We start from the raw sequence: 144,179 nt of genomic DNA on the forward strand, positions 1-144,179 counted from the left end.
GAAAATATCCAACTTTAAAAAAAAAAAAGAACAAATGCTCTTAAAAAGAAAGAAAGGAAGGAAAGAAGGAAAGAAGGAAGAAATTCCCACCCCACGTAATTCGGGCAAAATCTGTACATTCCCTTCTATCCTTAAAAACACTTAGATTAATAAATCTATATCCTTTATTTATCTGGTGACTGGATGCAGGCAGCTTTTATTGTTTGCTTCTCACAGTCTTCCTCCTTCCAGGCATCCCTGGGTAAATCCCTGCTGGCAGCAGCTGTGTGCCTTTGTTCCAGTGCTGGGACTAGGTGACTCAGCTCAGCTCACTGAGACACCAGTTCTCCCTGCTCCTCGACTTATATCATTGCCTATGTGTACTCCATCCCAGAATACTCACTTTATTTAATAATGGGTTCTTGTTCACCATGTTGCACACCATAAGGAGCATGGAAGTAATGGTAATAAAGGTGTACTGAAGACAGAAAGACAAATATGGAGGACAACAAAGCAGAGGATTGGCAATGTATAACAGTCACAGACATGGCCTCCTAAGATAGGCTCTCAAAAGTGGAGCCTGACATTGTACAGTGTTTTACAGAAATATTTAAGTGTGTGTATGGCCCAATGGGCCACAGATGGCAACATTTTCATATAAAAAAAATATCAGCATGATTTACAGCCATATACATTAATTTCTGCATCACTCATGCTGCAGGTCCCTTCTGAGTAGGATATACTTCCAAATTCATTGTAAATAGCATCCTACTTACTAGGAAGCCTTACTTCTCCTACTACTCTTTGTCCACCTAGTGCAAATTCATCACTCATGTCTAAGCTGGAATCAGTTCTTCACTGAATTCTATTCTCCTTCTTAATCCAGTCATCCTGTTGAATCACTAGTCACAAGCTTTCTTTTTCTTTCAAAAGCAAACCCAATTTATAATTATATGTTTGCTTTTATTTCTGTGTAACATCTGTCTTGAAACACTGGGGGTGTCCAATAAATAACTGTTGAGTAAATGAACTAAAGAAATATCTGAAACAATAACTATTTAACCAGTGGCACTGTGTTTGGAAGCTGAAGCTTGCAAAAGCATCTGTTTTTCACATAGAATATACTATAGGTGAAGGAAGGCATTGCTTCCTAGTGTCCCACAGATCTACCTGCAAGGACAAGTCCTATGGATTTAGACCATTCTTATAACTAGAAATATGCCACCCTTTTCTCCACTAAAAGGCAAAGTAAAACAAATAAAATCCATGAGAAATGCATGAAGTCAAGCTGTACAAAGAAGACAAAGGAACCAGTAAAGTTTGTCAGGTTGGACATTACCTGTCTTAGTAAGAAATAATGTATACTTTGTCCTAAGAATCCTCTCTGTGACTCAGAAACTTCAACAAGGACAGCACAGAAGCAGGTGGCGCTGAGGCTTGTGGGTAGGAATCCTGTCTGTCTGCTTCCACAGATTATTGCAGCTGACATCTAAGATAATGTGGCAAGCCGAGGTGAGTTAATGATGAGAGGTTAAAATATGAGACACTAATTTAGTTAATCGTACTGCCTTCATTTCCAAGCCATTTGTGATCCATTCATTTCCAAGACGAAGCTATTTCAACAGCACCATAGCTCATCATTAACATCTGTGAAAAGTCAGACTCACTAATGGGGTCAGCCGAGATACTTAGGGAGAAAAGCAGCACCTTTTGCTGGCTCCATGTCCTGTTGGGTAGAAACATTTTCCCCTCTCTAATCAATTTTTCAGCTATAGTCAGATGACTGACATCAAAAGAATTTCAAGGCCACAGATTTGTTATCTGAAATCCACAGGAAGTTTTGCAGGAAGTTAGTGGTTTCTCAAAGAAGGAGAGGCTTTGCTCACCGATGTAGCCACTGTAAGGTTCCCAGGCTCCTATAAATAATCTCTGCCTTGTGTGCCTGTCAGTAAATCCAAAGGGACTAATTGGGTCCCCCCTAAAGACAAGACAGTGGAAGGGGGAGTAGTTAGGAAGAGGAAGGGATTGGTGTAAATGGGAAGGTAACAAGAAAGGGTAATAGGGTGAATATAATCAAAATGTATTGTATATGTATATGCATATGGATATGGATATGTTTATGTGAAAATGTCATAAAAATAGATTGTTGAGTATAATTAATATATGCTAATATGATCATACAGGTTCTAAAGTATTGAAAAACAGACCAGCCTCCTACACAACTGTAAATCTCTATTTCTATTTCTCTTCATTATTTCCCCCTTCTAAGTCTCATAGTGTATAATCTCTAAGTATCTGGAAGGACAAGTGAGTCTATTTTGTAAGATAAACAAAGATAAGGAGAGACTATTTTTTGTTAATGTGACTTATAAAAATAGCCATGATCAACTGTTACAGACTCTCTCTCTCTCTCTCTCTCTCTCTCTCTCTCTGTGTGTGTGTGTGTGTGTGTGTGTGTGTGTGTGTGTGTGTGTGTGTGTGTGTTTATTGACACTGGTTAATTTGGGGCATGAGATGTCATTCATTATAGCTATTGACATTGTGTTCTTTTTATTTGTTTCCTTTTTATCTCTTGAGATGGCATCTCATCCTGATACCCTACCTTGTTTCAAACTCTCAGACATAAGCAATCCTCCTGCATAAGCCCCCTGAGGACTACAGGCTCATGCCATCGCAATCGCACCTCATGACCCAATTCTTGTGTGAATTCATGCCTTTTTAGAAGTCCAAATGGACAAAGTTCTAAAAGTTTTATTTAATCTTTGGAAATTCTAAGAAAATGTAGAATAACAGATGTTCCAGAATGATGTTATTGAAGAGTTTCATCTGCATGCCACATCTGTAATAAAATTGGGTGAATTGAAAAATAGTCAACTAACGCTCATGTCAGTAGATGCCACCTAGAAACTGCTTCTGCACGATGGGTTGGTCAAGGAGAGTCAGCATAATAAAGAACACAGTGTTTGAAAATAAAAGAAATTCAAGATTTCACAAAGATGCTAACACAAAAGCGGGAAGCACCAAGAATAGGATAGAGGTTACTCTTGGAAAAGAAGACAAAGCAAGCATAAGTACAGCTATGCCACTCCTCAGGCAAGGGGATGCAGAAGCTTTATCCAGCATGTAAGACAAGCTGCCCAGCCGAAACAAGACTGTAGACATACAGTCAGATAAGCCAAGGGTTCTCACAGCCTCAAATGTAACTACCGAGTTCAGTGAGACAGTGAAGCCTCTCAGAAATGGATTTAAACTACTGCAGTTTCCCAGTAATGATCGACAGAAAAGCCCTTCAACCCTTCTCTGCATCTGACCAAAAAATGAATTGGCCTTTTTAACTACTTGTTTTCTATTAGCATTGAATACATTCTGTATCTCTTTTTGAAGTTCATTGATTTTAATGAATAATTTCCATGAGTATGCCTGTTACTATATACTTTAAGGTTTTAAGGTCAAGTTGTAGGGTCATATCCAGTCAAAGTCTAAGGCTGAGGAGGTCATGGGCCCAAGTAAGCACATACTTCTGTGGCTTCTCTATGTGGGCATATTGTTACATTTTCCTACTTTCGTTTATACCCATAGACTAGTGGCACCCTCTGTCTTGTGCAGAGAGTCCTATTTCGTCAGAGAGCAAAAACTGATGCATAAATTCCTGGCTGGTCAAAACAACTGATGAGCACTGAGCCCTAAGCAGGACATCTACATCTCCACCAACAGCTACCCAAGGCCCAGAGAACAGTAAGAAATGGGGTACAGAAAGAATTTGGAGTCACAGAATGGAGAGGAGTACAATGAAATGCTGGTATTCGGATATAATATGCCTCCACAGCCATACCACGCTGAATACAACCAGTCTCATCAGATATAGCATTGGCTGTTGCAATCATGAACAGACCTGCACAAGACTGGGCCCTTTAGCGTTTTGCCATGAATAGAAGAGGTGCTCACCAGGCTCAATCCCTTGGCAGTGGTTGCTGAACCATGAAAATGGGTGTCATTTCCTTTAATAATATATCCATTAGGCAAGTAGTTGAGAAGAAAAAGAGTTCTAAGGGAAAGGAAAGGTGATAAGAGAGCATATGGGTGAATACAACCACAATAGATTGTATATATTAATGAAACTGTATAAAATAAAACATTTAAGAAAAATGTTGATGCTTCTATAACATGTGCACCATTCTCTCCTCTGGGTCTATGATGAACATGTCGCACACAGTTCAATTCTGCTTCTGAATCCTGGCTACAGAAACAGTTGAGGGCTTTCTTTTTGCTCGTTTCCATGAACAGTTCATGGAATTCTAATATCACCACATATAGCATATGTATGGGCAGGCTCTATGATAAGATGGCTGTAGCTGAATGCTAACTGCTGTCTAATATTTACGCATTTTGTCAAATTAAGAAGTTTCCAGTATGAACAACAGATGATAGAACACAAGGGTGGAGAAATCCTCTTAAGATAAACATCAAGAGTATGATGTGTTCTGGGACCAGAGAGAATTGAGATATCTTGATAGTTAAATTTTCTTTATACTAAACAAGATTTTACTGGTCTGTATATTTTTATTTCTGAGTATATTTTCATAAGTAAAAAAGTAACAATAACAAGAGAACTGTTCACATTTTGCCCAAACAGCCTACAGCAGAGATTCTCGTCTATTTTTTTATTATTACAGTACATAAGAAATGTCAGCCAATGAAATTGCATTTCTAAAATTACACAAAGTACTTATGCTGCATTTGTTTTCTGCAGGATGTTTTTTTTTTGGCACATCTCAAAAATCATATGCTTCTGGATAGTATTTTTCTAAAAAAAAAAAAAAAAAATATGTCATTAAGATTTAAATAGTTTCCTAAACCAAGGACGTTTTCTTTCTTGCCTTTGACCCTGGGATTAAATTTTAGATGCAACCTTTCTTCATTGACTCAGTGATGTTTCTAACATGACAGTCATAATAACAACTAGATACAATATTTCCTAAATAATAAATAAGAAGTAATCATTTCAGGAAAGGAAAACTCAAAGCAATTGAATTGTGTACTTTCTAGATGATTTTAGACTGTGTAACAGGTCAGTTCTTATGTCCTCTGCCTCGGCTAGGCATGATCTCAACATGACACTGCAAACTCATATTCGTCAGTGATTGATGACATGAAATACACCATTCTAAGAGTCCAATACTTTCAGATGTCTAATAAGCAGTCAGTACTAGTGAGATTTGAATTTTATTAATCAACGACTCTCAGCCTCCAGGCTTTCCTTGCTAGAAGTAACCTGTATTAGTTTCATCTGTATTAGTAGAAGTAACCATATTAGTTTCATCTTTTGAAAGCCCTGGCAACAAATGCAGAAACTCACAAAGCACCAACCACAGAGAATAAGTGTTAGTGGGACACTCAGCCACAACTAGGGCATCAATATCACATGCTCCCTAAAAGTCAGACACCATCATAGAAGAGAGGGAAGAAAGATTATAAGAGACAGAGGTTGAAGAGAGTAAGAATGAAGCAGTGTCATCAAAACATGAGAGCACCCATGTATGCATGAACTCATAGCAGCTCTGATTGTCTACATGATACCTACACAACATCAAGCTAGTCAGCATTTCAGTTTTGTAGAGGGGCATCACAAGCCCTCATTCCTAGCTGAGGAGCTAGTGACAGTTGATGGACTTTAGGGGAGAAATAGTTTTCTGTAAGGGAGTAGCCCCCTGGTGTGTCTCCCATAGATACCCCACAAACTTATAAAAAGAAATATATGAAGTTTTGAGGACAAGGTAGATCTGGGGAGGTTGGGGTGACAGGAGGGTAATAAAACTAAAATACATTATAGACATGTATAAAATTCTCAAAGTATTAATAGTTATTTATAAATAGTTATATAATTATGTGTATATTTATAAATAAATATTTTATTTAGTATAATATTTATAAATGTTTATTTTATAAATAAAAAGTTATACATTTCAAAAATAGTGGGGCCTAATTTTGGAACCTATAAATTTCATTCTATAAAGTAAAAAGATAGATGGACATATAATTAAGATTTTGGGATGATCCTTATATTCAATCATACAACTCAATAAAAAAAGCAGAAGACCATATCACATAGAGAGAGAAGGGAACAAAACACATATTAAGATGATGTGAAAAATGCAGATGCTGGAAAAAGCAGGAAACATATTCTCTCCTTATGCCTCCCAAAGGAATGCAGCTCTCCAACACCCACACTGACACATGTGCCTGTCACATTTATACCATTCAAACATTATATATTTAATTTGTTATATGTTTTAAACCATCAACTTTAGATTTATATTTTGTAATCCTAACCCTAAACCTTAACTCTAACCCTAAACCCTAACCCTACCCCTAATTCAGTTCTGATTTCATTCCTATTGCCATGATAAAAAAAAAAAATCTAATTCAGTTCAAACTTTTAAGTCACAGACCATTATTGAGAAAAGTCATGGAAAAAGCTCAAGAGGAAACTACAGAGGGATGGCACCTCTTTTCTTGCTTATAGGCTAATACTTAACTAGTTTTCTTATACAGCTCAAGACTACCAACCAACATCAGTTAATAATCAAGACAATCTCCTACAGAGATGTTCCCTGGTAAGTACCTCAATTGAGACTCCCCTCTCAGGTGACTCTAGGCTATGTCAAATTGACAATTAAAGCTGACTGACAAGTAAAGCTAACTGAGACACAGCCACAGAAAACTAGATGGCATCTAAGTCATATTAATCAAGGGCCCATTGGGCAGCAGACAACGGAAAGAGTTAAGTAATAGAACTGTAGAAGAGCGGGGTTTGTGGTAACAAATTTTCATTACCACTTCTAAGAAGTGCAGAAAAACAACAAGCTAGCCTCCTGAACTCAAAGAAGAGTTGTGCAGAGAGGCACCCCACATGAGCTGTAGTAAAGGGAGTCTGCGGTAAGGAGGATACAGAAAGTATCTTATCCTTACCCTTTATCTTCCCAGGCAAGGGAACTTTTCATAAATTTCTCAGAAGACATAGCACAAAACAAGGAGGAGCTAGCAACATGTGGATCCAAAGAATAAAGCAAAGGACATCAGAAAAACATGTCACCCTATGCAATTGCAGTGACTCCTTTAACCACTGGATTATTCTCCTCTGTTTCAGACCCCAAGAACACTCATTGCCGTGTAACGCACTCTCTGGCATGGTGTCAGGTACCGACAAAGAACTTCATAAATATTTGTTGTACAAGGTTAACAAGGTTTTTCACAGAAAAAGTAGAAATTCTAGACTTCTATTTCCAAGTTTTTCTTTCCATGCTGTTTCCTTCTAAGAACCGTTCTCTGGGGGAACAGAATGTAATTATTACTAAGCATGCCCTGTTTGTTCCAACTCCACAGCTCTTATGCACATTTCCCTTGAAGCAGTAACACTTTATTGTAGTGCCCTGCTGATATGCATGTACATGTTGTAACTCAACTTGAAGACCATATTTTCTCTGAGCGTTGTCTGTCTTGAAGAAGTGTGAATCTTGAATAGAATTTAGCCAATATTTTACAAAAATAAGTTCATTATAAGTATTCTCAGTTAAACTGAATCCTTTTTGTTAATTTGTAGACTTCATGGTCACCTACTTGCTCCTTGTTTGTCCTATAAACAATAATAAAATCTTCCTTGATTGTCACTTCTTTTAATGCTGTGATTTCATTATCTAATAGAAGAGGCTATTCTAGGCTTGCAAGTGAAGTCCAGGTCTGCCTTCTTGGCTTACATTATTAACAATTCATAAACGTGTTGTATGCTGTGCTATGAGACATAATATGAAGGGTTTGCCTGATGGGTGCTAGACGACAATGGAGGATAGTAACGGGGCCTCGGGAACATCTGTTACAGCTCTAGTTTTCATCTTTAATCTGCTAGTTTGTGGCATTCTTCAATGCTTTGAGCAAGTTAAAATGACGTTTTTAATATAACTGAATGTTAAAAAAGAAAAAAGAGACAGGATATTGTAGTAACATGTACACTAACCAGATTTTATAACATTTTAATAAAGGCCATATTAGGGGAACAAATGTTAGATGCAAGAAAGCTAAAAGGACACATTTTGCTGCAAAGTTATATGACTCTTAACATCAGAATCAGCATTTAAAACAATCCTCAGCCATGATTATGAGAAATAGCTAGCTACACCTGTGACAGGTTTTGAAATTTACTCTCCCATTTCTATGGTATCACCATAAAAGGGAGCAGTGTGCTACATATCTCTCCCCAAGGATTATTATAAGGGATGCATGAATTCCTAACATATTGGCTTTATTGCTGTCAGAAATAAACACATACTTTCATACATAAAAGCTAGAGAGTTCAGTAACTATATTTTGCAGATAACTGTAGAATCATAATGACATCCAAGGGAGAAAAAGACCTCATATATGAGCGCCTTTAGAAATGCTCAAGCTCTTTAATATTTGAATTGCTTATAAATGTTTATCTGCGTTATGTTTTTCTTCTAAACGTACCAAGCTTACTTCAATGCAAGGCATAAGTCAATATTTGCATACGGATGTGAATAAACACAGCTTTGCTGCTGGTTCATTTAGATGAAATGGACAGAATAAAATATATATTTTCTAAAGGAACATCCTCTTGGCTATTCACTGAGGGCTCAAAAGCAAATGGATGTTCAATGTTTCATATCTATTTAAACCAGTGGAGACTTAATAGCTGAATTCTCAAGGAAAAAAACAATATTTGAAAATGAAGAACCCCGTGAATTATGCACAACTGAAGCAGCCTGTCATTCTCTGAACATGGATTCACCACACCCTCTACTTTAGAAGGCCCCCTTCACTGTTAGAAAAGCAAGGCTTCTCATTCTCAGCAGCCACAGCACTTTTCTGGGTCCCAAGGTGGCCCACAGAGGCCACAATACGTGCTATCTAGAAATAAGTAAACTCACTGGATTAACAGAAAGACACAGTAAAATGACAGACTTCCAACTCATTTGCAAAGATATGTACCTTCCCCCAGTCCACGTTGATTGTAATGCAACAGCTGGTTTTTCTGTGCTGTAAATATCTAAACTGTCCAGGCTTCTGTCTTTAATCCATCCCTCCCACCTCTCTCTCTCTCTCTCTCTCTCTCTCTCTCTCTCTCTCTCTCTCTCTCTCTCTCTCTCTCGCTCTCTCTCCCTCTCAGAGAGGGAGCTCTCTGGCTGGCTCTCTCTCTTGTTCTCTCTTTCTCTCTTGCTCTCTCACTCTCATGCTCTATTGGGGAGGGGCAGGGGAACATACACACATGCCAAAGTATGAGTGTCTAGATCAGAGGACAGCCCAAGTATCAGTCAGTCTTCTTCCATCTTGTTTGGCACAGGTGAGGTCGGGTCTCATTGCTTTACACTGATGCTAGCCCATAAGATTCTCATATCTCTGCCTCCCACCTCAGCGCACGAGCCTTTGGCTCACAGTCATGTGTGCATGCTGAGATTTTACATGGATTCTGAGAATGCAAAGTCAGGTCCTAATATGTGCTTGGAAAACACTTCACCCACTGAGCTATACACTCAACCCCTTCATCTTCTTTTTAAAGATTCAAAATTGTCTGACTTGCTAGCCATGCTGGCATACCTGATCTCAAAAGGAAAAGCTGAGGCAGTAAGATGGTCACTCTTGTCAGCCTGGACTACTTAGTGAAATTCTCAAAAGAGAAGAAGAGAAAGAAAGAAAGAAAGAAAGAAAGAAAGAAAGAAAGAAAGAAAGAAAGGAAGGAAGAAAGGAAGGAAAGAAAGATGAGGGAGGAAGGGAGGGAGGGAGGGATGAAGGAAGAAGAAAGGGAGGACTGATTGATATTCAAAAGCAAAACCAAACAAACAATTTACAACCCAGATAATTATAATACAAGGAACTAGCAGACATTTTTAATAATAATTCAGTAAGTGAATGAGTCAGTGATTCTGGTTTGGAATTTTAAGATAACATTGGACCCCTTGCAGCAAAACAGAGATGAATGTTTTTAAATTTTCCTTCATAGCTCAACCGTTTCCTCTTCTGTGTTAATACTAAGCTTCCAGATCCATAGTTAGCAGCTAAAAACAGAGATCAGAAGTAAATTCCTCACTTCAAAGCTCCCCAGCCTACCAGGAAGCAAAGAGAAAACATAACAAGGCATGGAGTTGTGTACAAAGATGATGATGGCTGAAATTCCATGTGACTCATCCCACAAGGCTTCATTAAGAGTAGAGCAGAGAAATTCATATTTTTGAGTTTATTGTTAGGGTGTTTCCCATATTTTATTTAGAAATAGCTGAGAGGAGTGAACAGACAACAGTCCAGGTTACCTTGCATGGATAGTTGGTTTTCAAAACATCAGAAGTCCATAGAACTGACGCTACAAATATTTATATATTAATGTTCATATTGATTAGAGACCTGTCTGCTCCTGACAGCTTCCTGTCATGGATTCTAAGAAATTGAGCATCCTTGGAGTTACTCCAGTTGTGTGGTAACAGCCACTAGGCAAGAATTGCCTCTCTCCATCTACAGACAAATTACTGTCCAGAAAAGGACACACATGCAGAATAGTCGACTGATTATATCTGCCTAGACAGAGTAATCAGTCCTTAATAATCCTGCATCACCAAGGTCTGTCAGATGATTCTGGGCCAGAAGGCTGAAGATTTGATGCTCCAACGTTCGGTAGTATAGGGGCTTTTCAGGTGTTCAGAGGTCTCTATAAATTGGCTAAGTTTTAGAAGCTATGCTTTGTGCTTCCCACAATTATAGTTAACTCAGTCATTCTGGATTTCTGATGGGGTTGAAAACTTACAGCTATTTACCATAAGAGAAAAGATTTGAGTGGATGGTCGTCAGCTGACATTCATCCTAAAGCCAGGTTCAGAACTAAATGTTTTAGTTAGGATAAATGACAGAGGTGCTGGTTAGTCAACAAAAGGATGGATGGGGTATTAGGACTATCTTGTACCTCACTGGTACAAATTGGCATAATTATGCTCTAATTGTATTTTGAGAGAAAAGTTTCATTTTAACAGGAAGGGTGATGTGTAGGAGAAGCTAAGGTAGGAGGAGTACTGAGAGGAAGAAAAGGAGTAAGAAGAGGAGAAGGAGGAGAGGAGAAGCTAGGTGATGAAAGAGAGAAAGGGGGGAGACAGGGAGGCAGATATTCATGTATCTCCACCAGTCAAAGATAGTTGTTATAGCTAGGTCGGTCAGTGGGTTACACCTCTGATTGAACAATTCCAAACTTATAACGCTTATGATTAACATTATTTTTAAAAAATGTATAAATGCAAAAAGGAAAAGGGGGCATGGGATAGGGGTTTTCTAAGGGGGGGGGAATGGGGAAAGGGGATGGCATCTGAAGTGAAAATAAAATAATAAAAACAAATGATTGAAAAAAAAAAACAAAAAAAAAAACATACAAGTTAAGGGCCAGATAACAAATTCATTGCTCTAAGTTGTTTTCAAGAGTTTTGAACAGAAATAGCTGAGAGTAGTTACCAGACAACAGTCCAGATTACTTTACATAGATAGTTTTCAAAAACATCAGAAATCTACAGAATGTGACATTTAATGATATTTAATCATTTGTTGTTGAGACATATCTGCTCCTGACAGCACCCCATTGTGCCCTCCCCACAGCCTTGAGCAGGCCTGAATGAATCATTTACCACAGTATACCAAAACAATAGGACCCAGGAGGCACTACCTGTCTTGGTGGCCTGCAGTCTGCTACAGGAGCTAAGAAGAGTAGACTGCCTGCTAAACTTACATTTAGTTACCTCTGGGCTGCGATCCCCTCACCCACACCAGCTGAAGTGAGAAGAAGTTCTGGTGGTGGGTGTGGGGTTTCCCCTTTATATTTGAAAGCAGAATATTAAACTTCGAGCTTTGATCAGAAAAAAAAAAAAAAAAAAAAGAGTAGAGCAGAGGTAGGCCAGTGATAGAAAGTTCCTGGGTTTATGGAAGGACAAAAGATTGTGTGATACAGTTAAAATTTATAACGGCATTTTCTTGGGCTGACTATCTAAGCAGCCAGCAGAAGTTTTGCTTAGCTCTGCCACCATGTTTCCTGGCCAGAGGCTACAAGCGCACCACAGCTAGAAATGGCCAGTCAGAAACACCGGCCCTGCACCCACGAGAGACACCAGCATGGGAGATGGCTCTGCCAATCTACCACACTGTCTCCACAAGGCTAGGTTGATCCCAGCCCATCCCCCCATCCATGAGGGACCTGATAGAAATGAGACTCTAACGGTTAACGATTATCCAATACCTTTATATGTTTGGTAATGCTCAATTATCAAGATGCCCACACAATTGGAAGTGTTAACTAATTAACTAACCTAGATATAAGTTGTTACCCAGGACTGCTTTCCATGGCTCCTACATCTCTCCCTCTTAGCTCCTCCTCTTCCTCTCCTTATTCCTCCCACCTTAGCTCCTCCCAACTTGTGGGAAAAATATCCCACTACAATTATGTTACACTAAGTGTGAGTAACAGAGTAAGAATGGTGGTATTTATAGGGAGCAGTTATCTCAGCTTTGAAACTCAGACAGGCAAGAACTCTTTGCTTTATGCCATAAATTAGCTCCAAACTCTTGACTTATTTTTTCTAAGCTCATGAGAAATTCAGCCCTAATCATTCCTGATCCACAATTCTCCCTCTTCAGGTTTGTGGCAAGGATCCCAGGCCATAAAACTTCGAGGGCATTGAAGAAAGCCTCTAAGTCCCAGGGCTCTTATCCCACTGACCTTGGTATGCACACTTCATATTGCAGAATGTCTCATCTGGGACTGGCACTGCCCTTTCTGTTTCTGATGTAGTCTGTTTTTGAAGCCAGGTCTCATACATGCTCCCAAGAGCTCTGCCTCTAAGCTAATCTCCAGCCCTTAGTTCAGCCTGTAAAGAAACTGGAATCCACCTATGTAGTTTGATAATGGTGGGTTTTTTCCAGGTTTCACAACACTACAGGAATTGCCAGAAAAAGACAGGTTCCTACTGTCAATAAGCGCCAAAGACTCTTCCTCCTAAACCACTCCCTTTTCTCTACATTACTACCACATTTTTAATCACTTTTTCAAACATTCATTTCCCTAGAAGGCCTTGATTCATTCAAAGCACAATCCAGAAAGTTTTCCTAAAGTCTCTGAACAAGACTCCAATCCCGAAGCAGGAAAAATAAAAGGCACCATATCAAAGAGTAAATATCTCTCTACAGTAGCCACCAATTCCCTGTATGTAAGAGTGAATGCCTCTCTACAGTAGCCACCACATTTCCTGTATGTACTGCTTATTCACCTGTCACCTGCTAATCACCTCTCCCTGGCCTGTGGGGACATTCTCCTCTTAGCTTTACAAATGAACAACATTAAAGAACCTTTTCAAGTTCTCACAGCTGGGACAAAACTAAGATGACTCTGCCTTCTGACCAGGAACACAACCTCCTGCATCCTCCTATGGATATAGGAGCCAAAAAAAAAAAAAAAAAAAAAAAGAAAAAAAGAAACCACAAAGAAAGACAGCAAGAAACAGAAACAAACCAGGCATGGGGAGGGAGGTACAGGAAGAGTCTAAGAGGTTGAAAAAAGAAACAGAAAGCTACAAATTATGGATAGTTAAAGATAAGCAGAAAATAATGACAAGAAGAACAAGACTGAGGGCAAATGAAGAATATCTTAAAAGATTTTGAAGTCATCTAGTCTGAAAAAAAAAAGGTGACAAAAAATACCTTATGAAATGAATGATGACTAATACAGTTTCATGTCACAAAGTTAATATTCAAGATATCTTGCCTACATACCACAATTAGTAAACAGACCTTGAAACCAAAAGCATAATATCACTTACATTAGCAATCCTAAAATATGAAGTACCCAGCAACTACAATATGAGGAAAACTGTACCATAACATGAGAAGACCAAAAGAAATAAATCATGACAGTCTTCCTTTAGAAATAGAAAGATATAATGAAAGACATCTATTCTCTCTCCCATCATTGACCTATAGATTCTGAAACCATCTCAATCAAAATCTCAGGACATTATTCAGTGAATATTAACAAGCTAATTCTAAAATTTATGTAGAGAAACTAAGAAATAATATTGGCCAATGTAACAGCACTGGCTGTCCTGGAACTCATTTTGTAGACCAGGCTGCCTCAAACTTGCAGAGGTCCTCCTGCCTCTGCCTCCTCAATGCTAGGATTAAAAACTTGTGCCACCATTACCTAGTTGCAGATACTGTTGTAAAATCTGAGCAAATAAATGGATATCCAAGCACAACAGGCATTTAAAACCCCAAATAGAAATGTTCAACATCCTTAATCATCAGGGTTATTGAGATTTTAAAAATAAAAACAAGTAGAAAATTTGGCAATAAAAAATTCAATGAATCAAAATTTTAAAAAGAGTCAAAAAAAGGGGAAAAAATTACCCAAAGATTTAGCCAAGCAGAAGAAAAAATACCAGGATACAGGAAAACATAGAAGAAATAATACAGCAAAATTTTATGAGGGAAAAGTAATAATCAAAATGGAACTTTGAGATAATATCAAGAAGCCAAACATAGGAATTCATAGACTATATGAAGGAACTAACAGAAACCTAAAAGCTTATAGACCTATTCAATGAAGCTTTATAAGAAAACCCCAAATCTAAAAAAGAAATGGACATTCATTTAGAACCTCAGATAAGCATTAGGATGGGTGAGGGAAAAGAATAGAATCAAAATATAGTATATGTTTTAAAAATAGGTTAATTTTAAGAAAGATAAAGATAAAAATCCAACAAAAAGACAGACAATCCTCCAAGTAGGAATGACTGACTATGTAATCAAACAAGTGTGTTGGGACCACATACAAGGCCCACAAATTGGACACATCTACAAGAAATAGCAAAGATGTTTTTAAAAATAAGCATGATAAAACAAAGGTCCTCTCCATAATATGTCATAATTAAGATTTCCAAATTCCAAAGCAAAAACACAATATTAAAAATGTAAGGGGAAAAAACTCAATTTCAAAGACATATAGCGTTGAATAATATCTGATTTCTCATCAACAACTTTTGGCTAGAAAAGCACCAAGGAAGAAATATCATACCTTTAAACTAAATACCTATAAACCCAAATTGCTATATCCAGCAATGGTTTCTTTTTTTTAAATGATAGAGAAATAAGAACACTTCACAAAAGGTACAACATGGCAAAAGATTCTTAAAAGAATACTATACACAAAAGAGGAATAGAAAACTGTCTTCACTGAAAGAACAAAAAAAGAAAAGAATAAATTCTGTGAAGCGACAAGAAGAATAAAGGAAAATTAGGAAAGAATTATTATGTTCAGAATAATAGAACTAGAAAATCTACAATACTAACATGGAAGAAAGAACAAACAATAATCTGATCAATCAGAAAAACAGTCAAACTACAGGAGTTAATAAATATCTTTCAATATTCAATATACTTTATATGTAAAGGTTGAACAGGCCTTTTGGTTTCTACTAGCCAAAAAATCTCTTACTGATTGTCCTTGCATGGCAGCCACCATAGCTAGGCCCTGTTGGTAGGAGGAAGCTATATCAGAACAGAGTCTGATATACCCTGTAAGGTCTGTCTTTTTCCTGTAAGGTCTAACGGCTGCTTGGCAGGCAGGATTGGCATTTTCATATGCAAATTGTTTCACATAATCTACTCCTGCCTCTGCATTACCAAAAATCCTCTCTGTTGTTGTCATTAATCGGTGAACAAAATCAGAAAATCATTCATCAGGTCCTTGTCTGATTGCTGTTGAGGATGTACCAGAGTCTCCTTTTGCCCGGGAGTTTACGCCAAGCCTTCATGGCTGCATTTTGAATTTGAACGAATAAGCCTGGGTCATATTGCATCTGGTTATCACTAGAAGCAAATTGCCCTTCTCCTACTAAAGCATCAAAGGACCAACCATTGCCTGCCTGAATGTTTCTCCTAGCTGTTTCTTTACAATTCTCATGATACTCTGATTTCCAAATAAGATAGTCACCACAGCTAAGAACTGCTCTCACTAACGTATTCCAATCACCAGGAGTCAGCCACTCCTCTGTGGCAGACTCTAAAATTGCAAGAGTAAAGGGAGCAGTATTATGATAGTGCATTTTTAAATTCCTTAATAATTTGAAAATCAAACCCTGTGTGATGTCTCCAAGCAACCCCTTGAGCATCTCTGGTCTCAGATACAGGGAAAGCCTCAGCATCTCCCTTCTCTGGATGATCTGTGGCTAATCTAAAGCTAGGGGACAGGGACTGGCTTTGGACTCCTGGTTGAGGAATGCAAGGAGCTGGGAAAATTTTTGCAGTTTACCTCTCGAGACATATTCCCTGTCTTTAATTTTTGTAGCTGATTAATTAAGTCCTGATACTCTTTTTCTAACTCTATTTGTTGTTTAAGAACAAATTTTTTTTTTCCTGTAACTCCCATCTAGGATCTATAACCACCATCTCCATTGGGGGAGCACTTGGAGGCAGAGGCACATAGGGAGGAGGTCTTTGGGAAGAGGGCCATTCAGGGTGGTAATGTTCGGCTGCCTCTTCATCTAGGTTAGCACAATCTGGCTCTGATAAATCGTCATCAACCTTTGGTTGTATTTTAGATTTTAATTTCGGATAAATACATTTCATTTTATTTTGAACATGAAAGATAGCATTCAAACAATGAAACAAAAGCAGACAATTAATACACTTGAGCAGGAAACAACAAAACAAAAACAGAGAGTTGAGTTCAGGCTGACTTATTTCGTGCCCCATTTTCATTAACATGACTTACCTTTCTCGATGCAGCAGATTCCTGCAGTGATCGCCTTCGTTTCACTTCTGAATTTTTGCCAGATCCTTCTTCCAGTAAAGTCCTTCACTGGGTCTCTCGTTCTTGCTGTCCCACTTTGGGTGCCAAAAATGTTGCAGCCCAAGCTGCCCCACATTTGGGGGCCAAAATGTTGGGGACCGCTTTATCAATGTTGGAATCTGTACTGCCAAAAGCCTTGGGGGCTAAACTGTTAAAGCCCGCACTGCCCCAAGCTGCTCCGGTCCACGGTCGGGGTTCAGAAAGAGAGAGAGTGAGGACAGACAAGAAGAATGGAGACCAGACATAGTGTGATTCAATCCCATTTATTCTTCAGTCTCTCATTCTAGTCCCAAGTCCCAAGTCTTGAGTTCCTAGTCCCTAGTTCCTAGTCCCTAGTGCCTCCAAGTTCCAAGCTTCTTTCCAAGCTCCCTTCCAAGTGCCTATCTCAAGTACAAGTGTCTACTGTCTAATTCCAAGATCTTCCTCCAAGTGCCAAGTGCCTAATACCTAATAATAATTTCTTCTGTCTGCCTCTCACCTTTTATATGTCTCACTTCTAAGCCATGCCTTTAAGTCATGCCTTTAAGTCATGCCCTTAGATCTTGTCTCTAAATCTGATCTCTAAGTCACGTCCTTAAGTCACACACCTTTAAGTCTCACACACCCAATGGAAAATCCTGGGAATCTAAAACAAGATGTTATCAGAGTGTGCTCAGTTGTTGTAGGCTATTGTAATCAAGTCTCTTGTCAGGGTATATGGCTCAAGATGGCTGCAAGGATGATAGCCGCCTTCTGTCGGCTCCCCACATAAAGGGCTCACACTCACAAATAAAAATACACACTAATGACTAAATTTAAAAACCATGAACCACCTATCTATTGTTTCCAAGAACCTTTTCTCAACCAGTAAAGACCCAAGAAGACAGAGATCAAAAGATGGAGAGCAATCTATCAAGTGACCAGTGGCTGAAATAAACTGTCATAGCAATGCTGACATGCTAAAGTAAATTTGAAATCAAAATTAGGAGAGATAAAGGTAGCCAGTATACAATGATAAGTAGAAAAATTAATCAAGAAGATACAACAATGGCTGGGGAGATGGCTTAGTAGACAAACCAGAGTGATCAAACTGTCAGAATAAATACTCTGAAGGTGTGGTAGTGCACCTGTAGTTCTAGCACTCATATGTTAGACAGGAGAGCCTTGGAACAAACAGATTAGCTAGACTAGCAAGATAGGCAACTTCTGAATTCAATTGACCTTGCTCAATAAATGGTGTAAAGAAAGACTAAAAGAGACTCCCCACATTAACCTCAGGCCTCTGCCTATAGTTATGAAACATGCATACATATGCACCACACACAGAGGCATATGCAAAAAAAAGAAGACATAACAATAGTAAGTACCTATATATTTAATGGTGAAGTTTCACAATTCATTTTTAAAGGACCCTTATGGATATATACAATAATAGTTTATGATTTTAATACCACACAGTCATCTTTCGATAGGACAAGCCAATAAAAGCAGACAGATACTCCCGAGATGAATTATACTATATGTCAAATCGGTTTAACAAATACCTATGGAGTTTCTATTCAATAAATATAGAGTATATATTCTTTTCAGGACTCATAGAACCCTCTCTAAACTAGACCCCTTTATATGTGACAAAGCATGTCTTACAAAATACAAAAGAATTCAATAATATCTTGTGTTGTATTAAATAATACTGGGATAAAACTAGTATTAAAAGAATATATAAATTAGTATTAAAAGAAGCTGCAGACACTACACAAACAAGTGGGAACTGAACAATACATTCTTGACTGACAAGTGGGTCGTTGAAGTACTCAAGAAGGTAACTTTAACACCTTTAGCAAGAAATACAAACAACTTACCAGAATCTTTGGAATAATAATGAGACATTTATGAAAGGAAAGTTTATTGCTAAGTATTTATATTCAATATCAGATAGAGCTTAAATAAATAAGCCAATTATGACCCCAAGGTCTCAAAAACCAACACCCAAAGCAATAGTTGGCAAAACATAATAAAACATGGGGCCTACATTAATGAAATGCAGACTAAAAGAACAATTCAGAGAATTAATGCAACAAAAAAGTAGTTCTTTGAAAAGATAGGTAAGGTTGCTTTGTCTAGTTTCCTTTGTGTCTTACACTTTTTTTCTTATTATATTTATTTTTTTACATTCCAGTCATTGCCCCACTCCGCCCTCCCACAGTTCCTCATCCAATTTCTCCTACCCACTGTCTGCAAGAGGATGTGCTCCCTCCTGTCAGGCCTCCCCACTCCCTGGGGCCTCAGGTCTCTTAAGGGTTAGGCATATCTTCTCCCACTGAGGCCAGACCAAGCAGTCCTCTACTATATATGTGTCTGGGACTCAGATCAGCTCTTGTATGCTACCTGATTGGTGGGTCAGTGTCTGAGAGATCTCAGGGCTCTGGGTTAGTTGAGACTGTTGGTCTTTCTATGGGGACTCCCTCCTCCTCAGCTTCTTCCAGCATTTCCCTAATTCAACCACAGAGGACCCTGACTTTAGTCCGATGGTTGTGTTTAAGGATCTGCACTGTCTTGGTCAGCTGCTTGTTAGACTTCTTGAAGAACAGTCAAGCTAGGCTCCTGTCTGTAAGCAAATCATAGCATCAGTAATAATACCAGGCCTTGGAGCCTCCCCTTGAGATGGATCTCAAGTTTGGCCAGTCACTGAACCTCTTTTCCCTCAGTCTCTTTTCCATTTTTGTCCTTGCAGTTCTTTATACAGGAACAATTCTGGGTCAGAGTTTTTGACTGTGGAATGACAACCCTATCTCTCCACTTGATGCCTTGTCTTTGTACTGGAAGTAGTTCCCTCTCCGCACTGTTGGGCATTTTATCTAAGATCTCTCCCTTTGAGTCCTGAGAATCTAAGTGGCAATTACTGATGCAGAGCAGAAACTCAAGCAGAATATAAAGCCATAACTGAGGAGAAATGTTGCTTACCTTTTTGCTCTCTGGGCCACAAACAACTACCTCTGTTATATCTGCTTAGGAATGATACCACCTTCAGTGGATTGGATCCTCCCATATCATTTAGCAACCAGAAAAAAAAATGCCCACAGACATGTCCATAGCCACTCCGAAGGAGGCAGGTTTGTCTTTCCTTTTACTTTTACTTTTCATTAATTAATTCATTTATGTAGTTTACTCCCGATAGCAGCTTCCACTCCCTCCTCTACTCACAATCCTCACCTCTCACTTCCCCTCCCCAATCTCCCTTCTTTTCTCTTCAGAGAAGGGAAGCATCTCATGGATATCAAGCCTCCACAGCTTATCAGGATGCAGTAGGACTAGGCACATCTTCTCCTATTGAAGCTAAACAAGGCAGCCCAGTTAGAGGAAAGGTATTCAAAGGAAGGCAACAGAGTCAGAAACAGCCCCTGCTCCTGCCATTAGGGAACCCACATAAAGACCCAGCTGCACATTTATTACATATGTGTAGGGGGCCTAGGTCCCATCCATGCATGCTCACTGATTGGTGGTTCAGTCTCTGTGAGCCCCTACAGGCCCAAGTTAGTTGATTCTGTAGGTTCTTTGTGGGGTCCTTGAACTCTTTGGCTCCTTCAATCCTTCCTCTCCTCTTCCACAAAATACCCTGAACTCTACTTAATGTTCGCCTGTGGGTCTCCACATGTGTTTCCATCTGCTGCCGGGTGAAGTCTCTTGGATGACAGTTATGCTAGGCTTCTGTCTGCAAGTATAGCAAATATTATTAATAGTGTCAGTGTTGGGCTATATCTCATGGCATGGGTCTCAAGCTAGTCTAGTCATTGGCTGGCCATTCCCTCAATTTCTGCTTAATCTTTATTTCTGCACATCTTGTAGGTAGGGCAAATTGTAGATAGAAGATTTTGTAGCTGGGTTGGTGCCCTCATCCTTTATTGGGAGTCTTGTCTGGTTATAGGAGATGACTGTTTCAGGTTCCATACCCATTGCTAGTCGTCTTAGCAAGGGTCACCCTCATAGATTCCTGGGACTTTCCATTGTCCTAGGGTTCTAGTTTGTCCCAGAGATGCTCTCCCACTAATTCTAGTTCTCTCTCTCTCTCTCTCTCTCTCTCTCTCTCTCTCTCTCTCTCTCTTTCTCTGTCTTTCCCATCTCCCATTCTGTTTCCCCCTTTCATCCGCCCTGACATCTATTATATTTCCTCTTAGTGAGACTCAAACATGCCCCCTTGTGCTTGCTTTTTTACTTAATTTCTTTGGATCTGTGAATTGTAGCATGGCTATACTGTACTTTATAGCTAATATCCATTTATAAGTGAGTTTATATACCATGCTTGTCTTTCTGGGTCTGGGTTACCTTACCCTGGATATTTCCTAGTTGCATCCATTTACCTGAAAATCTCAATAGTGGGGTAATATTAAACTGTGTAAATTTACCACATTTTCTTCATCCATTTGTTAGTTGGGGAACATCTAGGCTATTTTCAGTTTCTGGCTATTATAAATAAAGCTTTTATGACTATAGTTAAGTAAGTATCCTTGTGGTATAGTCATCTTTTGGGTATAAGCCCAGGAATGGTAGAGCTGAGTCTTGAGGTAGAACTATTCCCAATTTTCTAAGAACCCACCAAATTGATTCCCAAATTAGTTATCCAGTTTAGCCCTCCCACCAGCAGTGGGTGAGGAATGCTCCCCTTACTCCTTATCCTTGTCAGCATGAGCTGTCGCTTGAGTTTTGTTCTTAGCCATCTAAGAGGTTTCAGATAGAATCTCAGAGTTGTTGACTAGGGATACTAGCCATTTCTTTAAGTCCTACCCAGCTATTAGAGATTGCTCTGTTGAAATTTTTCTGTTTATCTATGTACCCCACTTTTAAACTGGGTTATTTGGTTTATGGATGTCTAATTTCTTGAGTTCTTTAATATATTTTATTTAGCAGCCCTCTGTCAGATGTATTGTTGGTAAACATCTTTTCCCATTCTGTAGGCTGCCATTTTGTCCTATTGATAGTGTCCTTTGCCTTACAGAAGCTTTTCCATTTCATGAAATCTCATTTACCAATTACTGAACTTAGTGCCTGAGTTGTTGGTGTTCTGTTCAGGAAATTGTCTCCTATGCCAATGTATCCAAGACTATTCCCTATTTAGATTTAGTGTATCTGGTTTTATGTTGAGGATACATGTAGTTGAGGAAGAATTCAAACTATATTTGTAGACTACATTTTTATATACTTAAAACATCCTAAAGACTCCACCAGACATCTTCTAAACCTCAGATGCACATTCAGCAAAATATCAGAATACAAAATCAAAATACAAAAATCAGAGGCATTTGTTTATAACAATATAAACTTGTGGAAAATAAATTGAAGAGAGGGATTCGTTTCCCCACAGCTTCAACATTCTAGGAAGAACTTAACAAAAGAAGTAAACGACTTCTACAATAAAAATATTAAAATATTGAAGAAAAACTAGAGAACATAGTAAAAGATGAAGACAGGTCCCATGTTCAAGGACTGGCAAAATTGGTATTGTAAAAATCTACAAACATAATATTTAAGGAGACCTACAAGCTCAACAAAATTCCTGTTATATTGTAAAGAGACACCATGGCCATAGCAACTCTTATAAAGTAGAACATTTCATTGAGGTTTGCTTACAAGTTTATAGGTTTAGTTCATTGTAATCATAGCCGGAAGCTTGGTGGCTCACAGGCAAACATGGTTCTGGAGAAGGAGTTGAGAGTTCTACATCTGCATCAGCAGGTAGCAGTGAGCCATTGGTCCTGGCTTGAGCTTATAAAACCTCAAAGCTCACTGCTACACTTCCTCCAACAAGTCTACATCTACTTCAAGAAGGCCACACTTCCTAATAGTATGACTCCCTGGTGACCAAACAGTCAAATGTATGAGTCTATGAGAGTTATTTCTATTCAAACCACCACATATCTCAAATGGATTCACAGAACTAGAAAAAAATTCTAAAATTCATATGAAAATATAAAAGACCCCAAACACCCTAAACAATCCCAAGCAGAAATAATAATGTTGATTTCAAATTATACTACAGAAGCATAGAAACAAAACTGTATGGTGTGTGCCTACTAAATAGAATAAGGTCAGAAATTAGTGGCCTCTTCAACAAATGATGCAAAGAAACCTGGATATCTCTTGTGTAGGACAATAACACTAAATCCCTCTTCCTCATTCTGAACAAAATTCATCTTGAGTGGACCCAAAACCTTAACACAAATCCTGACATTCTAAAACTGCCACAGAAAAGTAGAAGAAATACTTTAGATATATTCAAGGTCCTTCTGAAAGACTCCATTAACTCAGGAAACAAGACAAAACTACCTAGTGAATGCATGCAGTCAAAGGCTGTACATCAAAGGAACTAGTCAGCAGAGTGAAGATATTACAGAATGCAACATATCTTTGACAACCATACATCAGACAAGGGACCAGTGTCTAGAATATTCAGACAACTACAAAATTGAATTCATCCAAATAAGAAACCTGCTAATTGCCAGGTGGTGGTGTGGGTGGTGCCATTAATCCAGTCAGAATTCTCTTTGAGTTCAAGACCAGCCTGGTCTACAGAACAAATTCCTGGACAGCTAAAGCTATGTAGAGAAACCCCTTCTCAAAAAAAAAAAGAGAAAAAGGAAGAGAAAGATGCTTTTGTTTGGGGGTGAAATGTTCTGTAGATATCTGTTAAATCCATTTGTTTCATAACTTTTGTTAGTTTCATTGTGTCTCTCTTTAGTTTCTCCCCATTGGTGAGAGTGGGGTGTTGAAGTCTCTATTATTATTATTATTATTATTATTATTATTATTATTATTATTATTTGTGGTTTAATGTGTGTTTTGAGCTTTAGTAAAGTTTCTTTTACAAATGTGGGTGCCCTTGCATTTGAGGCATAGATATTCAGAATTGACACTTCATCTTGGAGGATTTTTCCTCTGATGAATAGAAAGTGTCTGTCCTTTCCATCTCTCTTGATTACTTTTGATTGAAAGTCTATTTTATTGGATATTAGAATGGCTACTCCTGCCTGTTTCTTGGGACGTTTCTGTGGAAAACATTTTTCTAGCCCTTTACTCTGAGATGATGTCTATCTTTGTTGTTGGATTATATTTCTTGTATGCAGCAGAATGATGGATCCTGTTTATATATTCAGTCTGTTAGCCTATGTCATTTTATTGTTGAATCTAGTCCACTGACGTGAAAAGATATTAATGACCAATGATTGCTGATTCCTGCTCTTTTGTTGTTGATGGTCATACTATGTGAGTATGTGATTCTCTTCTTTTGGGTCTGTTGTTAAGTGTTTAATTTTTTATGTTTTATTGTGTTTAGTTACCCTCTTTGTGTTAGAGGGTTTTTTTTTTTCTAGTATCCTCAGTAGGCTTGTATTAGTTGAAATATATTGTTTGAATTTGGTTTTGTCATGGAATATCTTTCTTTCTCCATCTATGGTGATTAAGAGTTTTGTGATTAAGAGTAATCTGGGCTGACATCTGCAGTCTCTTAGGGTCTGCAGGATATCTGTGCAGGATCTTCTGGCTTTTAGAATCTCTGTTGAGAAGTCAGATATAATTCTGATGAGTCTGCCTTTATATGTTACTTGGCCTTTTTCCCTTTTAATATTCTCCTTTGTTCTGTATATTTAGTGTTTTGATTATTATGTGGCACAAGGATTTTCTTTCCTGGTCCAATCAATTTGCTGTTTTGTATGCTTCTTGCACATTTATGGACATCTCTTTTTATATTGTTTTCTTCTATGATTTTGTGTAAGATATTTTCTGACCCTTTGAACTGGGAATCTTTACCTTACTTTATTCCTATTATTCTTAGTTTTAAGACCTTCTCCAAATTGACCATATAATCTGACACAAAAGAAGCCTCAACAGATACAAGAAAATTGAAATAACATTGTACATTCTATCAGATCGCCACCAACTAAGGCTGGATTTTCACAACAGAAACAACAGAAAGCCCACACATACTCATGGAAACTGAACAACTCTCTACTCAATGATAATTTGGTCAGGGAAGAAAGGAATAAAAAAAGACTTTGTAGGATTTAATGAAAATGAAGGCACAGTGTACTCAAACTTATGGGACACAATGAAAGCAGTGTTAAGAGGTAAATTCGTTACATTAAGTGCCTTCATAAAGAAAATGGAGAGATCTCATACTAGAAGCTCAGCACACCTGAAAGCTCTAGAAGAAAAATGATGCAACCCCACCCAAGAGGAGTAAAAGGAAGGAAATATTCAAACTCAGGGCTGGAATCAACCAATTAGAAACAACAAAAATAATACAAAGAATCAAGGAGGAGTTGGGGAGATAGCTCAGCAGTTACAAACACTGACTTCTCTTCCAGAGGTCCTGATTCAATTCCTATCAACCACATGGTGGCTCATAACCATCTGTAATGGGAACTGATGCCCTCTTCTATTATGTCTGAAGACAACTACTACAGTGTAGTTATATACATAAAATAAATAAATAATTCTTTTTTTAAAAAAAGAGTAAAGCTGAATAATATCTATTTTTAAAAAAGAATCAACAAAACCAAGAGCTGTTTCTTTGAGAATATTAACAAGATGTACAAGCCCTTAGCCAAACTGACTAAAAGGCACAGAAATAGTATGAAATTAACAAAATCAGAAATGAAAAGGGAGACATAACAACAAAAATTGAGCAAATTTTAAAAACCACAAGGTATTACTTCAAAAGCTTATACTTCACAATACTGGAAAAAAAACTAAATGAAATGGATGGTTTTTTTTTAACAGATACCATATACTAAATTTAAATCAAGATCAGGTAAACTATCTAAACAGTCCCATAACCCCTAAGGAAATAGAAGCAGGCATTAAAAGTCTCCCAATCAAAAAAAAAAAAAAAAAAAAAAAAAAGTCACAGACCAGATGGTTTTAACGCAAAATATTACCAGACCTTCAAAGAAGAGCTAATACCAAGAGTCCTCAAACTATTCCACACAATAGAAACAGAAGAAACACTACCTAATTCATTCTATGAAGCCTCAGTCACCCTGATACCTACACCACACAAAGACCCAACAAAGAAAGAGAACTTCAGACCAATTTCACTTATGCACATCGATGCAAAAATATTCAATAAACTTCTCAAAAAGCAAATCCAAGAACACAACAAAAATATCATTCAACAAGATCAGGTAGTCTTCATCTCAGAGATACAAGGATGGTTCAATATATGAAAATCAATACACTGTACAAATAAAATCAAAGAAAAAAATCAGATGATTATCTCATTCGATGTTGAAGAAGCCTTTGATATATTCCAACACCCCTTCATGTTAAAAGTCATGGATAAATCAGAAGTTCAAGGCACATACCTAATCATAATACAAGCAATTACAACAAAACAATACCCACCATTAAATTAAACAGAGAGAAACTTGAAGCAATCCCACTAAAATCAGAGACAAAATAATGCTGCCAATACTTTCCCTATCTATTTTATAAAGTACTTGGAGCTCTAGCTTGAGCAATAAGACAACAAAGAGAGGGGATACAAACTGGAAAGGAAGAAATCAAGGTGTCACTATTCACCAATTAATATGATAGTATACATAAGCAACCTCAATAATTCTACCAGAGAACTCCTACAGCTGATAAACAGCTTTAACAAAGTGGCTGAGTGTCAGGCCTTGGCCATTTAACCTGCACCATCAATCATGTAGGATGCAAGAAGAGGGCATGATTGACAAGTCTCCACCTCCAGAGATTAAAGTATTAATGAGTTATCGAAAGGCGGGGGGGGGGGGGGGGGGGGAGGGGGCATAGCGAATTAAGTTATTCCCTCCCCTTCCCCCCCCCTTGCCCTATAAAAGTCAGGCTCCCCTGGCTTTTGCGGGGAGCGCACACCATCTACACCCACTCACCAAGCCTTGAACAATAAAAGCTTTGGAAAAACAGACTCCACATGTCGCCTAGGCCTTCCTGCACCTGCCGCCAGATTCCCAGCCTTTGGAACCCTGAACCTTGCTGATGCAGCCGCTGGCCCACCTGCAGCGGTGTGTGAATGTGGGATCTTCCGCCAGCAGTGTGGGAAGCCCGCCAGGACCCCACTGCCAGACCACCGTGGGACCCCCGCCGCCGGACTCTCCCCTTCCCTCCCCCCCCCCGCCTGTTTTTTCCCCACAGTTGAGTATAAAATAAACTCAAAGAAATCAGTAGCCCTCCTTTATACAAATGAAAAGTGGGCTGAGAAAGAAATTATGGAAGCAACACCCTTAATAATAGCCACAAATAATACAAAATATCTTGGTGTAACTCTAACCAAGCAAGTGAAAAATCTGTATGACAATAACTTCAAGTCACTGAAGAAAGAAATTGAAGAAGACCTAAGAAGATGGAAAAATCTCCCATGCTTATGAATTGGTAGAATTAACATGTTGAAAATGGCCATAGTACCAAAGGCAATCTATAGATTCAATGGGATTTCCAACTCAATTTTTTACAGACCTTAAAAGAATAATTCTCAATTTCATGTAGAAAAACAAAAAACTCAGGAGAGCTAAAGTATAACTGTACAATAAAAGAACTTCTGGAAGTATCACAATCTCTGACTTCAAGGTTCAATACAGAGCAATAGTAAGAAAAGTGCATGGTACTGGTATAGAAACAAACAGGATGATAAATGTAATAGAATTAAAGACCCAGAAATAAACTCACACAACTATGGATACTTGGTTCTTGACAAAAAAAAGTCAAAACCATACAATGGAAAAAATAAAGTATCTTCAACAAATTGTGCAGGTCTAATTGGCAGTCTGCATGTAGAAGAATACAAATCGATCCATATTTATAACCCTGCACAAAGCTCAAGTGCAAGTGAATCAAGAACCTCAACATAAAAGCCAGATACACTGAAGGTAAGAGAAGACAGAGAAAGAGATATCCTTGAATACATTGGTACAGAAAAAAAATTTCTGAACAGAACATCAATTGCTCAGGCTCTAAATCAGCAATTGATAAATGGGACCTCTTGAAACTGATGATTTTCTGTAAAGCAAAGAGCACTGTCAAAAGAACAACGAGCAACCTACCAACTGGGAAAATATTTTCACTAACCCTACATCCAACAGGGAGCTAATATCCAAAATATATGAAGAACTCAAGAAGCTAGACTCCTAAAAACCAAGTAACCCAATTTAAAGATGGAGTAGTTAGCTAAACATAGAATTCTCAACAGAAGAATCTTGAATGGCCAAAATACACTTAAAGAAATACTCAACATTCTTTCTTTTCAAAACAAGAATCAAAATGACCCTGAGATTCTACCTTACAGCAATCAGAATGGCTAAGATAAAAAAAAAAAATTAGGGACAATACTTGCTGGCAAAGATGTGGAGAAAAGGGAACACTTCTCCATTGCTAGTGGAATTGCAAACTGATGTAACCACTCTGAAAATCAATCTGGCAGTTTCTTAGCAAACTGGAAATTTTCCTCCTGAAGACCCAGCTATACTACTTCTGGGCATATATACAAAATAATTATGGGAGGCAGAGGGAAAGAGAGACTTGAATGGGAGAGGGGAAGGGTAGGGGATAAAAAAATAGGGGCAGGCTCACATAAGGGGGTGGGGACAGGAGAGAGGCCTAGAGAGCCAGGAGAATGAATGAATGAATGAATGAATGAATGGAAATATGTAACTGCCAGGGGTGAAGATGGAGAAATCTCTAAGAAGTTCTAGAGACCTGGGATAGGGGAGGCCCTGAGGACTCAAAGTGCATGACCTTAGCCGAAATGCCAAACAGTAGAGAGATGAAACTTGAAGAGACCACTTGCAGTAGTCAGACAGGACCTCCAGTGGATGGATTGGGCCACCAACCCACCTACAAAACTTTTGACCAAAAATTGTTCCTGTCTAAAAGAAATGCAAGGACAAAAACAGAGTAGAGACTGAAGGAACAGCCAACCAGTGACTGGTCCAACTTGGGTTCCATCCCATGGGCAGGCATCAATCTCTGACACTATTACTGATAGTATATTGTGGTTGCAGACAGGAGCCTAGTACAGCTGTCCTCTGAGGGGTTGTACCCAGAAGCTGACTGAGACAAATGTAGATACCCACAACCATACATTGGATAGGGGTAGGGGACTATTATGGAAGAGTTAGAAGGATTTAAAGATTGAAAGAGCTGAAGGGAATGCCAGCCCCACAGAAAGAACAACAGAGTCAACTAACTTGGACCCCTGGAAGCTCCAGAGATTAAGCTGCTAACCAAAGAACATATACAGGCAGGTCCAAGGCCCTGGCACAGATGTAACAGAGGACTGCCTTGTCTAGCCTATGTGGGAGAGGATGTGCCTAATCCTGTAGAAACTTGATGCCCCAGGGTGGGAGCTATCTTCTCAAAGGTGAATGGGAGGGGGTTGGGAAGAAGAACTCTGGGAGGGGGAGCTGGAAGAAAGGCCAACATTTGTGTTGTAAATAAATAAAATAATTAATTAATAAAAAGGAAAAATGCTAATTAATTGAATGAATGGTTCTCAGGAGAAGAAATTCAAGTAGCCTATAAATATTTGAAAAATGTTCAATATCCTTTGCCATTAAGACAATTCAAATTAAAATTTTCCTGAAATTTTGTGGAAAGGAATTGACTCAGGGATCTCTCACAGTGGCCAATCACCATTTTTTTTTTTTTTTTTTTTTTTTTTTTTTTTTTTTTTTTTTTTTTTTTTTTTGGTAAGGAACTAATAGAACAAAAGAGGACAGCAAAATGAGCCACCAGGGTAAGCATGTAGTCTCTGTGTCTCTTTCTATCTCTGTCTCTGTCTTTCTCTGTCTTTTTGCCTTGACCAAGCCAGCTTAGTCAGTCAATAGTGTCTCAAGGGAGGGAGTAGTCAAGGATCAAATGAGGCATAAAAAGAGTAGTTAAAGGAACAAACAAAGCATAAACAAAGGTCCCAAGATTATTCGGGGTCTTAACAAGACCCATCAAGATGCAAAGAATACATTCCTCAGCTGTATTCATCTTGAGCCTATTTTCTTTTCCTAGCCCAGTCAGTGTCAAATTCCTGCCAAATTCCTAGAAGGAAGCACCAAGAGCTTTCTCTTCTTTTCTCTCTCTCTCTCTCTCTCTCTCTCTCTCTCTCTCTCTCTCTCTCTCTCTCTCTGTGTATGTGTGTGTCTTTCTTTGTTTTTCTCTCTATCTCTCTCTGCCTCTGTCTCTCTCTGTCTCTATCTATCTGTCTGCCTCCATGTCTCTCTGTCTCTATCTGTCTCTGTCTCTATCTCTCTGTCTCTTCCTGTGTCTCCCCACCTCACATTTGCCCTGAGGTGAGTGCCTTTACTACCATGTTGCTATGGCTATAGTCAAGAACTATTTAATCATTGCAACCATGACCAAAAACAAATACTTCCTCCCTAAAGGTGCATATGTCAGTCCTTTTTGTCACATTGATGGTGTCTGACTGACACCAAAATTTAATACATGAGACAGTTGCCATATTGTAAACCTGTGAACAGTTTGCAGGAGGATGTTAGAAAAGTTTGAAGTTATTGAATAGAAAAATTCATTTTAATTGATTCTTGGGAGTTCTTAGAAAATCAGGATACAACTGGGAACATGGACATTAAAGACAATACTCATGAGTACAGATGAGAACAGAACTGTGAGGGAACTGGGCTAAAGGCCATTAATGCTATACTCTGGTTAAACTGTTGTCTATATTTTGTTTCTATTGAAGACTTTATACAAAGCTAACTTTAAAGTTGATGGACTAATTAAACTGGCAGAGGAAATCTTAAGTTCAACCAACATTTAGGCTGTCAGATGGATACTGCTGGCTGCTTTTCATAAAGTTTAAGTAAAAATTGTGAGCAAAAAGCCAAGTGGAAAGATTTGAAGACTTGTAATTTGCCCAGAAGTAGAGAGCATGCAAAGTTGGAGTCCAGAAAAGTTTGGCTGCTTAAGAGATCAGAGTCATTTAAAAGACGGTGAGTGCTTTGTACCAGGATGATAGGAAAGACACCTCGAGTGTGTTTGAGTAGTTGGCTAGATTCTCCCATTACAGACTCAAGAGCATACAGTTTAAACTCATCTGAAAGATTCCACTTTAAGAAGACAACTCCAGAGCTCCCTGCCCACACATGGCAGCCTACGTGTTTCCCTGCATTCAGCTATTCAGACACACAGAGAACATTACAGCCAATGGTCCAAGCAGACCTGGCTACTGCTCAAACTAGTAAAGCTCCAAAGCCTTCACAATGTGCTGATTTGTGAGCATACAGAATACAACAGTCGCTGTTATATATAAGCTTTCACCAATATCTCAAAGGAAATCCTGGGAGGCCAGGAAATGTGAGCCAGGGTATGAATTCCTTCTGCCTTCTCTTGCCCTCCCACTCCCTCTATCCTTGTCCTCCATGAAGTAAGTAGCATCTACCATATGCTCCTACCACCATGATGGTGCCTCTCTAAAGGCTCATAATCATAAAGTCAAATTACAGACTAAAACCTCTGAGGCCACGATTAAAAGTAAACACTCCCTAAAGGTCCTTAAGTCAGAGATTCGACTCAAGATTTTTATAGACATGGAAGTGACCTGTGTCCTCTTCCAAAGCTTAACCTGAGGCATTGTGTACAATAGGAAGGGAGACTAGAGATGGAGAAGAAAGCACAATTCCCAGGCAATTGCCCAGTGAGTGGGAATATGTGGAAGAGAACAAGCAGTTACACTCATGATACTACTCACTGGGTTTAACATCTGGTTAGATGCCACCATTCAAAAATGAGGGTAAAAGAAAGGTGAACAAAATCCTTAGGAATTATAAGAGTGGTTGCTCCATAAAAAGAAGTATAAAACAGAAAAAGAAACAGGAACGAGAAGAATCTAGCACACCATCCTGTAATTTAGTTAGGGCACATTCAACAAAACAGCAATCTGGGATTCAAGTGATTGCCCTGCGCCACGCTACTCTAGTGCATACAACGCATAGATAGCTGCGGGATTTTACAAATGTTCTCAATGACTGCCTAACAGGCAGCAATCTTCTACGTGGCTCTGCAGCTAGCTTCCTGGAAACAGCAGGCAACGCTCTGAAGGAATCAGTTTCTTGGCTTTAGGGAGAGAAAATTGGTCAAATCAATCATAAATAGCTAACTCAAGAAGGAGCACTCAGGGAGAAGGCTGAGCTGTCTCAAAGAGGAGCATGGGCTTTAAATCAAAGACATGGGTATCATGTACAATTTCTTCTACTTAATGAACTTGAACCCAGAATAAGTCACTCTCTCTTCCAGATTTTTTCTTACTCAATATGTGAATACTTATGTATGCCTTGGGGTTTCTATGAGAATGGGTAGGATACTATATTTAAAGGAGCTTTGTAAAATGCTATGCAAAAATTAAGGGTTTAAAGTTACTTCTGTTCAGAAGTATGAGAGTCTCTTAATTCCATGGGGATTATAGATGGAAAAGAAGTCACCAAAGAAGGAAATGTTTTCATACTTACCAACACAGTCTCGAGTCATTGAATTTATTGCATGAACTTTGCAGCTTTGTCTGACCTGACACACACCTTTGGAAACCAAATAATGAAAGACACTATTCCTGACCACTACTCATTACAGGCCAGGGTCAGAGATTGTCTAAGAATAGGCCATTTTGAAAATTTGGAAGTATTTGTGTAAAAAAAATCCAGGAATAGTTATTTAATAATGGTCCCTAATTCTTGAGCAGAAAGATTTTCTAAAACTATTAGTGATTTAAGATTCAAATTCTACATTAGTACCCAGAAGCTAGTACTGAAGGTGACTGCCAAAACACCTGGGACACTCCCATGGTAGGGGGTGACCTTAGCAAAGATGCCTAACAGTGGGGAGGCATGTAACATGAAGAGGTCACTTCCTGTAGCCAGGCAGAACTCCTAGTGGAGGGAAAAGGACACTAACACACCCACAAAACATTTGACCCATAATTTATCCTATTTAAAAGAAATGCAGGGATGAAGCAGAGACAGGAAACAGAGACAATAAACCATTCCAAATTGAAACCCATCCTATGGGCAAGCACCAGTTCCTGACATTATTAATAATACTCTGTTATGTTTGCAGATAGGAGCCTAGCATAACAGTCCTCCAAGAATCCCCACAGGAATGAAACAGATGCAGATACCCACAGTCAAACACTAGACAGAGGTTGGAGACACCTATGGAAGACTTGGGGGAGGAATTGAAGGCCCCAAGGGGAAAGGAAACCCCACAGAAAGACAAACAGAGTCAACTAACCTGGACCCATGGGAGCTCTCAGCAACTGAACCACCAACCAAAGAACATACTGGGGCTGGACCTAGGCCCCTGGCACATATGTAGTATACATATGTGTTCAGGTCAGTCTCCATGGCTGCCTTGTCTGGCCTCAGTGGGAAAGGATGAACCTAATTGGCAGAGACTTGATGTGCCAGGCTAGGGAGATACCTGGGGCGGGGGGGTCCCTCTCAGAGAAGAAAAAAAGGGGGAAGGGGGGAGGGATTTTGGGAGAAAAGAACAGGGAGGGGTAGCAACATTTGGAATGTAAATAAATGTTTCCAGTTACTGGATATTATGAAAATAACTGATATGAACATAGTGGAGCATGTGTCCTTGTGATATGGTAGAGCATCTTTTGGGTATATGCCCAGGACTGGTATAGCTGGGTCTTCAGGTAGAAATATTTCCAATTTTCTGAGAAGGTAACTGATTGATTTCCAGAGTGGTTGTACCAGTTTACAATCCCACCAGCAATAGCCAGCATGTGCTGTCCCTTGATTTTTGCTCTGCCTTAGCCATTCTGGCAGGTATAAGGTGGAATCTAGAGTCGTTTTGATTTGCATTTCCCTGATGATTAAGCATCTTGAGCATTTCTTTAAGTGCTTCTTGACCATTCCTCTCTTGTGAATTCTTTGTTTAGCTCTGTGCCCCATTTTTTGATTGGATTATTTGATTTGTTAGAGCTTAATTTCTTGAGTTCTTTCTATATTTTGTATATTATCCCTTTGTTGGATATAGGGTTAGTGAAGATTTTGGAAGAGGCAAGTTTTTAAAAGTTACTATTTTATGGTACAAAAAATATATAAATTTTATATTGAGGGTATAAATACATTTATTTACTCATTATGTACAGATGTCCCCAGCACAGCAGTAAAATTCAATCATTGCTTTTGAGACCCAAAGCCCTCAAAGCCTGTTTGCTACTATGTCCTAAATGGAAAATACTTTTTGACATCCCTTCTCCAATGTGATTTCCATAGGCTAACAGCAGAACAGTTTCGGTTTTGTTTGGGTTTTGGGGGGAGGGGACTGGAGGAGGTGCACTGTCAAGTCCAAACTACTTGAGATTAACTTAGATCCTGCTCAGCTTTTGATATGAGTGATAACTGCTCTAAAGAGGAAAAGTGAGTTCACCGTTTGTACTATTCTTTATCTTAATTTTCAGAAATGGAATTGTTATGAAAAAAGGAAGCACATTTTAAAGCATTTGATCCATACTTTCAGGATGGATATGAAGTCACTTAGAATATAATTTTAAGCCCATGTTTAAAAAATAGCTGTTACTATTGCATTGCCCTTGGTATGGAATTTTTTTTTTTCAAGCAGTGATTGGTCTCCAATTGAGATAATGGTTTCATTTTTTTCTTTCCCTAGGGATGTGATCATTTACGAAGGAAATCCACTTACACTAACTTTTAATTTGTTATTATTCACCTTTAAATGCAAAAATAAAACAATTTATTACATAGTATTGTTTAATACAAAACATTGTGGCTGACTTCTCAAGAGACAACACTCCCCAAGCAGAACTGCCTCACATACCTGGGAAGGATAGAATTGTCCCCTCCCCCATTCTACATTCAGTCTTTCCTGGCTTCATCTGAGATACACTTCTAAGTCGCATTAGGAAACATTCATCTAATTCCTTCCTTTCATGCATAGAAGAGTCCTTAGAAATCTGGGTATTTGTAGTACTTATGTGGTTCACCAAGATTTTACCAGATATCTGATTCTGAGAGGCCAAAATAATTTAGATGCCTTGTTCCCCATATTATATTAATATGCTATCAAGTCTCCAGATCCACTGACTCAACAAGAGAAGTTAGGCTCTCCAGCCTGCCCAAGAGTAGCACATCTGTGGCAATACTTTGCTTTTCTCAAAAGGGCAGTCACAAATAATGATAGTGACACTCAGTTCAGTGGCTCAAAAATTAATAGAAAAGTTTCTATTAGAACCTTTGGCTTATGGTGGCTTTGTCTTTGGTACTTCAGGATCTATGCAGACTTCTGTTTTCAGAAGATTTCTTGGAGGGAAGCATGTTTAAAGACTAATTATATGTTTGTAATGTACAATTTCTATTCAAGAAGCTTTTCTTCTGACAGTAGAAAGTAAGACTATATCTACCTATTGATTGCTTGACCAACAGAAAAATACTTTATCCTTCTGTTTCACTGAGCCCCACTTCTGTCCATTCTCCCACTAGATTGGATTCCAGTGTGCTTTAAATTTTCTGCAGTGTCCTGTAGGATACTTACAGGTATCCTCTGTGTGGATATCATCTAAATTAGTGTCCTCGTAGTAGGCCAATATGTAAGAGGTAGGCACAGTTGTTAGCTTAGATGTACATTATAATCCAAAAGAAAGAGAACACAGCCTGAGATAGACACCATAAAAAGAAGTCCATGCCAAATTCAAGGATAATGCAAACTCTGAGACAAGTTCATCAGGCAGAAGTACAGCTAGATAGAGAGTGGTGGGAGTGAGAGGCAGTCAGAAGCAGATTCTGTCTACAGTGAAGGTGGTACAGTGAAGGCGGCTTCCACTTAGGGAATGCTGGAAGACCTGGACTAACATAACAATAAAGAATAAGGAAGAGCCAGGCAGTGGCAGCACACACCTTTAATCCCAGCACTTGGGAGGCAGAAGCAGGCAGATTTCTGAGTTCGAGGCCAGCCTGGTCTACAGAGTGAGTTCCAGGACAACCAGGGCTATACAGAGAAACCCTGTCTCAAAAAAAGAAAAGAAGAAGAAGAAGAAGAAGAAGAAGAAGAAGAAGAAGAAGAAGAAGAAGAAGAAGAAGAAGAAGAAGAAGAAGAAGAAGAAGAAGAAAGGGCCCAAAGTTTCAACAACACCTACTCTTTACCTAACTCCAAGGATAATTCCGTATATCTCAATGAGAAATAAAGTCTATCACTCTCCTTCTCTATCCAGATGCTGTAACAAAATGTCATAAGCCAGGTCTAATGTAATGTAATCAACAGAAATTTGTCTCTCAGAATTCTGGGAGATGAAAGTCTAAGATGACTTGACATCACTAGCAGATCTGCATCAGAGGTGGCTTCCTTCCATTATGTCCTCAACATGGTAAACATGACCTGTGTGATCTCTTTTATAACAAGACTTATCAACTCCAAAATGTCTGACCTCATAGTATCAGCATCACCTAGGTTAAGGTTCTAGGTGTGAATTTGAGGGAAACACAGATATACAGATAATAAGTGATCATTCAAAGTCAAAACTCAAAAACGTATTGCAAGATTGTTTTAAAGAAAAATGCTTTCTCCTTTTTCTTGGCCATGTGCAAAGTCTGTGTTTACTTATCCCTATGTATTTAAAAAGGCTAAAATGAGAAGTGCCACCTTTGAAATTCACTCAACAGGTTAAGTGTGTACATTAGAGCCAATTATTAGAAGTGATTAACATGTAATTGTCCTGTGTAACAATCTAAAGCACAAGTGTCCCTAAGTTTCTTTGAGAGCTAAATATAATAATAAATATCCCACAGGCTTGCTGAAGATCTGATGAAACTGTCCTCTCCGACTCAGTCAACACAATGATAGATGGTGGAGGTGATCTCTGAGACTTGCCTCTTACTAAGGAGCTGCTTAGGGAGGAAGAATCATTCTTTATTGAGGGTGTGGCCACAAGTAGGTCTCTGTACTCCAGTGAATGCCCACATTTGTGCACATATAGGCAGACTTAGTGTGTTATCAAAAAAGAAGTTAAAAGGGAATATGGAGGATAACAGGGAGCATGGGTCGGAGAAAATGGGGTGAATATGATTCTATTTCTTAATCTGCTTGTAGAAAATTCACAGGAATAAAAGATTCAAGCCAGGTAAAACTGTGATCTCTGTAGAAGCCATAATTAATGATCCATATTCCCTCTCTCTCTCTTCTCTCTCTCTCTCTCTCTCTCTCTCTCTCTCTCTCTCTCTCTCTCTCTCCTTCTCTCCCCTCTGCTCCTCCACAAACTACTTGTGAATTATTATAACCTTGGACAAATTTTATTGTGTGACCCTTAGACTAAGGTGACATCAATGCCATGGACTCCTCTGTAAACAAAGCAAAGCCTACCTTGATGACAAAGGTGAGACTTTGTCAGAAACTGCCAATTAATCATCTCACCACTAGGACTTTGTCTACTTCAACCATCTACATTTTTTCTTTGCCTTACTTCTCAATGTATATTCTAAAAGTTTTCAGAGAGAGGCAATGAGAAATATCCTTAAGAGCATGACTCATGAATTAACATGTGTGTTGCATACTTATGTGAAATGTCACAATTGAAACCATTATTCTGTATAATTAATATGCACTCATAAAAATAAATTTATAGTGAAATAAATGTTATAATAATAATACTTAAATTGAAAGAGGAACACATACACACTATTAATTTGCTTTTCCAAGATAATTATATAGTATTTAGAAGGAAAATATAAATAACTCCAAAAGCTACTTGAATTCCACTATTTGGAAAGAGACAGACCATCACATTAAACAAAGGCTTGCAACTTAATATACAGAGAAGCAAAATTATGACATTGACTTTAATATAACTAATTATAATCTCAAAATAAAAGATGTTTTTTTAAAAACTAATACAGTGGTGTAAACCAACACTTAGACACTAACATTTTACTTAAGGAAAGAGTGTTATTGAAAGCCAACCAACAAAGACAAAAGAGGCATTCTCCTATTTGTCTCCTCATCAGATGGAAGCCAAGGAACTGAAGGCTTAAAGTAGAGAGTGGATATGAAAAAAGTGTAGGCTTTGATTAGGTGTAGTCTAGTACTCTAATTTCATGGTGGGGCCCCTGACTTTTAATTTGAATTGACATAACTGCTGATCTCAAACCTAAGATTCTGTTAATAAGAGACATTTAGTTCCATCTGGTCCTCAATGTCATTTTCAAGTCAAGCTTCAAAGTTATACACTAGATTACATGTTCTGAAAATAAGAAAGTCAAGTTACTTGTACATATAACTAGCAAGAATTCTTCGCCCTGGGAGTCAATCTAAGAGTAGGGCTTGATTTCCAAAAAAATAAGGTAGACAAGATATAAAATTAGATCATTTGTGACATTGTCTCTGCCACAGATTAGTGGTGTGTTATTAGAAGAGAGGAACTGGCCCTGCTGTGTGTATCATATTCAGATTAAACCCATTCATCTCATGACCTATGGGTGGAGGCCTTCATACAGAAGGTCGGGGTATGTAGTCAAGGCTAGAGGAAGAAGGGTAGAGAACACTTCCTGAAGCTTCTTTCCACATGTACTAGGAAGGACTGGGAAGAAACTTCCTAAAATGAAACATTCAGGATCAGGGCTTTTTTCTAGAAACATCCTGAACAAATGAAACATTTTGGATCAGAGCTTTTCTCTAATACGAATTTCCACAAATGTGTCAAGTATTCCCTAAACCAGGGGAACAATTCATAAAAACTCTCTCAAATACCTTTCCCTTAATCCAGGAGTTAATTCTTCTTTATGGTATAGAAAAGGGTAAAAAGACAAAATTCTATGTTTCTGAATAGGAACATCCAACAATCTCAACACAGTTTGGTTAAAAAAAAATTGTTTAGTCTTCAAAGAATGGTCTTGATATCTTCTTCATCAAAATTAAAATGTATTTTTCTATTTTTGTCTCTTGTTTCTATGATACTGATCTATATATCTGAAATTTCACTAATGAAAAAATTCACTAATTATTTCATTCAGTAGCTTCACCTGTATTATAATTCTTACAAAATTATATTTATATCTTTCACCTTTTACATTTCTACGTAAGTCATCAGATGTACTTGTCAATCTTCTCTTAGATAAATAATAAGAAGGACAAAGAGATAAAAGAAGAAAGAAAAGAGAGGGAGGAGGAAATGGAAGAAATAAGGAGGAAGAAGAAGAGGAGGAGAAGGAAGAAGAATGGAAAAAGGAAAGAGAAGAAGGAAGAAGAGGGAAGTTGAAGGAGGGAAAGAAAAAGATAGAAGAGGGAGAAGAAAGGGAAAAGAAAAGGGGGAGGAAGGAGCAGAAAGAAGAATAAGAGAAGAATAAGAAAGGGAAGGGGCCTAGAAGGAAGGAGAAAGCAGCAGGAAGAGATAGAAATGCTGGTGGCGGAGGAAGTAGTAGTGTTAGTGATGGTAGCAGCCTCTAGAATCTTGAAGAGATAGATATTGACTCCATTGTTCAATTTGGGAATAATAGTCATATACCAGGACTACATTGCTGTTGTAGATAGCCCTGGTCTTGTTTTTTGATGCTAATTCCACTTTCCCGGGAAGGGCTGCAGACAAGAGGTGAATCAGTACACAGGTGACTTCTTGTGAACCTTCTGCCCACCTTAATTTGTAAAATAAAGGCTAGAGCCAGTGACTAGACAGTAGAAGGGGAGATGGAGTGGAAAACTTTGGAGGAGAGAAGAAGAGAGAAAGGGAGGAGGAAAGAGAAAAAATGAGATGCCAGCTGATGTACATGTCTCTAGCAGTCTCCAGTAGTTATTCATATCAAAAGGTTAGGTAATTAGGATAACAATTCTAATTGTGTGGGCATCTTGTGGATTGACTATTTGCTGATATATAAATCTATTTGGTTAATCTTTAAGCATTAAGAGTCTTATTTCTACCGGGTACTGGGAATTATTATATCTACCACATGGGGGTGGCAGAGGAGGCATGCCTAGAGTCATGGAGGCCACAGAGCTGATCAACAGAGGCACCAGTCACTCCAACATCTCATGGGTCCCAGGCTGGTGCCACTGGCCAGCTAGTGCTGCCTTTAGTGAAGGAACTTAGAGCAGAAACATGGAGGCCAGGCCGCTAGCTGGACACACCGCTTTTTTTTTCTTCTAATACCTCCAGCAACACATTGTTTAAACTGTAAAAGAATATATCTCCTTTTGTGTATTTTTAGTTGTTCTCAGTCATGTTTTGAGATTTGTGTGCAAATGTCCTCTATTCCTTTTGATAAAAATATTGCTACATATTTCCGTCAGTTTTTGCATTGTGAATGGTACTGTGCTCTTCATTCCCACTACAGTGGCAGCAAATAATCTTATAATAGATCTTTCAGAGGAGATAGCAAAATGAGAGATGAAGTTCTTACCACATTGAAGAGAAAGATAGAGCTATTGAATATGCCAAACTTTCAAAAATATTATGAGTTTAAATATATGTTAAAATACAAAGTAACCTTAAAGATTTTTGGAACATGGCATTTAATTTCCAAATTATCATCAACAACAAAAAGAGACTGGGGAAAAACCTATTTTAAAAATATGGGGCAAAGAAAAAAAAACAGTAAGAAACAGTGAATAGATGTTTTCCCCTTAAGGTCTGGAATGCCACAAAGATTTATACTCTTATCACTCATACTCAACATCTAGCCAGAACAAAAATGAAATCAAAGCTACACTGATTAGGACAAAAGAAAAAATCAAAGTCAAGACATTTACAGAAAAATGGATGGAAATGGAGATCATTGTATTAAGTGAAATAAGTTAGACTCAGAATAACAAATAACTGGTTTTCTCTCATAGAAAAATCTAAATTTAGATGTGGTGTGTGTGCGTGTGTGTGTGTGTGTGTGTGTGTGTGTGTGTGTGTGTGTGTGTGTGTGTGTGTGTGTGTGTGTACAAAACTGGAAATGGTTCTGTTTGAATACATGGCACAATCATATTAAGCAGCAGGTCTCATGTGAGAGGTTTTATTGTCAGAGGTGGCCTCTGTGGGTGGGGGTGAGAAGAGGAGGAGAAGAAAAAGAAAAGGTTGCAGGCTGGGGGTGGGAGACAAGTCTTTTATCTGGGCCATGACGTGTGGGATGCATGCACAAAGGGATGTGCAGCTGGTGCCATGGTGACAGACACAGGAGCAGTGCTGTCACCTAGAGATGATGTGTCTCATCGCTTGGTCCAAGAGCTGGCTGTAAAGACACTTCTAGCTGTCCATGGATGCACCTGATGCTAACAAGTTCCAGGAGAGAAGAAAGATATTGCAATGAAGGGGTAAGTGGAGTAAAAAGAGTGATAGAATTCTTGTGATGTGAAAACAAAAAGGAGACCTATTTGAGAGTAGGGAATCGACCAAAAAGAGAACTGGGGACAAAAGAAAACACAGTAGGATGATATATGTGTAGTAAATGCCATAATGAAACCTATTGTTTTGCATGATAAAATTTTTAAAAGTATGTTTAAATTATTTTTAAAATGAAAGAAGTATCATAAAATCGACACCAGAAAAATACAACCTGAGAACAAAGGATCAGATAGGAAAGGAATAATTCAGGGCTGTTAAGATTTCACAGTGCTCTTGCAGATGACCTGAGTACTTACTGTTCACAACACCCAAATCAGGAGACTGACAACCTGTTGTAACTTCAGCTCCATGGGTCCATTGCCCTCTTTTGACCTCTGTGGGCATCTGTCCTTATATGCTCATACCTTCACACATACATACATATGATTAAAAATAAAAACAATTCAAATTATTACTTCTCAAAAGAAAGGCAATAATTCATACAGTAAAAGTTTAAAGACAAAAAAAAAGAAAACATGATTATTTTTTCCTTTAAATTATAGCTCTAATATAAAGAAATCAAAAACTAACTGGTAAGAAAGAGAAAGTCAATTAAAGAAATAGCTAAATTTTATTTATCAAAAGGTTAATAAAATTATGATAAATTCATTGATTTTTTTTACCCAAAATGAATGATTTTATTTGAACAGGAAAGATGTGGTTCTTTAAGATAGCACAAGGTCTAAGAGTTTTTTAAAAGTACACTCAAACTTGCAAACATCTGAATCTTTCAATGTCACACAGCTCTTCCAGAGATCACAGGAAAACACCAGGGGGGAATAAAACATTCTTTATTTCATTCTGTGAGGACAGAGGAACTCAATGTTCCTTGAATGAAAATTGGAACAGGACGAGGAGGCAATGAGAAGAAGAAGGGATGTCACAACCTGGAAAGTGTGCCCATTCATCGTGAATGCCAGCAAAGGCAAGCTGTAAGAATATGAGAACAGTTCATTCCAGATGATGAACTAAAGGAGTGATTATAGGTATGTTTAAAGAGTTTTTTTTAAGCCTCCTAAAAACACAAACAGCTGAATGAAATAAAGAAGCCATGCAAGAAATAAATGAAGATTTCCACAAAGGGAAATCTAAAAGGAAAACTAAACTGAGAGGCTAGAGCGATGACTCAGCTGGTTAAGAGTACTGGCTGCTCTTCTACAGAAATCGAGTTTGGTTCTAGCATCCACATCAGAAAATTTACAACCACTTGTACAACACACTTTTCTGACCACCACAGCTACCTGACTATGCATACACACTCATATACACACAGAGACACCAACACACATTGGTAAAAAAAAAAAAAAAAAAATTAAAAAAAATTTTTAAAAATCGTCACCAAGAATTTTCCACTTAAGAATAAGAGTCCCATCTGCACCTCCATGCTGGGATTTTGTCTGATATGCTCTTCTGTATCACTTTTGTATGATAATATAACCACTATATGTTCTTATATGTAACTGTCCTGCTGTTATTGTTGTTGTTACCGTTGTTGTTGACTACTTGGTTATAGTCATCCATTACCTCTGGATCTTACAATCTTTGTGCAACTTCTTCCAATATAATGCCTAAGCCTAGGAAAGGAAATTTTGGTTTTCTTCAATAATATTGCCCCAGATAAGTTGGCCACACCCCACTGATGCCCATTGGAATGAAATGAGAACACAAAGTTCACTAGGTACAACATGAGAGGTTGATCTGGGAGGAACTGGAATGGTTATAATCAAAATACAACATGTGAGTGCCTAGTTCATCAATTATATGACAGTAAGGTATTTTTAAAGTGCAGTGACCCAACATCAGAAAAAAACTGTCTTAAAACTCTCTCAAATGTTCCTATAAGAAATACTAAACACATTGATCAGGCATCTCTAAATGTAGCATCAAAACTGAAGTTCTTCACATAGTCTACTGGTCTTGTAAAGCTGAGCTTTGAATTTTGAGTAGATTCCAATGACACATCTTTGCTGAGATCTCTTCATCAATAGCCAACTTCTAGCTGGGTTTGCAAAAACAAGAAATTGGTCTTCATTGACACCACCACCCAGACATCAGTCCCTTTATCTATATATCTATAGGTTTCCACTATGATGAGTTCTAGGGTTTGTTATGCAGATGAAATGAGATAATGAAACAGGCTTGGAAAAATGAAACTCTAAAAAAGAACTTCCTCATCATTCTCAAAAAGTTTTAGCAAGCACCCCCACCCATCAGGGAAGGCTAATTCCTTCCTACAAAATGGGAACTTAAAAAAAAAAAAAAAAAACCTCACCTAGTATTTTCAGCCTAATTCCAATGGTGTTTTGCCATAATGAATCTTTGAAGCAGATAAACCAGTACAGTATTTAAATATGTCTGTCAACTCTTCAAAGTGAAAGAAATGCAGGCACAGCCCTTATCAGAAGACAGAATGTTTCCCAAGTAACATATCTCATGGATACAGAAAAGGAAGCAATTTGAAATACCCAACTCTATATTTCTAAAAAGCCAAAATACTAATGCAAGAAAAAAAAGAGCTTTTAAAGTTAAAAAATAATCTTGGTCACACTGTGAGCTTATTTAGCATTTTTCTTCAAGAAAATAAAGTCTTTTCTGCTGGCAATGGGTTTTAGGTGGCAAGGCCAAGTAGAGAAATTAATTCCAAAACAAAGGAGAATAACAAGAGACCCAGGCATTAGCAGTTATAATCATTTTTAAAAAGGGATCTAAAAAGAGGACTGCTGGTCTCCCCACATCTTGAAAGACCAGGCCATCTATATCTATGCTGTTCCATAAGTTCCTAACACAAGGGAGTGCCATGTTCTCCAATTATGAGTGGAATATTAGAAATTATAATTAATATTCTCCAAGTCATTTCATATATCATTGATTGTTTTCCCACTCACCAATTACAGAGTGCTAGGTGATCCTCAGCACTCCAACCTTTCAATTCTCTGTATTGACCTCTATCCTACAAGCAACTTGAGTTCTGAGCCCCACCCACTCGACAAGCAGTACTAACTTGACTTCTTCTAGACTAACCACACATCTTGTCACTCCAGTCTTCTTGTAGTCCCTGTCTGAAGAAGTTTGTGACTATGCAAAGAATATATCCCTTTGTTTTAACCAACACTTGACCAAGGGTCTGCCTTACTATCTTTCTCAGAACTCTTTTTTTAAATGTATTTTTTATTGGATATTCTACTTATTTATATTTCAGATGTTTTCCCCTTTTCCCATTTCACCCCTCCCCCAGAAACTCCCTATCCTGTCCCCCCTCCCACTGCTTCTATGAGGGTGTGCCACTACCCATTTACCCACTCCCCCATCTCTGCCCTTGAATTTTCCCACACTGGGGCATCCTGCCTTCACAAGACCAAGGACCTCCTCTCCCACCAATGCCTGACAAGGCCATCCTCCACTGCATGTATATCTGGAGCCATGGGTACTTTCTGCTGTTCCTTGGAGAGACATTCATATACCTCCTATGATTTAAGTGTGGTTTTCTTAAGCCCTAAGAGACATTGCTGGAAATGCAATCAGGAAAGATGAGGCCTACTCCTTGTATCTTCTATAAAAAGATGGAATCGTCCCATCAATGGTTGCTAACTAACAGATGAACCTAACAGTTTAATCAACTCTCCATAAGTCCCCACTCTGTCACCTCCCTTCTCCGTTGTTCCCTTCAAACTGCCCACTCATTGCCACATTTGAGAATCACCTCTTTCCTTGTTGTTCATTGTTAAGAAAACAAGCACAATTCATACCACTTTTAAATAATGTCTGGCTTAATTTATCATTGCCAACACACACACACACACACAGAGAGAGAGAGAGAGAGAGAGAGAGAGAGAGAGAGAGAGAGAGAGAGAGAGAGAGATATCAAATTGAATCAGCTTTCCTCTTCATTGATTCTTAGACTTGACCAAAATTACCACCTCTTCCCTTTCTCACTTTGTCCACACTCCTAGCTGATTTCAAAGCTTTTCACTAATTCCATAAATTTAATTTACTTTTCTCCCTGTTTTAAATTTGTCTCCCAGGCAATCTACTTTGGGTATCCTTCCCAGATACAGATTTCATCACCTCTTTCATTTAAGAAACATCTGCTTGTTGACAAGCTAATTACCATTTAACACTCTTCACTAGCTGGTCTAAATCCAATGACATTTATATATGTGAGCTAACATGTGACAGAATGCAGAGGCAACAAGAGTATATAGCCTTCCATACATTTTTCCATGTTGTCACAGAATAATAGCATGCATTGCTCAAAAAGATCACAAAATATAGCTGTTCACAGAGAGATCCATCCCAAGCCCAACCACTAACTGAAAATGTTCCCAGATATAAGAGCCATTGTCTCACAGAGCCATCTTACTTCACATAGACCAAAATTGTCACATTTCATTCCAAGGTCTAAGACAAAGTTAATGATGCTGACAGTAACCATAGGTCAAGTACCTTCTCTGAACCAAGCATCTTGTCAAGTGTTTGCCTGGATCCTCTCACTTAATCCCTGAAGCACAACCATGAGGGTATGAGAAGAGCCAAAATTCAGAAAGAAGAGGAATAAACAAGAAGCTTTACAGCCAGCTGCTTTCTGGGCATTGTTTAGGACATGTCACTGTCACTATGGCAGAACCAGACAGAACCATGCTTTTGTTGATAGCATTTACCCTCAGATAATATGGCTGGTAGTGTTCTTTGTTGTCTTCCCATCCAGATAACCTGGGACCTTCTTGTATTTAAGAAGAAAAATCTTTTCTTAAAGAGAAAACAATGGTTTATAACTTAAAGAAAACTAGCCTAATCCAAAAGGTGAGAAGATATGGCCCACATGAAGACATGCAAGAAAGTTAAAGAAATGACTGCCCCTTAATGAAATGTGGACTTTTACAGTCTTAAATACACCACACCTGGGGGAACTGCTCACTGACATTCACTTTTTGTCTCAATAAATGCAACTTTCAAATTCACTCCTCTTTCCAGTTTCCCCCTCCCTATAGTTACCCAATAACAAGCCTGCCTGCCTAATCCCTCTAAGATACCCACCTCTTTCAATAATTGTCCTCAAGCATTCCTAAAGTCCCTTTTAAAATTTTTTCATTTATGTAACCAAGGACCTGAATGGAAATCAGAGTCCCTCCAGCAGTAACAGGTATTATTAGTTCCATTTAACAGTTGAAAATACCAAGGCTTAACATGTACCTGCATCTTCCCCTAAGAAATGTGCCCTGTAGTTAGTGAAAGTTGGAGATGAATCCTGATCTCTGTGTCTCAGGCTTGAGTCACTAACTATACATGTCCTATTGACAAGCATCCAACTATGTTTTTTTTTTTAATTAATTTATGTTGTGTGTGTGTGTGTTGACATGTATGTATATATGTATGTATGTGTGTATGTATGTATGTATGTATGTGTACCATGTATGTGCCTGGCACCAAGTGGAGGTCAGAGGAGGAGTGGGTTACCAGAAAATTGGAGTTATGGATAGTTGTGAATCACTGTGTAAATGCTGGGAATCAAGCCCAGGTCCTCTGCAAAAGCAATAAGTTCTCTTACTCATTGAACAGGTATCTGTCCAGGCCCTGTCTTCCTTCCTTCCTTCCTTCCTTTCTTTCTTTCTTTCTTTCTTTCTTTCTTTCTTTCTTTCTTTCTTTCTTTCTTTCTTTTAGGGCATGGTCTCACTATATAGCCCAGACAAGCCTCAAACCCCATGCTTTTTCAAGACACTATTAGCAATGTCTCTAAGGTCATCTTATCAATGAGGGGACACAACTTCTGGCCTGAAAGTCATCACAAGTAGTTTTTGTCTTGAGTGTTTCATCTGGCCAAATGAATGGTCTAATGACATCTGGTCTAATGACAAATTTGTTTTTTCAAATTTCCATAGTGAATTTGACTGTTAGGAGCTGCAGTGAGCGTGACAGCATTTGCCATTACAAGATGGCGCGGGCAACCTGTGCTCCCACAAGTAAACAACTAACTGTGCAGGTGCAAAAAGCAAAAGTGCGCCAAAGTCACTGCCCATCCCCGGGGCATAATATGGGGTGATGAGTGAACAGCCAATTAGAAGTGAACACGCCACTCTAGGGTACATATAGCAGTGCCTTTCCCAGGCTTGGGTCTTTCCGCTTCTGCTGATACAAGAATAAAACCTCGTTGTAGTAACCACCCGAACACTGCCTCACGTGTCTCTTTCGCGGGCGAAGGGGACTCGAAAAGGGGCACGGAACATTTTACAAAATATAGGATTATTTCTAGTCAAAGAATGAAAAACAAACAGAAACAGTACTCAACATAAACAAATCACATTGTAGCCAATTCTTTAAAAAAAAGAAATTGAAAAAAGAAAAAAATTGAGTCCAATTAGATAGCTGTTAGTTACCACCAAGGTATGTACACCACTACTTCGAGCTTAGGGCTACCTTGCTATGATGGTCATTGATTTTCTTCATAGGCATCACAGCTGGATAGAACTGGTCATTATTTCCCTCCTTTGGAAGCTCCAATGAACTCTCTCACCTAAGGCTCAGGAAACACTGTGGAAGAGAGAGCCCAAAGATTGTAAGAGCCAGGGGCATGAAGTTTTCTATGAGAGTGTGTCTCCTAGTAACATCAAAAGCAATACCAATAAAGCCTCATTAACATGGCTGCTCAAATATGAACTGGACAAAAATAACACCAATAGACCAGACAAACTGGACAGGGGAAAGTCTACAAGACCTCAACCCTACACAAAGAACTATAGGTAACTGGTGAAAGCTAAAAGCAGGAGAGGCCCTGAAAACAAAAGAGTAATATATATGGGGGAAGAGAGAATTTTGAGACAAGGTGTTTCTGTGTTTAGCGTTGGCTGTCCTGGAACTCACTCTATAAACCAAGCTGGCTCCAAACATACAGACATCCACCTGCTTCATCCTCCTGAGTGCTGGATTAAAGGCATACACTAACACTACTCAGCAAACAAAGTAATATTATATGGACTGAACAGGTTATATTTGGGAAGATACACACACACACACACACACACACACATATGCATATAGTGACAATTAGAAAAAAAAAAGATGCCTGAATTTGAAGGAGAGAGGAAAGGGTATATGGGAGGCTTTGAAGGGAATAAAGGGAAGAGTGAAATAATGTAACTATAAGCTCAAAAAAATAATAAAGTCAGTTAACCCTCTAAAAAAAGAAATTCAGAAATTCTGAAAACGAGTTTCTTGTTTTGAAAAGCAAGGTAGAAAACAGAGTCCAGAGTACATGGTCCAAGAACTCTATCATCTCTATTATCTCCTGGCACACAGAGACCACATGCTAACCATGTGGTGGGTGGGAGGACCTAGGTGTCCATACTTCTTCCTGAGCAGACCAAGAGGCTAGCCATGGCAAAAGCTAATGCTTCCATGACCTATACCCAGTGTCCCATTCATGCACCACACTACGTTGCCATAACCTCATGGTGGGAGATTTGTGCCCAGGGTCTACATTGCCACCAGAACCAGTTTCACATATCTTTTTGGGCTAAGAAGTTCTGATTCTAGAGTAGCTAAACTTACTGTACTTTGCATCCTTCAAGAATAGTCTGGTAGGGTGTGAGGAGTTCTTGCTACAGGCCAGTTCCACAGAACCAGAGAGGAGAACGCAGCTGCTTTACATATGTGCCAAATACACAAAGTTCCCTTTGCCAGCAGCTATCAGTCTCAAGTAAAAGCCCAGAATCCTCCATAAGGTAATTCATATTCATTATCCAATTTTATCCTGTTCCTTGAAGAAGTGACCTACATAGAATCATTGCCATTCAAAGGCCAACGTGATTCCACATTTTGATTTGTGCCTATTAGTCTACAACTTAGATTTCCATTATTAAAACATAATTAGTGAGTCAATTACGAAGCAATTTAGGCACTGTTAGACTTCAGCCTACTTAAGAAATAAACTAGAAAAATGGTGCCTGTGTTTGCACATCATTTATATTCTGAAGCTTGAGGTAATTTGTAAAATGAAAAGGTAAGTACCTATGTTCTTACACCAACCATGATGCATCTCTCTTTGGGCTAACAAGTTCCGGTTCCAAAGTACCTTGACCTATTGTTCTGTGCTTCCTTTAGTGATGGTCTGGCAGGGTATGATGAGTTGCTATAAGGATGACTTGGGTGGTAAATTGCACAGTACCAGGGAAGAGGATGTCAACAGCCCTCCTTCACTCATTTGCCCCTTGCTCCTTCTGTCAAAACACCACAAACCTCAAACTGGCCAATATTAATTTTTATCTGTCCTTTAAAAAAAATCTTTAGTTTTCCTGGGCAAGAGTATTATAAAACTTTTCTTCCTACAAAACGACTTACACATTGTAAAGCCCAGACCTATAATGGCCCAGACCACACAGCTGAGAATCCTCAGCTCGGTCCCTGGAAGGTAGAAAAGGGGTCTGGCAAGTTAGCAGCTCTGGATGTTTGCTCGGAGTGGAACTCAAACCAACGCTCCTTTTCTTTAATTCTTGTGCCTCTCAAACCCTTGATCAATGAGACTTCTATATTTAATATCTTTTAATAAGACTTAAAGAATTGATTTTCGACAGCAAGACTTGAGGCCAGGATCTCTGGCTTTGAATTCCAGGTTAGGTACTGACAAGCTAATCTTAATAACTTCTCTCAACTCTTAGCATCAGCCTGGCTTGTCTCCCCAAAGCATAACAACCACAGAGAGGGAAAAAAAGGTTTTATGTGGGTCTTTCTCTGGGGAAGAGTGATAAACACTAATTTCCTTGTAGAAATTTATGACTTTAGGAAAATATCTCTTGATTTGTCTTGGCATATATAATGAATGGTCTGCTAATCTGATCAAGAAAGATTAAGGAGAGTGACATAGCAAATTATGTAACAACAGAGCAGAAACAAGAGCCTCCACAATCACTCACTAATCAATGTGGGGGAAATTCTAATGAGAAAACATACATATAGACACTTGTGCGTGCGTGTGTGTGCGTGCACACACACACACACACACACACACACTTACATGCTTAAACACTTTTTTTTCTTTCCCATAAGCAACAGGAAAAAAATCTTTATTTCAGTGTTGACCCTATTCTCTGGCACTGTACCCAGACAGCTAATTTTACCTAAAGGACTCGGGCAATGGGACAAAGAATGCCATAAATCTGTAATTACGATTACCCAACTCCATTCTCCCACACTTCCAGACACACACAAGATGAGTCAATGTCACAGCATGGCCTCAGACAAATTTCTGACAAACTTGGACATTGAAGAATTTTTCTTCTTTCCTTTAACCTTGTAAGGTAAACCCATCAGGGACTACAACACAGAAACTCTTAAAGCTAAAAAGAAAACCTTTACTATGAGCCAGCAACTGCATGGGGAACTTGTGTAAATCACACAAAACCACATCCTGGCTGTTACACTTCAGTTAGCAAAGAACAGACCTACAGAAGCCAATAGGCAAAGTTAGTGCATTGTTAGTACACATAGGGACCTTTTATTCAGGAACTTTCCAGAAACTATTGCCTTACTTTTTGTTTATGTTTTGGAAGGTGGGCTAGGTCTTCACTTCTGTTTTGGCAGGAGTTGCAGCCTACATGTAGGCTTTCAAGGCCTGATTGAGGCTTCAACATGATATTATTTGTGCTAAATCTGTAACCTGTTCCAACCAAAATTATTATAAGGGTTGATTGTATGGTGATATATAAATATTTAGTCAAATATACCTGTATGTTGTTATGAAGGTATTCCAAAGATGAGGCAAGTATTTACAGTCCATAGATTTTGAGTAGCGTGTGAGCAGAGCAATCCACAATGCAGGCCCCATTCAGTCATCTGCAGGTCTTGCAATAAAACTGAACTCTTCTTACAAAGGAAAGATTCCTACAAAAAGACTACCTTGAGACTGAAAACTCAATAGCAACTTTTTCCTAAGTCTCCAACCTGCCAGCTACAGCCATTCCCTCAGACGTAAATTAGATGAGCCAGCCACATACTCGTATCTGAGCAACCATAACATCCCCAAGCAGGATCTTGTGAAACTTGGCCCCCTTTCCCTGTAGGACACTGAGCTTCTCGGACACACCAAGGTCACAGTATCTAAGTATATAGGTAGAGGTTTCTGAAGACCACCTGGCTTTATGAATCCAGGCCTCAGAGATATCTGACAACATGATTGTATCTATGATTGTGTTTTTTTTTTTTTTTCAAAATCCTCTTTTCAGGGTCCCTTGAGGTTGCTTTTCTCAGTACAATATAAAAGATTTCTTTTATAATGCTGGAGTTCCTCTCAGCCTTGGTCAAGGTCCTCTTTAATAGACTCCACTCCATCCCCAGTGAACTTTATCTACAAGCACACTTCATCACCACCCACATAGTGTTAACTCCAGCCCAGGTTTCACAGAGACCGAGATTCACATAGCCAGGTAGTCTTCAGAAATCCCTACTTATATACATAGATACCTCGACCTTGCTGTGTCAAAGAAGCTCGTTGTCCTACAGGAAAAAAAAGTCAACATTCACAAAAAGCTGCTCAGATATTCTTTTCATCCTCAAGCATAAGCTTGTTTCTCAATTCTATGATGCAATCTGTAGGTCAGTAAAGTTCTTCTCTACCTAGGATCCTGCCCCTGAAAACTTAGGCATTCCTGTGGCTTCAGTTCACAGAGAACCTCATCAGAACCAAGGTCAAATTGAGACTGAATAACAAATTCAGTCCTCTTCAGGACCTCCACAAGGTCATGATAATCCTTGAAAAATATAGGGTTTGAAATATATCCCAATGATTGCACCACATCCTGCATGTCCCTCTGGCTTCTTTACTCTGTTTATAGAGATAAGAGAAGAATTTTGCATCTATTCATTCCCAAGGCTTCTTGATTTTTGTCTAACAAGTTGGTTAGGTTCCACTAGGCATAATCTTGACTACCTTACAATGCAGAAAACCATACCCATCCTAACAAATAAGAAACTTTTTTTTTTATATTTTCCTGTGTCCTGATAGTCATCCAATAGAACTCATGTCACTTTGAACATAAAGTTTGAATGTGATTTCTGAAAACTCTCCTTGCATTGACATTATATGAGCCAGCAATTATTACAAACCTTCCAATCCCTGTTACTTCTAAGACTTCACACTGTGCTTAATTCAGACACATTTTTTTTTTATCTGAAGCATTGATGTCTGGAGACACACTAGCTACCAAGCACATATTGGAAATAGAAACCAAGAGCAAGAGCATGTGAGATTTGAAATACTTTAGCCACAATCCAATAGCCCAGTGGCCCTCCCTTTATATTCTGCCTTCTCATATGCTCCATCAATTTAAAGATGGTATATCTACTGCCTGCATCTTCTTATTGCCTCCTCTCTATCTACATTTTTAAGAACAAAGACAGTGTATGATAGTGTCACATGAAGATATGCAATCATCTATTCTGGGGAGATGAGGAAGCCTGATTAGAAAAGGCAACAGCAATGATGAATTCCTACAATGTCTCACACAGGAAGCCCAAAAATGAACAAAGACATAGTTATAAAAGTCAAGCCTTTATTTTCATGTTCAAAGATTACCTTGATTTCTTAACTCAAGTAACTGATAAAGGTAACCAAGATTTCTCAAGACCAATTTTTAAAAAAAGAAAGAAAGAAAATTGCCAAGAAGCACCTAAAGAAATGTTCAACACCCTTAGGCATTAGAGAAATGCAAATCAAAATAACCCTGGGATTCCACCTCATACCAGTCAGAATGGCTAAGATCAAAACCTTAGATAACAACAGATGCTGTTGACAATGTGGAGAAAGAGGAACACTCCTCCATTGTTGGTGGGATTGCAAGCTGGTCCAACCACTCTGGAACTCAGTCTGGTGGTTCCTCAGAAAATTGGACATAGTATTACCTGTGGATCCAGTGATACCATTCCTAGGCATATACCCAAAAGATGTTCCAATAAATAACAAGGACACATGCTCCCCTATGTTCATAGCAGTCTTATTTATAAAAGCCAGAAGCTAGAAACAACCCAGATGTCCCTCAACAGAGGAATAGATATAGGAAATGTGGTACATTTACAGAATGGAATGCATGGAATTAGAAAATATCATCTTGAGTGAGGTAACCCAGTCACAAAAGAACATACATGGTATGTACTCACTGATAAGTGGATATTAGCCCAAAAGCTTGGAATACAATTCACAGACCATATGAAGCTCAAGAAGAAAGACCAAAGTGTTGATGCTTCAGTACTACTTAGAAACAAAATACTCACAGGAGGTAGAGGGTGAGAAGGACAGGGGAGGAATAGAGGAGGGTGAAAGGAAAAAGGGGGCAGGGCCAGATATGGGAGGAGATGGGGATGATATACAGAAGGTAGGGAAATTGAACAGAGGTGTGTAGCAATGGAGTATGGGGAACTGGGGGTAGCCACCAGAAATTCCCAGATGCCAGGAAAGCAAGAGGCTCCCAGGACCCAGAATGAAATTAGCTGAAATACCCAACAAAGAAGAGGAAGAAGCTGTAGAGACCATATCCAGAGGTTAGGCAAGGCCCTCATTTTGAAGATGGGGCCATCTACTCATCTCTAAATTTTTAACCAAGAATTGCTCTTGTCTAAAGGAAATACAGGAACAAAATGTAGAGCAGAGACTGAAGGAAGGACCATACAGAGACTACTCCACCAAGGGATCCATCCCATTATAGGTACACCAAACCCAGACACTATTGCTGATGCCAAGATGTGATTGCTAACAGGAGCCTGATATAGTTGTCTCCTGAGAGGCTCTGCCAGAGCCTGACAAATACAGTTACGGATGCTTGCAGACAACCATTGGACTGAACACCAGGACCCAAATGGAGGAGTTAGAGAAAGGACTGAAGGAGCTGAATGGGGTTTGCAGCACCATAGGAAGAACAATAATATCAACCAAGCAGATTCCCAGGGACTAAACCACCAACCAAAGAGTACACATGAAGGGACGCATGGCTCCAGCTGCATACATACCAGAGGATGGTCTTTTCTGGCATCAATGGGAGGAGAGGGCCTTGGTCCTGTGAAGGCTCAATGCCCCAGTGGAGGGGAATGCCAGGATAGGGAATAGGGAGTGGGTGGGTGGGTGGGTGGATGACTACCCTCATAGAAGCAAGAGGAAGGAGAATGGGATAAGGGGTTTCCAAAGAGAAAACTGGGACAAGGGAAAACATTTGAAATATACATAAATAAAATATACAATAAAACAGAAATGCAAATAAATAAAATATCCAAATAAGAAATAGTATCAGGCTCATAGGACCCAGAGGAATTAGGCCTCCCAGGAGCTCTAACCCAGGAAGGATCTTAGATAAGGAGACAGTAACACCCGCCCCAAATGGGAAGTAAGTGGGACCCACAAGGAACCAGGAATTCACTCCTGGCACAGAGCACTGGTTCCTTCCTGTCTGTGCCTGAGCACTGAGCAGATCTTGGGCCCCAGCTCTAGCCCCAGTAGTAACAACTACTCCACACAGTTCTGATACAACCAAGATAATAGGCAGGACAGGCTCCAGTCAGAGACAGGGCAGGTAGCACTAAGGAGATCCAACTGGCAAAAGACAAGGGCAAGAACATAAGCATCAGCAACCCAGGGTACTTGGCATCATTAGAACCTAGTTCTCTCACACTAGAAAGTTCTGGATTCCCCATGTCACCAGGAAAACAAGGTTCAGATTTAAAATCACTTCTAATGATGATGCTAGAGGACTTTAAGAAGGACATAAATAACACTCTCAAAGAATTTGAGGAGAACACAGGTAAACAGGTAGAAGCCCTTAAAGAGGAAACACAAAAATCCCTTAAAGAATTACAAGAGAACACAACCAAACAGGTAAAGGAATTAAACAAAAACATCAAGGACATAAAAATGGAAGTAGAAACAATAAAGAAATCACAAAGGGAAACTACTCTGGAGATAGAAAACCTAGGAAAGAAATCAGGAGTCATAGACGCAAGTATCACCAACAGACTACAAGAGCTAGAAGAGAGACTCTCATGTGCAGAAGATACCAAGGAAATATTGACACAGCAGTCAAAAAAACCCACAAAATGCAAACAGTTCTTAACACAAAACATCCAGGAAATCCAGGACACAATGAGAAGACCAAACCTAAGGATAATAGGTATAAATGAGAGTCAAGATTCCCAACTTAAAGGGCCAATAAATATCTTCGACAAAATTATAGAAGAAAACTTCCATAACCTAAAGAATGAGATGCCCATAAACATACAAGAAGCCTATAGAATGCCAAATAGACTAGACCAGAAAAAAAATACCTCCCATCACATAATAATCAAAACATCAAATGCACAAAACAAAGAAAGAACATTAAATGCAGTAAGGGGAAAAGGTCAAGTAAATTATAAAGGCAGACCTATCAGAATTACACCAGACTTCTCACCAGATACTATAAAAGCTAGAAGATGCTGGACAGATGTCATACAGACCCTAAGAGAGCACAAATGTCACCCCAGCCTACGACACCCAGCAAAACTCTCAATTACCATAGATGGAGAAACCAAGATATTCCATGACAAAACAAAATTTAAACAATATCTTTCCACATACCCAGAACTACAAAGGATAATAGCGGGAAAGCTCCAATACAAGGAGGGAAATTATACCCTAGAAAGAGTAAGAAAGTAACTCTTTTCCAACAAATCCAAAAGAAGGTAGCCACACAAACATAATTCCACCTTTAATAACAAAAAAAACAAGAAACAACAATCACTGTTCCTTAATATCTCTTAACATCAATGGACTCAATTCCCCAATAAAAAAAAGACATAAGCTAACAGACTGGATATGTAAAGAGGACCCAGCATTTTCCTGCATACAGAAAATGCACCTCAGTGACAAAGACAGACTCTACCTTTAGAGTAAAAGGCTAGAAAACAATTTTTCAAGCAAATGGTCCCAAGAAACAAGCTGGAGTAGTCACTCTAAAATCTCTAGCCCAAGAACACAAAGGGAGGGACTCATGGCTCCACCTGTATAGGTAGTAGAGGGTGGTCTTGCCTGGCATCTGTAGAAGTAGACAGCCTTGGTGCCTGAAAGTTTGGATTCCCTAGTGTTGGGAAATTCAAGAGCAGGGAGGCCGGAATGGTAGGATGGTAGGAGCACACCCTCATAGTAATAGGAGGAAGGGGGATGAGTTAAGGGGTTTTGGGAGGGATGAGAGAGGTGATAACATTTAAAGGTAAATAAATAAAATATCCAATTTTATAAAACAGATAATGGGCCTGGCAATTATAGTTGAGCAGTGTTTTTGTTAACAATTTATTACAGGGATTTTTGTATAATCCTCAAGGACAGGGTACTGTGGAAGAGGCCCATGGAACTTTAAAAAAATTGGTGAGACATACTGTTGCTAAGACAAAGAATGATGCCGACCTGTGAGCTTGCTGAGTGCCCTGACAAGGGTGACTGGGGAGCTGTATTGGACATGTGTTCCTGACCCACATTTGCTTGACTATATCCCAGATGGGACAAGTGCCTGGCCTCAAGATTTTTGACCTTGTGGGATAGAGAATAGAAAAGAGAAACTATGTCTCTTTTATTCTTCTTAAAGGTGCTCAGCTATTAGGACTCAATCATGTACTGGTCGAGAAATCAATCCAATATGGGAAATAATAGTCTACTTTTGGAAGACTGGATCTGGATTTGTCAGGAACATATTTGGAAGCTAGCTGTAGCTCATATGATGTTAGGATAGCAAGAAATAATGTTGAGACAGGATCTGGATTTCCAACAAGGGTTAGTGCATATTTTAATTGTCAAGCTAAAATTGGTTTTGTCTCTTCTACCGCATTTATTGTAAGTTGCATTGACTGTATAATTTCCAATTATGTAAGTGTGTTGAAACCTGGCATGTCTGTTATGGGGGTCTATCAACCAGCTTTGGTCTCACTGACCTGAGTATTAGAAAACCTTGATTCTCTGAAAAAAAGCTTAAAAGTCCTTGAAGAAGTGAATTAGGCTTTAAGCAGAAGCAAGAGGGTAGCAGGCTTGATTATTGCTGGTATAACAGCTTTAGTTCCATTAATTGCTAGCACCACTGCTTCTGCAATAGCATTGACACAAAAAGTTAAGACAACTATTTTTGTTAACCATCTAGAAAAAAAATGTTGCTAATGTATTGAGTATACAAAAGGATTTATATAGGTATCTGGAACAAGGAATGATGCTCTACAACCCACTCAAATTTTCTGAAGAAGGTTCAGGGTTCAAGAGTTAGGAGCCATCCCAAGTGTCATGATAAATATTATTGGAGTAGTATTACTTTGAAATTCACAATGATTGTCATTATGATTAGAAAAAAGTTTAAAGACACCTGTAGAATATTTGGCATAATTCTAATACCTCTCTGGGTGTGTAAACTTTGCATAATGAGATTATGAATTTAAAGAATGCTGCTCTGTTGACCTTTGATGCTGCAGATAATCCCAATAAAAGTATCCATGGTCTGAGCTCAGTATTTCCATTTTGGACAAACCACAGGAATGGCATATATACCTTGATCAGGCTAACCCTTCTTGTCCTGGGAATACTTTTATTCCTGCCCATCGTGTTAAAGCTTATCTTTAACAACATCAACATGTTGGCAGCCAAAGTACATGGCTTAAACCTGAAAATGGACCCCCAGACAAAGTTATTAAATTAACAGGCTGGCAAGCCAAGGATGGGTAAGATTCTGCACAGAGCCTTACCAACCTAAGACAGAAGTGCATTGCCTTTGATAATACATATTCCATGATGGGTAAGGAAGGCATTCTTGTCAGAATGACCTAAGACAGGCTCAGTCTTATTAACAAAATAAAAAAGGTGGAGAGGTGGAGAGTCTTTGGGGCTGCTTGGCAAGAAGCTGACATGGGCCAAGGACAAGAGAAGGAGCTGCTTGACAGGAATATGGCATCGGCCAAGGACAAGGAAGTAGTCTTCAAGCAGGAATCTGACATTAGAATAGAACAAAGAAGTTCAGGTAGGCATCTAAATCATAGGCTACAACAAAGAAGTAATCTCAGGCAGAAATCTAAATATTAGGCCAGAACAAAGAAGTAATTTCAGACAGGATTCTAAATTTTAGACTAGAACAAGGAAGTAGGCTTTAGACATGAAAATGACCTTGGGCTAAGATAGGGAAGTAGGCTCAGATATTTTGGTCATCCTGATAAGCCTTTAGAAACAGTGATCATGGGAGTGTTCATGTAACTGGGTTTAATGCCTTACTTTTTCTTTGACTATTTGTGTTTATTGTATTGCTTGTTCCTCTACTATTTGCATCTATTTTATTGTTAGACCCTCAACCTAGAACTGACATTATTACATGCATGTAATCAAAATGGTATAAAAGCATAAAGGAAGAGGGGGTATAGGATACAGGGTTCTAGGGAGGAAAATGGGGAAAGGGGATGACATCTGAAATGTAAATAAATAAAACCTAGAACAGACCTTAATACTTGCATGTAATAAAATGGTATAAAAGCATAAAGAAGGAGGGGAGTTAAGATGGGGGTTCTAGGGAGGAAAATGGGGAAAGGGGATGACATCTGAAATGTAAATAAATAAAATATCCAATAAAATCAAAAGAAGCCTAACATATGCATAAATGTTAAATGTAAGTAAAATTAATATTTTATATCCCAGTTTTCGTTAGGATAATTGTGTTGTACTTAGAAAATTATGATGGGCTATTCACATTAAATCTTTTACATTATTGGACTACTTATGTTAATATTTTTTCAATTGAAATTTTGTTTTTATTTGATATGTGTGCAAGTCCATATGCATGAGTGTGTGCTTGCCCGTGGGTATCATAGCACGCACGTGAAGGTGACAATCTTTGGGAGTTGCATCTCTCGTTGCACTGTGGGTTTTGAGAAGCAAATTCTGGCTGTTAGTGCTGTTAGCCACTGAAACATGTCACTGGCTCACATGAAATATTTTTCATTGCTAATATGAGTCATAATTTATTGTAGTTTGTTCTCTACTCTTGTTTAATCCACATTGGAAAGTTATTTTCTGGCTTGAGAACTTGAAGAAATGCCTGAATTTTCATTAGATAGTCAGAAATTCAGGGTCAGGGAAGAAAGTAAGAATAAAACAAATTAAATGTTATATTACACACATTTTATTTTCTATTTTATTTTTTGGTGATACAGACTTGCTGTATATGTAGTTCAGGTTCACCTGGAACTCATAATGTAGACCACATTGACCTTGGAATTATACTGACACCCTAGGTTCTGCCTCCTCAGCTCTAGAGTTATAGTGGTGTTTTCCCTTTATGAACTGAATAAACATATCTCTATCAAAGCTCTATTTTCTGAATTTAACAATTTTCCTTTGAGATAACAGTCTTTGCATTGATGTTCAAAGACCAAGATCAAACAGAAAACAGCTTTAAAGAAAGCTGTGTTACCTAACAAGTGGTCTGCTCTACCATCAAAACACAAAAGACATGCCACCATAGCTTTTTTTATGGTACTACTCTCAATAATTGGTACAGGAAATAAACCTACCTGCCACTTAGGAGAAAAACAGATGAGGGACATATGGAAAATATGTATGAAGCACTACTAGTCAGCCATATAGAAGAATGAAATACTATCTTTTTCAAGGGAATGAAAGGGCTTGGCGGGCATCGTGTTACACATAGTATGCTAGTTAGAAAGAACGTGTTACGTTTTTCTCTCCGGAAATTAGAAGAGAGCCTAATAGATTAAGAAATGGGCCACTCGAAGGAAGGAAAAGAGGCTGGAAATTTTGAGGGTAGGTGAGAAGGTGCATATATCTAATTCACTGCATTTGTATTATGGAAATGACATATAAAAGAAATTTATTTGCCTAATTAATATGTTAATAGAATACCGAAAGAAATAAATTGCTTGTTTCCACAAAAAAAAGTACAAAATATCCAAGACAAAGGAATGCTGAGGAAAAACAGCAGTTGTCTAGGTATTACTATAAGTGACTTTAAATTATACCACAGAACCACAGTAACGAACAAGTGTTATAAAAAACAGATGTGCAAAGAGTAGAATAGAGTAGAGGAGAATAGAACATAAAAGAGTGGAATAGAGTAGAGTAGATGGCCAGAACTAAACCCACACAACAGCTACAGCCATATGACTTTAAACAAGTGTGCCAAAAGCATATATTGGAGAAAAACAGCTTATTTTTCAAGTGGCTCTGTGACTCTGGATATCCATAAAATATAATTAGATTCTTATCTCTCACTCCGTATAAAAAATTAATTCAAAAGTGAATTAATCCTTAAGGTCAGTATCGAATCTTTAAAACTACTAGAAGAGGAGGGAGGCCGCCGGCCGATCGAGCGCTGTAGGGGCGGGCCAAGGACAAAGCGGAGCACGTGCCCAATGAGTCCCTGCCCCCACTTCCCGGGCAGCCACCGCAGGAGCCCGGCAGAGCGCACCGCAGCGCAGCCGCTGGTCGCCTTGAGCCCATCCACAGTAGTGGCCACAGCCCTACCTAGGACCTTGGGGAAGATGCAACTGTATAGAATATTGCAGAAAGCCAATCTGCTTTCTTACTTTGATGCCTTTATCCAACAAGGTGGTGATGATGTTCAGCAACTGTGTGAAGCGGAGAAGAGGAATTTTTGGAAATCATGGCACTCGTGGGCATGGCAAGCAAGCCCCTTAATGTTAGAAGGCTTCAGAAGGCTTTGAGAGACTGGGTTACAAACTCTGGCCTTTTCAATTCAGCCATTGACTTCCCTTCCTGTCAGTAGCATACCCATCTATAAATTACCAGAGGGATCGCCTACGTGGCTGGGAATATCCTGCAATAGTTATGAAAGGATTAGCAGCTCAGGAGAGCCACATTTAAAAAAAAAAAAAAAAAAAAAAAATCCCTAAATATGCTGCCACCACCTGTGTGCAGAGCTTGGGTCAGGGCAAGTCAGAGGTGAGAAGTTTAGCACTGCAGTGTGTCAGCAAATCTAGACTTTGGTAAGGACACCACGCCACTGAAAGCAGCATAGTCTCTCCCCAGCAGACCTGGGCTCCCCAGCCTCTCCAAAGGAAAGCAGTGAGGCCCTGGATGCTGCTGCTGCTGCTGCTGCTGCTGCTGCTGCTGCTGCTGCTGCTGCTGCTGCTGCTGCTGCTGCTGCTGCTGCTGCTGCTGCACTCTCTGTGGCTGAGTGTGTGGAGCAGATTGCTCCCACGCTGCCCAAAAGTGACTTGAATGAAGTGAAAGAGCTGCTGAAGAACAATAAGAATTTGGCCAAAATGATTGGTCACATCTTCAAGATGAGTGATGAAGACCCACACAAAGAGGAGGAGATTAGAAAGTATAGCACCATCTATGGGCGATTTGACTCCAAAAGAAAGGTTGATAAACACCTCACATTGCATGAGCTTACTGTTAATGAGGCAGCCGCTCAGCTGTGTGTGAAGGACAACGTGAGCTTTTTGCCCTAGCCAGGCAGGTTTCTCGAGAAGTCACCTACAAATACACTTACAGGACCACCAGGTTAAAATGAGGTGAAAGAGATGACTTATCTCCAAAGAGAATTAAAATGGAGAACGGATTTCCAGACTTCCAGGATGCTGTGCCAACACTCTTCCAGCAAGCCAGAGCCAAGAGTGAGGAGCTTGCAGGTGTCAGTTCACAGGGGGATGTGAACAGATGGAGCTCCTGTGTGCCCAGGCAGGCTATGAAAGGCTGCAGCAGGAGCGGAGACTCACGGCCGGACTCTACAAGCAGAGTTCCGGAGAGCAGAGCCTGATGGCGGCCTGCCTTCTGATGGCTCCAATGGACAAGAAGACCTTTGAATCTTCGAATTCCTAGTGTGCAGAACAGACAGCCCCATCATTTTGTGATGAAGGAGGAGCTGAGTAGGCTTTACTCTAGTGACACTAAGTCCCATTCATCAGAGAGCCTTGGGATTTTAACAGACTATCCTCATTCTACCTTGGAAAAGAAAGTTATTAAAACAGAGCCTGAAGACTCAAGATAGCTGAGATTCTCCTCCTGTTCTCTGGAAATGGCACCAGATTCAAGGATAATGCTCCATCAAAGATTAAGCCTTAATAACCTTAATAGTGTTGCCTCATTCAGCTCACAGACCATAGCCAAAGCATAAGAACTCACACTGTCACTCTGTGGACACCAGGACAAAGCAACAACCACAGAGGAGGGAATCAAGAGAACATTGCAGTGTAACACGCACTGACCAGTTACCTTCCTGTATAAGTTGCTTGTGTGGAAAGGCTCAATATCGTAGACATTCACTATTTAAGAATGTACAACGTGTCTTTGTAATTTATAGAAGCAAATCTAGGTGTTGATACCTTGCAGTCTAATAGATGTGGATACCATTCATTTTACTTGAAATTTTGTTGTCAACTTATGTGTATCTACCATAAATATTATGTGTCAGCATTTAGAACTTTTGCAGTCATAGAAAGAAAGGCTGGGCAATGTAGTTATTGGCAAGGAGACTGGAGAAAGATGGAAGATAAACACACAGTTTACACCACAGAGAAGGCTGTGTGCTTAATACTTGGTAACATTGATTTTGATTAATAGGAAATATGTAATTGTCACTAAATAATATCACTTTCATTGGTTTAATCAGTGCACAAATTAAGAATTGGAGTAACATTCCCAAGATGAGGTAGGCTACATTTACGACAGCTGCTCAAGATATAACAAAAATTGGACAGAGGACTTGAAATAAATGGATTAATATGTCAAAGCCTTGACTTAAACACTGATATTTCAGAATATGTTAAACAAATTAAGGCATAGTAAGTTAGCCCTAAATGCGATAAAGATGATATGTGGTGAGTGGACATGGAGTGTGTGTCTTGTGTATAGTTCTGCTTTAGGTCATGCTGTCATCGATATGAATTCCTAATCTGTTACACTGAAATCTGTTGGCCAGATGTTAGGTGAGATGTCTGCACCATAGGTTCTAATCACATAGGTAATCACTTTTCAATTTGATCTGTAGGAGAGTTTTACAGTAGAAACACCAGTAAACAGCTTTTCGACCATTACAAGGCTTTTTCCTTCCTAAATGTTTCTATTGGACCACAGCATCTTGCCCACTAAAAAGTATCTTAGAGACCATGTGGCTCTGTTGCTACTGTGAGGTTGATTATTGTGGTCTCACTGTCCACAGTGTGTAAAGATAGTGTAATACCATTTAAATAGACTGTTCAGTTTTTAATATTAGCCATAGCACTGGATAGTATCCCTGTACTTTGATGAACCATTTCCTGTGTTCCATAATCCATTTTGAGAAATTTTGTGGTCTTTTTTTAAAAACTATAAATAAATAAATAAATAAATAAATAAATAAATACTATGTCTTACAGGTCAAGTTTGTAGATTTTAACATGCAAGTTTTAAAAGATGCATTAGTCTTCCAGCTGACATTTGTCTTTCCTGGACCTAGAACCTGCATTTTTAAATCCAGAAGAAAGTCTCCTTAAGTAGCATACTTTCTGACTTCCATGCTTACAGATAAAGAGGAAGCACACACACACAAGTTTTCAGTAGAATACAGTTTTTATCTTGGAATGCTAATGTGTAACTTGCTATAATTAAAGCAAATAATATATATCTTTATTTGAATGATATACATAAATTAGATGTTATAACTAGTGTTTCTTTTCATTTCGTTTAAGATATTTCCACTGAACAAGGTCAATTGGTTACCTCAGTATTACAGCCAATATAACCCAAGGGACCATTTCTCCCTAAGTCTGTGTTATTCTTTATTGTGTGAATTCTGCATTTTTGTGATTCTTAAAACTGTTGAAGAGATGAGTGCCCTTGCTTCCTGTGGTAATAAAGAGTTTCTCTGCCTCACAAAAAAAAAAGAAAAGAAAAAAAAACTTCTAGAAGAATACATACAAGAAACCTCCATGATATGGTCATAGGCAATGGCTTTCTGAACGGGGCTCCCTTAGCTCAGGAAACAATAAAATAAATTGACAAATAAGATTGTTTAAAACTGGACATTCTATCTAGTGTCCAGAAAAGAAAACACTAGAATAGGAGAAAATTTTTACCAGTTATCTGAAAAAAACGTTAATTTTTAGAATACATAAATACCTCAAAATATTAAATGTGAAAAAAACAACAACCAGCTAACAAATGAATAACATAAAGTTGGTTAAATTGTGCAAATAGTAGATGATTACATATCAAATGTTTAACATCTTTAGCAAATCAAAACTACTCTAAATTTTCATCATTTAAAATTTTATTTTTAAATAAAATTTCATTTTATTTGCCAGAATGGTATTACCAAAAAACAAGTATCAAATGTTGATGAGGGTATGGAAGTTAAGGAACTTTTACATACTCCTGTTAGGGATTAAAAAAAAAATCACAAGTACTACAGAAATAAATGTGAACAATCTTCAAAACTGTAAACATAAGTACAAATAAATCAACTACATAGCTCCTGGGTATGTGGCTAACAAAATCTAAGTATCCATAGAGATAACTGTACATTCATGTTTATTGCTGTACTAATAACAATAGCCAACACATGGGATCAGCCTAGATATCTGTCAACAAAAGAGTTGATAAAGAAAAGTGTCATGTCCACACATTAAATTTTATTGCATTATGAAGAAGCATGAAACCACATCATGGGCAGGAAAAAGAAATTAAATTGGACATCAACACATTAAGAATATAGTTTAGACTCGGGATGACAAATGCTGCATGTTTCTTCTCATGTAGAATCTAGGGTGGAAAAGTCTAGAAAATAGAAAGAAACTATCAGAGAAGGGAAAGGTACTGGGGTCAAATGTAGAAGATAAGGAAAGAATATTATTGAGGCATGCTATATGTATGTATAAAAATGTCACCATAAAACTTTTTGTTTTATACAATAAATACTAATAAACATATACTATAGCTAATTTAACAGTTCATGTCCATACTGAATTTGAAAACTGTTGATTTAAAACACTGACCATATTTCTTGGCTTGTATGTTCTATGCCAATTATGGTATATTATACAATTAAAATAATTGAAAGAATAGAGAAGTACTATATAGCTAAACAGTATTGATACCCACCAATGGATTACATATTTAAGAACATATAGAATGAGGGAAATATGTAACACCATTCTTAGTCAAATACGGGGTACAATCAAGGTATTAATTATTCATTCACTTATCAAGTAAATTCACATAATTAATTATCAATTAAGTTCACATAATGACAGGTACTGATATGACCTGTTCTCTCACAAGCATGAGAATGGTAACCAGATAAGATCCAAGGGACTTTCAGAACAGTCAGAGGCAGAATCTCTGATGCAGAACTCTTTTATGCACTCAGAAATACTCTGAGATTAAACAGAGCCCAGTAAAAGTGACTTTAAGCATATCCCAGGTTGTAGATTCCCCTGTCTTCTCAGATTGGTGAATCCCATTTATATTTAACTCTGCTACAGTGGTTCAGAAACAACCAAGTATCAATAATGTAAACTGACAGGCAATTCTGGGGAAATAAAATGTTTATTATTCTTCAACACTTTCTCTACTCTTATGATGCATGAAGTGACTAAAATCTATGAGGCACAGACACAGTCTAGGTTAATGGAGAATTTCATAGAGGCCAGTGTATCAGGGCTCCAAGCAGTAAGAGATGAAGACAATCTTGGAACCCACAGTTGCAAATGATTTTCAATAGAAAGAAACACTGAATTCTTAGAAAGGAGATTTTCTAAGATAGGGTTCTCCCTTGACTCATTGTCTGAGGGGGTGTGGGGAAGACAGAGATATCAAAGAAGTTGTTCTTTAGAATACATTGGTACAAATACAGGGAGAAGAAGAGTAGGCAGAGAAAAGGGTACCTCAGATAACTATCTGTATGGGATTAGAGAGGAGCAGGTAACAGAGTTCAGGTTAGACACATCATACTGACATCCAGACTTACTACCCCACTCTATCCCCTTTATTTATAAAAGGGACAGTAAATCCAACAAGGTTCAGTCTAGAGGTTTTCTGTATCACTGTGGAATTGAACAGTCTTCTAGACACATTGAAAAGAATCACCATCTACTTTGTAAGCAATTTCCATTAATAAAATCATGTCACCCAGGGCCTGTGTCCAGGGAAAAGTATGTGAGAGCACTTTGTTGATCGTGATAAGGAAGAGATTAGAAACTTTTTTTTAAATAAATTAATCAGCTGATCCTAAAATTTATATAGACTCAAATGACCCACAACAACCTTGAAAAGGGACAAAGTCTTCTTTTCAGCTTCAAACTTTGTTCCAGTTCTACATTAATCAAGATTATCTGTTGCTGCCATGAATGTGAACTATGCAGGTCAATAGTATAAAACAGAAGAAAGGAAGAAGATGGAAGAGAAAAGAAAAAGAGAGGAAGGGGAAAGAAGGAGGAAAGCAGAGGAGAAAGGAAGAAAGTGAAATTTGCAATAAGCCTACACATTCGGTGGTGACTTTCTGGCAGGGGATGGGGCATGACAATTCAACAGTGAAATAATAAATGACTTTTTAAAAAGATGTATTTATTTATTTATATGAGTCCACTGTAGCTGACTTCAGACACATCAGAACAGTGAAATAATAAATGACTTTTTAAAGATTTATTTATTTATTTATTTATTTATTTATTTATTTATATGAGTACACTGTCACTCCCTTCAGAAACACTAGAAGAGAGCATCAGATCCCATTACAAATGGTTATGAACCACCATGTGGTTGCTGGGAATTGAACTCAGGACCTCTGGAAGAGCATTCAGTGCTCGTAACCATGGAGCCATCTCTCTAGCTCATCAATGACTCTTCTTAACTGGTGCTGAGCACTTCAGTATTCACATGTAAATAAATGAAATGAGCCACTAATTCAAACCAAGTAACTCAACACAGATTGTATCCCAATCATAATATCTCAAACTATAAAACTTTTAGAAGAAAACAGGGGATCTTTGCAAAATTAGACAGAAGTTTCTCCGACACTATACAAAAAAATGAAAAAATACATACAAGTATTCATTCATTCATTCATACATACATACATACATAGATACATACATACATACAAGTAAAAGAGAAAAATTAGACTGAGACTATATCAAAATTAAACCACGACTAAAGGAGATCTCCAAACTTCTTGCAAACTGCTTTGGTACATCCCAGAGGAATAAAGGAAGCCTTGTTAAAAACATAGAGTACAAGCCCTAACCTTAGACAACATGGAGACCATTTCGGATGATGTTCATGCTGGCATACAGATGGAAGTGGAGCCTCCAATTTAGACATTTAAACAAGCATAGAAGCTGAGATGAATAGAACACACACCAATATTTTCTTATGTCAAGATGAGGAGACATTTTGTTTCTTATATAAAAAGGAACATGTACTTTTAATATTTAGTCATCAAACCAGATGTTTATTGGCATCTCGATGCATATGTATTTTGGCTCCATAAAATGTTTAATCTTCCTTAGATAAAAATTCATTATACATAATATTTTAAAGTTTTTAAGTAAGATATAAATATAATCATACATGGCACTATTAAATCTCTGGGCTGAAGAAGTATGATTCCAACTCAGTGCCCCCCCCCTTTCCCTCTCCTCATTTCTCAACCCCAAATCTAAGAATGAACAACTCAAAGCAAGGGCAAGCCCTCTAACTTTAAGGAGCAAACCATTCAAATTGATTGATCCCTGCCCCTTTCTGACACTAAGATTTTAGTATTCTGTGGTTCTGCTCATGGCAGCCTTAACAAGTCAATAAGAACAGTGAAATGAAAGCAGATAATGAAAATAACCACCAGTGTTTCTTGGTTTTGAAAATAAAGTACATGTGGGAAATGACCCTAATTATAACCTAATTTGCCTGTCATTATCTTATAGAATGAATGGGACAGGCTTTTGTCTCCTTCTAACAAATTCAATAAATGTGTTTTGTGCATCTGTTTTTAGGTCAGTACCATAATTCAGAAAAACAAATACCATTATTCATTGCAGGGTCATTATTGCTAACAATTAAATATATTGTCCTCACTTAAAAGAGCTTACCCTGACTGATCTGTACTGCATAGAACAGATTGCAAGCCGTGTTGTCTGATTCCCTCTTCACCAGCTTTTGCTTTGTTTCCTAAGTTGCCTTCTTTGAATCACTGCATATCCATGGGACCCAATCATACCATGATCAATATAACTGCATTTCTGAGACTGTTTTTGTCTATAAACATATTAGTGGGGCTATCGGTAAGAATAGCCAGAGAGAGACTACTGGAACAAAACATTTTGCCAAGGGATTATTCACTAATTTATCCAATTTTTTCTCTATTTCTGGGCTTGGATTGAATCTTTACTAAGTGACAACACTTTGATCTATTTTTGTTCCTTCCTTCCTTCTGCTGTGTTATTGAGACAGAGGAAGTAAACACGAGCAATCTAAATAGGAAACTTTATTTCATTTGTTCTTACCATGTCTTCAATGGTTCTTTTTATTTTTTTTTAAAGATGAGCCTTCCTTTTTTAATATATCATTTAACTCATTCCAAATCTCAAACAAAAACTAATTTAGGATTCAATTATAGTAAGTATCCATCCAAATACCTGCCACCATGGGCCTTCCAACAAACACAGCTGCATGGTGGAACAATGAAGGTCACACCAGCTGGAAGAGCAGCAGGGGAGAGAGGTTGAGGATGCTGAACCAGATGGGCTTTCTAGAAAAGAATCTGAAACAAGGGTTGCAAGTTCATGGCCTGATCTCATGTTCCACAAAAAGTGGGAGTATTTGGCTATGATGCATTAGCACCAGCTGGTCCAACTTGAGAAAGCTGGTAAACTTTCATGGCTCCCATAAGAGTGGCTACATTCAGAAAGCTGAAGACAGTAAATACTGGAGAAGGTATAAGGTAAATTAGGGAATGCTTGCACACTTACAATAGGAATGTAAATTAATACAACCAGGTGAAAAATAGCATAGTGTTTATCTCAAAAGATACAGAGTAGAGCTGCTGTATGACGCATGAGTTGTGCTATAGATATGCACTGAAATGAGGTCAACATACCAAAGAAGGCTCTGCACCCCCATGTTCATGGCAGTGCTATTGACAGTAGCCGGAAATGAAAGCAACTTAAGGGTCCAACAACTAAAGAACATGTAGGTACCTATGATACACAGAAACAATGACATACTACTCAGCCATAAAATAGAATGAAATGCAATTGTGCAGAAAAGTACAGGTGGCACTAGAGGTGATTATCTTAAATGAAATAAGCCATATAAATGAATAAATAAATAAATAAATAAATAAATAAAATACTTGGTGATCTCACACTATGTTGGAATTTAAAAGCTGATCTAAAAGAAGTTGAGAGTGAAAAGGATATTTATCAGAAGCAAAGATGGATGCTGAGACAAGAAAGGAAGTGTATCTTAGGGGTTTTGTTGCTGCAACGAAACATTGTGACCAAAGCAACTTGGCAGAGGAAGTGGTTTATTCAGCTTATAGTTACACATCACAGTTAATTCTTAAAGAAAGACAGGACTGGAATCCTTAAACAAAGCAGGGTTCTGGAGGCAGGAGCTGATGTTGAGACCACATGCAGAAACGCTACTTACTGGCTTGCTCAGCCTGCTTTCTTATAGAATCCAGGATCACCAAGCCAGGAATGGTACCACTCCTAATGGGCAGAGTTCCTTTATCATCAATAACTAATTAAGAAATTACTTACCAACAGCCCAGTCTTACAGAGACATTTTCTTAACTGAGGTTCTCTCCTCTCAGATGTTTTTAGTCTCTGTCAAATTGACATAAAAGTATACAGCACAGGTGAGGGAACGGTTGGTCAGTGGGTACTATGATACCGTTGGACAGAACAGGCTGATGTGCACAGTAAGGTGATTTCAGACCACCACAATGTCCTGTACTATTGCAAAATTTAAAATAAAATATGCTGAAAACCTTTACCATAATGAATCTAAGCTAAGAAATACTCAGAATTTATGAGGTAGAAGGAGTGTCCCTAATTCAAGACCAGTCTATGCTACACAGTGACTTCTTCATTGTAATGTAAGACCTTGTCTCAAAAATCCAAAAAACCAAGCAGACAAAATCTAAGGGATGATTAAAGATTAAAGAAAAAAATATATATATATATATATATGTCTGAGAAATAAATGTATCCAACCTAATTTACACATTTCCACATGTAAAGAGGCACTGCTGTTCCCACTCATCATAGTGAACAGAGTTAGAAGGAGACTGAAGAGACCAGAAATGTGAGGAAGGCTAAAGCTTTGCCTGTGGCATTGCAGGATGTGAGAGAGAAGAGAGGTGTTTAAAAAAAAATCCTTCATACAGTGTTTCCATGCTCTTTAGATGACATAGTGCAAGACACATATGTGTGTCTGTGTATACAAAAATACACCAATGCAAACACACACACACACATATACACATATATATACAAATACACACATTGTATTTACATATATATAAATATATATGCATAGCTACACATACATTCATGGAAACAAGATCAGGTCTGTGTCCACCTTTCACAGAGTAAGCTTCAAAAACAGACTCTCATGACCATTGCCTGAGGCTGCAAACCAAAGCCCTAGCCAAAAAAAATCCAGAAAAGAGAAGAAGCTGCTTATGTATGACCAACTCCTCCATGAATGACCACACCGGAGCCAAGATGAGATACAATTCTTGAATCCAGGTTTCATTTGGCCACATGGAGATAACCTAGACACAAATCTGATTTGGAAGGAGAAATGGCAGGAGAAAGAAACAAATGTTCCCATTCAATATGATCCTAGAGGAAAATAAAAGCTCAAAGTGCACAAGACTCTCAAACCATTATGATGGTCAGCTTTCACTGACATCTTGATTGGGCCTGGGATTAACTAAGAGACACACCTTCATGAATCTATAAGAATATTTTCAAGAAGGATTGAGAGGGAAGACACTCCCTAAAGTAGACAGTACCGTCTGCTGGTGGCTAAGATCCTGAGATTCTGGGGGGATAGCAGTGCTACTGGCTTGTCCACATTTCCTGTTGGTGAGTACAACCTCTTTTTTTTTTATTATTGGATATTTTATTTACATTTCAGATGTGATCCCCTTCCCCCATTTCCTCCCCACCCAGGAACTCCCTATCCTATCCCCCCTCCTCCTGCTTCTATGAGGATGTGCCCCTCACCCACTCCCACCTCCCCACCCTCGAATTCCCCCACACTGGGGCATCCAGCCTTCACGGGACTAAGAACCTCCTCTCCCACCTATGCCTGACAATGACATCCTCCCCTACATAAACAGCTGGAGCCATGGTTCCCACCCTATGTGCTCCCAGGCTGATGGTTTAGACCCTGGGAGCTCTGGTTGGTTGGTATTGTTGCTCTCCTCCATGCTATCAAACTTCCAGCTTTCCAAGCTTCCCAGTTTCCTCAGCCTTCCAACATGGGCTAAAGACAAGCAGGAATCCCCTAGACTTCCAGCACCAGATTGGAACTGCTATGGCATCCATCCTCCTGAACCTAGGAGTCACTCTATTCTCCAGAGTGAAAGCAACCATTATTGGCCTGCCCAGTTTGTATTGTTTAACCAAGCTAATAAATTCCCCTTTGATTTAACACATGTCTATTTCATCAGTTCTGTTCTCCTGAAGACCTTAAATACATCTATGAAGGGTGACCTGCAAATCAACAGTAGAAAACAGATGTGGAGGCTCATGCCTGTAATCTCAGCACTGGAAAGGCTGAAGCAAAAGGATTATCAGTTCAATACTAACCTTAACTACACAGAAAAAGCCTTCTCACAAACAAACAAACAAATCAACAAAATATGATTAACTGTACTAAATAGAGTTCATCAATAACCTGTCATAGTCATGGGTCTCCAGCTCTTGCTGGGTTTATACAAAGGTAAATAAAAGACATCTTCTTTCATAGTGTAGCCAATAGTAAAGTGCCCTTGCTTCTTTAAACAACCTACTGAGTCACACAAAATGAAAGAGCTATGAGATTACAAAGAGGGCTAGTTGAGAAAATCAAGAGTATTCATGAGTGTGGCACAGGAGCAAAAGAAGGTAATTGGGGAGGGGTAGATATGATTAAAATACATTGTCTACATACATGAAACTATCATAAGAAAATTCATTACAATAAATTACAATAAATTCATTATAATAAATATATTAATTATGCTAAAAATGCTTTTAACAACAATACAAATCTTGGAGCAACTAAAGAGTTAATACAATAATGGAATCTTTAAAAAAAAAAAAAAAGAACAGTAAGGTCATGAAACAAAGTGGAACGATTACCTAAAACAAGTAATTAGTAACAGAGCCCATACAAAGGACAATCCATTCTAGGCTTAAAGCTTACCCAGAAAACTCAGTATCTCCATGGTCCACAGTGTAATGGAAGTGACTCCTACAAATACTAGTTTCCCAACTTGTGTCCTTGCATTGCCTGTGAAGAACATCACTGAATCCTCCATGGCATGTCCTTGAAAAATACCAATAAAGTTGTGTCTTTATTTCTCACAGGCAATGAAACTTGAAAATCCTCACCCTTCTCTTACAATACAAATGTTCTAAATATGGACAGCAAATGTTACAGAGTCTCTGACCCCTGGAAAAAGACCATAGGTTCAATTCAATTACAATTAAAAGATTTACTGATTACTGCTAGAAGGACAACAGTCTCTTGGGCCAAACATTAGATTGCCATGAGAAGGGGATTAAGGGAATGATTTTTTGAAGATAAAACTCACAGAAAAACCTTGAGTATCTGCACAATCAAACCAAGAGCTCTTTTGCTCTGTCAAGATTAGTCAAGGAGATTTGAATGAGTATATAAGCACATTAAAGAAGCCAAAAAACACTTAGTCATAATATAACAAGTAGATGGTCATTGCTGTGTATTTCTGGGTGGAGGCTCACTGAATCCAGATTATTGGGAACTTACCTTACAGGGTCTACAGGCAGAGACGAACAGCTAGCGGGTGTCAAGATGGACTCCTAGCATAAAATGGAGTTTTTCAGTCATCACAAAGTGAGCATGGTTTGATCTGTGCTAAAGATGTTCACTGTGATAAGCCCTATCCTCCTATAGCCAGTCTTGACATTGTAATCATGAATAGGTGATGTGCTAAGACGTAACCTAGTTGAGTCAATAGGAGTTAGGGAGGAGGTAGGGAATACTGAGCTACAAATCCAGATTACAGCTTGTCTTTGATGTCCCCTAGAGAACCATGTGTTGTTAAAGGCTTGATCTCCAGCTTGATGCATTATTACAAGGTACTAAAACGTTAGGAGATGAAGCATAGTGGGAGAAGTTATATCTTGTTGGTGCATCCTTGAAATCTCAACATCAGGTCCTTTTCTTCCTTCTTTGCAACCAGGCTGCCATAAGGTAAGCTTTCTTCTATATGGGCCCTTGCTCTGATGTCCTATCACATCATAGGCTTTAAAGCTACAAGGCTAATCAACCATGAACTAAAACCTTAGAAACCATGAGCTAAAAGAAACATATTAACCTTAGTATTTCAGGTATTTTGCTTTGCCAGTGTAAATCAGACTAACACAGCTGGGATTATCTTGGAAGGTAATTTCATGCAGTTTCTGTCTCAAGATGATTTTATATACACTGTACCTCAAAGACCTTCCCTCCTCGAGGCAAAAGAGCTGGATAGTCATGCTTCAGGCATACATATATTAACATCAGTTTCAGATATTATTCACTCTACATTGGAACCAAAAACACCCAGGGACCCAAGGACAGAATCACAGAAAAGGCAAGTCATCCGAAAAGACATAAGCACTCAGATGCCACCTGCCATACTTAATCTTACTGTCAGTAGCTAAGGAAGTTTGTCGTAAATGATCTTAAGTTTCCAGAAGGTAAGATAGCAAGAAATAGAAGGAAAACATCATTTGAGATCTACTTATCTCATTCACAAATGTAACAAATGAAGAATATGCCAGAGACCTGAGTATAAATGAGAACCATGGAGAGAGGGGCAACAAATTTCTCTGATCTAGATGAGCCTCAGAACTTAAACTTAACTCAACATTTCACAAAAAGTGACCGCCCCACAAGTCAGTCACCTCACTCACTTCTGAACTGTTTGAAAATATGAAAGATTTATTTCAGGAGTCATTGACAACCCTAAATATCATAGAGATATATATTCCTTACTAAATTTGCAGAAGGACTCCCAGTGCTGTTCTTGTAATTAGGAAGGCTGACAGAACAATTCCAGCACATGTGTTTCTTTCTCTTAGTAAATTATTAATGAGTGTGAGTGTTCAGTTAAGTGGAAAATGAACCAGGGATTTAAATATATATATATATATATATATATATATATATATATATATATATATATATATCAGCATTGATGTTCACAGAGAACCTTGCAAAGCAGCCTCAGCAAGTTTGTGTGTGGATGCTTTTATTGAATCAACCAGGGTAATCAAAACACCCTTCTTGAAAAGGCAAAAGGAATATTGTAAAAATATTTCTGCTGCCTTGGAGACCACCTACAACTTCAAAGTATTGGCATGGCCAATATAACTTCTGTCCCATGCTTTCTGATGGCAGGCAGAAAGAGAGATTTGGGTGAAAGTTCTCAAGTAAGGCTCTTAAGAAGACAAGACAACAGAGATGAAGGTGATTTTGTCATTTAAGGCAATTTATAACTCAATGATAACATAGATACTTTGTATTTAAAAAGAAACAGGTGAAATGAAACCATTAAAATCTATTTTAAAACTCTAGAAAATAAGTTTTGGATCATTCATGTTTTTAATAGACTGAAATAGGTTCATCAAGCTCCAGTAAGTCCCCTCTAAAGCCTAGCAATCCTACTACACCAGGCCCTAAGTATTCCAATATAGCTTAACCACAAGAAAAAGATCTTAGAACAGTCTTTATGAATATGATGATAGTCCCTAAATAAGAAATTTATAAATTCCTTAAAGAAATCTATGAAAATACAAAGAATGGAAAGAAATGAATAAAACCATTCAAGACCTAAAGGTAGAAATAAAATAAATAAATAAATAAATAAATAAATAAATAAAATCAAAATAAGGAAATTTGGAAATTAAAAATATAGGAACTTTAGCAGGAACCACAGAGGCAAGATTCACCAACAGAATACAAGCGATGCAAGAGAAAATCTCAGGCATTGAAGACAAGATAGAAGAAATGGATATATCAACCAAAGAAAATGTTAAATCTAAACCACTCCAGGTACAAAACATCTAGGAAATCTGGAACACTATGAAAGAACCAAATCTAAAAATAATAGGAATATAGGATGGAGCAGAAATCCATGTCAAATGTGCAGAAAATATTTTCAACAAAATAATAAGTGAAAATTCCTCTAACCTGAAGAAGGAGGTATCTATCAAGGTATAAGAAGCATAAAAAATACAAAATAGACTGGACCAGAACAGAAATTCTCCTCAGTACATAATAATCAAAAGCACTAAAGGTAGAGAACAAAGAGGCAATATTAAAAATTGCAAGGGAAAAGTCAAAGTAACATAGACAGTATTAGAATTCGACCTGACTTCTCAATGGAGACTCTAAAAGCCAGAAGGGTCTACATGGATGCTACTGACCAGACTACTATAACCAGCTAAACTTTTAATCACCACAGATGGAGAAAAAAAGATATTCCATGATAAAATCAAATGTATACAATATTTATCTACCGATTCAGGCCTAGAAGGTGCTAGCAGAAAAGTTTCAACCTAAAGAGAATAAACACACCCAAGAAAACACAAGGAGTAAATGTCAGAATACCACATTAAGAGAGAGGCAGGGGGAAAAATCACATCACAATGAAATAGCAACCAACAAGTACTGCTTTTTGATATTATCAGTAGCAATGGTCTTAATTCCTCCAATAAAAAGAGATAGACTAACAGATTGGATTAAAAAACAGGATTCTTCCTTCTGCTGCATCTAAGAAACATACCTCAACATCAAGGATAGTATCACTTCAGCGTAAAAGAATAAAAAATATATTCCAAAAAATGAACCTAAGAAGCAAGATGGTGAAGCCATTTTCATATCTGATGAACTAGACTCCAATCCAAACTAATCTGAAAAGACAGGAAAGGACAATACACACTCATCAAAGAAAATAGTCACCAAATGAGGATTTTAGTTCCCTTTTTAAATTTAATTTTATTTTTTACTTTTTAATTCATTTTTTATTCACTTTACATCATGCTCAGTGACCCCTCCCAATCAGCCCCTCTCAAAATTCTTTCCCCCACATACCCTTATCCTCTGAGTGGGTGGTGGTCCCCTGGGTATCCTGTCACCCAGGCACATCAAGTCTCTGCAAGGCTAAGTGCATCCTCTCCCACTGAGGCCAAACAATGCATCCCAGCTAGAAGAGCATATTTCACATACACATAACATATTTTGGGATAGCCCCCGCTGCAGTTGTTCAGGAACCATATAAAGACCAAGGTGCTATACATGCGCAGGGAGGCCTAGGTGCAGTCTGTGTAGGTTCTTTGGTTGGCGGTTCAGACTCTGAGAGCCCCAAGGGTCCGAGTTAGTTGATTCTGTTGGTCTTCCTGAAAGGTCTTATCCCACCCCCCCAGGGCCTGTAATCCTTCCTCTTATTCTTCCATAAGAGTCCCAAAGCTCCATCTGCTATTTCCCTATGGGTGTTTACATCTAAATCAGTTGTTGGGTGGAGCCTTTCAGAGGACAACCATGCTAGGCTCCTGTCAGCAAGAATAACAGAGTATCATTAATAGTGCCAGGGATTGGTGCTTACACAAGGGGTGGGTCTCAAGTTAGGCCGGTTATTGGTTGGCCATTCCCTCAGTCTCTGCTCCATTTTTTGTGCAGACATTTCTTTTAGAAAGGATAAGTTTTGTGATTGAATTGGTGTCTCTACTGTTTCCTGCCTGGCTACAGGAGGTGACCTCTTCAGGTTCCATATCTCCAATGCTGTAAGACACAGCAAAGGTCACCCTCACTGATTCTTGGAAGCCTCCCTTATCCCAGTTTTTGTCATGTCATAAAGATGCCTCCCACTTACCCACCACGATAAGTTGCAGATTTTTATTTATTCTCATGGCCATCTGGCTGTCTCTCCTGTCCCTCCCCACATCTGATCCTGAAAACCCCCAATTTCCCTCCGCATCACTCTCTCACCCAGTTCACTCGCTCCACCTGCCTCTCATAACTGTTTTATTCCCCCTTCTAAGTGAGACTCAAGCATCCTCACTTGGGCCTTCCTTCTTGTTTAGATTCTTTGTGTCTATGGAGTATAGCATGGGTATCCTGTATTTTTTCTTTTTTATTAGTTATTTTATTTATTTACATTTCAAATGTTATCCCCTTTTCTGTTTCCCCTCTGTAAACCTCCTATCCCATTCCCCCTCCACCTTCTACAAGGGTGCTCCCCACCCACTCCCACCTCACCACTATAGCATTCCCCTACACTGGGACATCGAACCTTCACAGGACCAAGGGTCTCTCCTCCTGTTGATGCCAGACAAGGCCATCCTCTGCTACATATGTAGCTGAAGCCATGGGTCCCTCCATGTGTACTCTTTGGTTGGTGGTTTAGTCCCTGAGATCTTTTGGTTGGTTGATATTATTGTTCTTCCTATGGGGTTGCAAACCCCTTCAACTCCTTCAGTCCTTCCCCTAACTCCTCCATTGGGGTCCTCGCTGCTCAGTCCAATGATTGGCTGCAAGCATCTACATCTGTATTTGTCAGGATCTGGGAGATCCTCTCAGGAAACAGCTATATTCCGCTCCTGTCAGCAAGCACTTCCTGGCATCAACAATGGTCTCTGGGTTTGATGGCTGCATATGGGATGGATCCCCAGGTGGGGCAGTCTCTGGATGGCCTTTTCTTCAGTCTCTGCTCCACTCTTTGTCCCTGTATTTCCTTTAAACAGGAGCAATTCTGGGTTAATATTTTTTTAGATGGGTGGGTGGCCCCATCCCTCAACCAGGGGCCATGCCTACCCACTGGATATGGTCTCTACAGGTTCTCTATCCCCTCTGTTGGGTATTTCAGCTAATATCATCCCTGTTGTGTCCTGGAAGCCTCTTGCTTTTCTGGCATCTGGGACTTGCTGGTGGCTACCTCCAGTTCACCATCCCCATTGCTACACAGCACCATTCCATTTCCTGACACTCTGTACATCTCCCCCATCTTCTCTCACACCTGATCCTGATCCCTTTTTCCCCTTCCCCCTCCTCTTTTCTTCTCAAGTCCCTCCCACCTTCTACCTCCCTTTTGTTCCCACTTCTAAGTAGTACTGAAGCATCAACACTTTGGTCTTCCTTCTTTTTGAGCTTCATATGGTCTGTGAGTTATATTGTGGGTATTCCAAGCTCTTTTCCTAATATCCACTTATCAGTGAGTACATACTGTGGGTGTTCTTTTGTGATTGGGTTACCTTACTCAGGATGATATTTTTTAGTTCCATCTATTTGTCTGCAAATTTCATAAAGTCATTGTGTAAATGTACCTCATTTTCTGTATCCATTCCTCTGCTGAGGGACATCTGGGTTGTTTCCAGCTTCTAGCTATTATAAATAAGGCTGCTATGAACAAAGCAGAACATGTGTCCTTGCTGGTACAACCACCCTGGAAATCAGTCTGGTGGCTCATCAGAAAATTGGACCTGAGAACCTAGCTATAACAAGTACAATTTAATGAATTTTGAATATCTGAGTTCCTGGACTTGAGTTTTGTGCAGTTAGATCAGCACCACTTGTTGATGCTTTCTTTTTTTTATCATTGTATTGTTTAGGCTTCTTTATCAAAAATCAAGTGTCCATAGGTGTGTAAGTTTACTTCTAGGTCTATTCTATTCTCTTAGATCTATTTTATTTGATATTAGAATGGCTACTCCAGCTTATTTCTTGGGTCTGTTTCCTTGGAAAATATTTTTTCAGCCCTTTATTCTGAGATAATGTTTATCTTTATTGCTGAGATGTCTTTTTTGTATACAGCAGAATGATGGATCTTGTATTGTCATCCATTTGGTTAGCCTGTGTCTTTTTATTGGTGCATTGAGTCCATTTCTGTTGAGAACTATTAATTACCAGTGATTAGCATTTCCTGTTATTTTTATGTTGGTGGTATTAGTGTGCACGTGTGTGTGTGTGTGTGTGTGTGTGTGAGAGAGAGAGAGAGAGAGAGAGAGAGAGAGAGAGAGAGAGAGAGAGAGCTTTCCTTGTTTGTGTTGGCTTGGAATTACTTATTTCCTGTGTTTTCTTGGATGTAGTTATCCTCCTTGGGTTGATTCTTTCCTTCTAGTATTTTCTGTGGAGCTTAATTTATGGAGAGATACTTTTTGAATTTAGATTTGTCATGAAATATATTGCTTTACCCATTTATTGTGATTGAGAATTTTGCTGATTATAATAATCTAGTTAGCACCTGTAGTTTTTCAGAGGGTTCAACATATCTGACCAGGCCCTTCTAGCCTTTAGAGTCTCTGTTGAAAAGTCAAGTATGATTCTGATAGGTTTGCCTTCTTATGTTACCTGGCTTTTTCCCTTACCGCTTTTAGTATTCTTTCTTTGTTCTGTACATTTTCTGTTTTGATTATTATATGGTGGTGTGGTGGGAGGATTTTCTTGTCTCATCTAGTCGAATTAGTGTTCTATAAGTTTCTTGTATGTTTATAGGCATCTCTTTCTTTAGGTTGGGAACGTTTTCTTCTATGATTTTGTTGAGAATATTTTCTGGAACTTGGAGCTGGAACTCTTCACCTTCTTCTATTCCTATAATTCTTAGGTTAGATCTTTTCATGATATAGTTTTCCTGGATGTTTTGTGTCAGGAATTTTTTTTAGATTTAACATTTTCTTTGACTGATGTATCAATTTCTTCTATCGTACCTTCTACTCCTGAGATTCTTTCTTCCATCTCCTGTATTCTGTTGGTGACGCTTACATCTGTTGTTTCTGTTCTTTTCCCTAGGCTTTCCATCTCCAAGACTCCCTTAGTTTGTGTTTTCTTTATTGCCCTATTTCCACTTTCAGGTAATGCACATTTTTATTTATTTCCTTTACCTGTAGTATTGTATTTTTCTGTATTTCTTTAAGGGATTTATTAATTTCCTCTTTAAAGGCCTCTATCATATTTATAAGATTGGATCTGAGGTCATTTTCTTGTGCTTTGGCTGTGTTAGGATGTCCAGGGCTTGTTGTAGTAGGGTAGCTGTGCTCTGAAGGTGCCATATTGCCCTGGGTTTTGATTATTGTGTTCTTTTGAGGGTTTTTAGCCATCTAGGTGGCTTTGATCCCTTGATGTTTCTGTTGTATGGGTATTGGACGGGCAGTTAACCTCAATGATCCTGATGTGGCAGGCCTTGGATAAGTATCCTTAGGCTGAATGTTTCCAGATCTGCAGGTCTGTATGGCTCAGCATGGGTCTGTATGGTTCGGAATCCTCAGGTCTGATGAAGGTAGACAGAGATGTGGCTGGAGAGTAAAGGTCCCCCTAGGCTCAGAAGTTTCTCAGGGCAGCTTGGCTTGGCCGAGAGGACTCAACCAAGGGGCAATGTGAGTGGGGGAATGAAAGCTAACTTATATGGTTCAGGATGAATAGGTGTGATGAAGGAGGAAGGAGACGTGGCAGAAGAATAGAGGTCCAGAGTGGGTTTTTCTGGTTAATTTGTGTTAGTCTATTTTAATTTCTGTAACAAAGTGCTTGAAGCAATTAATTTTATGAAGTGGGAACATTTATGTAACATAAATCTATAGAGATTCTAGTCCAAGACCAGGCACACCCCCATGACTTTGAACCTCTGGCAAGGATAGCTGTCCAAATCTGGAACATGAGGTGTAGTAGAACTGGTAAGCATCATAAGGCAGGAGAGAGAAAATAAGGCCAGTGAAAATACTCCAGTAACCAAAAGGTCTCCCACTAGATCCTGCCTTCCCATGAACCTTTAGAAGAGGCTATCAATATTCAAACCTTAACAGCAGAAATGGAAGGAAAAAAAAAGCAGAGACAGTGAGACAGCAGAATTCTCATGAGCAGAAAATGCCTGGGATGATGGGGCAGTATCTCTCAGAGCTGAAGGAACATAGCTGTCATCAGAATTAGTATTTACAAGATGCAGTTTATTATCGGGCAAAAGAAGCACATTTTCAGACTTACAGAAAAGAAAGTTCACTTCTCACAAATGTTCACTGAAAATGGCTAACTCTTATATGTTTGGTTGTGAGCCTAGCCTTTAACAGCTGAGCCATCTCTCCAGCCCCAAAATGGCTGATTCATAAATTTCCATTTGAGTACCAGTACAGAACCAGCTCAAAAGAAAACAGTGACAAGAGGCACAAACAGCAGAGCTGGTTAGAAAATGCTGAGCTTCTAGCTAATGCTCCTTAGTTAGGAGAAGCAGGTACTGAATTCAGCCAGTGTGTGATTAACATATAATCTAAAATCTGAGAGCAACTGTTACAAGAAATGTAGCCAAAATTAGATTGTCACACACCAAGGACAGTAGAGAAGAAATTTCCATTAATTCAAATGAAGAGGAAAACACAGAAAAAGAGAAATGTTTAAAATAGTATATAATAAGATGCTAAAGCTTTCTATACACAAGATTAGCTGACTGTATCCCTAGGCTATCATTAATATGTTTGTTTGTGCTCTATTTTCTGAACATTGGCATTTAGATCTGAAGGTTTTAAAATGGGAGGGCACTTTGTGGAGACTGGAGAGAAATATCTTAGATAGAAAAGTGTTTGCTGCACAAACATAAGGATCTGAGCTCTATCCTCAGGACCTACATTAAAGAGCTGGGCATAAAACTCACATGTAACTCCAGTATTGAGAAGGCAAAAGATAGATGGATCGCCAGGATTCTCAGAACAATGAGCACTGCCTAATCTGTGAGTCCCAAGTTCCTATGGGAGAGTTTGTCTCAAAACACAAGATAGAGGGTGTTATGGTTTGTATATGCTTGGCCCAGAGAGTGGCACTATTAGAAGATGTGACCCTGTTAGAGTAGGTATGACCTTGTTGGAAGAGGTGTTTCACTGTGGGTGTAGATTTTAAGACCCTTATTCTAGCTACCTGGAAGTCACTATTCTGCTATCGCCTTCAGATGAAGATCTAGAACTCTTCAGCTCCTCCTGCACCATGCCTGCCTAAATGTTGCCATGTTCCTGCCTTGATGATAATGAATTGAACCTCTGAACCTATAAACTAGCCCCAATTAAATGTTGTCCTTTATAAGAGTTGCCTTGGTCATGGTATCTATTCACAGCAGTAAAATCCTAACTAAGACTCTTGGGGAACAACACCAGGAGTTGACCTCTGGCCTCTACATGAACAAAAGCACACATGTATACACATGCATGAGCAGCACACTGTAGTATTAATTGGGGGTGTTAAGTCCATGCCTAGAATACCACCAAGCCAAAGTCTCAGATAGGATTGTGGTCAGCATGAACTAAAAAAAGAAAAGAAAAAAGAAAGGAAGGAAAGAAAAAACAAAAAAGAGAGAAAACCCCATTTGTAGTGTATAGCTCTAATCTCCATCAGAGTCCATATGCTGATCTAGTTGTTGATCCTTGCAATTATTACCAGCTATTTGTAAGCCTTGTCCAGTTACATTACTTTAGAGACTACAAAATAGTCAAATTCTACCAAACTTTACTTATCACTTAAAATTTGTCTGCACAGGGAGGCTTTTTTGGTCAACCCATTGTGCACAGAACAAAATTTTATAAAGGATTAAATCATGAGAAATATTTCTAATTTGCCTTCTTTTTCTGAATTTTCAATTAATAAAGTTGTTTCTTAACATCCTCCAGGAGGCAGTTTTGTCATTATCCACATTGTGATTGATTTGAACTTCTAGGATACTATACCTTGCCTCTGAAATGGTTGGTGTCATTTGATGGGGAACAGAGGAAAAAATGGACTACTCCTCCTTCCACTATGTGGCCAGACAGATCCTATCACAACCAGGAAGTAGGCCCTTTTCTGAGGAGCTCAAGTTTCTCCTACTGTCTCCTATCCTATGTCATGTAGAGCCCCACACATCTACATACAACAATACAACTGCCATTGAGTATTGCATCTTTGAGGCTGATTTAGTAAAGGATGGAGGACATATGGAAAGTCTAGGGACCAGCACTTAGCAACTGTTTTCAAAAACTGGAGTTGTTCAAAGGAGAATTCTTATTCAGCTTCATCTTTACCAGGAATCACATCTTTTGTCTTAATGCAGTAGACAATGAACTTAAATTATATTCAGAATCAGGAAGGAAATATATTGGCCCTCTCCCTCTCTTTCTCTGTGTTACACTCTTTTCTCCTATTCTTCTTTCCTCTGGTTTGAACCCAGTGCCTCACATTTGCTGTGTACTTACAACCACTAGCTATTATCAGTATTTCCACCACTTTGCTTTAACTCTGGGGAGGGATTTTTCCTAGCTAGGGAACTTTCTGCAAGTAAGATGTTGTCCAAGGAATTCCACATCTGGGAGTTGTTATTTCTAAAACAAAGAAATAACTGTAGCTATGTAACAGAGCTGGAGGAGGATTGAGTTTGTTCTCAATGCATAGTACATATGCTTAGTGCACAGGTCTCAGTACCTAATAAGTCCTCAATGAATGCATTGTTGTAAATTACTATGATCTTTCCAACACCTGCCTCAGAAAAGGTATAGGCAAGGCCATTATCCCACCCTACTAACAAACATTATTCTGAACAAGTATAACAGAAAAACTAGATAAAACAAACAGAACGTATCTGTCAAAGAATCCTAATGCAAAACTTACTTATAATCAGGAAATAAAAGACTGTCTAATGCATGTTTTAAACACTTTGTTTTCACCAAGTAAGAGTAGGAAAAGAAAAAAAGATAATGGAACAAGACATAAGTAAATGGATGAGATTGTGTGGAAGCCAATTTAATTTGACAAGGAATTTAGAAAAAGAAAACAAATGTACACGACAGTATCAATAGTTAGCCTGACCACATGGAGAGGCAGTATTCCAAACAACTCCAGGATGAGGAGCCTTGGCATCTGTAAAGGATTTTTCCCTGAGAGACAAAACAAATGAAGCAAAACGAGCCAGTGCAAAACTCCAAAAGATACTTAAATCTGTATTCAGAAATCACATTGATTGAAAACTGTTATTCTGCAACTGTGAGGTATATGCTGTGGATGAATCAAATGAGTGATTATGTTGTTGACACTAAGAACTGATTTGAGGCATGGCTGATGGGGGAGAGTGGATGTAAGACAGATGGTGCTAAGTTAAAGCTCTGAAAGGCTGATTTGAATTGTCAGGGAGAGCTACATTTCTGGCCTCCTATCCCTGTCAATCGGCAAGGCCAAGGACAGTGGCCCACTGTACACATCTCCTGAGCGCACTGTGATCTCTCCCCTCTGAGAGTAGCTTGGGCTTTGTGGAGAACTAGCTGATTCCAGCTCTGGTGAAGAAAAAGTTCAAGATGAGCCTAAAAGAATTTGTAATATTATGTAGCAAAGAAAATGTTAAGTATTACTAGAAATATGTCAAATGGACTTTGGAGACATCCTGAATAAGCTCCCACTAGCCAAAGATGGAACATGTCGGTCGTCCATAAGAAAGTCACTGAAGTGGTTCAGAACACATCAAATAGGTTTGGCTGTTGTTCTCTTTTTCACGGATGATGATTGTTACCTATATCCTCAAATGGCAGAAGGATCTAAGAAAGCTCACTTGAGCCTCTTTCCTAAGATCACTAATCTCATTCATAATGGCAGGGCCCTAATGACTTATTTCCCAAAGGCTTTACCTCTTAATGTCATAGTGATGAATACTGGGGATCCAAATGTGAGCCTGATGTAGGCACTAACAGTTAAACCACTGCAAAACCCCCACACAATCTTGAGTGCTTTCACAGCAGCTCTCTCTAGCTTTCACTTAGTTCTAACACAGCTGTTTTGACTCCTTATTAAAGACAGCAAAGCCCAGTAAGGATGCTCCACCAGCCTCTTAAAGGTTCTACACAGAAGATGCTAGACATCATGATGTGCATGTTTCTCAGCAAAATCAATGATTGACTGCACAACTTAAACGCATTGGTGAGCCTTAACTTTTCTTTGTCATGTGTTGGTCCTAGATTAGACTGCCCAACACAGGTATTGTATTAACTTGGTTGAGCTGGATACCACCTGCTCAGCTAGCACATTGGTACCTAACAGAAGAACCTTAAGTACTTGAGAGATGCCAGTCCTCATCACCTTGGAAGTAGGGTTCAAATCCACACATCCTTGTGGCCAGTGGGTATGCTGAGTGCAGTCCAGGAGTCCAGACTTTGGGGACATACATCATCCTATCCATCTGACTCGTAGCCTCTTTAGTCACTCAGCAGAAACTTCTCATAGCTTTAACTTCTTTTTAATCAGGTCAAATAAAAATGTTTTTAATTAACTGTCTTGGCTTTTCTTTCTCGTACCCAGCTGCTTTTTGCAATCTGGCAGCTCCCATCTGTCAGCTTTAAACAGACTGCTTCTGTATTCACTGCTCTTTTGCCATCTCTTATTGAGCTGCCTTCAACACCCATAGGTTTGTCCTGGAGGCTGCAGAGACAAAACTCAGGAGATGCATTGGTCAAGACACGTAAATAATACATCCTCAGAGAGTTTCCATAGAATCTGATATAGTTGGTAGCTTAGGGAGAGAATGAGGCTCACACTGTAGGAGCCCGAGACAGACTTTATTGAGAAGATTGTGACTTAAAAGAGGAAACTGACCAAGTGAAGGAATTTTCCAAAAGACATAAAAGGCAAAGACTCACAGAAGCCTTCCCAATGTTTACTAAAGTAAGAGAAATCCATGCTTTTGGGATTAATGAAACAATGAATAAAAACAGATGCAGGTTACCAACATTTCCTGGAAGTCTGTAAATGCTCTCTACCAGGCTGAGTAATACACAAGTTAATAGAATGTCACTAGATTCCCAAGTCTGACCAGCACAGGCATCAGATAGTCTCTAGGGAGGGAAGCTTTAGAGGCAGGTGAGTGACAGATCTGATTCTTGATGGAGGCCTTGTAGAGAAGGAACTCTTCAGAGTGACCAAGAGATAAGGCAGAGGGGTGGACGGGTGTGCTGAAGATGAGCCAGCTCTAGGGCCCCTGCAGTTATAAAGGTGGCTGGAAGTAATCTAGGAGTTCTCTTGGGCAAGTCACAGCCTAAGCGTCTTCCCCAGATTCCTCAGCAAACTGCAAAGCACACTGAGGCCTTCTTCCAAAGTGATCATTCTTCCTAGAGGCCACCTCATTCACCCCAAGGTGGATATGCTTTTCTGCTACCCACCTTTCTGCAGATGACTAAGAACTGATTCAGATGTTAAGAAGAAAAGGAGAAAGGGTATGGAGAGGAGAGAAAGGGGAGGGGCCAGAGGAGGAAAGAAAGCATGATCTTTATATTAATCTTTTAAGGTTCATGCATGGTTGTTTTGTTTTGTTCTGTTTTGTTTTGTTTCTCAGTCGTCTGGCTGGACCTAGTTCCTCTCAGCCTCATATATTATTTTACACTCATTCACTCCTGCGCATGGAAAGGTTTCCTCAGAATATGCACCAAAAGTGTCCTAAATACAAGAACAGCTTCTGCTACTGTACAGTCCCTGTCGCTCCTAAGACACAGCATATAGCACAATAGGAACTTGATGGGTGCTGCTGTTTAAAAGACAGACTCACTGATTACAATAAAATTAAAATCAAGTAGACATTTTCAGAAATGTGGCATGTATGAAGGAAGATAGATCTCTTAGGGGTTTCAACGTTGTAGTCACTGTGTTTGCAGAGAACTAAAGGGGAAAGAATGCCCCACACAGTTTATAGGTTAATGTAATTTCTTCTCTGATGGATGGAGTGAGTCATTGGAAAATATGTATTCTGCCTCCAAAACCTCTTGGCAAAGAAGGAGCCAATCACAGATGTAGATTCTCTTTCCCATGCTGGCACTGCCCTGGAGTAGATAGCCTGAGATTGGGACTGAAGATCCCTAGCTATTTAATTAAATTGACAGAGTCAGTTACTTTTTCTTAATCAATGCTGTGATTATGTCAGTTACAAAAGCCTGCAATCCCTCTTCCAACTTGGCAGATTAAGGGAAATCACAGTGTGGCAAATGCATATAAAAGGGCTTCTGTGACATATGCCCCAGGTGGGACAGGAGATGAAAATTCTAATCTCCTTCTGCCATGAACTTCATCTGGGGCCTGGAGTAAATCTCCACCTAAGTGCACATATTGATTAAGCACTTGCAGGGAGTGAAGCACTCTACTTGCTACAAGCAGGAGATGATAACTGTAACGGTGTCTGACATATCTTATGCTTATCAGGTGAGAAAATGTTCTCTCCTGCTTGTTCGTTCTGTCCTCATCACTTTTCCAAGAAACAGACATAGCCACTGCACTGCAGAAAACGGAGGTCTTAATAGGCTAGTGACAAGCCCACTGTTACCTAAGACTGTGAGGTAAAGTCTTTAAGGATGTTGTAAGTCCACATTTATTACACTTTGCAGAATGCAATGATTGGCCAGTAAACGACATATAAATGTTCCCTCAACATTCCAGTTTGACTTTGAACGGAAACATGAGGCAAACTTGAGAGAGTACAAGCAAAGGAACAGAACTTGATTTTGTTTTTTTCTGGTTTAGCACTATCCTATAGGATACTCCTTTGCAAGACTAGGTTGCAGCACAGAGCTGTAGCTTGTGAGTTCATGAGAGGGTCAACCCTAACTTATAGTGCACCTTGTTGCTAACCTAGGGTGCTTGGTAGGCAAGGTATATAAAATGCACATTTAAGGTACAGTATTTTCAGCTGTGATATTTTCAACTGACCGTAGGTGTATCAGGATGTGTGTGCAAAGGAGCATCTGTATGTTACAGCCATCTGCAGGAAGAGAGTACATGTTCTGGTCTTGCCTCAGCCTCCCTACTCTCACAATGACTCATTAATAGGTGGATGCCATAGTCCATTATAATCACCCAGTAAACTATTTTAGGGTCTCCTTAAGTGTCCCCCTTTTCTGCATTAAATTGTGCATGAATCTCAGAGTCTAAGTTCAAGTTTAAATATGATAAGCACATGTGTATAGAGAATGGCATAGGGAGAAGAAAATAACTAGCCTATTTTAGGGTCTCCTTAAGTGTCCCCCTTTTCTGCATTAAATTGTGCATGAATCTCAGAGTCTAAGTTCAAGTTTAAATATGATAAGCACATGTGTATAGAGAATGGCATAAGGAGAAGAAAATAATTGTGTTGGTCTTCTTTAGCAGGGGACAGTTCATTCAAGGAGGCACGATGTCTCAAGGATCCTAGGATCTGATGACTCCTGCCTCATTAAGCCCAGGCCTGCAAGAAGAGAAGAGGAAACAGATTGCTGTTCTACTTGAGTGTTTTCATTATTTTTTTTTTTTTTTGCTTGTTGCCATGACCAAATACCTTCGAAGAAGCAACCTAGAATAAGTGTGATGGTTAAAGTCCATTGTCAATGTGACTACCTTTAGAATCACCATGGAAATATACTTCTGAGCCTATCTATGACCATGCTTACAGAAAGATTTAACTGAGGGAAGAAAACTCACCCCCAAATACGTGTGACACCATGCTACAGACTTGAGTCTAGGACTGAATAAAAATAAAGAAGTCAGTGAGACACCAGCATTCATCACTCTGCGTTCTGACTGCTGATGCAATGTGGCCAGCCTACTCATGATCCTGTCATTGTGACTTCTCTGCCAAGATGGACAGAACCCTTACAATGTGAGCCAAAATACACTATTGGGTATTTTGTCACAGAAAAGAAAAAGGAAAATAGCTAACATGGTAAGAAAGCTTTATTTTGGCTCATATTTCAGAGAACAGAGTCTATCATGGAAAATAAGGGACTGCTGCAGAAGAGGCTAGGAGCCGTGGCAGCAGGTAGTTGCTCACATCTGGGTAGAACATCAAGCTGAGAGAATAGAGTGCCAGTACTCATGTGGCTTTCTTCTTCCTCCTCTTCTGCTTGCTATGGGACCCAGCTCACAGGATTCCTGGTGGGGAGCACGTGTCAGAGAAGAGATGTCCATGTTATGACATCTGGAAAGCAAAGAAGGGTAGAAAAAGTACAACCCTCAAAGATAGGCTGAAAGTATTATAGTCCAACTGGGCCTCACCCCCAAAAGCTTTTATCACCTCTGAACAATGTCATCCAACTATGGATGCATCAGTGGATTGATCCATTGGTTAGGTCAAAGCCCTTATAACACAAACACCTCTCAATGATTGGACATCCTGACTGGGTTTCCTTGCTTTCACCATTTGTGGTGGAACATTTCACATTCAAACTGTAATAGAAAGACCTAAGTATGTAAAGAACTCTCCAGACAGAGGAAACTGTAAATCCCATGGGACTGACGCAGAGGGGCTGGTGCTTATGAGCAAGGAGAGGGCAGCTTGAGCATTCAGGTAATCTCAGACAGATACCATAATTAATAACACTTCAATAAGACATGTGAACCTTACTGATAGGATGATGAAAAGTTTTAAGATCAGAAGATGTTAAGAAACTGGATCTCATTTTCAGAATGGCAATTATAGTATAGAATAGAAAATAGAAAGATGCAAGGTCAGACAGTTACAGAAGCATCTGTTCAGGAGGCCAAGTGCTGGTTGCAGAAAGAGGTGGCTTAGAACAGGGTTGTATCCATAGAAACAGAGCCACAGATGTAGCCTGTGGAATACAGAGCATCATAAGAACACCATGATGCTATCAAGAAAAACGTAAAAGTGGTATAGCTGATCTCTAGTGAGAAGAAACAGAAGCTTCCTGCCAGCATCTCCAATGGAGGCTGTCAAGGGTCAGAAGAAGCTTGCTTCCTCCTGAAGCAGATCTCCTAGGAACCACCACTTGCTTCTTATTTTGTCAAAACCCCACGCTAGCAAGGACTCAGATTCTAACCATCTACCTTGTATCTAAGAAATGGCCACTTACTGCCCAAGAAAGGATTATACTACATAATTGTCACACCCAAACAGAAAGTGCAATGGCTCGCTGACATGTCAGAGTCCTAATACTTGAACTGTCATGGCAGCCTGGTTAATTCTCATCAAGTTCCACTTCCAGTACCATCTCTGTCAGTTCTTCCTGTCTTCAGCATAGATCTTACCATCATCATGTGGAGTCGAGGAAACATCATCCACAAGACGTCGGCAGAATTGATTGGTCAGTAAACAGACAAAATGTCCACATAAGGCCAAGCCAAGGAGTGAGGTAGCAGCTATGAAGAATCCCAGAATAGGTGAACAAGGACTTTCCTCATTACCAAAAGGTGGGAGCTGAAGTATAAGTGGAGCAAAGAGAAGAGACATGCACAGAGTCAGAACTATTCCAGAAATCACAAAAGCCTAGAGACAGCGGAGCTTGAGCATAGAATAGGCACTGCAGACCTTATAAGCCTTATGTCAACACTCTAGAGCTTGGACAGGGAAGTCCCACTGGACCCGAAGGGACACCTGATCACTCTTTGCCTTGTCGAGTGGGCATAAGAGAATAATTTCCAATTCCTTCATAGATTCCTGTGTCAGTCACACATGTGTGGATAAAGAAAATGTTGACTTCTTCCTTTCTTAGTGCTGGAAAAACCTGAAATATAAAAGTGTTTCTCTTCAGAGTTAAAACACTACAGACACCCAAGGAACAAAGCAAGAGGTTTCAACCAGAGAATCTATGAATAGTCAAGAAACCCTGGAAACATCCCCTAAAGCATGAAGCTGTGATTGGGGTTCAGCAAGAAAAGAATCCAATCACTGTGGAGAAGAGAAGGCATCATCCCCAAAATCTAGGGATAAATTGCCAGAAATATCCAGCCAGTGGACAGAGAACGTATACAAACAGGACCAGAGTAAGAAACACAGTAGTCTTCACTTTAGTAAAGGGGCTTTCGGAGACAGAGCTGACAAGAAGTATCCAGGAAGGTCAAAAGAGATGTGGGCCTGATCTATGATCAGAGCTTCTAGCCAAATCTCATCCAGATATGGTGAATGGGAGCTTTCGTCTCACTTGGCCATACAATGAGTTTCACTTGAGGATAATTCCAGCTTCCACTAAAATGGCAAAGATGGCTTCCATACAGTGATCACTTGGGAAAACATATGAGCAGCACAAAATGGAACAAGAAACCCTGGAACCAAGAGTGACTCAGTGCCTCAGTATCTGCACATTGCTGTGGCAGAGGATCAGCCCTGGGTAATGAGCACACAGGGGACCAGCCGTAAGGGCCTGGGAATCACATCATGAGAGTCCTTTGCACACATCTCAGGAATAATTGAAGCAATGACAAAGGAGGGACTCATCAGTGGATTGAATTAATAGAGAAAAGTGGCAACTTTCTCAGAGTTGTCTCAGCCCATTTGTCACCCAGCATGATCACTGTCAGCTACAGCTGTGAGGCATCTCTAGCAACACATACTCTAAGTGGAGGGATTTTAATGTAACATTAATAGTGTGACATTTTCCCAAAGGGGCTGTGAGGAATGACTAATACATGTAGACAAGTATCTTAAAGTTGGTGGGCTGAAGGCACGAAGAGAATAAATATCACTGCATGAAGAGCTATAGAAAGTCAGAGTAGAGAGACCTTTCTAAAATGTAAAGTAAGGGCCAGTGAGATGGCTCAGTGGGTAAAGGCACCTGACACCAAGCCTGATGGCCTGCTTTTCAAGCCTCAGAACTCACATGACAAAAGGAAACAACCAACTGCCACAAACTGACCTCTGACCTCTACTTGAGGGGTCCACACTCAGGCACCCTCCCCAACATACACAAAATCAATCAATAAAATCAATCAATTAATTAGTTAAATTTAAATTGTTTTCTGGCTGGAGAGATAGCTCAACAGTTAAGAACACTGGTTGCTCTTCCCAAGGACAAGGGTTCAATTCTCAACATGCACATGGCAGCTCACAACTGTCTTTAACTCCAGTTTCAGAGGATCCAACAGCCTCACACAGACATGCATGCAGGTAAAACACAAATGCACATGAAATATAAATAAATAAATAAATATTTTTAAAGATCTAAAATTTTAGAATTACTATTCATAATAGGTTAAAGGTAAAGTTGATAAACAATGACAGATTTATAAAGTGAAATGTTATTTTGTGTTAGAAATGTACTGCCACTTCAGGGCTAGAGAGATGAAACTTCCTACTCTTGCTCAGCTTTGATTCCAGCACATATTACAACCATCTATAGCTTCATTTGCAGGACTTCTAACACCCTCATATCCATAGACACTAGACATGCATATGATGTGCATGCAGTGTACATCCAAGCAAATACTCATACATATAAAGTAAAAATGAAGAAATGTTTTTTAAAATATATTGCTACGTTCATCAAGATGTATTGACATTCAAAATAATGTGCTGAGGAGATGGCTTTGTTGGCAAAGCACAGGAACTTATAATGAACATACTCCCAAAAATGCACATATGAAATAAAATAGGCAAGATCTCTATCATTTTTCAAAGTAGCTCATAAGGTCAGAGACTGACATGAAACATTGATTAGCTGATTGGTTGATTAGTTGGTTTAGATGAGGAACTCTACATTGCAGCCCAACTGGCCCTGAACTCACTGTGTAGCCCAGACCCTCAACCTGATGGTCCCAGCTCAGCCTTCCACATGGTGGGATGACAGACTTGCTTCTTGGCATCCTATTCACCATTTCTTCTTTCCTTTCCTGGCAAGTCTGTCTTCTAGACTACTCCTTGAAGGATCTCATTATGTTTTGTGGCTTCCAGAGCAAGATTCAACAGAGAGCAAAGCTTGATAAGTATTTGTTAACTGGAAGTCTACTCTAGTAATGAATCTACCTGAGGCCTCTTATTGGTAGCCCTTATTGGTTTCAGGAAAGCTCAACTTCTTTAAAGGAGAGAGAGAGAGAGAGAGAGAGAGAGAGAGAGAGAGAAAGGGAATTTTTTAGAATGGCTGGTAGGCTGGATCCAGCTACTCCAATATTGCCCGAATATCAATGGAAGATCCAAGAATCTATTCATCGTGAGGGCAACTTGAATATGACAAAAATTACAGTGTTTCTTATTCCAGAAGGTTAATGGTGAAGCCATTCTCTCTCTTTCTTCTCTTTTCTGATACACAGCTTATTTGGGGCCAATCAGTTTTTCTCTTGAATTGTGTTCAAGCTAGTTGTCATTTCTCCTCAGACTATCTTAGTTTCTTATGGAGGGATATCATATCTAATTTATCTCTGGATTTTTCCCTATGCCTTTGATACAAGGAAGAACTTGGCCTGGCTTCAGACAATGCAAATAATTTCAGTAATCTCAGACAATCCCCTCCTACCATTACATTCATCGCTCCTGTTTGGATGTGGGATGATCTGCCATTTGGTTGGTTCAGAGACTGGTTTGGGGCAGGAGCAGGTGGGGACAGGGATTGAGAGTTAACTATCCTTTAATGAATGGTGATTAAACATCAGCCTTGTTATTGGCTTCATGCTCTATACTGGATGTTCAAAATAAAAGATGTATGTTGCCTACACTCCACCAAATCACAGTATGTTGAGGGAAGATTGATTTATAAAATGTTGAATTAACTAAACAAACTACAAGTATTAGATAGTATAATAGAAACAGAAGCAGTGTGCTTGTGCTTTTGATCTCTGTTTGACAAATGTGCAAAAAACTAAAATTAAAAAATTAAAAACCTCTCACAGGACCCTATCCAACTTGTAGATGCTTAAGGCTTCCATTTTGAAAAGCGAATCAGTGTCCATAATTGAGAAGTCACCAACTTGTGAATGTAAGGCAAAAGGTAAATACCCAGAGTTTCAGACAGAAATGCTTGCAAAGTTCAAAGGTATACAGATCAAGTCGATATTTGAGTCACTCTTAAGTTTATGTTGGAGGAAAAAGAGAGAAGAGTTTTCCACACTATGCATTGTACCTTCACTGAGATCAAGAGAGTTGTTTGAGAGAAGCTGATCTAGAAAATTATCTAAATGGAAGATAAGATGCTACAGAGCATGGAGAAAGGGATGCCTCAGGACAGCCCCAAGATAAGATCAAAACAGAAAAGTAGGCACCTACTTTCTTGAGAGTTAAAAAAATAAAAAGTAAGCGAAAGAGCTCTCTGTGTGTTCATCTTTCTGTCTGTTCATGTTTGTACATGTGTGTGCATGCACGTATCTGTGCAAACATAAAAAGAGAACTCACTGAAAATTTGTATTGGTTATGAATTTGAGAAAATATTAACTTTGATTTCCTCTTTAAATCATATATTGAATAAATTTCTAAATGAATTACAGAGCTACATATTAAGATATTAAATTCCAATTATAGAAAAACAAGACTATAAAATTGGAATATCAAGTATGTAAATTTAGAAGTAATAGAAGAAATCACAAAGAATAGATCATCAGATTTAATTACATACAATTAAAGTTTTTTGCATAGCTAAAGAAACCAAAATAAAAAGGCAGATGAGACAAGAAATACTTTTGTAAATATATTTGCAGAAAAAACAAAGAGGTAATGATTTTATTCTGTGATGAACAACAGAGCATCAATTTGAAAAGGAAAAACAAATAGTAGATGAATAAGTAACATATTCTCAAAAGAATAAAAGGTATTATTACCATTATTCTATCATTCTACTTATTATTAAATAACATCTAACAATGATTATCACCTGGATTTATGGAAAATGTTGGAACATACTGCCTGTCTTGTAGACAGTAGTTGATAACAGACTCAATTCCCAAGAAAATATCAAAATTTAAAAATCTGATAGGAACATTTGTGATTTTAAAAAAAATAACAGTGAAAGGTTGGGGCTGTAGATCAATAGAAGAGTGCTTGTCTAGCGTGTATGAGCCCTGGAGCCTCAGTACAGTTTTGAGTGGCAGGAAGCCCCAGGAAAGAACGGCATTTTAGGCTCCCATTTCAATACTATCATTCACACATGCATTTAGAGAGTCAAGAGTTTGCCTATCTGACTTTGCCAACTATCAGTGGTGGCACATGCCACCTATGCCCATCTCCTCTAGTCCCATCAACAGCACTTTCTTATGAGTTACATCTGCAACATGTTCCACAGACCTTTTCAGACAGAATACAGACTAAGAACGCTGAAACTCGAGTTTGCTGTTGGAAGACAGATAAATGCCCTTTATTATATGCATGTATAGGCATATGCACATGCATATGTATTCTATGTTACAAGGGTATATCTGTTTGGTTTTGTAGAAAGAAATCATACACACTCATTGTAAAGAGCCCAGTACTCACTCCTAAGTTAGTTTTCTTTAAGTTCAGCTTAAATCCAGATGTCATTCAAAGGAGACATGTGAGACCCAGTGGCCTTGGTATATGGGAATACTGTCTCTCCACACAGAGAGAGATAGCAATGAAGGACAGCAGAATCTCATATACAAGGCTGGCCACCTGGACAGAGGGAGACTATCTTCAGGTTGGTTTATTGGCTTTATTCTGATACTCTATAAAATATTCTATCAAGAGTCGGATAAGGAGGGTTGGAGAGATGGCTTGGCGGTTAAGAACACTGGCTGCTCTTGCAAGGGCCCTGAGTTCAACTCCCAGTAACCACATGGTGGCTAACAACTATCTGTAATGGAATCTGATGCCCTCTTCTGGTATGTCTGAAGACAACTAGTGTATTCATACACATAAAATAAATAAATAGACCTTTACAAAAACAAAAACAAATGAAAAAAAACAAAGCCTTTAAGGGAAAAAAAAAACAGTTGGCTAAAGGAGACATATTTCCTTCTGAGTTCCCAGATTTGCTAGGCTTCTAAGTAAATATAGAAACACAGTTCAAAAATTTAGTTCCTGTTTTTTTTTTTTTTTCATTGTGACAGACAAGGGCAAATTGGAATCTAACTCTAAAAATTGTCTCTGACATATTTCTATTGCTTCCTCACCTCTTCTCTTATATGCAGATGAGGAGGGTGATCTTAGAACCAAAGACCAGCTCTCACAGAAGCATAGCTGCCTAGTAGAAATAGCAAATGAAGGAATTTGTATCTTCTGAGGCCCATGTAGGCTGCTTCCCCTCACAACCTGACTCTCCATGAGCTGCAGACACCTGCCCACTCACAGCAATGTCCCAGAAGGCATGGCGGTTACATATATATTTTTTGCTATTGGTTCCTCAAATGTAAGCTGTACTGTGGCCAGACACAGCTGTGAGACAGAATCAGAACATCCCTTACCTCTGTCTTAATGTATCTTTATGTCTAGTAATATAATCATAACATTAAAATAATTGTATTAACAATCTAATGGTATTATATGTATATATAATTTATATATATGCATATGTATCATGGCATAAATAAACAAAATGTTTTTGAACTTTGCTGTCCTCCTTTCTTCTTTCTTTCTCTCTTTCTCTTCCTTCCCCCTTCCCTCCCTCTCTCCCTTCTATTCCTATAGACTCTCTCCCCTGCCCTACAAGTTCCTTCCAGGTCTTACCACATAGCTAGATTCAATAAACATGCATTCTTTTACAAGGATTCCATTGATACATTAACAATGTGTTAGCATAACGATTATGTGAATATCACCTACAGCCTGTTATTTCAGCACTGTGTCACTTTTAAACAACTACATTCTATAGCCATCATGGCAGATGCTGCACAATTAATAAACTGAATCCCCCAAAAGGTGCATGAACTGTCCAGAACGCACAGTTGAAGAGAGAAGTAGTAGCCCCTTTGAATGTTCTCTAGACCTGAGCCCCAATCAGAACCACACCAGAGAAAATCATTATTCCTTTCTCCTGGATGAAATTGCCTAATGCCCTTTAAATTTGTTCAGTGGGATGAGATGTTGATTTTTTTCCCCATTTCTGCTGGGATAAATTCCCAGCACTTTCCTGATCATTTCTGGTTATTATAAAATCCTAAAGTCATTTGAAATCACAAAGCTAGGTCTTGATTGGGAAGTCACAAGCCTCAAGCTGTATGTAGTCACCAGCATTTCTATCTTAATTTGAAAATAAGGCTCCCAGACTCTCTCTGATATGGGTCTCTGCTTGGTGCACAGCATCCTTCTTGTACTCTAATTTTCCTGACTTCTGACTACTATTTTTATATCATTTCTTGCTTTTCTTAATATGGAAGTTTCTGGGCATATACAAACAAAAACACACTGTTTACCTTGACACTGTGTTCTTGCTCTTCTTTCAGCTACCCTTGCATATTACCTCTTGGCTGCCTTTTCCTCCACCAATATCTCTCCCCCTGCACTGGGAAAAGGAGAATTATGACAGGGGTGGATGTTCTCACCACAGCCAGAGTGGAAAGCACCATGCCTAGAGACCATGAAGCAGAATTCATGGTCGAGTGGGGAGGCTGGTGAAATAATGGCATGCAATTATAGTCTCAGGTTCCATGCGAAAACGGTGATTCTAATGTAATTTTCCATCAAAATGGGATGGAAAGAAGATGAATGGCCTTGTGAAAATGGCCTTTTTTTTTAACGTAAATCATCTGATTTCAAAAATTCAGAGTATGATCTAGGTTTATCTGTGCACACATGTCTCAACAGTCAGAAGGCTGAGACAGAAGGATAGGAGTTCTCAGCTAACCTGAAGACCTGAGTTCAATACTTAGGACTATACAAAGAAAAAAACTTGCTAAATAGAATTAACAATAAAAATCGTATCTAGACACCTGTCAGAAAAACCAGGTCGGCTGACAGCAAATCTTTTTTTCTGTTTCCCTGCTCTCATCCTCAGCTCTGTAGCTGATACACTATACACAGCAACCTCCCTTTCCTCTCTGACTCCATGCCCAATGAATCATAAAGATCCTGTCCCCCAGCCTCCAACACCAACAGGCATTCACTAGGAACACACCTGCTAAGAAGGCCAGGGAAACTGATAAGCCTACTGAAGACTCCATCCTCCTCTCTAAATCCAGTCCCTCAGTTTCATTCCTAGCTCAGCAACATAACACCAGCTGCAGCCCCTCCCCCAATTCTTGTGGATCCCACAAACCATCCTCTCCTAACCGCTTTCCCTCGACCTGTAGCTTTATCCCAGCCCCCAACTCCAGCAGGAATGCCCTACTAACCTGCAGGCCATGCCTGACAGAAAACCAAGTAAGCTACCTACAGAACTTTTCTTCTCCCTCTGTTCCAGTCCTCCAATCTCATCTCCTGCTTTTCAGGAGAACACTTGTGGCAGCCTTCTCTAACCCCCTGTTCACATCTCCTCTGGATCCCACAGATCTTCCCCTTCTAGTCTTGTGCCCCACCTACTCATTCCTTTTTCCCAGCCCCAAATCCCAGTATGCATACCCTGCTAACCCAAGGGCCACTCCTACCAGGGAGACAAGTAATCTGACAGCAGATTAATCCCTCCACTTCTGCTCCTCCAAATCCAATCCCCCCAGCTCTGTAACAGAAAACCTGCTATGGTCTCCCTTTCTTCTCTGATCCAGTTCCCAACAGATCCCAAAGATCTTCTCCAAAAACCTTCCTTCCCCCAACTCATTCAATTATCCCAGCCTCCAACACCAGCAGGCCTTCCCAGTGAACATCTGAGCTAAGCAGGTCAGGGAAACAGGTTCATAGAAAATTTCTTACCAGGCAGCACACAAGCACCACAATCTCCTAAAGCCCAGGGAAGAAGCAGAAACCATGAACAAAACACTTACCAACGAAAACAAAAGTAGATATCATCACCCAGATCTATAATCATCCCAATCCCAGACGCCCAGATGTCAGCATAAACACAATCAGCAACAGCCTGCAAATGGGTTTTCCTCAGAAGCTCAGCGGTCCTATCATAGCATCCCCTGAATATTCCAACATAGCTGAAACACAAGATTTTAAGATTCTCTGTATGAGAATGATAGTGGTTCTTAAAGAGGTAATTAATAAATCCCTTAATGAAATCCAGGAAAACACAAACAAACAGTGTGAAGAAATTAATAAATCTGTTCAAGACCTGAGGATGGAAATAGAATAGATAAAGAAAACCCAAACTGAAGAAATGCTGAAAATGAGTGCATGAGAACTCAAACATCAACTACAGAGGCAAGCTTCATCAACACTTTACAAGAGATGTAAGAAGAAAGGTGTTGAAGATATGATAGAAAAATGAATACATCAGTCAAAGAAAATGTTAAATCTAAAACTTTTCTCACACAGAACATTCAGGATTTCTGGGACACTATGAAAAGACCAATCTAAGAATAATCTGAATAGAGGACAGGGAAGAAACACAGCTCAAAGAGCCAGAAAATATTTTAAGCAAAATGATAATAGAACGTTTACTTAAACTAAAGAAAGGGATGCCTATCTATGAAAAGCACACAAAACACCAAATAGATTAGACCAGAAGAGAAAGTTCCCTCAGCACATATTATTCAAAGCATTAAATGTAGAGAGAGAGAAAAATTAAAAGCTGCAAGGGAAAAAGAGCAAGTAACATATAAAGGCAGACCTATTAAAATTGCACCTGACTTCTCAGTGGTAACTTTAAAAGCCAGAAGGTCCTAATCATGTGTGTTATAGACCTCAAACCAAAACTCATTGGAAGAAACAGGAGAAAATGCTATAGACTCATAAAAAAAATCCACCCACAGAAACCCTGTCTTGAAAAAACAAACAAGCAAAAAAAGCCCACCAAGATGATATCTCAATTCTTAATATCTATGCCCAAAACACAAGGGCACCCACACTACTGCAGGGTGATTCACATATTGACTTCAAACACTGATGGTGGAAGACTTCAGTACCTCACTCTCACCAATAGACAGGTCATCTAGAGATAAACTAAACATAGAAATGCTAGAGCTAACAGATTTAATAAACAAAATGTAAATAACCAATATTTATAGAACATTTCACCCAAACACAAAAGAATATACATCCTTCTCTGTACCTCGTGGCTCTTTCTCTGAAATTTATCACATTCTCAGACACAAAGCAAGCCTCAACAGATACAAAAAAAAAATTCAAATAACATTCTGTACCCTATCAGGTCACCACAGATCAAAACTGGATTTTAACAACAACAGAAATAACAGAAAGCCTACAAACTCATGAGCAACTGTCGATTGAATGATTCCTAAGTCAAGGCAGAAGTTAAAAAAAAAATAAAGATTTTCTACAATACAATGAAAATAAATACACAGCATACCAAACTCATGGAACACAGTAAAGGGGATTCTAAGAGGCAAATTCATACCAAGTGTGTACATTGAGAGAGAGAGAGAGAGAGAGAGAGAGAGAGAGAGAGAGAGAGAGAGAGAAGCACTGCAAATATCCCACACTAGCACTGTAACAGCAGACCTGAAAGCTCTAGAACAAAAAGAAGAAATCACATCCAAAAAGAATAGATGCCAAAAATTAATCAGACTCAGGGCTGAAATCAATAAAATAGAAACAAAAAGAAAAATACAAAGAATGAAACAAAGAGTTGGTTCTTTGAGAATATTCTCTCTCCATCTTTTAATTAGTTTTCATAAGGATGTGTCAATCTGATTGATTTTCTCAAACTCAGGTTTTTAGCACAGAGGCTCTGGTAAGAACCAGTGGTTTCGCCAGTCTTAGAGGATCAGAAATCACTGTGTTCATGTAGGAAGCTTTTTTTTTTCCCAAATGCATGCACACTGATTTTTTTGTTGTGTTTTAAGGGAGGGTTTTAGGTAAGCCAGGCTAGATGAACAGTTGCTTCTGTCTTCACCTCCCCCCCCCCAAAAAAAAAAGAAATGCTGGCATCACAGTCAAGCACTGTCACATGGTCTGGCTCCAATCCCCCATCTATTGCTACAAGAACTATCAGAAAGCCAACTCCCACTCCCCAGCTCTGCCCCACTCCTGATACATCTTTCTGGAAGTTACAGTGGTCAGATTTTGTGGAGTCATCAGTACTAATTTTTCCCATCTCAAGGTCCACAGTGCTGCATCCCTTGAAGGCTAAGACCTTTGGAAACAGAACCAGGAAGATGTGCTGACTGTCTGCATTTCTCTCCAGCATCATTAGAGATCAGAGCCCAAGCCTTGTCCTGGATGGAAGAAGGAGAGAAGAGAATTCAGGTTTCTTCATTTTAGCTACTTATTTGCTGCTGTAATGATAAAACACAATGACCAAGAGCAGCTTATGGAAGAGTTTATTTTGGCTTACAATTCTGAGAGATAAGACTCCATCGTTGTGGGGAAGCATGCCATGGCAATAATCCAAAGGCCTGAGCCAGGCTCAGGAAGCTGAGAGTTCCATCTTCAAATACAAGTACAAGACACAGGGAAACATGAAAGTGGGGAAAGACTACAGCTATTTAAAGCCACCTCCCAGGGACATATTTGCTCCATCATCTCCCCAAAGTTCCACAACCTCCCCCAAATCACACCACCAACTGTGGACCAATTGTTCAAATACCTGAGCATTTGGTGGGTTTTTTTTTTTTTTTTTTTTTTTTTTTTTTTTTTTTTTTTTTTTTTTTTTTTTTTTTTTATCAGAGCTTTAGACCCACAGAAGGTTCTGGACATAATCCTGGGATTTGACTATTCATGCCAACATGGGGCAGACAACTAATATGGAATTTTCATATCTACCCAACTAAAAGTGTATCCTCCAGGCCAGGAGCTAGACTGTTGCAGAAACAATGCAGGCCTAATATGAACGTGATGTCCCAAACATTCCTGAGTTTATAACCATTAACCATTGAAACTCTTCTAAATTCATAGCTCAATTAATCTCAAGATCTCTTCTAGAAAGGGTCTCGAGAGAGAGACAGAGACAGAGACAGACAGAGACAGAGATGGAGAGATGGAGAGACAGAGAGAAACACAGACAAACAGACAATCAGACAGAGACAAACAGACAGAAGTTGAGATAAAGAAAAGGTAACTTGCCATAGTCACATACACACACAAAAGCCACTGCCCTAAGCCCTTCCTCTCCTGCCTTGGTATCCTGCTCCTTTCTTAGCTTGTTTCTCCAAGTCTTCCTCATGGCCCAGCATTAAGCCACTTTCTCCCTCCCTTGTGACACCCACCTGAAGTCCCCAGGCCCCCAGCAGCTATCTCTGTTTCTCTGTTTCTTTGGATGGCACTATACCTGGCCTGATGATCTTCCACATTAGATCTGAGATGTCAAAGATCAGAGCTTCTGGTGCCTCCTCCATGCCCATCTCCATTCTTGCCCTAGCTAGGTGGTGAGCCTGGCTCTTTCCGGCATGCTCGTGCCCTACTTCCCTCAGAGCTGGCTTCTCTTCCACTCAGTGTTGCTCCAAGTTTAGATCTGGATGGCTTGTCTAACAGGTGCATTCATAGAGAAAGTCATGGATACCTCTCTGATCCTTGGCTGGTACCTCTAGCCAATAGCATGGGCTGTCCATTCCACATAACCAGCAAGACGTTATTCCTGCATTTAAACCTCATTCAGCATTTGCTGGAAACATATCGTACACCAGGCGTTAGAGTTGCATGGCTTAGTTGTGCTTTGGGCTAAACTGATGGCAATAACAGCTTAGACGTAATAACTATGCATCAGACACTATCCTTAAGTGCTTCGTATATATTAACTTTACCTTCATGGTGAATTCTGTAAATTAAGAACTGTTAGTGTGTCTATTTTATACACCACCCTGAGACACAGACAGGTTAGGGAACCCACTGAGGTTCACAGGAGTGGATCCTCCTGCCAGACTCAGACTGGCACACAAAGGGGTTAAATGTTAGTACAAAAAGAGCCTGCACCTTCCCAGCCACTTACTCAAGTTAATTCAAGTTGAAGTGATAATTTATTTTAAAAATGTCTATAAATGTATCTCCTCTCCTGGCAACAGGAGGCCTTGAAGAAAAAAAAATGTGTCTTTATTAATTACTGTGGTACCTTTCACCCTGTTCTGGCTGTTCTAGAGTCTTCATAGCCCGCTGACCACTGGCCAGCAAATCCAAGATCTGCAGCTTATTCGGTGTGTTTAGGCCAGACGTCCTAATGGGGGGATGAAAAATAGATATTTTCCTTATTGCTCTCCAGGAAATGTAAGGTCACATTAGGCTGGAGTCCTCTGTGTGGGGTGTTGGTACATAGAATCCACCATGTAGGGAAGGTGGGCTACATTACAGACTATGTGAGTGGGCTCTACCTATACCCAGCTTTATGGCGCCACCTGCTGGACAAACTGCAGGCTCCTCTCTGGCTGCACCAGAGAACTGGCTTCCAGGATCCTGTTCCCTGTCTCTGCCCCAATTTTAGGAAAGGCTGTGTCGCCCTGTCTTGGATCGTTCACACGATATATCAATAGCAAAAAGTTCCCAGTCATTAACCTGTGTTATTTGCCTTTCTGATTCTCAGATCCTGTGACCCTCCTCCCAGGCCACCCTCCACTCACTCTGGCCTTAATGAACATCTACGAGGACTCTGCTGGGATGTTTCTAACATTAAAAGGCATCTGTTGGGGGCAGTCTACGGTGATTACACACCTGCCCAAACAAGCCAGGTGCTGTGTGGGTGTCATGAAGACCCTTTACAAGTGGAGACCATATGTCTCCGAATTGTCTCGATTCTCGAATATTGTTAAAACAAAGCAGCTCCTCTGTGAACTGTGTACAGAACGGCAGAACCTTTAGTGAGCATTCTAAGCAGTTCTTTTACCTTCTGTTCTACGAGGCTGAAGACACAGATGCAAGAGCAACATCAGTGCCCTGCAGAATAACAGATGAGCACCCAACCTTGACTCTCAGAGCCAGCACGGAACAACACTAGTCCATTCCTTTTCAGCTAGACTCCTTCTTCCCTTTATCCTGTATGCAGAATGCCCTCTTCCTGTTAATATTTTCTTTTTTGTTATTGTGGAAAATAGATTTTTCTCACAATACATCCTGTCCATCCCCCACACTCCTCCCAGCTCATCTCCAGCTTCCCTTTTCCCCCAGATCTACTCCCCCTCCATTTCCTTTTCAGAAAAGAGATGGACAAGCCAAACAGGACAAAACAAGATGCAATAAGACAAGACAAAAGCCCTCATATCAAGACTGGACAAGTCAACCCAATAGGAGGAAGAGTCTCAAGAGCAGGCAAATGAGTTGAGACACGCCCACTCTCACTCTTAGGAGTCCCACAAAAACACGGGGCTGGCAGTTATGACGTATATGCAGAGGATCTGGTGCAGACCTCTGATGCGGGCCCCAGGCTTCTGATTCAGTCTCTGAGCCCAGCTTAGTTGATTTGGTGGGCCTTATCCTCCCTCCGTCCCTTCTGATTCCTATCATCTTTCCTCTGCCTCTTCCATGGGGGTTCCTGGATCTCAGAAGGGAGAGACCAATGAAGGCCTCCAATCTAAACACTCTTCCCCCATAATATCTAACTGTAGGTGTCTGCACCCACTCCCATCTGCTGCTGGAGGAAGACTCTCCTATGGTGATTGGACAAAGCACCTATCTTTGAGTAATAGCAGAGTATCATTAGGAACCATTTCATTAATTTTTTTCTCTCATGTTTCATTCCACTAGGTCTCTGGGCTATCCACTTCCTGGTCATCCAGGCATTATAAGATATGTGCTCCCTTCTGTGATGTGGGTCTCAAGATAAGCTCTTCATCTTTTCTGTATTGAATTTTGTTCCCTCCAAACTCATATGTTAAAAGAGCTGAACTCTGAATGGAACTGTGTCTGGAGACGAGCCTTTTAAAGGGGGCAATGAAGTTAATATGACATTACTAGGAAGAGCATAATCAAATCTGGTGACTACCAGTCAGAAGGAATAGCTGGACAGATTTTAAGAGAGCCACCAAAGAGACCAGCAATATGGCTCAGTGGGAAAGAGAGCTTGCTGTCATCCTGATGACCTGAATTCAGTCCCTGAGTCCCACAGTAGAAGGGAACTGACTCCTACCAAATGTCCCCTAACCCCACAAGCTCTCTCTCTCTCTCTCTCTCTCTCTCTCTCTCTCTCACACACACACACACACACACACACACACACACACCACTATCACCACCACCACCCTCCAAAACAAATAAATGTGTTTTTTAAATTATTTTAAAAGATATAAGAGGTAAGACCACGGGAAGACTGAGAAAGCATCCCCTGATCTTGGATATATCAGCCTCCAAAACTGCAACAATAAATCTTTGGTTTTTGGATGGCATTGTCTGAGGGATTTTCTTAATTAACCAAAGGAAATTAAGGGGCCCTCTTAGCTTAACTGTCTCTGCAGCTTGATGGCATGAGGATTCAGCCCTCAAGGGCAGAGAAAACTTTCCTAAATAGAAACTCACAACATCACAGAGAAGACCAACAGAAACTGACACATGTGTTCACTTGCCCTGTGTGGGACACAGCTATCAGACCCAATGGAAGAAAACGCAATACGGTACAGCCCGGCAGGGCCTACCTGGGGCCCTGCATGACCTCTGCTTCTCTGCCACCCTCCTGAGAATGCCACCAATTCCCCCAGTGGAGGAAAGAATTCATAATCCACAGGGTCCCACTGCAGGGGTCACTGAGGAGCAAGGCCTCCTCTCCCTGTGGCTCTACTGAGAGGCTGCACTTTATGGTTGTGTGAGATGTTTACAACAGAGATGTTTGTTTCTCAAACTGCTGTCGGGCTGCTGGAGTGAATTCCCTCCTAAGCTGAGATGTGCCCATCCATCTGTTTGATGGCAGCTTCCCTGGAAGCAGGGGGAGCAGAGGTTGGGAAATTGATGCAGTTCAGAGCTTGGAAAGGAAGCCACAGTGGGAGTGGGTACTCAGACTGTCCTTGTGTGTGCAAAGCAGCTATATTTCCGAACCAAAATATAGGTTATATAGTCACTAAATCTGCAACCTGAAAATATGAAATACAAAACACTCCAAAATCTTAAACTTTGTACATCAATGGTGTATAAATTGACAACTTCACAGTGTGGTTAAGGGGAAAGATTTACTGAAGAGTCCAGAGCAGAAAGAGAAAGTAGTAGACTGAACATGGTCAGTAGAGAATCAGGAACAGAGGAGAGAGAGAGAGAGAGAGAGAGAGAGAGAGAGAGAGAGAGAGAGAGAGAGGAACAAGAAAGCACATAGCTGAAATAGCAGGGTTATAAAGAGGAATGAATAGCTTGGGAGAGGGAAATTCAGGAGCTGGAGATGTTTAGGTCAGGGATATGAGAGCGAGGGAGAAGTGCTAGGTACTTATGATACAAGGGAGCCTGGAGGCCAGCATGTACTTTGATATGCTAATAGACACCACAGATAGTCATTTGTTGTAGGGGTATTTCCCCTATTTGATTGACTTATAAAGACAGCAAGAAGGCAGTCATTGGGCAAAGAGGAGGAGGCAGGCTTTCCGGGTCCAAGAGAGGAAGAGGGGACATGGGATAAAGGCCCCACTTTTTACAGCATAGCCGGAGAACCGTCAGACCTGCCAGAAGAATTGCCTACATAGAATAGTTGATAAGTTAAGGATAATAGATTCCATGCCCAGTGGCTGTGTCATTCTGGTTAATTTTCAAAATAAGATTGTCTTGTGCTTTCCACTCATGACGATTCTGGTGGGCAGTTTGGCAGAGCTTAGCCAGACAGGGGCAGACACTGGCAGAGCTGGCCGCAGGGTGGTGGGCTGGCGAGAGAGTGATCTCAGAGCTCTGGAGAATGAGAGGGCACAGCTGTGTGGCAACCATGGCATTGGCAGAGCCAAGGAGTAGTAACTCCAGGGAATCGCAGGAGGGACACCTGTCGGGCAACTTAGCAAAGCCAGCTAGAGAAACGGTGGAGTGATCACCATCTTGGGTCATTGCACCTGGGTAGGAAGAAGTGACTGAAGGAGCTGAGGTGATTTGCAGCCCCATAGGGGGAGCAACAGTGTCAATAGCCCAGACCCCCCCCCCAGAGCTACCAGGGACTGGACCACCAACCAAAGAGTACACATGGAGCGACCCATGGCTCCGGCCACATATGTGGCAGAGGATGGCCTTGTTGGACATCAGTGAGAGGAGGGGCCCTTGGCCCTGTGGGGGGTTCGATCCCCTAGTGTAGAGGAATGCCATGGTGGGAAGGCAGGAGTTGGTAGGTGGGTGAGGGAGCACCCTCATAGAGGCAGGGGGAAGGGGGATGGGATAGGGGGGTTCTGGAGGGGAGACTTGGAAAGGGGATAACATTTGAGATGTAAATAAAGAAAATATCCGATAAAAGAAAAAAGAAAGAGACCACTGCCGCTAGTGTATAACCAGATTTAGCGCAGATTTATTAAAATTACACTCCACAATTTGTTTCTTCTGCCAATACAGGAAACAGCCCCTTTGGTAGAGGGGAACCAGCTTCATACATTCCTGAGGAATGCAGGCATTTACCAACACTAGAATTTGGGGAAATAGTTTCCTTTGGATTTGACAAACGGAATACCACAAGTGGAAAAGTTCCCCTTTGACCTCACCTGGCAGGCAAACCATCGTCCCAGTTTTCTCACACTAAGAACAAAGCTATAAAATGGCCTTTAGATTGTATAGATAAAGAGATGAATTTTGTACTTAGACTTGGGTCTCAAGATTTCTCAGTTCTGTAATCCAAAATTTAAAATAAATCTGAAAAACAAAACATTTACAGTCAAGATGGTCACAGGTATCTGGGAAAAAGGTAGAATCTGCATAGAGCGGGGAGGAAGATAAAGAGGGGGAAGGACCAGTGATTCAAGTGAGACAAAGAGGGGAGAGAGAGAAGAAGAAAGGAGGGGGGGACAGAGTAGGAAAGGAGACAGAAAAAGGGGGAAGTGGAGATGGGGGAAAGAGAAACTGGTCCCGATACGTTAAATTCATTTGTGTGACTGTTTTACAAAGATTTTCAAAATGAATCATGCTTTATCACAGGTCCAAAGACAGTTTAATTATAAAATTAGTGTCATTTCAAAATGAATTGAAAAATATATTTCATGTAAGTCAAAAGTGCAGCCAGGCTGAGCATGGTCATGTTCTAAAAAGCCCTGGGGAAGAGGAAGCCAAGGTGCCTGCTTGGGAAGTTTGGAATCAATAGGGCAAGAAAAGCTCAATCCTAGAGCAGAGACTGACTGACTAGAGCCCAGGAACAGGACTGGAAGCATGATTACACAGGCACGTGTGTGTGAACGCAGGCCAGTCTATAAACCTGCAAGTTCTCCAGGGGAATATAACTGCAATCCAACAGGAGAGCCTTACTCAAAAGCACTGAATCACCAGATGCAGGAAACATCACTTTTGCTCCCAAGGAGGCAACTTAGCCTCAAAGCATTAGTAGATTTGTGTTCTGTGTGCTTGTGCCCCCTCCTCTTAGGTATGCTGCAATACCCAACACAAAACAAGACACAGACACCACCAGGCAGGTGCCAGCCCACATAAAGACATCCACTGCTAAAATTATCTGAGGCTAAGACCAGTGAGAGAAAAAAGAGAGAATGTCAGGTCCAAAGGCAGTAGTTGAGAGTGCAGGACAAGCCCTGGGCTATAGGTAAAGCCAGCAAAGGACTAGACACCAAAGGAAAAGCACGTGCTGCCATTAAGGGTGACTTCTTCAACTGCTCTTTGGGGGACTTGGGCACTTTGAGCATAAATAGAAATGCAAAGAAAGAACCTTGTTCCTGACCATATAACATAGAATGTCCCTCTACTTCAGGGCACTAGCAGACTACTCAGTGTTACAATGCCTTGAAACATATAGGAGAGCATCCAGTCCATTTTGTCACTAGCCACTGTCCTGCTGGCTAGCATACAGAGCCTTCATAGCACTTAATGTGTTATGTAGCAGAAGTCTATACACACAAACACCAACCACTTAGTAAATGCTGGTTCTGGAAAAGCCAGAGGGAAACGAGAAGCAGGAGGGCAAGCAGGCAGCCACACAACAGAAAACGTCTGTGAGCCATTGTGGAATGCCCTTATTCTAGGCAGCCTCTCAGCAAGGAACAAGACTCAGGCCCGGCATGGTGATACACATGCCTCCTATAAATGACACCGTATTTGAGCCCCACCCACCTCCCACCAGAATTCTGAGAAATAAAGTGTCCTGGGGATGGAGCCGGTGCACTAAGCGCAGATGAGAATTCAGCTCCCCATTTGGGAAGCTCCACCTGTCAAGGTTCTGCCAGGTCTGAGAAGAGACACTGATGGCAGGCACAGCACAAACCATGCAAATGAACAAGCAGTGTGTAGGTTTTAATCCCGGGAAAATGAAAAGATCTTCAGGGAAGAAAATGTAATCATAAAACCCACTTGACCTGCAGTGAACAATATTTTTAATTAAATTGAAAGAACCTGGCTGGTAAAGGAAACTAAAAGAAAGAAGAGGGTCAGAGAACTGAGTCAACCCCACCTAACAAGAAGCCCACAGATAATTGCACCCTACTGAGAAGCTGAGGATCTGCTCTCCAATCCAGGAAAAGAATGCTAAGTGCAGGGATACAGCTGAAGAACTAAGGGGGATGGGGTGTCTAGAAGTCACACTGCATGAGGTGGAAGAAGAGGAGCACAGAACCCTGCCTTACACCTCTCAGTGATATCCAGTAGACCTGTTCCAAGACTCCCTGCTTCCTCGAGACTCAGTTTCCCGTTTTAAAGTCATTGTGAGCTCAGCTAAGTGACACGTGCTAACTATCCAGTTTGGAGCTGTCCTACCTACAAGGCCCGCGTTAACTCACCTGTTACTAGGTTGAGGGCCTGGACACAAACTGGCACCTGGGCATTGGTATCACTGCTGCTGAAGCCCTGGACAGGTTGAGCAGGTGTCTCTTCACTCAGAGACTGACGTCCCTCCCAACAGGGGGCATTGTCTCCGCTGCCCATTGGTGCTTCCAGGACCTCCTCACTCCATTTTTCAGATTTCACCTCCCACTCTGAGAGAGCCATCTGGTGGACCAGACCACAATTGTATGCTACCAGGAGCTACGCCTCCAGCCCTTGATTTCTTTCTTCCTTCCTTCCTCCCTCCCTTTCTTTCTTTTTCTCTCTTATTTTTTCATAACAGAGTCTCATCATCTAGCCTGAACTCACAATCCTTCTGCCTCCGTCTCTTGATTACTGGGATTAAAAGCATGCATGCAGCTTTTTAAGTACATTTTAGTAGCATAGTCCTTTGTGGATATTTCATATTTATATTACTGTGTTTTTATACTTGATTTTGATTTGACAGTGCGGAATCAACACAAAATTATAAAGCATTTTTTTTTTTTGATTCACTAAGTGATGGGCCCCTACTTAACAGCCTGCTGTTTGAGTTCCTCTTTGTTACAATAGCAAGATTTTCTCTTCTGTTGTTACCAAAATGCAAGCAATGCTGTTTGACTATTCTTTCACCTTCATGTCCTGTAAAATGACAGCATGCACTACAAATCTCATTGGCCACTGGCTCTCACAGGGGATGGGGTACGGAGGCTGGGACGCATGGCAAGACGAGAAAACTGTCCTGTCCAGAGAGGTCCCTGACTTCCTGAAGGTTATGCTGCAGCAAGTCTTGCTGTTGCCTCATGGGTTCAATAACATCCTTGGAAAAGTGAGAATCTGTTCTCTAAATGGCCAAACAAATTTCCATCTTTCTGGAAATCCCATCTCTAGCCATGTTTATCCATTTAAACACTACAGTCCTCAACCAACCAACTGGTCTCACACATGCTAAGAAACAGAAGTCCCCTAAAGCTTGAAACAGATCGGGGTCCAGCCTAAGACTCAGCATGTGGACTCTTCAGAGTTCTATATTTCCAGTCCAGCTCAGCCCTCGCCCATGGTTTACCAGGTCAGGATCATACATGTGACACTCCCAGCACCACACAGGGTGGACCCAAGGCCAATCCTGTCTGTCCTTATTGCTAGACTTATACCAGATGATCTGGTATACTCCTTGGCAATATTAGTACTCAAGAGAAAATTCTAGAGTAAAATGTAATTGCTTCTACCCTTGAGCTTTGTCCCTTTTGGTTTGTTGCGTTTCCCACATAATTTCCCTACTGAAGATTAGGTGATGGAAGATTCCTTAATAGCTTGAACAAGAAAACCAAGCCCAGTATCTATGGTCTAAACCATTCATTCCATTCTGCCTCATTGCTCTACCCTACAGGATCCTGGTATGTCCCAGGAACATAACTGTTTTGTAGAAATTAATGGAATTCACCCATAATTTTACGGCCACAGTTAAAGCTATACATTGCTCTTGAAACATTGGGCTCAGCTAACCTGTGCTTACTGGTCACTTCTCCATGCCTCAGGTATAGGCAGGAGCCAAAGGCCAGAAACAGAAATACCCATTGAATTTTTATGCTGGAGTGACTTTGGTACAATGAGTTGTGATGTTTTCTTGATGTTGCCAATGGAAGTGAGATTTCGCCAAATATCTTCTCTTCTGAGCGTCTCCCTTTCTACATTCTCCATGTTAAGGATGTGAATTTTTTCTGAACAATTCTCTAACCTTCCTTGAGCCCTTGTTAAAATCAGAGATTGGGTGACACTATAGTCCTGTTCCCCTGTAGTAAATAGGAACCACACCATGCCCCAATGATACAAAAGTAGAGCCCTAGGTCACAGTAGGCACTAACAGGGCTGGTACCTGGGTCTGGCAGACAGATTTCTGTTTCTATCCTAACCCCATACTGAAAACATTCATACCTAAGAACAATGATCAGCATCCTGATGGCTCCCTGAGAGCTGCCTGTGTCTGCAGAAACAGAGAATAGCAGATGGTAGACTTGAGTAATCAACATTACTTATGGTAGGGTCAGGGTCCGAGCTAAGTAAAGGGCACAGTGATATAACCAAGACAAAGTCAACATTCTCCAATGTGGTATCAAAGGCTTCGACTGTGTGCCTCAGAGTTTACATATTGGAAACATAACCTTTACAGAAAATGTCTTAAGGAATGACACCTTGAAGAGGAAATCATAAAGAGCTCTCACAAACAGGATAGTGTCCCTGTTGCAGAAAATGGGGACCTGATAACAATTTCCCCTTCTTTTGCCCTCATTAGCAATGAATGTAACAGCCTCTGCCACATTCAGATATAAAAAGAAGGCCTTTGCCAACTGCTACCGTCTTGGACTCTCCAACCTGCAGAGCCATGACCAACTGTGAGCCAAATTAAATCTGTTAATAATAAATTAGCCAGTGTATAGTAACCTGCTATAGCAGCTAAAATGGACTAAGATGGGAATCAGTGACTAGTTAATCTGATATATATCTAATGTATACATACAAAGACATACACATTAAGCTTAATAAACTTTCTGTGCCAAAATGAGAGATGTTCCTGTCTCCTCACTAGACCCCTGTGAAGAACTGTATTCACTTTAAGAAAATTGACAAATCAGAGTATATGCAAAGAAAAGCAAACTAGAAGTAGCTGACTCAAAGTAGTAATGTAAGAATTGTGTTTAGAAGCCCAAGAGAAACGTTGCTTCTAGAAAAGAAAATTAAGCATACATTATGTCCAAAGTTAGTGAGAAGGAGAAGGAGGGGGAGGGGAGGGGGAGAGGAGGAAGAGGAAGAGGAGGAGGAGGAGGAGGAGAAGAAGAAGAAGAAGAAGAAGAAGAAGAAGAAGAAGAAGAAGAAGAAGAAGAAGAAGAAGAGGAAGAGGAAGAGGAAGAGGAAGAGGAAGAGGAAGAGGAAGAGGAAGAAGAAGAAGAAGAACAACAACAACAACAACAACAACAAGTAATATGGAAAAGGAATCAGAGTTGTCATGGGACACTGTAGAGAGTAGAGCTAGCTTCAGTTGGAAGAGCAGAAGGCACATTTTAAACACCCAAACTCTTTAAATTGGAAGACTGCTGTGGTAGTTTGAATAGGCTTGGCCCAGGGAGTGGTACTATTTGGAGATGCGGCCTGGTTGGAGGAAGTGTGTCACTGTGGGTGTGGCTTTAAGACCCTCCTTCTCCTAACCATGTAGAAGCCAGTCTTCTCCTAGCAGCCTCCAGATGAAGATGTAGAAGTCAGCATTTCCATAACCATGCTTGCCTAAGTGCTGCCATGCTTCTGCCTTGATAATGGACTGAACCTCTGATCCTATAAGCCTGCCCCAATTAAACGTTACCCTTACAAGAGTCATCATGGTCATGGTGTCTGTTCACAGCAGTAAAATCCTAACACAACTATCTTGTTAAGCCACAAGCCCTTCATCTTTTCACAATGTCAAGGTATAAGTAGGAGACTTCAGAGACAGGGAAGTTCAGGTACACTGCTCAGATATCTTAATTTCTGATGAAGACCTTGGATTATTTCAAACATAACAAAAGGATAGAAAGGGGAGAAAGAGCATATTGAGGACAGACTCCCTCCTTCACAATCTCAGGATCATGAGATCAGCCAGAACCCACTCTATTACAAACTAACCCATCCCAGAGATGAATATAGTGGCACATGTCTGTAATCCTGGAAGTAGAGGCAGGAAGACAAAGAATTTGAAGACAACCTCAGCTGCAGATCAAATTCTAATCCAGTCTTGCCTATACCAGATCCTGTCTTAATGAACCAACAACAAAACAACAGGAAAAAGAAACAACCTGCTCCCACAATAATGGCATTGATATCAATCCATTCACGAGGGTACATAAGCTCACCCCTTGGCACAGACAGCTCTTGACAACCCCAACATTTCTCACCACAATTACATTGGCAATTAAATTTAGCATGAATTTTTGAGAGTGCTAATCATATTCAAAGCATAGAGAGAGCTAAACCCACCTTTCTTTCTTGCAGCTCCATCTCTCCCTGAACATCCATCTTCCTCTTTCCCTTCTCTAGATATGACTTCATTGAATTCTCCAAGGTTACCATTTCAGCATTTATTCTGAAAGACTGCTGTTTCTCTAATTTGCTTAAGTTTGACTACTACCTGGAGTGCCTGTTAAAGATAGAGATTCTGGAGATGATTTGAAATTTGGGTGCCAGGACAGATATTTCAGAGATTTTTAAATTAGAAGGTTTTTTGAAAAGCTTTACAGAGGTGACTCAGAGTATCTGAGTGTGTTAGAGCAAAGTATAATATAAATATTGCCATACTTCTGGGAGACTGGTGTCTCTGGGAAAGCCAGACCAACAGCAGCTAGACATAAAGACTCTGCAACGAGAGTCCTATCCAAGGTTCCTAGGATGCATTTCTAATGCTTAAATAGAGAGGTAAGAAGCAAAGGCCCTCACATCCACCTCCCTCATTCCCCATACAGCCACAGTTGAGAGACACAGCATAAACATGTGACATAGGATGGAGGGCAGTTGGGTTCACCTCTTTGTGGATTCAGAGCTGGTGTCTAATGGACTCTGAGCTTCACCTCCTGCCCAGCCATCAATGTTCAGATCAAAACCCATCCTGCATTGATGCCTTTGATCAGGTTACACTCTTCCTCCTTTGAGCATATTACCTGTGCTTATCATCTCTCCTGACCCTATCCATTTTTTCCCAACCCCTTCTTAGGCGCATATATATATATATATATATGCATGCCTATATATGCCTATATATGTCTATATATATGCCTATATATACACATACACACATATGTTTATATATGTGTATATATACTTATATATGTGTGTGTTTATATATGTTTATGTATGTTTATATATTAAAGCTTCATGCATCCCTAATTTGTTCCAACACACCTTGGATGTGCCTCAGCATATCAGTGTGCACATCAGAAAAGTAGACCTTGGGGCTGTGGAGATAGTTCAGTAGAGGGAGTATTTGCTGTCTATTCAGAGTGATCTGAGTTCAATCATCAGCACCCACATAAAAAGTTGAGCAGAGTAGTAGCTACACACTTGTAATCCCAGAGCTGAGGAGGGAGAGGAAGCAAATCCCTGGGGCTCACTAGTCAGACAGGCTAGCCTAATTGTCCAGTTCTCTGTCCTACTGACTCACAGAAGATCCTCTCCTGCATGAACTGCGGCTAAGATTCCTCCTTCCAACTGGCCATTGGCTTTCCAGGCAGCAGGACTTCCTCCATTCTGTCCTCTGAGACAACCATACTTTTCCTGGGAATAATCTGAGAAAAATCTGCATAACCAGGGGCCCAGCTCTATAACCTTTGCCAACTCGGTTGTCTCTCCTCCATCCTTCTCTAACCTAGGCCTTCTTATATTGCCAGAAGCATTCCTTCTTCACACCACACTTGTGCCATGGGCTGCTCGTATGCCCCACAAGGGCAACTGCCAGTTTCAAGCAGTACCCTATTTAAAAAAAAAAAAAATCAAGATAAATCTAAGAGGTGAGGAGAAGGGTTTTAGAAAGGCAGCATCCTCTTTAAAACAGCTTTATTTTTCCCTCCTGGGTGCTTTATCCTGGTTTGAGGCCTCGTCATTCACTTCTTTGCCCACTCCAGAAAGAGAATCAGCCTAAAATCCTACATCCAATCAGCAGCCAAGTGCTACCAACTCTTTCTCCTTATCTCAGACACACCCCTTTCTCTGTCCTCAGATGGTGGTAGCTAATTCCAGCTCTTGTCTTCTCTCACGTGGTGATTGCACTGGCTTCCTACCTAGTTTGCCTGGCTATGATTTCCCCTAACTGTCCACTTCTCCTTCCCTGATGATCCCTCATTGCCCTTTACGAAACTCAAACTCTAACCCCTGAAAATACAGTACTTCCCAGTTCCTGCCTGCTGCTTTCGGTCTGTCCTCCACAGGACTACAAGCAGACTAGGCATTTTCTGCTGTGCTGACTTGCACAGAGCTCTAGCTTGGTACATGGGTAGGCTATGCGGCACTCATGCCAGTATTCCTAGAGGATGCTGTACTCCCATCCAAATGTCTCTGTCATGCCCAACTGGGATACTTCCAATTGTGGAGCCCAGAGGCTACACTACTAGGACCCCAAGAAAGAAGCTCACGGAGGGCAACCGCTGCAATCGCAAGAGGATTTAATTAGTCCAATGCATTGGGGCCGCTTGCTCAGGCAGTAGAAGCAGCCAAGAATGCACTGGGGCAGTATGAACGAGGCAGATGTTTTTGGTGATAAACTGATCGGTTGGCATTGATGGACTGTGGGGGACCCTCAAATGGGAAACTATCTGTTGTCAGATGACTCCATATGTCTGATAACCCAAGGTTTTTCTTGGAACCATGTGTCTTCACTCTTTTTGGAAAGAGAAGGATCTTGTGGTTTTTCTTGGGACAGTGTGGCCTCACCCTTCTCAGAAGGAAGGGGGTCAGAAGATAATTTTCCATGGACTATATACAGTCATGTATGTAGAAATGCTCTATCCCACTCAAGCTCTGTCAGAGAGACTGGGAGTTTGAGCACTTGCCAGCACACCCCATCAGTCCTGTGGCCCTTTCTCTGGATGATGTACACATTTTTCAGACTTACTTAAGAGTTGGCCTCTCAAAAAACTATTCAAGACAGAATTTGCCTCCCTTCTGGAAGTGCAGTCCTCTCCATGATGTGAGCAAAAATCAGCTAAACATACTGATTTTGGAAAACTTTTGAGATTGATGACTTCTCTTTCAGTTTTTAAAAAACATTTTATTCTATGATATAACATCATATAGACTGATAAAGCTACATTTATGTATTTAGGAATCATATATAAATATACGGACAACAATTAAAGGAAGAAAGCCCATAAATTTAAAGTAAGCAAAGAGGGGAGTTATAGGAGAGAGTATGATTGGAGATAAGAGAGAAAGGAGGAGATAAGTTCAGTTACAACTACCGGTGACACAAAATGACAGTGGCTCAAACTAGGTAGAGGCCTACACTTCTCTTACTTAAAAATCTGAAAGTTTATAAAAAGCTGGTGTGTTGGTTTGAATATGCTTGGCCCAAGGAATGGAACTATGAGGAGGCATGGCCTTGTTGGAGTAGGTGTGGCCTTGTTGGAGGAAGTGTGTCATTTGGGGGGTGGGCTTTAAGACCCTCCTCTTAGCTGTCTAAAAACACTTTACTTCTGCCTTCCTTTGGAAGAAGATGTACAACTCTCAGCTCCTCCTGTGCCATGCCTGCCTAGGTACTGCTCTTACCTTGAGGATAGTGGACTGGACCTCTGAACCTGTAAGCCAGCCCCAATTAAATGTTGTCCATTGTAAGAATTCCTTGGTCAGGACAAGGAAATGGTCTTCAGGCAGGAATCTGACATTAGGCTAGAACAAAGAAGTAATTCCAGGCAGGAATCTAAATCTTAGGCTAGAACAAAGAAGTAGGCTTCAGGCACGAAAATGACTTGGGGCTAGGACAGGGGAAGTAGGCTCAGATACTTTGGTCATCCTGATAAGCCCTTGGAAACAGTGATCATGGGAGTGATCTCAGGCCTTTGTTTATTGCCTTGCTTGTTCTTTGACTATTTGTGTTTATTGTCTTGCTTGTTCCTTGACTATTTGAATCTATTGTATTGCTAGTTCCTCAACCTAGAACTAACCTTAATACTTGCATATAATTAAAATGCTATAAAACCAAAAAGGAGGAGGCAGGATGGAATAGGGGACTTGGGGGGCTGGGGGCAAAAGGTAAAGGTGATGACATAGGAAATGTAAACAAATAAAATATGCAACAAAAAAGTCAAAAATATATTTATAGATGATTATTTGTCTATATCTAAGGAGAAGGAAGGATATGAATCCATTAATCCAGTGTTCTGAGACCTAAGACTTTATCATAAATAAATATTCTGATGTAAACAAAAGATTAGGATCAAACTTTCTGTGGGTTTATGATTTTCCTAAGGAAAACTTTATCATTAGCCACATGTCTAATACTAGAAAAATAATAAAATTTTATATATCTACCTGGAAGAAGTTTACAGGAACGTTCTAAATGAAAATTTACACGTAAAAAAAGGCTAAAAATTAAACATGCAAATATATTTGACTTAAAATATACAAAATATAAATAAAAAAAGAATTCCTTGGTCATGGTGTCTGCTCACAGCAGTAAAACCTTAATTAAGACAGCTGGTCATCAGACTGGGCTGATGTCTGCAGAATCATGGCTCATCACTCTTCCTAGGGGAATAATCTCCTATGCATCACTATTATAGCAATGAGGAACTGAAGAGTGCTAAAAGAGGCAAGCATCCCTGAAGATATTAAGCAAAACCATTTTAGCACTTAATTCTGTCACCTGAAGTGTAGTCACACCGTATACTTTCCTATTGCTGTAATAAAAGGCCATGACCAAAGCAACTCATAGAAGAAAAAGTTTATTTGAGCTTATGATTCCAGATAGTTAGAGTCCATAATGGCTACTGGAAGAGCAAGCTGAGAGTATACAACTTAAACTACAAGCAGAAACAGAAAGAGAATACTCAAAAATGGTGGGAGTTTTTAAACTCTTAAAGCCTATCCTAGTAATATTCCAGCAAAGATACATCTTCAAATCCCAAACATTGCCACCAACTGGGGACCAAGCATTCAAATGCATGAGACTGTGAGGGACATTCTCTTTCAAACCACTATATATGGCTTACCCAGCCACAAAGTAAAACAAGAAATGTAGTCTTAATTCTAGGTAGCAATGTGTCCCAGTAAACTTTCTATCTCTGACACAATGTTTAATATTAAGATCACTGCCATGATTATAACAATGTGATTTTAAAGTGGTGGTATAAATGAATCATTCTTCCTATAAAAGAAAGTGTGATGCTGGAGAGATGGTTCGGCTGTTAAGAGCACTTTCTAAACCCCAGTTTAGCTCTCAGCACCTACATCAGATGGCTGACAACCACCTGTAACTGCAGCTCCAGGGTTTGTAATACCCTCTTCCATCCTCAACAGGCAGCAGAATGTTACACACACACACACACACACACACACACACACACACACACAAAATATGTTTTTAAAAAGAAAATGCATGCATATACTGATGGTATACTCATTCAAAAGGACTCTAGCTATACTAAGCCTAGAAAGAATGAATATAAATGACCATTAAATTCTTCATGCACTGGAGAAGGAAACAATGAATTCCATATTTAGCTATGAGAGTGGAAAAGACGTGCATATATATAGAAGCACTGGATGCATTCTCAACACAGTCAAATACAAGTATATAAACTAATACTACCCTTACTTCACACCCTAGGAATAAAAGCCAATACTGTCAGACAAGAGACAGAAAACACAAGATCACAATAGAGCACAGGGCTTTTAAATCCTGAATCAAATCAAGGTTTCTAGTTTGAAAAAAAAAAGATGGTAAAAATATAAAGTAATACAACAAATGGAAAATATTATATAAGTGACAGAAATAAGTTCTAACTTAATGACAATAACAAAAAGAACCCAAATGAGTTAAATTTATACTTCAAAATAAAGCTCCCAGATTATATTAAGCAAATTAATATTCACTAGAAATTATCTGAGACACGCACACTTGATACCAAAGAACAAAGGGAAAAACCAATTTAAAAGACATGCCAGGCAAATAGGAAGCAAAAGAAAGCTGGAAGAACAATATTTGACAGAACAGAATCCAAAACACAAAGAGAAAGGTTATATGTTGATCAAAACAAATAATAGAGTACAAAAATATAATCATGAATATTTAGAATCTTCAATTTAATTTCATTGCATTAAGCAAGGACTGACTTCAGGAAAAATATGTAAATCAACTAATATACTTGAGGCCTTAATTCTCAAGTACTAAGAGATAAACCATTGGGTTTGAATATCCAAGTAGCTGAGTTATTGACTACAGATCAACTCTGTGTCCAGCAATTAAAGAATGTGTATTTTAATGCAATATTAAAGATTCAACAAAAAATAGGCCATACTGGACTTGTCATTAAATCTTAAGAACTCATGATCACTGAGTATATATTCTCTGTTCCTAATATATGCCATTAGAATTTAACAGTAAAAAGTTACTTTTGAAATCACATGATTTCTTAAACAAGATTACATATTGCCAACAACATTTGGTTTTAACAAAACCAGAAATAAAATTTATACTTAAAACATCTTCATTTCAAAATTTTGTGAGAATAGTTAAACAGACATTCAAACTATCTGTAAATTTATTAAAATACAATATTAGACATAAACATTCAGTTCAAGAAGTTGTAAGAACACTTCCAGTACAGAACTTAGAGAAATAAAACTGAACTGACCTGGAAACTTCTCTACTGCTCAGCTTTCATAATGACACCCTACTGCAAGGTGTCATGCAATCCAGTAGAAAATTAAGATTCATCAATAGTCTTCACCAGGGGTTGACCCTGTATACTACAATATTAACCTGCTATACAAAATGTGTTCACTGGTACAATAGTGCCATGACAGTTATAGAGATCATCAATGGCTTTATTTTGTAATTGGCTCTGAGGAGCTCTTCACAATAGGGAATTTTTGCCTGTACTATAAACTTGATCAAAAGTCCCTGGGTCAGGAGATCATGGGCCTCAGAGGGTAATCTAGTACTGATGTCTTGCTAAATGGACATGTGAAGCTGTTTTCTAAATATTTGCATTTATGCCCATAAATTGGTGTTGCTCTCAACTTATTTCTACAATGGGCTTCTTTTTACAGTGGGCAGCAGTTAATGAAGAGATTTGTAACTGTCAGAGTGTTAAGAATAAGTGACTGTTAAGTGCTGAGCCTTTACTGAGACATCTATACTAAACTCTATGCCTCCAAAGGCCCCGGGGAACATCTCAAAATTGGTGACTGAGAGAGCAAAAACAAGAGGCTAAGGAAGAGTGCTGTAAAATGCTGTCTTGTGAAAATAATATAGCTGGTGCATCTATAAACTCTAGAAGTGGTTGTCTGCACAAGATGCAACCTGTCAATAATTTCAGTATGGATTGGGAAGGATCTCATAAGGCCCCCACCCCTAGCTGAGGAGATACTAACAGTTAATGGCTACTGACCAAAGCAAGTCAGTTTTCTTTGAGGGTCTGGCCACTGATAGGTTGTTCATATTCTGGTAAAGGACTCTATACTCATATACAGACAGACAGCATGAACTGGATTCAATAAGTCTTGGTATTTTTTTTAAGAAGAAGACATGAAGATGAAAAAGGCATATCTTTGGGGAAATCGGGGGTCAGAGAAAGGGGACAGCTTGGAGTGGTTATGATCAATATACATTGTCTACAGACATGAAATTATAAGGCAATGAGTTAAGAAATATAAACGTAAGGAAGTTGTAAGAATTATAACAAGACAAAGAAAAACAAGTAATATTGTCAATGGCAAAAATAAGTGAAGCCAATGTTTTAAAGTTTGACATTTTTTAAAAATAAAACCCAGATGTTTGAAAATTTTAACAACAGTTGATTCCTTCTAGAAAGGCTGAGGAAGACAAAAATTATAAAATAAGCTAACTATAAGATGGAATAGAAACTATCTGTAAATATAATACAAAAGAAACAATAATAAATACAGCCACTATATGTTAATAGATTTGAAAATCTAAATAAAAGGACAACTCTTGGTAGGAATAGAACATAGCTTTGAAATCCTGATCATTCAGTGCCCTCACCAAGTCTCTTGCCCCCCCCCCCCCCCCCCCCCAGCAGAGGATCTCAGCTCAGACAGAGGCAAGCTTACCTGTCATCCTTCCACCCCAGCCCAGCTCCACTCAGGTTCCAGAACCACACTGCATTCCTCAATGGATCTGAGAAGCTGTTACAGATGAGGAAGCAAAGCCTAGGTTTTGCTTTAGTATATTATATAGTATATTATATAGTATATTATATAGTATAAGCAGAGTGACTAATGTGATCAGCATCCCAGATGCAAACTTAACAACATGTGGATACTGGGTATTCAATTGTGGTGTGTGTGTGTGTGTGTGTGTGTGTGTGTGTGTGTGTGTGTGTGTGTGTGTACACATAACACGTTAAGATTAAAAAAATTGGTAAAGCTACTATGAACATTTTCTACCTGCAAAAAACACTTCTAAGAGCAAGAATATGAATAGTTGTTAATTGGGGTTCCTTTTTTAGTGGATGGATGGATGGATGGATGGATGGATGGATGGATGGATGAGTTAATGAATTGCTTTGTTATTATAGGTGAGATTTTTATTGTTGTTGTCATTGCCTTTGTTGTTTTCTTATATCATCCAATTCTACAAGTCTCTGTACACCAACTGATTATACATTTTAATTCCCAAATTAGTACAAACTTTACAGCCTGAGCACCAGCCGGCCCCATAAGATTGTTGTAGCTTCTGATAGCACTCAAAAGCCTAGTCCACTTGTAATCTGACAGTGAATTATAAAGTTTGGGGAGGGGTTCCCAATACCTCATCCTTAGGCTCCATAATTTCTTGGAATGGTTCATAGAATTTAGGAAAAACATGTATTTAATATTACCAGTTTATTATATAGTATACACATTATCGGCATGAGGAGCTGTCTCTGTAGGTAAAGCACTTGTCATGCAGATCTCCAGAACCCCAGATAGTCAAATATCTTGACATAGATATGTGACCCAGCATTCCTATAGCCAGACAAGAAGTAGAAATAGAAAACTCCCTGGAAGCTAAAGCTAATGAGCCAGATAACCTCGAATGTTCAGGGATGAGCAACAAGAGACTTTGACTCCAGTGAGGTGGAAGGTAAAGACAGACACTTGAGTTTGCTCTGATCTCTATGTCTGTTCTGGCATGTGTGTGCCTCCAGTCACACACACACATACACACATACACACAGACACACACACACACACACACACACACACACACACACACACACATACACATACATTTTTTTATTGAAAAGGATAAAACCCGGGAGCAATTGAATATAATGTAAGATATACATGGCAAGATAAGGAAGAAGCGGTTCGAGGCTCACATGACTTCTCCAGATGAAGTGTTCTTCCACCTTCTCCATATGTCCACCAGTCTGGAAGCTCTTCAGACACCATAGTTTAGGAGTTTGATAGAATTCTCAGCATGTAAGGAACAACTGAACAAATCATTGCTCACATCACTGGAACAAATCATTGGTAACTAAGCTCAATCTTCAGACCCTTTATACTTCCTGAAGGTTAAGAGATAGAGCTGAACTTTCCAAACCTGTAGTCTTATGGTTTGTTTCTCTGACAACTACACTCTTTCCTAGAGCCACCAAAAGACCCGTTAAGAGTCATCTCATTAGCATTAGGGATGTTTGACTGATACTTACTCTATTAAATATTTATTTCACTCAAATTACTCAAATCATGGAATGCTACAGATTCTAGAAGCCTATACTAGCAGCCCAGGGCAGAATCCAAAGATGTATTTCCTGTTGTACTAATATCACAGGGTTAGGGCCAATAAGATGGCTTAGTGGGTATAAGTGCTTGCCTTGAAAGCCTTGTGATCTGAGTACAAGCAACAATAAAGGCTGAGATCCCAGCATTAAACCAACAGGAGTTTCTCCATGAGTCGGAGCATCTGGTGTGTCAGTTTGAGTTTAAATAGCTTGGAGAGGATGCTATGCTGCCTCTCTATAACCACAGGTCATTCTCAGAAGTTAACTGTAAGTTCTTAATAAGAACTGGGCAATAGCCCCATGGGTCCTTGCCCAAGATCTCTTTTCCAGGTCGGGTTTCCAGGTCTCTGTATAAACTGAATAAGTATTGTCTCTTTTTATAAGAAGGCACCAAGATAAAACAGAATAGATGGCTTCTTAAAACCTTTCCAGTTCTAAGGAAAGTCCCTAAATTTCTCCATTAAATTTGCACAGTGAGACTCAACCCCCATATCTTTCCTCCTGCAGACCCTTTACTTTCACTTCTCTGGAGTTCTGTTAGAAGTGAATGAAACCTCACAAGCCTCCAGCTCACTTTCCACCCAGGCTGCATATGAAGCAAACGCTGATGCTTGGAAACCTGGGGTGGGCTGTGGGGTAAATGCCAAACAGTCACACAGAGAAGCTACTTCAAAAGTAGCGGATGTCATTTTTATCCACAGCCCCCTCATTCATCTGGCAAAGAGCAGAGAGGGGATTAGGAGGGAAGAGGATTCCATACAGTCAGGAAAAATTAATTAGCTGCAATTTCACTGCTGAGCTGCCAGCTATTCGCAGTAAAATCACTCCAAATGCCTGCCTTTGTATAGCGGTAACACTGTATATACTTTCAATAACCCATTTTCCTCCTTGCATGGGCAAGCAGAAGATGCTGTGATTGGCTTAGAACCTTAGGATAATCACTTGTGCACATTAAGAAACTCAATTGTTTCTGGTCCCATTCTTTTTTCTCCTCCAACTCACCCTACTCACTCTGGGGCCAGGGGAAGGCCCCCTCTCTGGGCTTGCAGTCAGTATACCACTTGTCCTTGGAAGAGTCAGGCCCTTGGAAAAAGCAGCTGAATCCACAAAGGGGCCTCTGTTTTTCTAATTGATTTTTTTTTTACCCTGGGCATTTGGCTCAACCTTTCCGGATCTTTGTTTTCTCATCTACAAAACAGGAGTTGTGGCATCAGCCTCAGAAACCCCCAAACGGAACATCATATAGGATTATTCAAGACACACTCTGTAATCCTAACAGCAAGTTGGTTCCAGACAAGGTATCATTAGCCAAAACCAATTAATAAGCATGAATCTGAACTCTCAGGTTATTATGAGCTCCATACTTGGTGTGTGTCTTGCATGCTTAGCTCTGGGTGTATCGGGTTCTGCATTAACACTAGAAGCTATAGGCATGGGTAGGATGTCCGTCTCTACAGCCTGCTGCTGCCATTTGGAAAAGAACCTTGTCATTCCTCCTGTCTGCTGTTGGATCCTCACCAAAATATCAACAGAGACATTTATTTGCAATGGATTGTGGAGAGACTTACACAATCTTGTTAATGAGCTGTAAGGTTGACAAGGCAGTTTTCCCATGAAACTGAACAGTTAAGAAAAAAAATAGGGCTGGAGAGATGGCTCAGTAGTTAAGAGGACTTGCTGGCTCCTCTTACAGAGAACTTGGGTTTAATTCCCAGCTCCCATGTGGCAGCTCACAACTGTTTGTAACTCCAGTTCCAGGGGATTCAACATCTTCACACAGAAATTCATGCAAGCAAAATACCAATGCACATAAAACAAAAATAAATATTTTTTTAAAAAATTTAAAAACCTGTGACATTAGGATATGATCACAGTCATGCATGGGCATTAATGAGTCAACTCTGTCGCCATGTTGAATGAAGCCTGTCTCTTCAACCTCAAATTCCTGAAGTCTTCTTGCCTCTAAAGAGGAATAAGGATACCTAGGTGTCTCACTGTGCTGTTGGGCTGTACCTACCCCACACACACCTAGTCATAATCAGAGCTCAATAGAAGTCCATGGGGCCACAGCCACTATGTACACATCACAATGCAGCTTATTGAGTTTATGATTTGTAGTCAAGGAAACTGAGGACATGGGAATATCTTCCTGGATGAGAGAGGTATTGGGGACTTCATTATTTTAATTATACCTGATGGCCCAGAAAGTACAAATGAAAAAGAACCCCATCCCCAGAAGCAGTCTGTCATTTGCAAGGAGTAAGAGACTGAACTGGAAAGAGAACACACCCATGGCTGACCAGTCCTGTCACAAATCTACATTACTGGGAGTCACAGGCAACGCTGAGTATTGGGAAAGCATCCCAGTGACAAATGAAATCATCTTTACAGTAAACCCCACATGATCCTCACTCTGTTCTTTTCACTACACAGAATGGATGTACATCTGCCTTAAAATGGTACCTTTGAGCCATTTTGTTGTGGTTGTGGCACATGCCTTTAATCCCAGTACTCTGGATTAAGAAGCAGAAGAATGTCTGAGTTCGAGGCCAGCCTGGTCTAGAGAGTGAGTTCCAGGACAGCCAGGGCTACACAGAGAAACCCTGTCTTGAAAAACCAAAACCAAACAAACAAAATAGTACCTCTGATCTTCACTAAGGACTCCTTGTTCCTCTCTTAGTGTCCAACTCCCAGAGTCACAGTGTAACCTAGACAGCCTATCCTCAACCCTGGAGCTGGGTAAATGTGGCATGAATTTAGGTCAACCTACATGGTCCAGTTGCATTACCTTTTTAAGACTCAATGCTCAAGTTCTGGGAGATGTTTTCATGTATAAGGTACCTACCACAGAAGCATAAAGACTAGATCTCCAGCACTCACAAAAACTGTGTTGGCATGGCAACCTGTTTATAATCCTAGCACTCAGGAGGCAGAGTTAGAGGTTCCCAGAACCAAATTGACTAGCTGGACTAAGCAACACAGGAAGCTACAGATTGAACTAGAGACTTTGTCTCTGTAAAATAAAGTGGAAAGCAATCAAGAAGACACAAACTCAAGCTCTGCTGTCTGTATAAACAGAAAACACTTGTGCATACACCCTTGCACACATGTGCATCCATTCACATGTGAGCATACACGTATGCATTCTATACACACACACACACACACAAATATACACACAAAGACTCAATGTCTCTTCTGTAATATAGATAATTTAATTTAAAAAATCTCATGCAGTCTTTTGCATAATGTGAGTATCAACCCTAATTCATATTAAATGCTCACTAATGTTGGCAATTTGACAACATGCAGATAATAAAGGAGAGCATCTCTCCTAATGCTCTGTGAGCAATGCAATCATAAGTCTAATACACACTGCACACCCCCACTGAATGCCATTCAATCATTCAACTCTTCTTGTATTCAAACTCTTATGTTAATATTTTGACAGCTTTAGCCATTACATCATGATGACACTTTCACTAGACTCCCAAACCATCTAGTTCCCTCCTGCCACACTGGCTCACACTACTCAGTGTCCTACATACCTCTTCAGACTTTTTTTCTCCGAGGTTCTAGAACCTTCTTTGCCTTGCCCCTGGCTTTTGCTACAGCCCTTCATCAAGGTCTTCCAGCCACATTAGTTCCCCTTTGGAGATTTTCACTGATTCCCAGATTCATCTAGCAAACATTTATGTGGCATCTCCATGTGGATATTGTTTAGTAATTAATTTAATTTTATGGCACAAGATGTCTGTCTTTGCCCTTGGCTTCCAGGATAATCACTAATATTTGAAAAGGCTTGTGTGCTAGAAGCAGGCTTCCAGCAAGGAAAGTTCAACCCTTCAGATTATTAGGGAATTTACTTAAGTGCAATATAACTCAAACACCAGGTCAATGCAGATGACAAAAAAATTATTGTAATTAAACTGTTACTGATTGATCAGGGCCACAAAACAGACTCTAGAGCCGAAGTGTAACCATGAGCCAAAATATCACAAAAATATTTAAGCTTTTGCAAGCCACAAACTGTGCCAAGTTATTATTACACTTTTCCACCAATCAGGATAGGAGTTATTCCATGGGCCTGGGAGCATGTTTAACCTACCAGCAAGTGGAGAAGTTATCCTTCAGATGGCTGGACTCAGACAACTGTCTCTTTACAACAGAAACTGAATGGAAGTCCTGAGCTATTTGGGAGTCCTGAACTCCCATAAGGCCTGAGACCTTGAACTTAGTTCCCCCTTATAATTACATGGAGCCTGGAAACAAAATGATGGTATTTATATACCACTTACCCCTTTGAGCAGGAGAGAGGACATACTCATCTCCCTGATCTCACTTATAATAAGCTCATGCCCACTTCCTCAGACAGGGAGGGGACTATTTCTTCCAGAGGGTGGTGCTATAGTTTGGATTTTAAATATGCCCCAATCTCAGTTCCCAGCTTGGCACTATTGAGAGGTGGTTGAACCTTTAAGGGATGGAGGCTCCTAGGAGGTTTTAGGTCACTGAAAATGTGCTCTGGAAGAGGATTACAGTAAACCAGTCTCTTCTCCCTTTTGTATTCTGGTGGTAATATGTGCAATTTTAGCATGCCATATACTCTGCCACAATATGCTGTCCCAACTTCTCACGTACAACATCAGGGACTAAAAAGCAATGGATCCTGTCATTCACTATCTAGAACCTTCAGAAGTGTAAGGTAAAGTAAGTCTTTTCTCTTTATCAGTTGACATTTCAAAAATATTTTGTTGTAATAAAAGAATCACAGATAAGCTTATGATCTATGATAAAGTCTAAGAGCAGGAGTCCATGGGATTACTCCCTACACAGGGAAGTGGTTCAAGCCGTTCAGGCTTGTCAAATAGACGGCTACCATGAGAGTCCTTCCTGAGCTCTTCACCCCTCTACCCCACACTAGGATGTGAAACCTCTTCCACAGGACAAGAAAAAGAACCGGCCATCTCCAAGACGTGGTCCCTGAAGTGTATGTGGACCCACCAGCCCTGTTCTTCAGGGGTAGTGCTTTATGGAAACATCTGCTTATCCCCAAAGAAGACAGAGAAGAAGCCAGCAGGCCCTGCCTGCTGATTAGAACCATAAGAAATGGAACCAAGTCAAGACAGTTGGTAACATCAATTTCAAGGCCTCCCACTCCACCTTGCTCCACCCCCAAACTACTCAGAAGTCTCTTTCACCTAGAGGACTCTTCTGTACAGCTTGCAGATGGAAGCCCTGTACCATGAAGAGATAAACAGCGGCTCAAGTTGTTCTCTCTAGGAATAAAGACAGCTGAAAAGGGACGAATGAAAGAAAGCCTCATCCTTTTCATTGCAGTATTTATTTCTTCTCTTATAAAGCATTGTGTCTAAAAGGTCACTCTTTGAAGCTGATGGTTTTCTGAAGAATGTGCTTCCTTTCTGGTCTTTAGTCATGGAGTCTGAGTGCCACAAGATGGAGAGGCTGATCTGGCAGATACTCATAAAATCTTACATTGTGACCATATGAATAGGTAAAATAACACTTACCTGTGCCCTCCAAAGCTAGCCGTTTCATGAACTGACATACTACCTACTGCACTAGTGAGGTACTTGATTCCAATCCTTGTAAAGGTTGAACTTAGGAGTTTCTCTGCTTACAGGTATTCCTTGCCAGTATCCACTTTTGAAAGGAACTAATGAAGCTGGTTTTCCACAGTGGTTCAGGAGACAGTGGTTCTGACTTATACTTTATCCAACCATTTGCCCACCTATCCATCCGCCTATCCAACTACCCACTCATACACTTATCTACATCTATTCATCCATCCACCCACATGTCTATCCACCTACACATCCACCTATCTACCCAGCCAACATCTACCCACACATACATGTACCCACTCATCCATCCACTGTCTTCCCACACCTACTATCTGTCCACAAATGCATCCATGTACACATAAACCTACTGACCCACCCATCCACTCATTCACAGTTTTTCCAACAATTCACTGTATCCTAGGAAGTAATAGCAGAAAAGTCACAGACATAACACCTGCCCTTATTGGGTGGGTATACAAGTCAGTGTGGACAAATCAACCAACACAATACCATGGTGGTTTTTTTTATATATATAAATCTGCCACAACTTCATTTAGGCACAACCTTGATTTGTGCCCCCAAAAGACAATATAGGTCTTGTGATCTTGGGCTTGGGCTGCCTTTGCTGTGATGTGGGTACATTTTTTGTTTTCAAAAGCAGAGATGAGTGGTCTCATGTTGCCCCAAAGGCACATTTAGCTACACTTTCATTATGGACAAGGTTTTGAAGACCTGGATATGGCCAGGTGGGGAGCTTGGCATCCTGCCTTGATGCTAACTAATTGCCCGATCTCTACAGGGAGCTGGGCTGTGAAACTTCTCTATTCGTAATGAAGAGGAATTGAGTTGGCAGTAGCTCTCAACCTTGGCTGCAGATTGAATCACCTGGAACTTTTAAGGCTGGGTACACAGCCTGAATCCAGACCAATTAAACAAGAATCCTGAGCTCAGAGCCAATCACTGTGCTTCTTAAAGCTCTGCTGGGAATCTGACAGGAACATGAGGCCAAAAGTGAGGGATTTGAAGCTTCAGCTACAACTAGTGGAGACAACTTTACCCCAACCCCTTCTAGTTAGCTAAAGAACAGGGTATGGGTTGGATTTTGGTTCCTAGTAGGCCTACAACCTGTCTCTAGCCCAGTTCCCTCAAGAAGAACGAGGGCATAGTGAGAAGGAACACCTAACAAGGGTCAAGAGGAAGAGGTGTTGTAACTAGCATCCTAGTGACTTCCTAAATAAACAGGGGCATTGTTAGTGGAACCAAGGGGAAAAGGAGAGGAGGAAGAAAAAGAGGAAGAGGGGGAAGAGGAGGAGGAGGAGTCCATGGAGCATTCAAGTCTTAGGACTCTTATCTATGGAAAGGCCAGAGATAGATCTGGCTTCCTCATGAGCTGAATCTCTAAGCAGAATGACTATTAGGAAGAAAAACAAAACAAGCAATAACAACAACAACAAAAAAAAAAAAAAAAAAAAAAAAAAAAAAACATGTCATTTTATATGCCGTAAGCATTATGTAAGTAGTTTTTCCCAGCTTCTGGTCACTTAGAGCTGAGAGTAGTCAGTTACATGAGGCTTGGAAGAAGTTCCTTGATGTGGGAATATGAGAGGGGCAGCACTCTGGCTAGTGCACTCTTTTCTCATAGATGCTCTAATCTCCCCCATGTTTGCCCTCTTCCCTCCCAGCCATACCCACCATGACTTATCCTCTAAATAAGAGCAGCTATAATACAGAGAGCTTCATCTGTGTTCTAGGAGAGCATCCATGCCAAGGGGAGGCCACTTTGTCCTGAAATGGAGGGAGGTGGCAGGTAGGCAGCTACTCCTCCTAGGCTTCCTTCAACTACAAATCCCAATGCTAGTTGCACAACCTAAGAATCCTTCCCTCCTCTCTTGTTTGCTCTCTTCCCAGCCACCCTGAGCACTATCTCTTCCTCGTTCTCTTCTCTTCCCAAGCAATGTGACTTGATTACCTAGCCCCTTGTTCTTCTTCAGAAAGCCTCTGGCTATGCCTCTAAATTTCCCCTGGGATATGACACCCTATCCTATTCGCCTTTTTCTCCCCCCCCCCCAAAAAAATACAGCTTTAAAATTCTCCCTTCACTCATTACTGAGACTATTGACTGTATTTTACATAAGTAAAACATGTAAGTGTGTTCTTTTAGTTGGTACAGCTAACAGGAAACAGCTGGTGGCATTATAAATGGCTCCATGCAATCCAAGTTCTGGAGAGAGGAAAAGAGAGCCACAGCCCAGTGATTCCCCACTTTGCCTGGAGTTGTTATCGTCTGGATGGATCCAGGGGATGGAGGGAGGAACTCCATCACCCGTTCACCAGGGGCTATGGTTTAATTAATTTTCATGAGTCAACCGAGCTGAAATTTAGTCCTCCCTACCCCAGGAAATTCTACTCTGAGGTAAAAAAAAAAAAAAAAAAAATGACAACCTCCAACCTTTCTTCCCCATTCCCTTCCCTTTTACTACCCCACTCTTTTCTTCCCCTTCTTCTCCCGTCCCCTCTGCCTATCCTTCCCTCCCCTTCTGTCCCCTTTCTCTTTTGGCATCTTTCTGTCAAAGTCAGTCCTTTCCAATATCCAAGCATCTCAGAAAAGATGGGTCATGATACAGTAAATTCTCACTGCTCCTTGTCCTTCAGGATCCCTTCCTGTACTCTTTCTGCTCACAGATCCTCTAGGATCCCTGCCTCTAAATTGTTGCCTGTCGTTTTTTGCTACCCCCACCTAAGCTCTGGGAAAGGGCCATGCTACCAGCCCCCACCCAGCTTCCCTTGAATCCACTGATAAAGAAGATCGATCGCTCACCCAGTTAATCCTTTGCAACTTGCATTTAGACACAGTCGCTGAGCACTACCACCTCTTACCTGGAAAATGCGCCCTTACCAGGACTCTTAGCTCTGCTCCTCCCGCCTGCCCTGAACTTTAGTGGCTAGCTCTGTCTAGCCCCTGTGAAAACATCCTTGACCGAGCACCTGTAGAAGTGGCCTGTGTGGCAATTGACCCATGGCTTTCTTTACTGGCAGATCAAGAACCAATTGGGAAACAGGACCTGAGCATCAGAACTGCCCTTACACTGAATAGCCCTATCTTTGTAAATAGAGTTTTCAAAATAAGGTTTGGGGGACCTGTGTGTTTTTCAGTTGGTAAGTTTCTCCTGGCCATAAAGGATAAAGCAGACAACACACTTAACTTAGCTTGTCCGGTTGGCAAGATGAACACGGGGCCAATCACTGACCTGTAAGCAATAAGAGCCTGCAAACTCAGGAGTCCAGTAGTTGTTCATTGAAAGAACAGCAATGAGATCAGAGTCCAGCCCAGATCAAGGAAAGCTGAAACATCATGAACAGGAAGGAGTGAAAGAGAGTTCCTGAGAAATAAGTAACGTAAACTCAGATACAATGTGTAGCTATTTTTGGAAAGCCGGGGTTGCTGCATATCTAAGCTCCCCCTACCCCATCTTTGGCTCAACTAAGTGCTAGTCAAGTGCTCTAGAACTGATTGTAGTCCTGGTCATTTTATGAACACTGATTTGAATTGACTGCAGAAAAGGACACTTGTGTCACAAACATTGGTTAAACATGGTCTGGGAATTCATTGGTACTAAGGAATTTTTGTCAGTGTGGTCAATATGGTTGGATGTGATCTAGTGAGAGTTTGAATTAAGGTTCAGTAAATGGCTATTACTCTAAAATTCCCTATCCAGCTATAGGGGACACATGAAGGACAACACAGGGTAATGTGCTCAAGAGTAGACGACAGGAATCCTTGTCAAGAGGAAGGCTACATGTCTCATTTCTCTTCTCATCTCCTTGTCTACCCTACCAAAAATGGTGAAAAGCTTAAAATAGACATGCAACAACCCCAGCTTTCCAGAAAATGTCTACATTCTGTACCTGGGTTTACCTTACTTTCGTTTTACATTTTGTAGAAAGAGACTCAGTTTACATATTGTACCTTTCTTTTACAATTTTTTTAATATAAAAGTTCCTGCTACAAGACAAATGTGTGCGCACACACATACTTACATGCATGCACAGCATACATACACACATGGAACACAACAACCACACTCACTAGCACACACATGCAAACACACATACACATGTATTCACAATACCAACCCACACATGCACACACATGCATGTGTGCACTCTTACCTGCATGTCATTTATTTTCTAAAGAACCTGGGTCATTGGCCCTATAAAATTATCAAAGTAAATTAAAATAGAAAGCAAGCCAGAGAGTCTCTGACCAGGCAAGGCTAATCATTCTTACTAGAATTTATCTTTAAAATTGCCTCCAAAGCTTAAAGGTTAAATACTGCCCATCCCCCCCAGTGTGGAAGCATTGGAAAATGACTGAACCCTTATGAGACAGGGACTAGTGGAGAACCTTGGAGTTACTGGGGTGTGTCTTGGGGTAGGGCCGATTTCTTCTCATTTTCCTTTCACATCCTATCCTAGGGCACAGGGAATTATTTTGTCATGCTCTCTAGATAGGACATGCTTCCCTGTCTCCAGCACCACAATCAGAGACACCTTAAAGCACCAAAACACAGCCACTATAAGCCTTTTCCTTATGCGGTTAACTATCTCCGGTATTTGTTACCGTGCTGGAGAGATGACTAACACGCTCCCTGAAGCAACTTTAACTGCTTGATTTGCAGGCATAAGCAACACCTTGAAATATTTCTTGTAAATCCCTATTAGAGAGAAACAGAACTTGAGCTCAATCAATCATAATCTGTCAGCAGAGGTATAATTAACTAGGAATGGTCCGGTGGGCTAGATGGACACGCCAGCTGTGGAATGTAACCAATCAGCTACTTCCCCCACTTCCCATCCATGTTTGCCCTACAAAAAACCCCTAGGATATCCACTGTGATGCTCCTGGATGGCTTCTGGTTGGAGCTGCCGCTTTCCGAATCTGTTTGCTCAGATTGACTCCTCAAAATTGCATTGTCTCAATTGACCTCATTCTTCATCTGACTTGATACATCCTCATAAGTATGACCAGTTCCAAAATCAGGGAAAGGACAGGGGCAGAAAATCACCAGCACCAGCAAGAGGCCAGACCTAGCTAATCAATGTTTCTCTGGGTGACTAAACCTTCACTTTAAAAGTGAGAGGGAAATGTACAAGTTACCTGTTCCCATCCCAAACCCACTTTAAGGATGTTCCAGGCTTCAGGATTGTGGTGAGGAAAGCGGTCAGAGAACAAAGAACGCAAGTAACACCGGGTGATGTTTGGAATCAGCTCAGGAGAGGTAGAAGAAAATGTGAGCTGTGAAAGTTTACCCACCATCTCTACCAGGAAGCTTAACTACAGGCTCAAGCCTTGCTCAGCCTTTGTTAGTGGTTTGTGCTGCCCCCTGCCGCTCAGAATCCTTTTGCTGCAGTGGACAGCCCTGATTTTAGACAGCTAAAAGACAAACGAGCAGCAATGAAAATAGTACCCACATAATAATACACGCTAGGCTCTGGCTCCCGTGACGATCTGTTGTGGCTGTGTAGGGCTACCATTTCTGTTTCCCTAGGAACGTGCTTCAGTGTAGCTGCCCGCAGAATTTAATGAGGGGGTGAAGAAATCAGAAGGTTTGAAACACATGGTGTTTACCTGGGGGAAATCCTTCAAATTATAAAATATATACGATTAATGGCAACAGCCAGAATTCTCTCTGACATTTAGTTGAAATGGGAGTTCTTTCAAGAATGCACTCAAAAAAAAAAAAAAATACACTCAATAATACAGACCATGAAGTTACAGACGCACTGTGGTTGTGCTCTGTTGGTGGAAACAGGGTGAAATACAGTGGTTCGGGTTTTGTATTTGAAGAGCACTCTTTCATAATGCTAGCAACACTGAGACTATATTTGAAATTCTACAGTTTCCAAATCCCAACTCTCAAAATAAGACATAGAAATGGGGATCGACATTAAAGGAGGAGAAAACTAACCTTTTTGATCCTTTGTATTAAAATATCACTCAGTGGCAATTAATGTGGAAAGATCACCAAAGCATATGAATTCCAAAAGAGAACTGTGGAAAGATGGGAACCCGGGCCTGGTGTGGTGGCACACACCTTTAACCCCAACATTTGGGAGGCAAGGGCAAGTGGGTCTCTGTGAGTTGGAGACATTCTGGTCCACACAGTAAGTTCTAGGACAGCCAGAGCTACATAGACCCTGTCTCAAAGTAAAAGAAAAAGAATATGGCAATCCTGTAAGAATGCGTTAGCCAGTTATTTAGTAAAGGTATTATTCATGCTACCAGAATTTTGGGATTTAGGGGATTTTTTAGTTGTTTTATTTCATGTTTCCTTTTTCTTACTTTTCTATACTTACTCTTTTGTATCTTTGTATGAGTGTTCATGTGTGCACATGTGTGTGCAGGTATGTACATGTGTGTGCAGGGGTGCACATGTGTGGGCAGGGGTGCATATGTGAGGGCTGGTATCAGACGTCTTCCTCAATCGTTCTCCATGTTATTTTTGAGGCATGGTCTATCACTGACCTGAAGCTGTCCACTTCACTAGACTGCCCTGCCAGTGAGTCCAGTGGTCCTCTTGTCTCCATGTTCCCCTTTGCTAGAATGATAAGCCTATGCTGTTTCACACCATTTCTGGTTTTGTTTGCTTGTCTATTTAAACATGGGCAACGGACATCAAACTCAGTACAACAAGCACTTCCCTGACTGAGCCATCTTTGTCTCCCTCAAATTCACTTTTCTCTATGTTATAGAGTTAGAAAGAAAATGCAAGTTATTAACTAGATGAGTTTGGGCATGTTGATCTGTGCACATTTTAACAGAGAGATTTCCCTAATTATGACTTATTGGAATGTTGTAACTTAAAAGAACTTTGAAGCAAGCTTCTATTCTTGATTTCTCAGAGGCAGGATACCAACCCAAGACCCAAAGTTCTGATGGAATAAGCAGCAAAGTAAACATTAGTAGCCAGCCCCCTGCTGCCTGTCTTCCTGAGACTAAGCACAAGACTGCAACTCAGCAGCAGTGCATCATGGGTGGTTTTGTTTTCCCCTGAAATTATTTACACCACTTTCTTGGAAACACAGACATTGACAAAAAATCTCCTTTCCTCTGTGCCACAGTGCTGCAAAGCAAAATGTGCCCCCGTGGTGACATTTGTTGGTGGTGGTGGTAGTGGTGGTGGTGGTGGTGGTGGTGATGGTTGTAGTGTTTGGTTGGTTGGCTTTTTTGTTGTTGTTGGTTTTGGTTTTGGTTTTATTTATTCACTTTACATCCAGCTCACTGTCCCTCTCCTGGTTATCCACTCCCACAACCCTTCCCCCATCCCCCCTCCTCTTCTCTTCTGAGTAAGTGGGGGGGGAGGGGCCCTGGGTATTCTCCCCACCCTGGTACTTCAAGTCTCTGAAGGGTTAGGCACATCCTCTCCCACTGAGGCCAGAAAACGCAGGCCAGCTAGAAGAACATATCTCACATATAGGTAACAGCTTTTGGGATAGCCCCCCTGCTCCAGTTGTTCCGGACCCACATGAAGGTCAAGCTGCACATCTGCTACATATGAGTGGGGAGGCCTAGGTCCAGCCCATGTACGTTCTTTGGTTGGTGGTTCAGAGTCTGAGATCCCCAATGGTACAGGTTAGTTGACTTTGTTGGTCTTCCTGTGGAGTTCTTATCTCTTTAGGGCCTGCAATCCTTCCTCTCATTCTTCTATAGAGTCCCCAAGCTCCAGTCACTGTTTGGTTGTGAGTGTCTTTATCTGTCTGAGTCAGCTGCTGGGTGGAGCCTCTCAGAAGACAACATGCTCCTGTCTGCAAGCATAACAGAGCATCATCAATATTAATCTGTTAGAGACTGGTGCTTGCCTATGGGATGTGTCTCACATTGGGCCAGTGACATTTGTAATCCATGCATTGCACCCTGCCTATGACCAGGTCTGAGCGACCACCTTCACTGCTTTAAAGAGGCCTCTATAGAAATGCTGGGAGAGATTCCACCAGTGCCACCTGCTGGCCACATAGAGAATCACAGGTCTGGCTGCATCTAAGGTCGTTAATGAGTATCTAAAAAACTGGAAGAATTCTCCACCAGGAGAACTAAGAACACTTCTCTAAGACTGTTCTAGTCATGCTCAGTGGCAATCAGGATTGAATCAAGACCTTAAAAGAAAGAAATTGAGATAATGTAACTCAGACCAGTGCCTTGAAATTCCATATGCCCAAGCATCACTTGGAGACCCTGTTAAGATGCAGATGCCCACCAAGTAGGTCTAGGGTAAAACCTGGGATGCTGGATTTCTCACAAACTCCCAGGTGATGCTACCCAGAAGAGATTATATTCTGGGAAGCAAGAATCGATGTGAAAGTACACAGACTTGAGTACCAAATCCAAATGCTTAAGTGTCAATATTTTTATTTACCAGCTATAAAACCCCATCAAAAGGATCTCCAACCTTGAACTCTATAATAGGTATGCCAACATGTACTTCACCATGCTCTTGTGTAGCATGTAGAGATGACATTTAAACATCTGAGTGGTGCTTCTGGCACATAGTAAGCAGACATTGTCACCACATCCATTTCAACACAGGAGGTTCGTGTCTTCAACAGTTTGCTGCCTATGCAGACTATAGCTAAAGGGTTCTCATTTACACGCAGATGTAAATCACAGCATCTCAAAGTTATGGATGTCATAGTTTCATTTATGAGCCCCCTCACTGCCAAGGTCAGACCCACCTACATCTGTAAACCCAAGGCTCACAGTCAGTTCACTTAATCGTGGTCTCAGTCGACCCTGATGAATGTGCTTGTTCTCTCATAGCCAAACTGGAAAGACACAAAAGAACTAAGATTGATGCCTCATGGCCACACTGGAGATGAGCTGTATTTCACATGTGCTCTAAGCAGACATCGGAACGTGACTGGCTGGTAAAATGCCCTATGATCACAGAGGGGAAAGCATGGTGCTGTGCAGCTAGAGGGGCTATGTTCACATACTTGAATTATCTCTCTATAACCAAACGACCCCAGAAAATCTTACAGGCTATTGCAGCCTCAGTTTCCTCACCTGTAATACAGCATAATGATTGCAGTATGTATGTCTGCATAAACTATGCAGAGATTCACGGGCTGGAGAGATGGTTCAGAGGGTAAGAGCACTGTCTGCTCTCCCAGAGGACCTCAACTCTCAGCACCCACAGGGTGGCTCACAAACACATCTAACGGAATCTGATTCCCTCTTCTGTTGTGCATGAGAACAGAGCACTCATAAATATAAAAGAAGTATCTATTTCCTTAAATTAAAAAAAAAAAGAACATGTGCAGATTCAAAAGCTGTCATTCTTCTTTTCCTTGGTGTCTCTTAAATTAAAAGGCTTAGAATTTAAGACACACGGAAGCTCTTCTTTGCTGTCAGCTCTGGATCTATGAATCTAGGACATTTGAAGCAAAAGCTGATACAGAAGTGTTCACTTAAAAATCAAGCAGATGGCAATTTATTCTATCATTAAAGACTTTAGGTCATGAAGGGTAGAAGACCTGTCTCCTCATCTGAGTTGTATGTGGAGGCAGAGTAACTGAAATTCCCTCTATACCTCTCTACCCTGGCTGCTGGCCAAGTAGATCTAAGTTATCCCTGGCACCAACTTTATTGAATGCAAACTCCTTCTGCTTCATAAGCAGCCCCTTTCACACACCTCTAGACCTCATCACACGGCCCTCTTTTTTCAATGTCCCACAAACTTCTGACCCAAAACCAGAGCTCAGGTTACAGAAGATGATAGGACCATTGGAAGGCTTTGAAAGCCTCTATCCAAGTATGTGGTGTATTAGCTATTTGTCTTGTTGCTGCAACAAAATATATAACATCTCTGTGACCTCCACAGCCAGCAGAGTGATGATCTGCAGGAGGCAAGAAAAAAAGTTTGATTAAGATAACTCAGTAGTCAGAGCTGGTTCAAACTTCCAGAGTCTGACTCCAAGTTTTGACTGCAATTCCACAGTCCATAGTCAGCATGCCTTGATAGTGGCAGCATGGTTAGCATGAAGGGTGGAAACATTAAGTCCAACTGCCCCCAGACCAGTCCTTGGAGGAAAAGCAGCAAGTGAGACCTGCTGAGAGCCGGAAGTTGGCAGCAGTGTTGGTAAATGCGGTTTTGGGAGGGGCACAGCTCTGACACAATGGCTTCATGTGGCCCCTGCAGACCCACCAGTGCTTCCCACAGATGACTTGTCCCTGTGTTCCCAGCTCCCAGCAAGGGGTAGGAGGCCTACAACATTAAAGGAAATACCCAGCAAAGGAGAGGTTAGACACTGGCCAGACAGTACACAAGATCTATAGACTGTAAAAACAAAGCAACAGACCCAGCCAAGAAGAACATAAGCAAAGTAAGAGGCCTCTACCCCTTATCTACACTGACGTTCTGATCTTACTAGTCCTGCCCATTTACATCAGGGGGAAAAAATTCATTTCATTCCCAAAGCTAGAGTCCCCTGTCATTACAAAACATCTTATAGAGTCGCTGCTTATGAGATGTGGTCTCTATAGAAATGACAGCATCTCTAGAAGTTCTGAATAGAAGCGGGAATGCAGCTTCCCATTCCCCAGGGAAGGAGAAAAGAAGCCTCAGCTTCCAGAAGTCACACGAAATACCCAAAGGACACAGGCAATTGGCCATGGCAGCTCACTTCTCTTCAACAACTAGCAAGTAGAAGGCAGGACTGAACAGGCTTGTAAGCCCCTGACAGATGAGCTTTCCCAGGAGAGCTCCGAAGGATTCATGGCAGCAAACAGGCAATGTTTAATCCTATGCCTTTGAGGAAGAGCAAAGATGAGGACAATTTCCTCTCTCATGTTAGAGTCAAAAGGCAGAGCCTGTATGTGCACTCACACAGGTACACATGCGTGCACGCAAAGAGAGAGTCAGAGACAGAGATAGAGACAGAGACAGGCAGACAGACTCAGAGAGATACAGAGCCACACACTGACACACACAGAGATTCTTTGTTGCCCCTGAGATCCTTGCCCTTTCAGAATTCTAGCCCTTTGAGGCTGTTTTCACAAAAGAACCTAAAAATCCAAGTCAGTCATTTGCATTTTAGAAAACAAAAACTACCATTTTTTTTTTTACATAAAAATTTCAACCACATCTGCAAATGGAAATAATAGAATAATCACTTACCAGGAGTTCATCAGCCAATCCCACGGTTACCAATGCAGTCCAAGCTTAAGGGAACAAATTGGAAGAAACAGATTAGATCAGCACAGTTGAGCCTTGCTCCATAAAACCCTTGGAGTAGAGAGGACTCCTCCAAATGGAGAGGAAAAATGAATTGGAGAAAACAAGATAATTATGCCCACCGAGGAACCCTAAAGGAGCCCCACTCCTTGGAGCCCTACAGGTAGGAACCAGAGATAAGCACAGCAGGCTGGAGGACCTGAAAGTCAACAACCAGACTTCCCACAACCCATCACACCATCAGACTCAGAAAAACAGGACTAGAAAGAGTATCCTAGGAGAATAGACTCAGCACGATGCTGGGGAGTCCTCCGTACCAGGCATAGAGAACACAGAAAGCACGCGGCATGTTCCCTGCTGGGTTTCATAGCAAACCCCAAAATCCAGCCCGAAAAGAAGAGAGGATTCAAATTGGTTTTGACTTGAAGTACCTGAGTTTCCGTCTCAGCAGGATGAAAACTGGTGAAAATTAAATCAATTATAGAAAAACAGAGCTGCATTTACTGCACTGCTTCCCGAGGGATAAAGAGTAAACAAGCATCCTCATCCTCACAGAAACATGTCCGCCTTGTCCTATGCACCCATGCCAGGGGTACAGAACTGAAAATAATTTCCTTAAAGCCAGCACATTAGTCACTTTTTTTATATGAATAAATATGTGACAGAAGCAACCTAAAATGAAGGGTTTATTCGGGCTCACAGTTGAAAGGAACACTCCACAGAGGGGAAGCCGCAGTGGTGGGGGTAGGAGGCTGCTAGTCACATTCTATCTGATCGAGGAGCTGAAAGAGATGAATGCATGCTAGTGCCCTGCACACCTTTCTCCTTTGATTCTTTTTATTCCTTGTGGGTGATAGGTGCGGGGAACCAGACAAGGGATGATACATGTTCTCCCCAGTTAAATTTTTCAGAAACTCTCCCACAGAGACACACAGTAGTTCTCAACCTGTGAGTCCCAAACATTTGGGTAATTGCATATCAGATATCAAATTATGATTTTTAACAGTAGAAAAATTGTGGCTAAAGGCTAAGTATTTGGTATGATATTGGACAAAGTGTCTCCTTTATGGAAAGAAATACCACAGGACTAACTTGAACCTTCTATATGTAATCTCTAGCCTCCTTGGAAGGCAGCTGACCTGTGTAAATTATACCAAGAAACCCAATCTTGCTGGCTTTCACCTACTTTATTCACTAAGATTATCAACAAAAATTAGCAAAAATGTTCAGTACCCAAGTTGTATTCTTGCAATTTTGATTTCTTAGTTCTCGTTCTATTGCTATAAAGGAAGAAACACCATGACCAAAGAAACTTATAGAGGTGGGTGGGGGCACTCTATGACCACTGTGGTGAGGAGCATGACAGCATACAAGTAAGCAGACAAACATGGTGCTGGAGCAGTAGTTAAGAGCTTATAACCTGATTCAAAGGTAGAATGAAGAGAGAGAGAGAGTTAGACAGACAGACAGACAGACAGACACAGACACACACAGGGAGAGAGAGAGAGAGAGAGAGAGAACATCTTGGGCACAGGCTTTTGAAATCTCAAAACCCATCCCCATTGACACACCTTCTCCAACAAAACCACACCTCCTAATCACCCCAAACAGTTCCACTAACTGGGAACCAAGCATTCAAACATATGAGCCTATGGGAGCCATTTTAATTCAAACCACCGCAGTTTCCTTAGACTGGCTTTATTCCTGGGAACCACCCATGTCTACAGAAGTGGCCAGTTGTATGTGCATCTCTGTTCCTCTCTTGTCCTTCTGGCCTAGGTGAGTAAGACTGGGAACTTATTAAGCAAGAGCACTGAAACAGTTCCTTGCTAAGTCTGCCTTGCCAGGCTGACCTTAAATAGGCAATTCTCCTGTCTCAACCTCTGAAATAGGTGGGATTCCAGGCTTTCTCAAAATGTTCTGTTTTTTTTTGTTGTTGTTGTTCTTGTTTTTGTTTTTGTTCTTTAGCTTTCTGATCCTTCCTCCAAGGTCCCTACCAAATGCTAATACCAGCAGCCCTTAGATCTGTTTCACCACAGCCCTTCTAGGGTGACTGTAGAAGACCAACTGTATATTCAGCAGGGCAGAGGATGATTCCACCTGAAAAAGAAATTGAGATTGAAGAAAATGCTTATGAGTGGGAATGCATCTCTTTTACTCCTTTTTGAGTCATTATTGTTCTTTTGAGTATAATTGGTTAAAGCAGTGTTCAGGGACTTCTAAAATTGTTGCGAGAGATGGTGCCTCCCTTAAGCCAATAACAGAATCACCTAATAGGGACATAAATCTCTATTGTGAGTACTGACACTTTCTCTTTAAGAATGAGGTGTGTTACAGCTCGGACCTGAGCCTTATTGTTTTTCTCTATGTGTCAAGTGAATGATGTTAAACAGGCACATTTCTCCCCTGGTATGTACTATGCAATAAAAGCTAAGGTGTTCCTAAGAGGATTTTACATGTCTGCCTCAATAGCTAGTCTTTGAAGTTAACAGAAGATCTAATGCAGCCATCAGTTTTCTGGTGGCTGGCTCACTCAGGGACTCCTTACCTCTTAAATTGCTAAATTGTTCATAGAAAGTAGTATTTTATTAGAAAGACTCTGGAAGGACTGATTGAGAAAACACTATGCTAGAACCAGACGCTGGGCTTCTAGCTTCCAGATGGTTTAAGGAGTTTAGTTACTTATTAGAAGAGCTATTGTTTTTATCTTCATGAAATCATCTGATATTTTTGTTTGTTGTGTTTGACACAAGTGCCTTACTTTCCATAAATCCTCAGAAACTGAAAATGGCCAGAGGCTTAATTACCTTAAAGCAATCCTCTAGTCCTGAGCAGTCCAGCTGCCAGTAGAAATGAAGAGCTGAACACAGTACGCACACCAGATACAACAGGTTCTCCTATTTACCATATTGCCAAGAGTCAGAATGTCCAGTAAGAAGCTAGCATTGCAAGGCTGCTGAGGCGGTGCCCACCTGTGCTTCCATCCAGTTATTGCACTCTGCTCTCCCTCCAGACACAGCAGTGGAGGGCTATGGGGGGAGGAGGGGAGGGAAGGTCGGGAGGGGGTGGGAGACAAGACCATTCCCACCACCCGAAGCAGGAGGCCTTTTCTGGGAGCTTGAGTAACTAATGTTTCAGAACTCAGTGTGAATTGGTGACAGCTGTGCAGATAGCTCAGTGGATGAAGGCACTTGCCATCAAGCCTGACAGTGACCTGAGTTTAGATCCCTGGAACTCACTCACATGGTAGAAGAGAACTGACTCCAACAAGTTGTCCTTTGATCTCCACATTTGTGCAGACACAACACAATATAAAATTTTTAATATTTTTAAAAAGACTACAAAGCCAGAGCTATAGATATAGCTCACTCAATTGGTAGAATACTTGCCAGCGATGCCTGAAGCCCTGGGTTCCATGCCCAGTACTCTGTAGTTAAACTTGGTGGGACTTACCTGCAATCCCAGCACTGTTAGAAATTGTCCTTAGCTTCTTAGAGGGTTCCAGGCCATCCTGGGCTGTGTAAGAACCCATTTCAAAAGAAAGGAGGAGGGAGGAAAGCGCCACACCAATGTTCCAAATCATGTACACTGAATCACTTTAGTGTGTGCTGATCAGAAACTCTTTAGAAAAGTTTAAAACACGAAATAATGTACTAAATCAGCTATATATGTTTGTTTTCCTACAAAGTACCATTTGTGAGTGCAAATATGGTTAGTGTCTTCGTGAAGGATGCATTTCCTCTCTATAACACTGGTCTCCAAGGATTAATAGAAACAGCTCTATCGTCATATTCTGCGAAATGTGTAAGTCACCCCCATTTAAGAGTTTATGGGTAGGAGTGTATATTTGCCACTCAAGGCCAGCATGTGTTTCAAAACATTCAATATCTTTAGAAACTTATTTACACTATAAAGAATATTTTTACTAATTGTCAATGTTTTTTTTTCCATGTTTACCTCAGGGCTAGAGTAATGGGGGTGAGGGGGGGCA

General features: G+C 40.0%; 1 pseudogene; it reads left to right on the forward strand.

Annotated features, from left to right (window-relative positions):
- The first annotated feature begins 7,065 nt into the window (after positions 1-7,065).
- LOC117705673 (NGFI-A-binding protein 1 pseudogene) lies at positions 7,066-62,207 on the forward strand (annotated as a pseudogene).
- Positions 62,208-144,179: the final 81,972 nt, after the last annotated feature.

This window comes from Arvicanthis niloticus, chromosome 3 (genome assembly GCF_011762505.2).
Source record: "Arvicanthis niloticus isolate mArvNil1 chromosome 3, mArvNil1.pat.X, whole genome shotgun sequence".
In the NCBI taxonomy this organism is placed as follows: Eukaryota; Metazoa; Chordata; class Mammalia; order Rodentia; family Muridae; genus Arvicanthis; species Arvicanthis niloticus.